This window comes from Phyllobates terribilis, unplaced genomic scaffold (assembly GCF_046119375.1).
Source record: "Phyllobates terribilis strain yellow unplaced genomic scaffold, ASM4611937v1 Scaffold_1__5_contigs__length_1240528914, whole genome shotgun sequence".
In the NCBI taxonomy this organism is placed as follows: Eukaryota; Metazoa; Chordata; class Amphibia; order Anura; family Dendrobatidae; genus Phyllobates; species Phyllobates terribilis.
This window is the reverse complement of record NW_027362761.1, coordinates 252,030,944-252,175,122: the sequence shown is the minus strand read 5'-3', so window position 1 is coordinate 252,175,122 and position 144,179 is coordinate 252,030,944. Positions and strand designations below refer to the sequence as shown.

Sequence of the window (144,179 nt, the reverse complement as noted above, 5' to 3'; positions counted from 1 at the left end):
TGCCATAATGTTTCCACTTGAAAGCGGACTGTCCTTCAAAGTCAGTACGGTCCCGGTGGAATTTGCCCCGCTTTTTATGAATGATGTCCTGTTCGTACTTGTCTAGAGCTTCTTTGAGCTTTTGTTTGAAAGCTATTGCGAAATGCGCATTGGGTTGCTGGTGAGTGAGCAGTGACTATATTACTCTATATTCATGGATTGTTTATATGCTTAAAGTTGAGGGATAGAACCCAATTATGTATGTAGGTTTAATCCACAAATATATTGATTTATGATTATGTTGATTATATACTCACTTTGAGTGTACACATATATATTGTCTTTTCTTTATACACTGCTCAAAAAAATAAAGGGAACACTTAAACAACAGAATATAACTCCAAGTAAATCGAACTTCTGTGAAATCAAACTGTCCACTTAGCAAGCAACACTGATTGACAATCAATTTCACATGCTCTTGTGCAAATGGAATAGACAATAGATGGAAATTATGGGCAATTATCAAGGCAGACTCAATAAAGTAGTAGTTCTACAGGTGGGGACCACAGACCACATCTCAATACCAATGCTTTCTGGCTGATGTTTTGGTCACTTTTGAATGTTGGTTGTGCTTTCACACTCGTGGTAGCATGAGACGGACTCTACAACCCACAGAAGTTGCTCAGTTAGTGCAGCTCATCCAGGATGGCACATCAATGCGAGCTGTGGCAAGAAGGTTTGCTGTGTCTGTCAGCGCAGTGTCCGAGGCTGGAGGCGCTACCAGGAGACAGGCCAGTACACCAGGAGACGTGGAGGGGGACGTAGGAGGGCAACAACCCAGCAGCAGGACCGCTACCTCCGCTTTTGTACAAGGAGGAACAGGAGGAGCACTGCCAGAGCCCTGAGTGTGCAAAGCAGTCATCAAAGCAAAAGGTGGCTACTTTGAAGAACCTAGAATATAAGACATATTTTCAGTTGTTTCACACTTTTTTGTTAAGTATATAATTCCACATGTGTTAATTCATAGTTTTGATGCCTTCAGTGTGAATGTACAATTTTCAAAGTCATGAAAATACAGAAAAATCTTTAAATGAGAAGGTGTGTCTAAACTTTTGGTCTGTACTGTATATATATATATATATATATATATATATATATATATATACTGTATGTATATTTGATGTATTATTTATATGATCAGAGATTTATTGAGCACTATGTCACTTTATACCTACAGAATTAGTTAGAGTATATAAAGTATTGGGCTATCTCTGTTGCTCACTCACCTTTCTGTGCATCATTACTAGAGATGAGCGTTGTTCTACTCGAACTGTTCGCCAATCTCAAATTCGAGCTGTTTTGGGCGGTGTTCGAGCCGTTCGGCGAACACGAACAATTTGAGAAAAATTCGGCTGTTCGAGGTTATGTTCGATAACTGTTCGTGCACCAAAATCATAACTGGATTTTTTCTCAGTAATGATGAAAATTAATGTTAATACGCAGTTTGAGTGTACAGCGGGGTGGGGGGAGGGGCATGGGATGGATCTCTGCAGGAACAATGAAGATCTCCATTTTTTTTTTCTCTTTCCCGCATTTACAGTGGGGAGGTGCAATCTGTCAGCCTATCAGCAGCGCACACACGGAGCGAAGTGCTTTTTTTCACACAAGCAAGGGCATGTGTCATTGGCAGTGTATGTCACATGTCCCTGCCCTATAAGACCAAGCCATTTTCCCCGTCGCCACCATTTTCTCACTGCTGCAGCTGCGTGTTAGACGGCACCGCTGTTGCTGTGTGCGCTATACCTTGTTAATTTCAAGCCAATTTTCGCACAAATCTACAGATAGCTTGGGAGTAGGGAATAGTTGTGATTGCAGTCCTTTTAAGGACTAGGTTACAGCATTTCCTACGACTTTTATCAGGCAGGTCTGTGCTCTTAAATAGATAGATTGTGGGAGTAAAGACTAATTGTAATTGGAGTCCTTTTCAGGACTAGGTTACATCAGTTCCTATCAGTTTTTGCCAGGCAGGTCTGTGCCAGTGCTGTGCAAGTTTTTTTCACAGCATTTGGCTGAATCTAGCAAAGCTAATCCTTTTTGGCCTATTGCAGAGTGTGTTAGTCAGTGGAGTAGCCTATCTGTGTTGCAAGATATACCACCTGTGTATAGGATACCAATTTTTTTACTGCACCTAGTGAAGTAAAATCTTTTGGGCATAGCATCATTCTATTAGGCCATCTATACTGACCTCCATCAGGTTGCAAATTGAATATAATTTTTTTCTGCATCTAGCTCTGAAAAAATATTGGGCTTCTAGCTGTGTGTGGGACTTGTTGTATTAGTCCATCTATACTGACCTCCATCAGGTTGCAAACTGAATATATTTTTTTCTGCATCTACCTCTGAAAAAATATTGGGCTTCTAGCGGTGTGTGGGACTTGTTCTATTAATCCATCTATACAGACCTCCATCAGGTTGCAAACTGAATATATTTTTTTCTGCATCTACCTCTGAAAAAATATTGGGCTTCTAGCTGTGTGTGGGACTTGTTGTATTAGTCCATCTATACTGACCTCCATCAGGTTGCAAACTGAATATATTTTTTTCTGCATCTACCTCTGAAAAAATATTGGGCTTCTAGCTGTGTGTGGGACTTGTTCTATTAATCCATCTATACAGACCTCCATCAGGTTGCAAACTGAATATATTTTTTTCTGCATCTACCTCTGAAAAAATATTGGGCTTCTAGATGTGTGTGGGACTTGTTGTATTAGTCCATCTATACTGACCTCCATCAGGTTGCAAACTGAATATATTTTTTTCTGCATCTACCTCTGAAAAAATATTGGGCTTCTAGCTGTGTGTGGGACTTGTTCTATTAATCCATCTATACAGACCTCCATCAGGTTGCAAACTGAATATATTTTTTTCTGCATCTACCTCTGAAAAAATATGTGGCCTTCTAGCAGTGTGTGGGACTTTCTCTATTAGTCCATCTATACTGACCTCCATCAGGTTGCAAACTGAATATAATTTTTTTCTGCATCTAGCTCTGAAAAAATATTTGGCCTTCTAGCAGTGTGTGGGACTTTCTCTATTAGTCCATCTATACTGACCTCCATCAGGTTGCAAATTAAAAATAATTTTTATCTGCATCTACAGTACCTCTGAAAAAATATTTGGGCTTCTAGCTGTGTGTGGGACTTGTTCTATTAGTCCATCTATACTGACCTCCATCAGGTTACAAATTGAATATAATTTTTATCTGCATCTAGCTCTGAAAAAATATTTGGCCTTCTAGCAGTGTGTGGGACTTTCTCTATTAGTCCATCTATACTGACCTCCATCAGGTTGCAAATTGAATATAATTTTTATCTGCATCTAGCTCTGAAAAAATATTTGGCCTTCTAGCAGTGTGTGGGACTTTCTCTATTAGTCCATCTATACTGACCTCCATCAGGTTGCAAACTGAATATATTTTTTTTCTGCATCTACCTCTGAAAAAATATTGGGCTTGTAGCTGTGTGTGGGACTTGTTCTATAAATCCATCTATACAGACCTCCATCAGGTTGCAAACTGAATAAAAATTTTTTCTGCATCTACCTCTGAAAAAATATTTGGGCTTCTAGCTGTGTGTGGGACTTGTTCTATTAGTCCATCTATACTGACCTCCATCAGGTTGCAAATTGAATATAATTTTTTTCTGCATCTAACCCAGACAATAGTTTTGGCCTAATACCACAGTTTGGCCACTCAGCTCTGCTCGGTTCCCATCCATTGTTTTTTTGTGCAAACAACTCCAGAGTTGTGAATTAGTTAACCACCAAAATGAGTGGAAAAAGGCCTGCTGCTGGTGGAAAGGGGAATAGGCGTGTTGGGAAGGGGAAAAAAGGTTGTGTCCGTGGGGTAGGTGTTAAAGCAACAGTAACATCTGCAGAAGAAAGACCATCTTCCAGCCAAACTAAAATGTCTACTTCTTTTAGCGGACAATGTGATAAGATCCCTTTCTTACGGCCACGCCAATCGCTACAAATTCCAGATGAGGCACAAAAACAGCAGGTGCTTCAACGGATATCAAGTGCTCCTTTACGTGGGCTGTACTCCACATCAACTTCAACATCACAAATACTCCAGTCCTCAAAGGTGTCACCCCAATCGCACTTGCTTCCTCACAGCTCCCAAATCTCCAGCTGCCCGTCTGAGTATGAGGTAGAACAGATGGTTGAGTCTGCAGAGCTGTTTACTCATACTATAGCCTGGGAATCAGAGGTCGACTCCAGCGCTTCTGTGAATCCAGACGAGGAAATGATCTGCACTGATGCCCAGAATCTTTATGAGTCGGATCTAGGACCAGACGCAGAAGGTTCTGACCATAATGTAGACCCTCATTCCCAAACTGTAACTCCTGTTGGTGGAGACAATGAGGAAGACGATGATAAGACTCAAATACCTGATTGGAGCGACAACTTTAGTTTTTTGTCAGGGCAGGAACAGGTTGGCTCTGAGGACGACGGGTGTGATAACGCACAGGGTGATGATGATGAGGTTGGAGATCCCACTAACTGTCAATCCACAGTTAGCCAAGAGATGAGGTCAGCAGAGGAGGTGGAGGAAGATGCTAGTGACGACGAGGTCAGGTTGCGCCTTCCTGGACAGAGACGTAGTACTGGAAGCACGTCAACAACTGCATCCTCAAACACAACTCTGCCTCTCACCACAAGTCGTGGTGGCTCTTCAGGTCGCATGGGTGCTAAGCCTTGCATAGCCTGGGCATTTTTTCAGATCAATAAAGATGACCCAACTCGTGTTATCTGTAACATTTGTCAGCAAAAGCTAAGTAGAGGCCAAAAAATACATAGTTTGAGTACTTCATGCATGAACCGGCACATGGACATGAAGCATAAGTTGCAGTGGGAAGCTCAGTGTGCTACAATGCGGCCTAGCCGGCCAGGCCAACCACCGTCTGCCATATCTTGTGCATCCGCGGCCTCTTCATCCTCTGTGACTGGGGGGACAGCAGTCACACCTGTTTTGGGGCGCAGACCTGCCACCTCTTTACCCGCAACAGCCAGCGTGATTGGCAGGTCATCATTTTCTTTGGAGGTGGTAACACCAGCTGGTGTTGAGCGCTGTCCGACATCGATAGCACCACCTTTGGATCAAGGCAACCTAACATGTCCGCCTGCATCTTCCTCACAGACCGGCAGTTTGCCGGGGACACCCTTATCAACCCCGTCTAAGCACAATAGCCAGCCCTCGGTCCCTCAGATGTGGACAAGTAAAAGACCATTTCCTCCTAGCCATGAGAAAGCTAAGAGGTTGAATTTCACCATCTGCAAGCTCTTGGCTACAGAAATGCTGCCTTTCCGCCTGGTGGACACAGAGGATTTTCGAGACCTTATGTCCGTCGCAGTGCCCCAGTACCAGATGCCCAGTCGGCACTACTTCTCAAAGAAAGGTGTGCCTGCGCTCCACGAGCATGTCGCACACAACAGCACCGCTTCTTTGAGAAACTCTGTGTGTGACAGGGTGCATTTCACCACAGACACTTGGACGAGTAGGCATGGACAGGGGCGTTACATGTCGCTGACTGGGCACTGGGTAACTATGGTGACAGCAGGACAAGGGGCTGCTGTCCAAGTCTTGCCGTCCCCACAAGTTGTGCGTCAATCCTCTTTATGTCAAAGTTCCTCCACTGCTTCTGCCTCCTCAACCTCCTCTCGGTCTTCCACCTGCACCCAAAGCCTGTCTGGTCATGCCACAAGCTTTCTAACTGCGCAGAAGGGATCCTGCACACCTCCTTACTATGCTGGCAGTAGGGCTCAACGTCATCAGGCGGTTTTTACATTGAAATGTCTGGGAAATGTGAGTCACACAGCTGAGGAGTTGTGGTCAGCTCTGGAGAACCAATTTCATGAATGGTTGTCTCCACTGGACCTGAAACCAGGGAAGGCCGTGTGCGACAATGCTGCAAACCTGGGTGCGGCCCTTCGCCGGGGCAATGTCACACACGTGCCTTGTATGGCTCACGTGTTGAACCTGGTTGTCCAGCAATTTTTAGCCCACTATCCCAGACTAGATGACCTTCTGCAGAGGGCACGGTCGCTGTGTGCTCACTTCCGCCGTTCGCATCCCGCAGCTCAGCGACTTACATCTCTACAGAAGTCGTTGGGCCTGCCACTTCACCGGCTAAAATGCGATGTGCCTACCCGGTGGAATTCAACTCTGCACATGTTGCAGCGACTGTGGCAGCACCGACAAGCCCTGGTGCAATACGTTCTGACGTATAGCCTGGGCCAACGAGATCCAGAGGTGGGGCAAATCACGCTGGAGGAGTGGTCTCAGATCAGGGACCTATGCACCCTTCTGCACAGTTTTGAAATGGCGACGAAGATGTTTAGTGCTGACGATGCCATTATCAGCATGACTATTCCGGTGATTTACATGCTGGAGCACATGTTAAACAGAATTCGGAGTCAGGTGGTGGCACAAGAGGAGGTGGAGGAAGTAGAGGAGGAGGAGTTGTATGCGGAAGGGATAACATCTGCAAGGTCCAGACGGTCGGCAGCACCAAGGCGGCAGGCATGTGAGGGTGGGGGAGATGGTTTTACCAGGGCGCATGGTAGCAGCCAAACTAGTGAGGAAGGTGCAGGAGCCCAGGAAGTAGTGGAGGACGAACTGATGGAAGACTCATCAGATGAGGGAGACCTTGATCACATTTCTGTTGCGCGAGGTTGGGGGGAGAGGACAGAGGAAGGAAGCATGATTGTTACCTCGCCACCAACACAACAGGGACTTGGTGCTCCTGGATGCGCAACACACATGAGTGCCTTCTTGCTGCACTACCTGCAACATGACCCTCGAATTGTGAGAATTAGAAATAATCCTGACTACTGGGTTGCCACACTGTTAGATCCCCGGTACAAAAGTAAATTTGCAGAAATTATTCCTGCCATAGAAAGGGATGCACGCATGCAGGAGTATCAGCAGAGACTGTTGCAGAATCTTACATGTGCTTTTCCACAAAATACCAGTGGTGCACGTAGTGAATCTCACAGTTCCAACTTGCCAACCGTGGGACCGTCAAGTGTTCAGCACTCAAACCGTAACAGAACCACAGTATCTGCTGGTAACATCAATTTTGCGGAATCATTTCACCACTTTTTTAGCCCATCCTTTGCAAGGCCACAGGAGACAAGAAGTCTGACACATAGTCAACGCCTAGAGACGATGGTACAGGAGTATCTCCAAGTAAACATTGAAGCCATGACTGTGTCACTGGACCCTTGCTCTTTTTGGGCTTCCAATCTGGATAAATGGCCGGAGCTAGCCACTTACGCCTTGGAGATCTTGTCATGCCCCGCAGCCAGCGTTCTGTCTAAACGTGTGTTCAGCGCTGCTGGTGGTGTGCTGACAGATAAGCGCACGCGGCTCTCCACTGATAATGTAGACAGACTCACGTTCATAAAGATGAACAAATCATGGATCCGAAACGACTTTTCTACCCCTGTGTCATCCTGGGGAGAGTAAAAGCTTGATGACTGGTTAAAATCACCCTACCAACCGTTTTAAGCTTTCAAATTACTAATCATGTTTATCTGTATCTTGGCTGGAAAACAATTTGGGCTTTGTAGCAGTGTGCAGCACTGATTCTATTAGGCCATCTATAATAAGCTCCACCAGATTTAAAATTACTAATCATGTTTATCTGTATCTTGACTGGAAAATAATTTGGGCTTTGTAGCAGTGTGCAGCACTGATTCTATTAGGCCATCTATAATAAGCTCCACCAGATTTAAAATTACTAATCATGTTTATCTGTATCTTGACTGGAAAATAATTTGGGCTTTGTAGCAGTGTGCAGCACTGATCCTATTAGGCCATCTATACTAAAGCTTCACCAGATTTAAAATTAATAATAATTTTTAGCTGCATCTAGCCCGGAAAATAATTTTGGGGCTCCGAGATGCGCAAGACACATAAGTGCCTTCTTGCTGCACTACCTGCAGCATGACCCTCATATTGTCAGAATTCGAAGTAATCATGACTACTGGGTTGCCACACTCTTAGATCCCCCAAACTTTTCGATCAACCTTTTCATTTTAATAAAGACCAAAAAAATGGTCATTTTTGAAATTATAAGCATTAGCAGGTTGTTAGAAACTGAAATCAAACAGTTTTAAACTCAAAACTTTATTCTAGGTGATGTTACATTTTCACATAGGACCCCTTGTTCGAAAGGAGCTTCTGAACTCTCTCGTCCATTGAATTTGTCAGGTTTTGGATGGTTTCTGCTTCAATTGTTTTGCATGAGGACAGAATACCCTCCCAGAGCTGTTGCTTAGATGTGAACTGCCTCCCGCCATCATAGACACTCCTTTTAATGATGCTCCAAAGGTTCTGAATGGGGTAGAGGTCAGGGGAGCATGGGGGTCACACCATAAGTTTGTCCCCTTTTATGCCCATATCAGCCAGAGATGCAGATGTTTTATGTGCAGCATGAGATGGTGCATTATCATGCAAAAAAATGATCTTGCTGTGAAATACACGGTTCTTCTTCTTGAACCATGGCAGGAAGTGCTGTTTGAGAAAATCCACATACATTATGGAGTTCATCTTTAGCGCCTTCAGGGATCATAAAGGGGCCGACAATCTCTCTCCCCATGATTCCAGCCCAAAACATTACTCCACCTGCTCCTTGTTGGCGCTGTAGCCGTGTTTGCATGGGGTGTCCATCAACCAGCCATCCTCCACTCCATCCATCTGGACCATCGAGCACTGCACGGCACTCATCCGTGAACAAAACAGTTTTGAAATCAGTCTTCATGTAATGTTTGGCCCACTGGAGCCGTTTCTGCTTGTGTGAAGTGGATAGAGGAGGTCGACAGGATGGCGTATGCACAGCTGCAAACCTCTGAAGGACCCTGCATCTTGTTGTTCGGGAGACGTTGGAGGCACCAGCAGCTTCAAAAACTTGTCTGCTGCTATGACAAGGCTTTTTTGCCGCTGCTCTTTCAACCTGACGTAATTGCCTGTAGGAAAGAGTCCTCAATTTGCCCTTATCAGCACGCACACGTGTGTACTATGAATCAGCTACATACTTCTTGATTGCCAAGACACTTCATCCTGATCATCGCACAATGTTGATTGTAGTCATGCCTTGACCTAAACACTCCACAATTTGTTGCTTCTCAGCAGCCGACACATCCTTTTTCTTTCCCATTTTGGCAGAAAATGTAGGCTGCTAATAATGTGAGACAGCCTTCTTAAGTAGTCTTGCCTTTCATTGGACACACCTGCCAAACTAATTAGCACAGGTGTCTGCAATTGCTTACAGTGATATAAAGAGCCCTGACACACATCACCATCAATGAGTTTAACTGACAAACAAACAAATTCTTCCCTTATCACTCCTAAACACTTTTTGCATAATAATTTGGAACACAGTGTACATGTGCTTTTCCACAAAACACCAGTGGTTCACGTAGTGAATCTTACAGTTCTAACTTGCCAACCGTGGTCTGTATGGAGTTGTTCAATAAAGGGCCCAAAATTAAGATAACATAGATGGGAGAGGTCTCTATGAATAGGAATTCCTAAGTATTTGATACCCTGTGAGGGCCAGGCAAAGGGAAAGTTGGACTGGATGGAATCCTATATGGATTTGGGGAGGGAGACATCGAGGGCCTCAGACTTCGCTGCATTGATTTTAAAATTTGACCATGTAACAAAGTGATCTATTTCAGCCATAACAGCATGGATGGATATATGTGATTGAGTGATATATACTAGGACATCATCAGCAAATAGAGAGCACTTGTACTCGGTGCCTCCCACCTCAATCCACCTAATATTGGGGTTATGGCGAATTGATGAGAGCAGGTGCTCCGTCACTAGGATGTATAAGAGAGGGGACAGAGAACATCCCTGCCTTGTCCCATTGGTGATTGTGAAAGGTGATGAAAATGTTCTGACGCGCCTCCTGGGCCTTGGGACACCCGGAGCCGGACCCTTTTTGGTGGATGCTGGTGGTTGTAGTCTCCGTGGCGGCGACCCGGTTCCATGGCTCAGGGCGGTCAAACCAGTGGCGGAACTATTTATGTGGTTTTGATGTTTAAATGTCCGACTACGCCACCCGTGGATTGCGGTCAGAGTGAACCGCCGCTCCAGGGCAGACAGCTGAGGCTGGTGTTGTGGGTGCAGCAGAGCGTAGCATAACTCCCCACGGGAGGAGTATAGCCTCAGGGCAGTGTATGCGGAGGATGGGGGTGATGGTGCAGGGCAGCAGCAGTAACGACACGGAGTCAGTGATGCAGTCCAGGGCCTTTACTCACAGTTCTTATTATCCAGACCACGTCTGCAGGTAACGGCTGCCCACGTCGTACTGTGCTCACCAGGTGAGGGGCTCAGACAACTCCCAGATAACTTTGGAGCGCTTCACAGGACCCCCTTTGTGTGTCCTTTGTCTGGCCTTTCTTACCAACCCTTCTGTCCGGCTGCCTCGGGCCTCCTCTTGGTAAACTTGGCGCCACTTTCCCTGACCCTATGTGGTGCCTTCCTAGCGGGTGTAGCGAGGGGCTGCGCCACATAAAATGTCACAGCCTCCTGTTTCTAGCTGAGGGTCGTTTCCTGCCTCCACTAGTTTCGGGGACCGGTCTCCCCCTTTGGCCTGACCCCTCCACGCAGGTGGATTCGGGCGTGCGGTGGCGACTCGCCCGTCCGCACCCCTGGGATCCCTTCGTTCCTCGTTCCTGGAGCCTTCTCCGCTCCTCTTCCTTCCTTCTCCCTCTTCCAGGCCTGGGCCTCTGTTACTAGGCCCGCCTCCGGAGCAGAGCTCATGCAGAGCCCCTGCTCCCTGCCAATTCTGCTCAGACTTCTCTGCACTGAACTAAGATGGTGTCCACATTTTATACTCCTTTCTCAATGCACCCAGGAACTGCTTCCTCCCTGCTCCTGCACTACAGGGTTCCCCTTCCTCAGTGTTCCCTCCCCCCACTCCAGCCAGGGACAGGGACTGTCGTGCCCATCTCAGGGGCATATTGGTCGCCCTGCCCCACGGCAATGTGGTGTAATGCATGCAGGTGTCGGGTCCTGATCCACACTCCATCCTTACCTGAGAGTGAGATATCACACCTCTGGGTGAGGTGCAATACCTCTGTAGCAACCGAGCCCTCAGGGTGCTACAGTTCCATTTATCTTCAGCCTAGGTGACGTATTGTGATACAGGGCCGTGATTTTGGCTATAAAAGGGTCCCCTAGACCCCTACCCCAAGCTTTTTAAGAGAATCATATATGGCGTGCCAGGAGACTCTATGGAATGCTTTCTCAGCATCCAACGAGAGTATCTAATTACAAATTTTTAATTGCATCTAGCCCAGGAAATACTTTGTGCCTAGTAGCAGTGTCTGCTAGTCAGCGGATTATCCCGGCTGTTAAGCAAGCTACACCACCTGTAGTTTGGACACTTAATTTTTTCAAAGGAAATGCTTCGGGACCACGGGATACTCAGTGAAGAGCATCAGGAGGCACCCCAAGGCATAGGGGCTGGGACTGGCAGTAGGATGCCTTGCGGTGGACAGCCGAGCTCGATCCTTATAAAAGCTTTTTAACTGCAGCAGCTTTAGTGGACGCTACTGGAGCTGGAATTACGCGGCTGCTGGCATGAGACTTGCCCTCCAATAGATCCTTGTAAATGGATTTAAAGTGTATTCATTCAAATTAGAGAGACAATTTAAATTAAAAAGCTTAGAGCTGCCTCCACCACAGGGGGGCTCGCTCGACCCACCAGCGGACAGGCACCAGTATTGGGAGAGGGGGGCTGGCCGTCAGGGTTCACCGCGGCTCTGGCACAAACCCGGCGACGCGGAGGTGGCACGGGCAGGAGCGGACTGAACGTGTCGGCTTCTCACTTTTTGGATTTTAGAAGGGCATGACATGCCTATATCTGTGTCTCCCCCTCCTTTTACTCCTCCACCGCTTTTCTTTTCGCATGACTATATGTACTTGTCACTTTTCCATGTGTTAGTTGTGTCTTCTGAGCAGTTTGTCAGCTTTTGGACACCTTTGAAGGTGTTTTCTATGTGTTTCTATGTGTTTTTGTTTGCCTGCCATTGGTTTTAACGGTGTTCGAAGGTGTTCGACGAACAGTTCGACGAACAGTTCGGCGAACACACAGGTGTTCGACGAACCGAACCGAACTCGAACACTACGGGGGTGGCTCAACACTAATCATTACACCTGTTGTTGGATTCTTATAATAATATTTGTTTTTGTCTTTTATTCAATAAAATTTTCATCTTTTTAAACAATGTGGATTTATTTTGGTTCTGGCATTTTTTTTCGTTGGATGTATTTATAGGTAATAATGCCCTCTAGGACACCTTATATATATCAGGGATTCGTTGCAGTTTTTTGTAAATATGGATTTATATTGTGTGACCAACTTGTCAAGCACTTTTCCAAGTAATGCTCAAAATCGCTTGGAAAAGTGCTTGAAAAAACACATGCGAAAATGCATGCAAAAACGCTTAAAAAACGCTTCTCCCTGGCAGAAAAAACGCATGTAAAATCCACATGCGTTTTTTCTGCCAGGGAGAGGCAGAAACGCTCAGGAAAAATTCCCATCAATTCAGCATCATGGGCACATAGCCTTAGGGAAACACACACGACAAAGGAGGAGGTAAAAGGGAACAATTGTATAGCTAATAGTGGTGGAGTGCACCAGAATACTATATCTAAAAGATATGTACAGTTGAGGGACGGATCCAACATCCAGCATTGAGAAAACAACATGTGGTAGAGAAAAATTATTTTTTCTTTTTTTGGGAGAACCTCACCTTAGATTTATATTTTGGAGACAGAATAAACAAATAAACAGCAGTTCAAGAATTACTTTTATTTTTTTATGTCATGCACCATGCGGTATAAGTGATAAGACGGTTTTATTTTTTGGGTCAGTATGATCACAGCAATACCAGATTTAAGAAAGTTTTTATGTTTATATGTACTTTATTTTTTTAAAATTATTTTTGTCACCATATTAGAGCTATAAGTTTTTTATTCTATGGCCAACAGAGCTCTATAAAGGCTTATTTTTTTAGTCAACTTGAAGGCTTTATTAGACCCACAATGGGATATATAACATTTTTTAATCATTTCCTATTCGATTTTTTTATTACTTTTTATTCAGATTTTTTGGAAGCAGAATGAACAAAATTCATGTACACATTGTGCATTCATATACGCGCACATATAAAGAATGCACACATACACATGTAAATACACATTGTGCACATATTATGCATTTGTACATAAAATGCACAAAATAATATACACATTTAACACACATATATAGAATACACATACATGCATATGCATGTACACATTACTCACACATTTGCACATTAAACATGCATATATAAAATATGCAAGGACACATGAATCAAAACATTACGCACACACATATACACATGCATATATTTATTATGCACACAAGTGTACAGTGTATACACATTACATTTATTCAAGCATAAATAAAATGTGCACATACACATTATACATGCACACAGTGGCGTACATATAGTTCACAGGGGCTCCATAGCAAAAGTCCTAATTGGACCCACCCTCTACATGTAATGACATCATCGTGCCTGCTGTGCTGAGTTACTCAAGACGCCCAAGCAGAGTGGTGCAGCAGGGAGTTGACGGCTATCTCCTGCACCATTCTATTCAACATTGAGATTGAGACACTGGTGGATAGCAAATTCAACTTTAGTGAACAGTGCAAGGCACCTTCTGTGAAGGCAAATAAAAATTATGGGATGCAAAAGGTGTTGGCCACTACTTCACAAGTCCCATTAATTTGAACTACAGGTGCTTATCACAAAGTTAGAATATCATCAAAAAGTTAATTTATTTCAGTTCTTCAATAGAAAGAGTGAACGCATATATTATATAGAGTCATTACAAACAGAGTGATCTATTTCAAGTGTTTATTTCTGTTAATGTTGATGATTATGGCTTACAGTCAATGAAAACACAAAAGTCATTAGCTCAGTAAATTAGAATAATTAACAAAAAACACCTGCAAAGGCTTCTGATGCATTTAAAAAAGGTCCTTTAGTCTGTTATAATAGGCTCCACAATCATGGGGAAGACTGCTGACTTGACAGATGTCCAGAAGGCAGTCATTGACACACTCCACAAGGAGGGTAAGCCACTAAAGGTCATTGCTAAAGAAGCTGGCTGCTCACAGAGTGCTGTATCCAAGCATATTAATGGAAAGTTGAGCGGAAGGAAAAAGTGTGGTAGAAAAAGGTGGACAAGCAACCGAGATAACCACAGCCTTGAAAGAATTGTTAAGAAAAGGTCATTCAAAAATTTGGGGAAGATTCACAAGGAATGGACTGCTGGAGTCATTGCTTCAAAACACATGACTTTTGTGTTTTCATTGGCTGTAAGCCATAATCATCAACATTAACAGAAATAAACACTTGAAATAGATCACTCTGTTTGTAATGACTCTATAGAATATATGAGTTTCACTTTTTGTATTGAAGAACTGAAATAAATTAACTTTTTTCTAATTTAGTGAGAAGCACCTGTAACTACCACAGATAAGCACTTTACTAAATGTCTTGCTTTTCCAAATCCTTCTGTAACCTGAGCTGCTCTCCTGGTCACATGATCTCTGGCTGAGAATCCTCTGATTTACTGTGATGTCAGGTCAGATTCTCACTGACTTCCTGGCTCTGGAAACTGACTAATGGGTGCGGCTTGCTGTGTGGTTGGGTGTGGCTTGCCATGGGGGTGTATGGGGCTCCATTCAGCAGAGCTCACACTGCTCCTGTGCATGCTATGCAGACAAGCTCTCTCTGCAGACACAGCTCTCCCTCCAAAGCTTATTTTCTATCTGTATGTAAACAGCAGGATGTATATATTGTAAGGCAGCGCTCGTCATCATACTGGGGGTAACTCGCTTCGCTGCGTCAATCAAATGCACACGTGCAATGTCTTTACGTTTTTCACACAGTGTTGCAGTTTATTATGGCACTTCATAAACCGCTGTTCACACACAGTTCATCTTAGTCCGCCACCGGCAGGTTTACACACATAAACAATTCATGAGCCAAGTGGCACACCGGCCCACTTGCTCCAGGTTACAGCTTACGGCAAGGTAATAAAGTAGCAATGTTCATATCACAATGTCCATATAGCACCGGGTATTACCTTTGCCGGGTATAGCTGTCTCAGTCCGTTACTCTGCCACCACTGTGGCTCTGCGGCTTCCCAGGTAGGGGTCTCCAGCCGTCGTTCCCTCAAAGGCCACTGACATCCACACAGGATCCAGGCTCTGCCTTCCAGGACTCTTACTCAAGCCGGCTCTCCCTCAAAGGCCACTGACATCCGCACAGGATCCAGGCTCGACCTTTCAGGTACCAGGCTTCACTTCAAAGCCGCTGCCTTCCAAGGCCACTAGCATCCGCACAGGATCTAGTCTTTGCCTTCAGACTGCCAGGCTTCACGGTATCACGGTATCCCACACACATGGGGAACAGGCCTCACGCCTCTCACACCGAACACACCTGTCTCAAATTAAGCAGGTTTATATATGCTGTGCACAGACAGCGTCATACTGACAGGACCTTGCTGATGTCACAGTCATGTGATCAGTCAGCTGTGTGTATAGGTCCTGTGTGCTGTCCCAGTCATGTATACAGAGCTTTACTGTGCATGCAGGACCTGGGTGATGTCACAGTCATGTGACCAGTCAGATAAAGGGGAAGGTACATGGTCCAGTAAGCACATCCTGGACCATTTACAGTAATGCTAGCAACCTCTGCATTACATATCCCCCCTCTCTGTTCAAACTTGTGGGGTTGAACACATAATATACACAATAACATTATAACCCCCAGCTCACATATAGACCATGAACTTTACAATTGTGCTACTCAGCCCCTGGAACCTTAGTCAATGACATTAGCCCATTCCTTAGGGACCTACCATTTGTCACTGTCACTGACTTCGTCAGGTCACCTTTCCGGGTCGTAACTTTGTCAGGTCTCCCCCGCTCCCAGCGGTCAATCAAAACCCTGTCAGGTCTTCCCCGCTCCCAGCGGTCAATACAGCAGCACGACTCACATGCCCCGGTATCTAAGGTCCGGTTCGACTCCGTACTGTCCCGTCCTCTATTGGGTCGTTTGTATGGGCTGCTCAAACCGGAGTTACTGGAGGTCTCACTACCTCTAAACCCACACCCACTACTCTCAGGACATCCTAAAAGGTCCCTAACTTCAGCTGTAGCTGTTCTGTTATTTAGGGGGCCCTTTCTCTGTCGGGTCTCACTATTTCTAGACGGCTTCCATCTTCTGCTGCTCAGATGATGCTGTGTATCTACTCGCAGTCTAGCGAGATTCAATTGTTCTACCTCCTGCAGGCAGGTCACTCGGTACTCAATCAGCATGCGTATATATTCTAGGCTTTCTTCTGTTCCTACAGCGGAAAAGGACACCATGCCGTCTTTGTCTGGTATCCAGTCCTGTTGATCACGTGGACTGCTTACTTTCACCACACCAGACTTCTTGACCATCATCTGCATGGCTCGACCGCTTCTCCCAATGAGCTTTCTCACCAGAACATGAGGCACCCGGATGACCTCTTCACGCATACTGTGAGCTTTTCTCCTAAGCTCCAGTTGTCTAACGGCTTGTTCCGTCTTCAACCGGAGAAACCGCTTCGTGCGAACACATCGCCAGTGCATATCACTTAGGATCGCCACCCTCTTCACTGTGACTTCGGTCGTGGACAGGACCACCAGCTGTTTAGCTTCTGAGGTCAAGTACACCTTACAGGCTCCCACAGCCTTCTTAAACTCTTCATGCACGGACTCACGGGTGCATTCTTCCCTCAAGTCCTCGGGTACATCTACGAGGCACTTGTACCGAGACGTTTCGGTCTCACCAGTGGTTTCCAGACGATCAACCAGCTCAGGTTTCAGGGACAACTGACTTCCAGCTTCTTCACCCTGGACGCTTCCCCTGAGCTGACTCACAGCTACCACTTCACAACTTTTCGTCTTGACCACCTCCACTTCACCTTTATCTTCCAACACCATACTTTTAGCTCTCCTCAGGTCCACCTTCTCAGGGTCTAAGGGAGTAAGTGCAACTTGTTTGCCTTTTCCCTTCTCCAAGGAGACCTCGTTCACCACGTGACACTTTGCTAGGCGACCTTTGAGCTCTAAAACTTCTCCATCCAGCTCAGTTACTCGCCTCTCAGCGGCCCGTCTCTGAAGCTCTTCCTGCTTCAACTGCTCTTCCAGCAGCAGAGCTCTCTCAGACCTCTCCGTCTCCAATGTGCCCACTCGGCGCTCAATAGCCAGTCTCTCACGCTTCTCTTGCGTCCACTGGGTTTGTAGCAACTCCTTGAGCTCCCTGATCTCGGCTCTTACTTCCACCGAATCATCCAAGCTCGCATCACTCGAGGAGGTATCTGTTTCACACCTCCCCTCACCAGCGGCCAACTCCTGGCCCTGGTCTGTGGCTTCTCTGACGGACTCCTCCATCTTTTTCCGCTCAGCTTCCATCTTGCTGACTGTTTCTTTAAGGCACGTCTCCGCCCTCTGGAGAGTATCACAGGACATCTGTAGCTCCTTCACCTGAGCTTCCAGATCTAGGGTCTTTCCACGGAGACCATCATTCTCCTCACGGGTGTCTTGCAGAGTGGTCTCAACCACTTGGCGCACTTGCTCTGCACCCGCCTTATCCTCCTCTAGTTTTTCCTTCACCTTGAGGAGATCCTCATAATCTCTCTTACTCTGTTGCAGTTCCCTACTGCGTTCACTACACACCTTCTTGGAGTCACACAGCTCCTGGTTGAGCTGTTTGCGCAGTCGTTCTAGGATTTGTTCACGTCCAGAAACACCATCCTGCCGCGCCTCCTTCTCAAGCTTCAACTGCAAAACCTCTTCCTTGATTTTGCGGCGGTCCTCCTTAATTGCGTAGAACATTTCCTTCCAATGGTTAATTTCCACGTTGCTTCCCTCCACGTCTCGCTGCCAGTTCCTCATAACCTGGTATATTTTCTGCTGTTCAGACTCCAGGTTCAGCTGGTCTGCGGACACGTCACTCTGACACTGTTGCCTGATAGGCTCCAGTTCCTGGTCATGACTGGCCACCTTCTCTTTCGGGGCTGTCAGATCCTGATCCGTCAGTCTCAGTACCGTACCGGAGGTTGCTACTGGAAACGTCACCTCCTCTTCTACCTCTAAAGGAGGATCCACACTTGAAGCATAGGCACACAGTACTACATTCTTTTTATTTTCATTTTCAGCCAAGTCTACAGGAGCAACCTTTTTGTGGCCCTTGCGCCGTCTACGAGATGGGGACTCTCTCACCTCGTCTAGCCCCTCCTGACTGAACTCACTTTTTACTTTCATAGTGTCACAGTCAGCTACGGGGTCTGTGTCACTACCCATGGTGTTGTGGACTAACAGGTCACCTCCCACTTTGACGTCACCCCCTTCTACTGGAGTTACCCCGTTATCAACGGTCACATTGTCATTTTTAGGAGGCACCAACCCAGCAACAGTAACAATTTTCAGTTTTCTACACTCCACACTCTTGTGAAAATCCGCCCCTTTTTTAGACTCCGCCCCCTTTTTAACAACCACACCGGCAGGGTAATTTTTACACAAAAAATCTGCAGTAGTCTTAGGACTCAGTTCACAACATCTCTTACCACCTCCCCGGGCACTCTGGGACAACACTGGCGCCCCCGGAGAGTCCATAGAATGGTCCACTGCCGCCATTCCATATGGTGCCCACAGCTCCTGCGGTTCCTGCACCATGTCCAGTAAAAGTTTCCCAAATACCTGCTCCGGTCCCAACCGGCCCTTCAACCGCTCAATAGCTCCAGACAGATCTGCTGCTTTGCTCACAGCCATCGCGGTACACTGTTCACACTAGCACTTCATCGCTCTCCCGGAAAAATTTTCGTGGCCCCACCAAGCCACCGCAAACCCGGATTTGAGTGCGATGAGAATCTTCGCAACCCCGCCGAGTTGCCGCAAGATGCTTTATACTTCGTGAGCCCCGCCGAGCCACAGCAAACCAGGTTTGAGTGCGACGCCAATCTTCGCAACCCCGCCGAGTTGCCGCAAGATGCTTTATCCACACTCGTCGTCCTGTGCCGTTGCCCCTAGCAACCGGGGTTGTCGTTGCCACTAGCAACCGGGCTGCCGTTGCCCGCATTCTCCACCATATGTAAGGCAGCGCTCGTCATCATACTGGGGGTAACTCGCTTCGCTGCGTCAATCAAATGCACACGTGCAATGTCTTTACGTTTTTCACACAGTGTTGCAGTTTATTATGGCACTTCATAAACCGCTGTTCACACACAGTTCATCTTAGTCCGCCACCGGCAGGTTTACACACATAAACAATTCATGAGCCAAGTGGCACACCGGCCCACTTGCTCCAGGTTACAGCTTACGGCAAGGTAATAAAGTAGCAATGTTCATATCACAATGTCCATATAGCACTGGGTATTACCTTTGCCGGGTATAGCTGTCTCAGTCCGTTACTCTGCCACCACTGTGGCTCTGCGGCTTCCCAGGTAGGGGTCTCCAGCCGTCGTTCCCTCAAAGGCCACTGACATCCACACAGGATCCAGGCTCTGCCTTCCAGGACTCTTACTCAAGCCGGCTCTCCCTCAAAGGCCACTGACATCCGCACAGGATCCAGGCTCGACCTTTCAGGTACCAGGCTTCACTTCAAAGCCGCTGCCTTCCAAGGCCACTAGCATCCGCACAGGATCTAGTCTTTGCCTTCAGACTGCCAGGCTTCACGGTATCACGGTATCCCACACACATGGGGAACAGGCCTCACGCCTCTCACACCGAACACACCTGTCTCAAATTAAGCAGGTTTATATATGCTGTGCACAGACAGCCTCATACTGACAGGACCTTGCTGATGTCACAGTCATGTGATCAGTCAGCTGTGTGTATAGGTCCTGTGTGCTGTCCCAGTCATGTATACAGAGCTTTACTGTGCATGCAGGACCTGGGTGATGTCACAGTCATGTGACCAGTCAGATAAAGGGGAAGGTACATGGTCCAGTAAGCACATCCTGGACCATTTACAGTAATGCTAGCAACCTGCTGCATTACAATATATATATATATATATATATATATACACACTGCTCTATACCCTGTGTAATATACAGTACAGACCAAAAGTTTGGACACACCTTCTCATTTAAAGATTTTTCTGTATTTTCATGACTTTGAAAATTGTACATTCACACTGAAGGCATCAAAACTATGAATTAACACATGTGGAATTATATACTTAACAAAAAAGTGTGAAACAACTGAAAATATGTCTTATATTCTAGGTTCTTCAAAGTAGCCACCTTTTGCTTTGATGACTGCTTTGCACACTCTTGGCATTCTCTTGATGAGCTTCAAGAGGTAGTCACCAGAAATGGTCTTCACTTCACAGGTGTGCCCTGTCAGGTTTAATAAGTGGGATTTCTTGCCTTATAAATGGGGTTGGGACCATCAGTTGTGTTGTGCAGAAGTCAGGTGGATACACAGCTGATAGTCCTACTGAATAGACTGTTAGAATTTGTATTATGGCAAGAAAAAAGCAGCTAAGTAAAGAAAAACGAGTGGCCATCATTACTTTAAGAAATGAAGGTCAGTCAGTGCGAAAAATTGGGCAAACTTTGAAGGTGTCCCCAAGAGCAGTTGCAAAAACCATCAAGCGCTACAAAGAAACTGGCACACATGAGGACCGCCCCAGGAAAGGAAGACCAAGAGTCACCTCTGCTTCTGAGGATAAGTTTATCCGACTCACCAGCCTCAGAAATCGCAGGTTAACAGCAGCTCATATTAGAGACCAGGTCAATGCCACACAGAGTTCTAGCAGCAGACACATCTCTACAACAACTGTTAACAGGAGACTTTGTGCAGCAGGACTTCATGGTAAAATAGCTGCTAGGAAACCACTGCTAAGGACAGGCAACAAGCAGAAGAGACTTGTTTGGGCTAAAGAACACAAGGAATGGACATTAGACCAGTGGAAATCTGTGCTTTGGTCTGATGAGTCCAAATTTGAGATCTTTGGTTCCAACCACCGTGTCTTTGTGCAACGCAGAAAAGGTGAACGGATGGACTCTACATGCCTGGTTCCCACCATGAAGCATGGAGGAGGAGGTGTGATGGTGTGGGGGTGCTCTGCTGGTGACACTGTTGGGGATTTATTCAAAATTGAAGGCATACTGAACCAGCATGGCTACCACAGCATCTTGCAGCGGCATGCTATTCCATGCGGTTTGCGTTTACTTGGACCATCATTCATTTTTCAACAGGACAATGACCCCAAACACACCTCCAGGCTGTGTAAGGGCTATTTGACCAAGAAGGAGAGTGATGGGGTGCTACGCCAGATGACCTGGCCTCCACAGTCACCAGACCTGAACCCAATCGAGATGGTTTGGGGTGAGCTGGACCGCAGAGTGAAGGCAAATGGGCGAACAAGTACTAAGCATCTCTGGGAACTCCTTCAAGATTGTTGGAAGGCCATTTCCGGTGACTACCTCTTGAAGCTCATCAAGAGAATGCCAAGAGTGTGCAAAGCAGTCATCAAAGCAAAAGGTGGCTACTTTGAAGAACCTAAAATATAAGACATATTTTCAGTTGTTTCACACTTTTTTGTTAAGTATATAATTCAATATGTGTTAATTCATAGTTTTGATGCCTTCAGTGTGAATGTACAATTTTCATAGTCATGAAAATACAGAAAAATCTTTAAATGAGAAGGTGTGTCCAAACTTTTGGTCTGTACTGTATATGCACCCTGCTATTAGTGTTGAGCTAACATGCTCGACACTGCTCGGTACTCGCCCGAGCATCACGCAACTCGGGATGTTCGGCGAGCATCGAGCATTTCCGGGTTACTCGGGCGGGAGCTCGGGTCTCCGCCCTGCATGTTTGGCGCTCTTTACAGAGCCAATGAAAATGCAGGGATTGCCAGGCAGTCACTGTAATGCAGCAGCCATGTTGGTTTTGGGCATTACATTGATTGGCTGGCCACACAGCGTCACCTCGAGTATTTAAAACCGGGCGCCGCCATCTTGGACACAGACGGCTGGGATCAGACAGTGTAGGGACAGCGCTGCTGATTTAGGGAGCGATATATACTGCGAAATAGTTAGTGTAGGGTCTGTAATGGCTGCCAGATCAAACAAACAGTCCTTCTCAGGACTAATATCCATCCCAGATATCAGACAGGCAGGCTGTATAGGAGACGCAGTGGTTATACCAGCAAACGCTGCATTACAGTCCTGTGTGCTCCTGTTGCTGAAATTGCTGGACTTAGCTCCAGGTCTCGGGGGCCAGGAAAAATTCTTTTTTTTTCATTTAAATCCTCTTTTTTTTTTCCTCCTTTACACTGTACAAATACCCATCTTATTGACCTTTTGGTGCCCCCCCCCAAAAAAAATAAAAAATAAAAGTGTGTCTGTGACAGTTCAGACACAAATATATATTTTTAAAAGAGTCTGGTGTAGGCCAGAGAAATAGAAGTGAATGTTTTGCAGTTCCACGGTTCAAACCTCTGTATTATCCACTTTTGGGCCATTTTTACCTAACAAAAAAACAGTTTGAATATGTCGCTCACTGTTCAGCGGCAAATATATCTATTTAAAAACGTCTGGTATACCCCTGTAAACAATAACTGTGGTTTTGCTATTCCACGGTAAAAAATCTCTATTATTCAGCTTTTGGTATTTTTTCCGTAAAGAAAAACAGTAATAGTTTCTCCCTGATTGTTCAGATTGTTTAAAAGAGTCGGGTGTAGGCCAGAGAAATAGAACTGTGGTTTTCCTCTTCCACGGTTCTAATCTACTTTTTATTACCCTTTTTCCATTGATAGTGCGAGTGTAAGCTATTTTACTTCCTTTACAATGGGCAAGGCGCGTGGCAAGGGTCGTGGAACTGGACGTTCTGGTGATGGTGCGTGCAGAGGACGGGGCCGTGGCCAAGGTGAAAATGTGCCACAACCAACAGCCACATCTTCTCGCTCCCACTTCTTGACCGAATTACTAGGGAAGCACAGAACAACACCAGTATTGTGAATTGATCAGTGTGAGCAGGTTATTAATTGGATAGCAGATAATACTTCCAGTTACATGGGCACCACCACCTCCGGTCTGTCTTCCACATGGTCAAATCTTAGTAGCCGTGAGTCTCGACCGCATACTCCTCCTCACCCTGATGCTCCTTCCTCCGACCATGCCGAGTGTCGTCAGACAGCAACTGATCCCACACTTGGACACTCTGAAGAGCTGTTCACTGGTCCATTTCCAGATTTGTGCCCCTCGCCTGCTCCGCTTGAAGTGGTGGAAGAGGAGATCCCATGTAGCGATGCCCAAATATATGAACAGCCACGGCCAGAGGAAGTCGACACTGGCAATTTGTCACAAGAGGTGGACGATGACGAGACACAATTGCCAGGAAGTGAGGATGAGGATCGTGGTGCGCAAGTGGAAGAGGAGGAGGTGGTGGATGATCTAGTAACTGACCCAACGTGGCAGGAGGACATGCAGAGCGAGGCCAGCAGCACACAGGGTGAGGGAGGCAGAGTACCCCAACAGGCAGGAAAAAGCAGTGTGGTGGCCGCACACAGAAGGCAGGCAACAGTTCCCCGTAACACCAACATGAGGGACGTTGCCAGTATAACCTGTAGGTCTTCCAGAGTCTGGAATTTTTTTAAAGACTCTGCTGATAACCCCAAAAAGGCCATTTGTACCACCTGCCATGCCAGCATCAGCAGGGGTGACAAAACTACCAGCCTGACCACCACCAGCATGATCAGGCACATGGCAGCAAAGCACCCGACTTTGTGCGGTGAATCCCAGGGTCCACGACAAGTGTCAGAGGGTGTCACCACTGCTTCTTCCGCTGTTGTTCGTACAATAGAACCCCCTGTTGTGTGTGCAAGGCAATCCCCTGTCCATACTGCATGCAAAGATGCCCCCTCCTCTCAGTCTTCACTTGTTATGGCAGTTTCTCAAGAAACAGCATCAACGTCCACGTCCCACCACAGCGTTCAATTGTCCATATCCCAGACCTTTGAACGAAAGCGGAAATTCGCAGCCAACGCCCCACAGGCCACAGTCCTAAATTCGCACATTTCACGACTGTTTGCGTTGGAAATGCTGCCTTTTAGGCTGGTGGAGACGGAATCCTTCCGCAACCTTATGGCGGTGGCCGTCCCTCGGTACTCGGTCCCCAGCCAACACTATTTTGCCCGGTGTGCCATCCCCGCACTACACAAGCATGTGTCCCAAAACATCTGCCATGCCCTCAACAACGCAGTTACCGGGAGAGTCCACCTGACAACGGACACGTGGACAAGTGCTTGTGGCCAGGGATGGTACATCTCCCTGACGGCACACTGGGTAAACATAGTGGAAGCCGGGACCCAGTCGGACCTTGGGACGGAACACATCCTTCCCACACTGAGGATTGCGGGCCCGATGTCAGTCAGAGTTGCCCCCACAGTGTACAGCTCCTGCGCATCATCCTCCTCCTCCTCCTCATGTTCAGCCTCCATCTCAGATATCACCACATCAGTTACAAGCTGGAAGCACTGCAGTACTGCCTCCGCCAAGCGGCAACAGGCTGTGCTGAAACTCATAAGCTTAGGTGAGAAACCTCACACTGCTTGTGAGTTGTGGACAGCTGTGAAAGAGCAGGCAGATCTGTGGCTGAGACCGCTGAACCTACATCCAGGCATGGTCGTGTGTGACAATGGCCGTAACCTGGTGGCGGCTCTGAGGCGAGGCGAGATCACACACGTACCATGCCTGGCTCATGTGCTTAACCTCGTGGTTCAGCGGTTTCTTAAATCGTCCCCCGAGTTGCCAGATCTGCTCGTCACAGTACGCCGCCTGACAGCTCATTTTTGCAAGTCGGCTGCAGCTTCCGCCGCCCTTGCTGTGTTGCAGCAGTGTTTGCAGCTTCCATTACACAGACTGGTGTGTGATGTCCCCACACATTGGAACTCTACCCTCCACATGTTGCAAAGGATTTGTGAGCAGAAGAGAGCAGTTGTGGAGTACCAGCTGCAACAAGGCCGTCGATATTCAGGTCAGACTCCACACATAAGACCTCAGGAGTGAACCTGGATGTCTGACATATGTACCATCTTGACAAACTTTGAGGAGTCCACCAAGATGGTGAGTGGCGATGACGCCATCATTAGCGTCAGCATTCCACTTGTCTGTCTTTTGCAACGCTCTCTGCAGAGAATTAAAGAGGAGGCATTGCAGCCAGAGTATGATGAGATGGATCAAGAAGCCGTAGCTGTCGATTACACACAGCCCAGCCTCATCTCTTCCCAACATGCATTAGGGGACAATGAGGGAGAGGAGGAGGAGGAGGAAGAACAGGAGCTTGTATCACGCGCTGTAGACAGTAGTACCTGTACAACTGTCATACCGTCGGTTCAGCGTGGGTGGCCTGAGGACAAGGGGGAGGAGGAGGATTAGGAGGACAGCATGGTCAGTCGTCATCTTGGTGGGGACACAGAAGTCTTGCCCTTTACCAGTCTGGCACGCATGGCTAACTTTATGTTACGCTGCCTTAACCTTGACCTTCGCGTTGTCAAAATGTTGGGTGACAGTCATTACTGGTTGGTGACACTTTTAGACCCCCACTACAAGGAGAACTTTCACTCTCTTATTCCTGAGGTGGAGAGGTCTACAAAAATGGGGCAGTACCAGAAGGCCCTTGCTGCAGAACTGTTAAAAAAATTCCCATCTGAACACGCTAGCGGCAGAGGTCACAGTTTGTTGCCCAACCAAGGCGTACATGCGAGAGAGACGCAACTCCAATCCAGCAGAGGCAGGGGAACACTGTCAACGTTCTGGGACAGTTTTCTCAGACCCTCCCTTCGGACAGACCCTGAGGCGCGGGGTACTCTCACAAGGAGTGGAAAGTTTCAAAAGATGGTGAGGGAGTACCTTGCCGACCGTACCAGCGTCCTCCGTGATTCCTCTGTGCCTTTTAATTATTGGGTATCCAAGCTGGACACTTGGAATGAACTCGCTCTGTAAGCCTTGGAGGTCCTGGCCTGCCCTGCCGCTAGCGTGTTATCGGATCGTGTTTTTAGTGCCGCTGGGGGAATTATAACTGATAAGCGCACTCGCCTGTCAACTGACAATGCTGACAAGCTGACCCTTATCAAAATGAAAAAGGGCTGGATTGGGCCAGACTTCTCATCACCACCAAATAACAGCAGAGTAACAGAAAGTCAAATCCACTGTGTTATTTCGGGAGGTGTATTCACATGCACTGCTTCACACCCACACATGGGTATACGCTTCCTCATTTCGGCTGTTTTATGTTCTTCTCCTTATCCTTAGCCTCCACCACCACTATACCACCAGGGTGACTGTGGTCCTTGTTGCCATTATTGAAAGTTCCTCCGTCCTTATTTTTGTCAGCTTTTGGTTGGAAGGCATAAGCAAAGACTGTGGGAGACCCACTCCCCAATAATGGGAATAATATTTTTAAGATGCTGTACTGTATGGCTCTTGTAAGCGGCATTAAAACTGTCTTGTTAAGCTACTGCGACCTCCACGTCTCTTCCGAGGGGCATTAAAAGCTTCTTGTTAAGCTACTGGGACCTCCACATCTCTTCCAAGGGGCATTAAAACCGTCTTGTTAAGCTACTGTGACCTCCACCACTTTTCCAAGGGGCATTAAAACCATCTTGTTAAGCTACTGCGACCTCCACGTCTCTTCTGAGGGGCATTAAAACCGTCTTGTTAAGCTACTGGGACCTCCACGTCTCTTCCAAGGGGCATTAAAAGCATCTTGTTAAACCACTCTGAACTCCACAGCTCTTCCAAGGGGCATTGAAATGTTGTTTTTAATTAACTCTAACCTCCACGACTCTTCGAACGGGCATTGCATTTCCTCCTAATTTTTGGCAGCTTTTGCTTGGAAGGCATAAGCAAAAACTATGGGAGACCCACTCCCCAATAATGGGAATAATGTTTGTAATATGCTGTACTGCATGGCTCTTGTAAGGAGCATTGCTAGTTCCTCTGTCCTAATTTTTGGCAGCTTTGACTTGGAAGGCATAAGCAAAGAATATGGGAGAACCACTCCCCAATAATGGGAATAATGTTTGTAATATGCTGTACTGCATGGCTCTTGTAAGGGGCATTGCAAGTTCCTCCGTCCTAATTTTTGGCAGCTTTTGCTTGGAAGGCATAAGTAAAGACTATGGGAGACCCACTCCCCAATAATGGGAATAATGTTTGTAATATGCTGTACTGCATGGCTCTTGTAAGGGGCATTGCAAGTTCCTCCATCATAATTTTTGGCAGCTTTTGCATGGAAGGCATAAGCAAAGACTATGGGAGACCCACTCCCCAATAATGGGAATAATATTTGTAATATGCTGTACTGCATGGCTCTTGTAAGGGGCATTGCAAGTTTCTCCGTCCTAATTTTTGGCAGCTTTTGCTTGGAAGGCATAAGCAAAGACTATGGGAGACCCACTTTCCAATAATGGGAATAATGTTTTTATGATGCTGTACTGTATGGATCTTGTAAGGGGCATTAAAACCGACTTGTTAAGCTACTGCGACCTCCACCACTTTTCCAAGGGGCATTCAAACCATCTTGTTATGCTACTGTGACCTCCACCACTTTTCCAAGGGGCATTAAAACCATCTTGTTAAGCTACAGCGACCTCCACGTCTCTTCAGAGGGGCATTAAAACCATCTTGTTAAGCTACTGTGACCTCCACCACTTTTCCAAGAGGCATTCAAACCGTCTTGTTAAGCTACTGCGACCTCCACGACTCTTCCAACGGGCATTGCATTTCCTCCTAATTTTAGTCAGCTTTTGCTTTTCAATGCATAGGCGAACCCTAAGGGAGACCCACTCCCCAATAATGGGTATAATGTTTTTAGTACGCTGTAATCCACGTCTGTTTCAAGGGGCATTGCAGTTCCTCATAATTTTTGGAAAGCCTTCCATTCACTGCTTAGGCCAACAGTGCACAGGAGACCCAGTTGCTATAAATGGAAAAAATGGTTTAGTTAAGGCCCTCTGACCTCCATGTCACTTCCAAGGGGCATTGGAGTGCCTCTAAATTTTTGGTAGGCATTTCACTCACTGTATGCCCTATAACTGTGTAGCCGAACCGCTCCTTTTGGTACAGAAACATATCCTACAAGACATGTGTGGTTGACTGGCCTGATATTGATGTGAATGGTCCCTGTTCCTCCTGCTCTTTCTCCTTTGCCACCACCTCATCCATCATTTATCACCTGAAGCTTTGTTTTAATGGGAGTCATAGAACTGGGATAGTAGCAGGAAAACATCCAGCAATCCTCGGAAGAGGTAGGATATGCGCCAAAACGCTGACCACCTCAGGCCTAGCCGCTACTACATACATGCACTTGCATTCCAAGAAAACAAAGCAGATGCTAACTTCTATCATCATCATCATGCTCCTCACCTTGGCACTCTCAACTCCCCTGATGGAGAAGCCAGGGCCCACCGGAGGAGTCTGGTTCTCTGGTGGGCTCGTCCAATGCTTCCCTAAAGCAGGCCAGGCTAAGTAAAGTGTGTGGGAAGGTGACAGGAGAAATAGGGGTGGCTGCGGACCGTATAAGGACACCCGGCAACCCCCAAGTGGCTGGGGACCGTGTGTGGACACCCGGCCGCGGTGCGGCTGGGGACCGAGTATGGACACCCGGCCGCCGGGCGGCTGGGGCATGAGTATTGATACCAGGCCGCCGAAGCAGCCATGAGGTAGTGGCCAGCTTCGGCCTACTCCAAACTAAAAGGCCCCATTTCAAGTGCAAGCTAGCAGTATGGCATTGCAGCCTGGGGGTGGGTGGGTGGTAGGCTGTACACTTACGCTTGCATTAAAAGAAAACAAAGCAGATGCTAACTTCTATCATTATCATCATGCTCCTCACCTTGGCACTCTCAACTCCCCTGATGGAGAAGCCAGGGCCCACCAGAGGAGTCTGGTTCTCTGGTGGGCTCGTCCAATGCTGCCCTAAAGCAGGCCAGGCTAAGAAAAGTGTGTGGGAAGGTGACAGGAGAAATAGGGGCAGCTGGGGACCATTTATGGACACCTGGCCGCCCCCAGTTGGCTGGGGACCGTGTGTGGACACCCGGCCGCGGTGCGGCTGGGGACCGAGTATGGACACCCGGCCGCACCCTGGCGGCTGGGGACCGAGTGTGGACACCCGGCCGCCGGGCGGCTGGGGACTGAGTATGGATACCAGGCTTCTGAAGCAGCCATGAGGTAGTGGCCAGCTTCGGCCTCTTCCAAACTAAAAGGCCCCATTTCAAGTGCAAGCTAGCAGTATGGCATTGCAGCCTGGGGGTGGGTGGGTGGCAGTCTGCACACTTACGCTTGCATTAAAAGAAAACAAAGCAGATGCTAACTTCTATCATCATCATCATGCTCCTCACCTTGGCACTCTCAACTCCCCTGATGGAGAAGCCAGGGCCCACCGGAGGAGTCTGGTTCTCTGGTGGGCTCTTCCAATGCTGCCCTAAAGCAGACCAGGCTAAGAAAAGTGTGGAGGAAGGTGACAGGAGAAATAGGGGCGGCTGGGGACTGTTTATGGACTCCCGGCCGCCCCCAGGCAGCTGGGGACCGTGTGTGGACACCCAGCCGTGCGGCGGCTGGGGACCGAGTATGGACACCCGGCCGCCCCCTGGCGGCTGGGGACCGAGTGTGGACACCCAGCCGCCGGGCGGCTGGGGACTGAGTATGGATACCTCGCTGCCGAAGCAGCCATGAGGTAGTGGCCAGCTTCGGCCTCCTCCAAACTAAAAGGCCCCATTTCAAGTGAAAGCTAGCAGTATGGTATTGCAGCCTGCGGGTGGGTGGGTGGTTGGCTGCATATTTGCGCTTGCATTGCAAGGAATGGGGGAGGTTCAATTGAACACTGCCCTGGGACAAGGACTTGCACGGGGATAGTTGCAAGTCTGCATCTTCTGATGCGGCAAGGATCACTTCTGATGGGCACACTTTTAGGCAGTGACCTGGGAGTCAGAGATGCTTCCAGGGGTCTTCCCCATGCTGTTCCCATGTCTTTTCAGCACTGTATGCATGTGTTACACAGCACATGGCCAGATAAGGTTGTAAAATGTTAACATGACATTTCCCGGTGAATGCATTTGTCACGGTTGAAAGCAATACAAAAGTGCAAAAACGCATGAAAAATCCTACTTGTGAACATAGCCCAAGGTGTGGAGGAGTATTTTTGTTTTTGGTTATTTATTTTACCTTATACACAAGTCTTTCCCCTTGAAAGGAAATTCCTTAACATATTTCACAGGAAAGCACGTTCAGTTTCGTATTTGAACGTTTTATTGTGAGCCCTTAAAAGTGGCTTAATATCTCTGACCACGTTGTTGACAGCAGTGACCTGGGGGTCAGAAATGCTTACAGGGGCGATCCCCATGCTGCCCCCATGTCTTTTGACCACTGTCACTATTGTTTTGGGCTCTTTTTAGGCTTTCTACAGACTGCCGGGGGTGTCGCCGCAAAATTGCTCGGGTCTCCCATAGACTAATATTGGGCTCGTTGCTCGGGTCGAGCACCCGAGTATCACGGCGAGCTCGGCCCGAGCTTCGAGCACCCGAGCATTTTAATGCTCGCTCAACACTACCTGCTATATATCTATAATATAAATAAATTCATATCTCTCTCTCCCCATTCATCTACCCCCCTATCCATCTTATTACAGTAGAACATGATCAGTCAGCTAAGGGTAGTAGGGGATAATCATTATTTCCAGTGCTTGTATTCTGGTACTTTTTCTATTTCTATGCACTGAAACAGTGACTTGCCTGCAACAGTGTCCTTGACAGGATGTTATGCTGAGACGGTGTGTGAAGCTGGGGGAGAAGTGTTAGGAGTTAAAAGGGTACTCTGGGGAGATAAAAAAAATTGTGCTGTCCCTGCCCTCATAAACTATAAAGATGACATGCCCAGTGCACTTTTATTATCTTTAGAACACTTGTAATTCAGCTTGACAGGAGCTGCTCCTCGCTGCTCCCCCCTTCCACCTGGGACAGTACGTAACACAGCAGCTCCACGCTGTAATAGCCAGTCCGAGAAGAGGGGGCGTAGCAACACCCCCTATTCTCTGCAGAGAAACAGCTATTATCAGGAGACTGGCTGATAGTAACAGCATGGAGATGCACACTGATGTAACGTCCCAGACGGGAGCAGCTCCTGTCACGCCAGTCCCCTGATAATGTCTCCTTGTCTGCAGTCCGAGGTGAGGGGGCATGGCAGGAACGTGGCCTGCTCACTGCTAGTAGCCCTGCAGTCAAGGAGGCATTATAAGGGGGCTGGCTACTTCTAGAAGCCAAGGGGAAGGCCACGCTCCTGCCAACCCCTTCATTTCATGCTGCCCTGAAAGAGACATCAGGGAGCTGGCTGCTGCTACTAAAAGCCAGGAGCAGGCCCCTCCCTGTCACATACCCTCTTCTTGGACTGGCTGTTACACACAGCAGGGAGCTTCACATTGCTGTGTTACGTATTGTCCCAGACAGGAAGGGGGAGCAGTGAGGAGCAGCTGCTGTCACACTGAATTACTAGTGTTTTAAAGATAATAGAACTGTACTGGGTATCTCATCTTTGTAGTTTTACATGGAATGATGGGAAATATAGGTAGAAGGGAGCAGAGGATGCTGAGAGCAGAGCTGGTGCCTGGAGACAGGAAGTGAAACGAAAAGGCATAAAACTACATGACAGTGGCAGAAAAGGTATATGGGATTCTTAAGCAGCATCATCCTTAAAGAAGTTGTCCACTACTTGAAAAACTCCTTGTGATACCCCACTCTTGGCCTTGATAAAATAAAAAAGCTTATACTCACTTCCCATGCTTGCGCCATTCCAGCGGTGTCGGCACACACGGTCTCTGGGCTCCTGTGCTGTTATTGTGATACGTTACCCTGGCACTCAATCAGCGCTGGCATCACTGTCCCTGCCTCCTGTCGAATGGAACATGAAGAGGAAGTGAGAGAGCAGATGCAGCCCGGACTTCCTCTCATGTTCGATTTGTCCGATGGCGAGGAAAGTGACGCCAGTGCTAATTGGGTGCGGGGTCACGTGTTACAACACCGCACGGAAGCCCCAGGACCGCGAGTGCCGACACCAATGGAACGGCACCAGAACAGGAGGTGAGTATATGCTTTTTTATTTTATCGGGTTCAAACATTTCGATCAAGAAGGGTTTGTCCAAGTAGTGGACAACCCCTTTAACCCCTTAAGCCCCGCGGGTGGTTTGCACGTTAATGACCGGGCCAATTTTTACAATTCTGACCACTGTCACTTTATGAGGTAATTACTCTCGAACGCTTCAACGGATCCCCCTGATTCTGAGATTGTTTTTTCGTGACATATTGTACTTCATGATTGTGGAAAAATTTCTTCGATATCACTTGCGTTTATTTGTGAAAAAAACGGAAATTTGGCGAAAATTTTGAAAATTTTGCAATTTTCAAAATTTGAATTTTTAAGCCCTGAAATCAGAGCGATATGTCACACAAAAGAGTTAATAAATAACATTTCCCACATGTCTACTTTACATCAACACAATTTTGGAACCAAAATTTTTTTTTGTTAGGGAGCTATAAGGGTTAAAAGTTGACCAGCGATTTCTCATTTTTCCAACAAAATTTACAAAACCATTTTTTTAGGGACCACATCACATTTGAAGTCACTTTGAGAGGTCTTTATGACAGAAAATACCCAAAAGTGACACCATTCTAAAAACTGCACCCCTCAAGGTGCTCAAAACCACATTCAAGAACTTTATTAACCCTTCAGGTGCTTCACAGGAATTTTTTGAATGTGGAAGAAAAAAATGAACATTTAACTTTTTTCACAAAAATGTTAATTTTGACCCAATTTTTTTTATTTTCACAGGGGTAACAAGAAAAAATGGACCCCAAAATTTGTTGTGCAATTTCCCCTGGGCACGCAGATACCCAATATTTGGGGAAAAAATACTGTTTGGGCGCACGGCAGGGCTCGGAAGGGAAGGAGCGCTATTTGACTTTTTGATTGTAAAATTTGCTTGAATAATTAGCGGACGCCATGTTGTGTTTGGAGAGCCCATGTGTGCCCAAACTTTGGAGCTCCCCCACAAGTGACCCCATTTTGGAAACTAGACCCCCCAAGGCACCTTTCTAGATGCATAGTGAGCACTTGGAACCCCCAGGTGCTTCACAAATTGATTCGTAACAATGAAAAAGTGAAAAAAAAAAACACTTTTTCATTTTTATGAATCAATTTGTGAAGCACCTGAGTGTTCCAAGTGCTCACAATGCATCTAGATAGGTGCCTTGGGGGGTCTAGTTTCCAAAATGGGGTCACTTGTGGGGGAGCTCCAATGTTTGGGCACACAGCGGATCTCCAAACGCAACATGGTGTCGCTAACAATTTGAGCCGATTTTCCGTTAAATTTGTTAGAGGACACCATGTTGCATTTAGAGAGTCCCTGTGTGCCCAAACATTGGAGCTCCCCCACAAGTGACCCCATTTTGGAAACTAGACCCCCCAAGGCACCTATCTAGATGCATAGTGAGCACTTGGAACCCCCAGGTGCTTCACAAATTGATTCGTAACAATGAAAAAGTGAAAAAAAAAACACTTTTTCATTTGTATGAATCAATTTGTGAAGCACCTGAGGGTTCCAAGTGCTCACTATGCATCTAGATAGGTGCCTTGGGTGGTCTAGTTTCCAAAATGGGGTCACTTGTGGGGGAGCTCCAATATTTGGGCACACAGCGGCTCTCTAAATGCAACATGGTGTCCGCTAACAAATTTAACGCAAAATTGGCTCAAATTGTTAGCGACACCATGTTGCGTTTGGAGAGCTGCTGTGTGCCCAAACATTGGAGCTCCCCCACAAGTGACCCCATTTTGGAAACTAGACCCCCCAAGGCACCTATCTAGATGCATAGTGAGCACTTGGAACCCCCAGGTGCTTCACAAATTGATTCGTAACAATGAAAAAGTGAAAAAAAAAACACTTTTTCATTTTTATGAATCAATTTGTGAAGCACCTGGGGGTTCCAACTGCTCACTATGCATCTAGATAGGTGCCTTGGGGGGTCTAGTTTCCAAAATGGGGTCACTTGTGGGAGAGCTCCAATGTTTGGGCACACAGGGACTCTCTAAATGCAACATGGTATCCGCTAACAAATTGAATGGAAAATCGGCTCAAATTGTTAGCGGACACCACATTGCGTTTGGAGAGCTTCTCTGTGCCCAAACTTTGGAGCTCCCCCACAAGTGACCCCATTTTGGAAACTAGACCCCCCAAGGCACCTTTCTAGATGCATAGTGAGCACTTGGAACCCCCAGGTGCTTCACAAATTGATTCGTAATAATGAAAAAGTGAAAAAAAAAACACTTTTTCATTTTTACGAATCAATTTGTGAAGCACCTAGGGGTTCCAAGTGCTCACTATGCATCTAGATAGGTGCCTTGGGGGGTCTAGTTTCCAAAATGGGGTCACTTGTGGGGGAGCTCCAATGTTTGGGCACACAGGGACTCTCTAAATGCAACATGGTATCCGCTAACAAATTGAATGGAAAATCGGCTCAAATTGTTAGCGGACGCCACATTGCGTTTGGAGAGCCCCTCTGTGCCCAAACTTTGGAGCTCCCCCACAAGTGACCCCATTTTGGAAACTAGACCCCCCAAGGCACCTTTCTAGATGCATAGTGAGCACTTGGAACCCCCAGGTGCTTCACAAATTGATTCGTAATAATGAAAAAGTGAAAAAAAAAACACTTTTTCATTTTTACGAATTAATTTGTGAAGCACCTAGGGGTTCCAAGTGCTCACTATGCATCTAGATAGGTGCCTTGGGGGGTCTAGTTTCCAAAATGGGGTCACTTGTGGAGGAGCTCCAATGTTTGGGCACACAGGGACTCTCCAAATGCAACATGATATCCGCTAACAATTTGAGCCGACAATTTGTTAGCGGATATCATGTTGCATTTGGAGAGTCCCTGTGTGCCCAAACATTGGAGCTCCCCCACAAGTGACCCCATTTTGGAAACTAGACCCCCCAAGGCACCTATCTAGATTCATAGTGAGCACTTGGAACCCCAGGTGCTTCACAAATTGATTCATAAAAATGAAAAAGTGTTTTTTTTTTCACTTTTTCATTTTTACGAATCAATTTGTGAAGCACCTGGGGGTTCCAAGTGCTCACTATGCATCTAGAAAGGTGCCTTGGGGGGTCTAGTTTCCAAAATGGGGTCACTTGTGGGGGAGCTCCAAAGTTTGGGCACAGAGGGGCTCTCCAAACGCAATGTGGTGTCCGCTAACAATTTGAGCCGATTTTCCATTCAATTTGTTAGCGGACACCATGTCGCGTTTGGAGAGCCCGTGATGTGCCTAAACAGTGGAGCTCCCCCACAAGTGTCCCCATTTTGGAAACTATACCCCTCAAAGATTTTATTAAGGTGTATAGTGAACATTTTGAACCCAGAGGTACGGCACATTATTTGTTTACATTAGGTCATCATATTGAATAAGTTTTCATTATTCTTGAGCGCAAGTGCTCGCTACTTGAGTTTGCATCGGGTACTCAGGTATGCACCATGTACAGCGTGTGCTCGAGTGACATGCTCGAGTCCCTGCTCCGCATGTTTCACGGTTATTAGACACCCAAAAAAAAACATGCGGGGATCGCTCGTGCATGGCAGGCAATCCCCGTAAAGTTTTTTGGCCGCGAAGCATATGGGGCAGAGACTCGAGCATGTCACTCAAATACCCACGATACTAAATGCATACCAGAGCACCCGATGCAAACTCAAGTAGCGAGCACTTGCTCTCAACACTAGTCGCCATATCGTCATCTTTTTTTCTTACTTTTGAAAAAAATCCCAACCCCAGCCCTAACCCTAGTACAACCCTAGCCCCAGCACAACCCTAGCCCCAGCACAACCCTAGCCCCAGCACAACCCTAGCCCCAAACCCAGCCCTAACCCTAGCCCAATCCTAACTCAAGAGTTTATTTTTGACGCCGTTCCTTGTGCGGTATAAGTGATTAGACGACTTTATTCTTCGGGTCGGTGTGATTACAGCAATGCCAGAATCATATGGGGTTTTTATGACTGACAGCTGTCACACACTAAAAGACGCATTTTTTGTAAAATCTAGTTTTTGCATCGCCATATTTTGAGAGCTATAATTTTTCCAAATTTTGGCAGACAGTCATGTGACGGCTCGTTTTTTGCGGGATGACTTGACGTTGTTATTGGTGCCATTTTCAGGCACGTGACATTTTTTGATCGCTTTCTATTCCGATTTTTGGGAGGCAGAATAAACAAAAACCAACAATTCAGGAATTGTTTTTTTTTTTTTTTTTTTATTCTGTTCCGCGTGTGGTAAAATTGATGAGGCAGCTTTACTCTTCGGGTCAGTACGTTTACAGCGGTACCACATTTGTATAATTTTTCTATGTTTTGGCGCTTATACACAATAAAAGCTATTTTATAGAAAAAAATATTTTTTAGTATCGCTTTATTCTGAGAGCTATAACTTTTTTATTTTTCGGCTGATGGAGCTATATGGCGGCTTGTTTTTTGCGGGACGAGATGACGTTTTCAGCGGTATCATTTTTATTTATATGCGTCTTTTTGATCGCGTGTTATTCCACTTTTTGTTTGGCGGTATGGTGATAAAGCATTGTTTTTTGCTTGGTTTTTTTTTTTTTTTTTTTACCGTGTTCACTGAAGGGGTTAACTAGTGGGACAGTTTTATAGGTCAGGTTGTTCCGGACGCGGCGATACCAAATATGTGTACTTTTATTGTTTTTTTTTTATTTTTTTTATAATAATATTTATTGATGGGTACATTATATTTTTATTTTTGGTGTATTATTTTTTTAATTTTTTTATAATATTTTTGCACTTTTTTTTTTTTTTTTTTTTTCCACTTTCACACAGTTTATACACTTTATTACTTTGTCCCACTCTGGGACTTTCACTTTTTTTTTTCTGATCGCCTGCATGGCACAGGAATGGAGCACCATCCCTATGCCATGAAGGCTGTCAGAAGTGCACAGTGTGAAGATTGCTTGGAGATGCACTGCGCATGTCCAAGCAATCTTCCTGCTCTCTGGTGACCCGGATGTTGTCATGACGACATCGGGTCGTCATGGCAACACCCGGGAAGCCTTTGCAGACTGCGCTGGAAGCCGGAAGAGGAGGTGAGTATCGGCGATCACCTCCCCTTGCCCCCGCAATGCCGCGATCGACTTCGATCGACTTCGATCGCAGCATCGCGGGGGTTAATGTGCTGGGAGCGGTGCGTGACCGCTCCCTGCACATAGTACCTGGTGTCAGCTATGACAATCAGCTGACACCCGGCGGCGATCGCGCCCGCACAGCCTGTGTGCGCGCGCGATCGCCATGACGTACTAATACGGGTCTGGCTCTTAAGTCCCAGGGCACAGACGCGTATTAGTACGTCAGATGTTCTTAAGGGGTTAAGAAGTAACCGTCATTTTAATTTTTATTTTATTAATCAATAATACACATGAAAATAAGCAATTTTGTAATATATCTTATCAGAAAAATTTGCTTCTTTTTCTGACAGAATTGATCAGCCATTATCAAAATTCTCAATTCTGAGATAAAATCTGTATTCAGTGAAGACAGACTTTCACATTACTGAGATAGGAGATAGCATCTGCCACTGATGAGATTCTATACAGACATGAAGAGGGAGGCGCTACAGACAGAGCTCCTCCCTCCTCCTCCTCTCCCTTCTATCTACATAGAATCTCATCAGTAGCAAATGCCATCTCCTATCTCAGTAATGGGAAAGTCTGTCTTCACTGAATACAGATTTTATCTCAGAATTGAGAATTTTGACAATGGCTGATCAATTCTGGCAGAGAAAGGAGCAAATTTTTCTGATAAGATATATTATTTGAATGTGTACTATTGACTTATGAAATAAAAATTAAAATGACGGTTACGCTTTACGTATTCATGACAAAAACAGTAACTCAGTTAGTGTAGTGGATAACCTCTTTAAAAAAGACATATATACTCATGAATATAGTTTTATTAGTATACAAGTCTCCAAATTTGGGTTAAAATATATAAGAAGCACATAACTGAACTAGAGCAGGCCAAGGTTATTAAGGGAATGGGTGGACCGAAATACTAAGACTGGTTATAAAATGTGGGGTAATTCAGTTTGGAAAAGCGATGACTTAGGGGCTTTCTTTTTACAACATTCAAAAAAAAAACAATATAAAAACAATATAAAGTTTCATATAATATACATTTTTTAGATTATCTTTTTACACCTAGGCCTGCATTGATGACACATGGTATCTCCTACGTATAGAGGAAAGAATGCTTCATCATCATCATAGACTGTGATTCTTTACTGTACAAGCAGTGAGATTATGGAACTCTCTGCCACATGATGTTGTTTTCAATTCACTGAACAAATTCGAGACTGGATGCACTTTCTAGAAGAATATAATTTTGCAAGTTATGATAACTAGATTATGCTATATGATGTTGATCCAGGGAACTAGTCTGATTGCAATATTTGGCGCTGGGAAGAAATTATTCCCCTGATATAGAGTGATAGCATCTGCTTCATAGGGTTTTTGCTTTCCACTGAATTAACATGTTAGGTTATAGGTTGAACTCAATGGACTTGTGTCTTCTTTCAGCCTAGTTATCCTTACCTCCTTGTCTGCTGCCTCTACTGTCAGTGCACTTGCCACGCAGCATGATTCCACTCGATTGAGGTTGCACTTCCCTCTTGTTGGGTGGTGTATCCACTACACCAGCTGAGTTACTGTTTTTGTCATGAATGCGTAAAGCGTAACCGTCATTTTAATTTTTATTTCATAAGTCAATAGTACACATTCAAATAATATATCTTATCAGAAAAATGTACAGTACAGACCAAAAGTTTGGAAACACCTTCTCATTTAAAGATTTTTCTGTATTTTCATGACTATGAAAATTGTACATTCACATTGAAGGCATCAAAACTATGAATTAACACATGTGGAATTATATAGTTAACAAAAAAGTGTGACACAACTGAAAATATGTCTTATATTCTAGGTTCTTCAAAGTAGTCACCTTTTGCTTTGATGACTGCTTTGCATTCTCTTGATGAGCTTCAAGAGGTAGTCACCGGAAATGGTCTTCCAACAATCTTGAAGGAGTTCCCAGAGATGCTTAGCACTTGTTGGCCCTTTTGCCTTCACTCTGCGGTCCAGCTCACTCCAAACCATCTCGATTGGGTTCAGGTCTGGTGACTGTGGAGGCCAGGTCATCTGGCGGAGCACCCCATCACTCTCCTTCTTGGTCAAATAGCCCTTACACAGCCTGGAGGTGTGTTTGGGGTCATTGTCCTGTTGAAAAATAAATGATGGTCCAACTAAACGCAAACCAGATGGAATAGCATGCCGCTGCAAGATGCTGTGGTAGCCATGCTGGTTCAGTATGCCTTCAATTTTGAATAAATCCCCAACAGTGTCACCAGCAAAGCACCCCCACACCTCCTCCTCCATGCTTCACGGTGGGAACCAGGCATGTAGAGTCCATCCGTTCACCTTTTCTGCGTCACACAAAGACACGGTGGTTGGAACCAAAGATCTCAAATTTGGACTCATCAGACCAGAGCACAGATTTCCACTGGTCTAATGTCCATTCCTTGTGTTCTTTAGCCCAAAAAAGTCTCTCCTGCTTGTTGCCTGTCCTTAGCAGTGGTTTCCTAGCAGCTATTTTACCATGAAGGCCTGCTGCACAAAGTCTCCTGTTAACAGTTGTTGAAGAGATGTGTCTGCTGCTAGAACTCTGTGTGGCATTGACCTGGTCTCTAAGTTGAACTGCGTGTAACCTGCGATTTCTGAGGCTGGTGACTCGGATAAACTTCTCCTCAGAAGCAGAGGTGACTCTTGGTCTTCCTTTCCTGGGGCGGTCCTCATGTGAGCCAGTTTCTTTGTAGCGCTTGATGGTTTTTGCAACTGCACTTGGGGACACTTTCAAAGTTTGCCCAATTTTTCGCACTGACTGACCTTCATTTCTTAAAGTAATGATGGCCACTCGTTTTTCTTTACTTAGAATTTGTATTATGGCAAGAAAAAAGCAGCTAACAGTCTATTCAGTAGGACTATCAGCTGTGTATCCACCTGACTTCTGCACAACACAACTGATGGTCTCAACCCCATTTATAAGGCAAGAAATCCCACTTATTAAACCTGACAGGGCACACCTGTGAAGTGAAAACCATTTCCGTTGACTACCTCTTGAAACTCATCAAGAGAACACCAAGAGTGTGCAAAGCAGTCATCAAAGCAAAAGGTGGCTACTTTGAAGAACCTAGAATAGAAAACATATTTTCAGTTGTTTCACATTTTTTTGTTAACTATATAATTCCACATGTGTTAATTCATAGTTTTGATGCCTTCAGTGTGAATGTACAATTTTCATAGTCAAGAAAATACAGAAAAATCTTTAAATGAGAAGGTGTGTCCAAACTTTTGGTCTGTACTGTATGTCGAGTGATAGGAGAGGTTCAATGATCAATAGGGGCGCATGACACCCTGTTTAAATCCCTATAATTGTTTAACCAACATTGTGCCACCAAAAGCAGAGAAAAAGGTAAATGAATCATAATCATCATAATTAAAGGTCATTAAAAAATGTTTAATCCAATTGAAGTAAAATGTTAAAATATAACTTTTAATTTATATATGTTAAAATATGCAACCACATTACAAGACAAAAAAAGGGAAAATAAACTCTAATAGGGCCAAGGAGGCACTGACTGCAACAACTAACTGTTTAGATGACAAGCTCTATTGGGCAGTTAGATGGCAACAGATCAACATATGATGTAATTGTATCTGAATCAACCGCTCAATATAATTCCCAAGTCAATCTCCTTGCCTAATTAGAAACAGTTGCCATTATATCAATCCGATTATTCATCAATGTCTATTAGCATAACAATGACCACTATATGTGGACACTGTATTGAGAAACACAGCCAGCCACTCATCTTGGTAACTGTGTTTCAGACTGCTAAAAGTGACGACTGATCTAGTGGGCACTCAACCAGTGTCTAATAACTTTGCAAAAACAGGCCACAATTGATAGTAAGCCCTTATATATAAGCAAAGCCGCTCATCTCAGCGGCTCTGCTAAGACACTAATGTCAATGATCATAACTGCCCTAGAGTTAAGCCCTACGCGTTTCTTCAATATTTAATTTACTGCTTTGAGTCATCAGGGGCTAGCAGTTCTTAGAGTAATCAAAATATTCCATCTTATGATACATATCAATAACGTGTCAGCATGGTTGTTGTTCAGTCCTCTGTAGTTTGATACCCCTAAATAAAATCCTGACTGACCAACTGCCTCCAGAAGTCACATAATTAGTAAATTGAATCTACCTGTGTGTAATTTATTCTCAGTATAACTACAGCTGTTGTGGGAAGGCCTCAGAGGTTTGTTTGAGAGCATTTGGGATCAAGTAGCATCATTAAAACCAAGGAACACACCAAACAGTTCAGAGATGAAGTTATGGAGAAGAGTAAAGTAGGGTTAGGTTATAAAAAAATAGCCCAAGCTCTGAACATCTCACGGAGCACTGGATGGAGTATGGTACAACTGCAAACCTACCAAGACATGGCTGTCCACTTAAACTGACATCCTAAGAAAGGAGAGCACTAATTAGAGAAGCAGCCAAGAAGTCCATGGTCAATAATTGCAGCAAAAAATAGTCCTACAAAATATTGACTCTGTAGCTGAATACATATGCACATCGCAATTTTCAGATTTATATTTTTAAAATAATTAGAAAACCATGTATCATTTCCTTTACTCTTCACAAATACTTGCTACTTTGTGTTGGTATATCATATAATATCCCAATAAAATGTATTTAAGTTTGTAGGTGTAACCTGATGAAATGTGGAAAAGTTCACGAGGTATGAATACTTTTTTAAGGCACTGTATATCTTGCAACCAACCAGCTAAGGAAAACTTAAATAAAAGAAAATCAATGAATCATTGAGTCGTAGATACCCAAAAATTGTGCTACTGAAAAAATAACTTCCCACAAAAAAAACAAGCCCTCATACATCTATTGTACATTGGTGGAAAATATAAGTAAATTATGGCTCTCAGAAGGTAAGAATAAAAAAAAAAATTAAAAAACTGCTCTGTCAAAATATGTTATATCCTTTTTTGCTTGTGTAATATGATAGATAGGGGCGGTATACAGTTGCATTGAAGCCAACAAATTGCACACCCCTGCCTTACATACACTAGCCAATTATTTAATACATATTTTTAATAACTGAAAAGTTTCTGCATCTGCACTAAACATTCAGGAGGTTTAGTGTGACAAACACGATGAATAGATTTAAAACAAATGAATTCCTCAGCCATTATTTATTTTGACAGCTTCTCCATGGTAAATCTTGAGTTTGGGATTCAATTCAGCATCATCGTTTGCAGATACTAAGATGTCTTTTTATTTGTATGAAAATATATGTGGAAAGTCATGTTATTACCTTTATGTTTTCACTTGGTGATCTGTTTTTATTGAATACAGAAGAGTTGAAAAACTTTACCAACGCACTCTTAAGTTTTGGACTTCCTAGAATCAGAATGATTGACTGCACTGGGGAATAAGCATATATAACAAGCAAGCAGACAGAAAACCAGATACTATCAACATCGAATATAGCCATAATCAATAATATCTGTGAAACATAAAAGCTAATGTATAATAAAAGAAGGGAGGTGACAGTACAAGCTGCAGATACACTCGCCTCCACACTTTGCACACTCATGCCACCTGTGTTTTTCCTAAGGTGCTTTGCATGTAGACATAGAGATTTTATAATAAGAATATTTGAAATGGCCACCAATATAAGCGGTATACAGCAACCAATTATACTGGTGACCAGTAGGTATTGAAGACTCATATGGGGCGTACCCTGTTGGGTGGTGGAGTTGTCAGTGACATTTTCATTGTACTGGGCAGTATATTCATCTTTCTTTATATTCCATGTAACAGGAACACTAATAAAAAGTGACAAGAACACAGAGGACAACAGCATCCAGGGGACAACATCAGAGATGTTTTGCTTTAGACGCATAAACAAGGTTTTCTCAAATGTACCAAGCATTACGTAGTAGAAACCACAAAGGCAGAATGTAAACCAGAAACTGGAGAAGATTGTAAAGAGCAAAAGAACAGAGAAGATGGTATAGACATTGTCAGAGAAATACAGATCACTCCAGAGGTAGAGAACAGTGTCATTGGCCACCATACTGAATTGGTAGGCAATATTAAAAAGACCCAGTGTGAACAAGATCAATTCTCTTGGATTAATATTTCTTCCTTTGGCTCTATCCATCCCATGAGCCACAATGATAAAAGAATTGGTAAAAAATCCAATCACTGTGCTAATAGCTAAAGCTGTCAATGAGAGAAGGACAAATGCAGGTAGCATTGTATGTGATCTTGTTTCTGTCTTTTCACTTTTCCAGTTCAGCCAAAATACCTCTTTTGAAGACGAAGGAATCTGTAGGACAGTAAAAGACAGGGTACTTCAGGTCATGGCTGAAATAAACATATTAATCCTATTAATTTTAAAACTACTTGCAAATGTGTGAAAATGTCCAAGTTTGAAAAATGATCTTTAAAAGAGTACATAGTAATATTTACTACTGCATCTCTTGTGAAAAATACTTCTTCTCTTCAAGGGACTAAGAGTTGTCTCTTGAATTCGCTGGCCTAGTATATTTGGCTGCCAACAATAGACTTCTCAAGCTTAAAGAAGCACTCACATCAAAATGTTTATCTTAATATATTGCAGTCATCATATTATATAGCACTGTGTACTTACAATTGCTCATTTTGCCTTTCTACCCAGTTAATGCTTCTCTTTTCCATTAGGTCTATGACATCACATGATTAAAAACTGACTAGCTGAATACTTCTAAGCTCTATTTATAAACAGGAGGTCAATTTTCCCTATATGAGTCATAAGTAACTGCAAAAATGCCTTGCAGGGGGGAGGAGTTAGCAGCTGGGTCAGGAGTTGAATAGGGGAATGATTTCTGCAGGGACAGAGACTTCCTGTTTCTACTTAGAGCAGAGAAAATAGAGGAATTAGCTGGGTATAAAGGAAAAAAGCCTTTTGTCTGCCACACTAAGATGTGGGCTCCCTTATCTACTTCTACATTTACTATATAAGCTTTTGAATTGCATATGCAATTATCAAAGTTCGTCTTGATCATTTTTGTTCATTCCACTATATACACTGTCAGGGCCGACATCAGCACCCGGCGCACCCGGGCAAGTGCCGGGGCCCTGGACCATCAGGGGGGGCCCACTCACCATCGGGCCCCGGGACGCTCCCCCAGCAGCCACTGGTGCAGGGCCGCTGGCGCTGTTTGATGGGCGTCACTTTACCAGACATGGCCACGCGCTGTACGGCTGTGTCTGCTGGTAATGACGCGCCCGGGTCGGCACTGCAGCTTTAATTTTGCTTGTGTGTCGCCCCGGCCGTGTCATTACTAGCAGACACAGCCGCACTTTGCACAGCGATGTGTGGTAAAGTGATGCCCATCAAACAGCGCCAGCAGCCCTGCACAGCTGCTGGAGGAGCGGCCTGGGCCCCGGTGGTCCAGGGCCACATCTGTAACAGTGACAGCCATCAAACATGCGCCGGTGGCCCTGCAAAGTCACATGCCAGAGGAGCTGGATGGGAGACAGGCCGGAGGCAGATGAGCGAGGCAGGTTGCCAGCTTCCCCAAATCCCCATATTAAAAATATTTCTAATGTGTCTGTGTGTGTGCATGTATGATATGAATATCTGTATATGTCAGTGTGTATGACTGTGTATATATATTTATGTCTGTTTTATATGTGTATTTATGAATTTGTCTTCAAGTATGTATGTATGCCTGTATGTGTACGTATCTGTGTATATGTTTGTGCATGTCTGTGTATTGTACATGTGCATATCTGCATACCGTGTGCATGTGTGTGTATGTGTGCATGCCTGAGTGTGTGCGCATGCCTGTGTACCATGTGTGCATGTCTGCTTACTGTGTGTGCATGTCTGCTTACTGTGTGCGTGTGCGCATCTCTGCATACTGCGTGCATGTGCATGTCTGCGTACCGTGTGTACTGAGGCTCTTTCTCACGAAAACCTGGAGCCGGACCTGTATAATATAATAACCTACAATACTCTACATATATATTTTAGGACAATCTTTCAACTAGTTCACTTACCAGCCAATATCTGTAGAGAAAAATAACAAGTACAACCAAGCAATGGGGACTTGTAAGCAGATATTCTGTATCAAATCGGGCAATGTAATGTAGAGTTCCCAGTTTAGGCAGCTTTTGCCTCAGTGCTGTTTCTTGAAATATGAGTCCTAGAAAATTTTCTGAAACCTTCTGCGTTTCTTCAGAGCTAGTGGTCACTTTCACAGTAATGATAAATATTACTTGATTTCCACCCAAAAATAAACAAGATGAGCATGTATAAGAATTCAATGACCTGTAATTATATGAATGTGCTTAACAAGTCATGTCCCACATGTTCCTGAGGCTTAACATAGTTATTAGCCTAATATACTAATAATGCAACTTTTTTTTATACAATAAAAATAAAAGAAACGTTTTCTTAAAATAATGTTTGTAATGTGAGGAGGTACTGTATTGATAAATAATCGTCCTTGAATATTTATAGCAGACAAAATTAAATACCTTTGCTCTGGAAACAAGCATTTACAAGGCAAGCTTTACAAGCTTTTACAAGGCACGTGCTAAATTTTAGCACAAAAGGTTATGTGATTTTGAAACTCTTTATCTAAGAAAAGTTATCGATGACAGGTGAAGATTAGAATTTCAGCTAAACTTTAAAAAGGCGTCTTGTTTTTACATGATAATGCGCACATCCTCAAGTCTCATATTGGCCTGGAAAACTGAATTATTATTTCTTTTTGATAGGCAAAAAAAAAGAATTGAAACGTCAAAAAACAAAATGGTAATTGATGCTGTGAAGTCGAGGTTTGCAGAACAGGGTAACATGTTTTTCTAAAGGGTTACAATTACTTTTTAATTGATACATGAAGTGTATAGGGTTGATAGGTGATTACCATATTTTTCAGACCATAAGACGCAACCCAAATTTTCAGGAGAAAAATAGGGAAAAAAAATTAATGTGTCAAATGAAGGCCCGTCTTACAGTCCGAATTCAGCTTACCAGCTAGGGTGGGGTGACGGCGGTGGTTGAATGGGGTCACAGGAGGTGCGACGCTGTAGGGTGATGCTGCAAGTCCCATTCCAGGCTGATAGAAGGTTAGAAGGGAGTGTTCGGCGGTGCTCGCACTTACATGGTTTCATGTAGCGATCTCCATGAAAATGGCCGCTGCATGCGGCGCATGCGCAGATTGAGATCTCGAGAGACGAGATCTCAGTGCCGAAAACTCAATCTGCACATGTGCTGCAGATTGCCATTTTCCCGGAGACCGCCGCATTGAAACCATGTAAGTGCAGGGGCTTCAGGCTCTCACAAAATGTCGGTGGAGCCCCCGCACCACCGAGTACTGCTGAACACACCCTTCTGCCAGCCTGGGATGGGACTCGCAGCATCAGCCCGCAGCATCGAGCAGTGCCGAGCACCAGCCTGGGACTCGCAGAATAGCTCCGCAGCATCGCACCTCCAAACACGCCCTCCTCCCAGCCCAGGGACTTCTGTATCGCCCTACTCCTGCCGCCGCCGCCGCCTCCCGGTGAGCTACATTCAGTCAATAAGACGCACCCCTATTCCCCCCCCCCAAATTTGGGGGGAAATAAGTACGTCTTATAGTCCGAAAAATACGGTATGTTTTGTAAAATAGTATTATTGTTAAATAATTATTAACTATTTAAATTATTATTAAATAGTATTTATTATTAAAATGTAGTGTTTTTATAGGCTAGGCCAACTATATATCAATATCCTCTGGTATATCACAAACATTTACATATTTTATTTTTGTATCACGGTATTGTGTTATTCAAAATAGATTTGATTGGATATACCCACCATAGTAGCAAAGTTTGACACAGACTCTGCTCTATAATAAGCCCCTGAAGTCTAACAGAAGACAACCTCATTTTAGGATTTAAGTAAAAATTGACAGGCACATAATTTATACAGCTACAGGGTGGACTCTCAGAATAATTTCCTGTAGTGGGCTCGGCAAACTGTAGCACCACTCTGAAAAAGGCTCCAATCTGAAACTATTTTCTTACATTGGTTGACAACTGCAGTCCATTGAATTGCACTATGTTGCACCTTACTTAAGAAGTAATTAAACTTTCAGAAGGTTTTTTATATGCTGCAGGCATTTTACATGTTAAAAGTCCCCATAGAAGTCACAGCTCCTATCTGAGAATGCATACAAAGCAGAGAACGGATTCAATAGAAATGCAATGTGTGCGTGCTCAGTCAGGAGCTGAGCGCTTCTGTTGCTTGAACTGTGCACTTCTTGGGGATTTTTTGAGCAATCTCTGGTGGTCTCAAAACCTGGACCCCCACTGATCTGCAAGCAATTAAAGTTTTCGCAACATATGGAAATATCTGCTGAAGGTTTAGTTACTGTTTAAAAGTAACCTGCCACCATTAAAATGCAGTCCAATCTGCAGTCAGCATGTTATAGAGCAGGATTGTGCTCAGTAAACCACATACACTGTCAGGTGGGTGACATTACACTGATTAAAATGACACCTTGGTTGATGAAATCCGTCCTGTGGTTCTTGTGTAATCTTTACTTTCAGTTTGGAGATAATGATATGCTCGTGCTTTGGGGCGGCCTGTGGGGGGGCACTCTATCTGGTGCTCTGCTTACATATTCATCTGTATGCTCTTATGACAACTCACTGTGCCTTCACTGATCTGCGTCCTATTTTACATATTGCATCTATAGTGCGGGGTTAGGTAAAATAGGAGACAGGTCAGTGAAGGCACAGTGAGCTGTCATAAGAGAATTAGTCAAAATTGCTCATACAGTAAGAAACCTGATGCCCCCAGAAAGGGCCCAACTTTCTAGTAACTTTAAGGTTGTGGGATCCCGGCATGCAGAGCAGGATCACGCAACCCTTTGTGGCTCCTCTTGCAGTGAAAAAGCAAGATCTTGCTCTTTGCACTGGCACAATGCTGCCACATAATTTAATTAGCTGTAACCGAATGGTACCATCATTAGAGAGGTTGCCATTCGGCAAAAATTTAGTAAATTACGTGGCAGCGCTAGGTTAATGCAAAACAGTGAGATCACGCTTTTTGACTGCGAGAAAACCCACGGAGGGTTGTGGGATACTGCTCTGTATGTCAGGGTACCAAAACCCAAAAGTTCGGGGGACATTAGAAGCACTTATGAGCACTCTTGACAATAGTTTATATTTAATAAAATCACCAGTCTGGGGCTGCCCAATCTTTTATTAAATAAATAGGGCAGCCCCAGACTGGTGACAGGTTCTGGTGATTATGAACTTACGTTAAGAAAAAAGCAAACTTGGATTGATAAATGCTTTTATAGCTTAGTCCTGTCAACCCTTTTAATGTCTCATGTATTTTGTGGAAGCTTTTATTGGTAAATAAAACACCTTGAAAGGGGCCTTTCTCAACAGCAATGGTAAGGATCACAAAAACTGATAGCACAAGTAGAATCCATAGTCTCCAGAATGTGTGAGGATGGTCATTATGGCAAACTGATGTCATGTCTTTTTTCACACATGCGCTTACTGATGAATCCTAATGGGAGATTAAGAAGAATAAAAGTATACAGTAAGAAAATACATATATTCAACATTACATTGGATAAACATTATTTTCTAACTGGTATTTGTACTGAACACGGTCATGCCTTTACAGAAATGCATATAACCAGTTTTACTTAAGCCTTTGTAACATTGAGTCTAACATTCAGTCTAACTTTTGCTCCTCAAGGCTTCCGTAGTTTCCCATCAACCTTTGCACTAGCCTTGCCCCTTCTTCTTCAGCTGCCATTTTAGCCTCCTGGCAGCTGACATGCTGATTGTCTCTGGATTTTCAGCCCTTCTGGTTGTTTACCACAATATAGCACAGTCGGCGAGTTATTTGTTAGCGCTCACCGCATTGTATGATGCAGTTGCTCTGTTCTTTATGTTTTTTTATTGAGTAGTCTCTTCTGCCATTATAGCTATTCACATTGTGTAATTACGTTGTGTGTGTCCTGTACCTTACTTAATGCTATGAACCTCAGGTTTGCTGTATGCTTTGTACTGAGTACTTTCATTTGTTTCTTGTAGTTTTACACTGATCCTATCAATAAAAATTGTAAAGGATCCCCTGCGTCTATCTCAATGCATCTATAGGAAAGAGTTTAGCTGTCTGTCGACTCATTCTTCCTAAGTACAGAGTGAGGGTGTCAGAACAAACACTAAGGAAGCAATATTTACTTTGTTTTCATGCACAATAATTTTTTCTATGAAAATATGAATAGGAGACGAACATTGGAGGCTCAGCCAGCTCAGCTGAGAGAGGTTGTCTCATTTCAGACACAGAAAAGGCTGAAGGAAAAAGCTTCACGAGAGTCACAGCCTCCAGACTGGCAGGAAGTGTTCTTGAGAAGGAAATGCACAGTGGTTAAATGTGCTACTTCCTGAGTTGCTGGAAAGCAAAACTTGCATACATCCCTAGCTGCGTCAGTAAGCGGTATGGTATGTTAGTTAACGCCTAGCCAGGCAAGTCTTTGTTGTTTTGGTTTCTTTATTGTTTGTTACCTTTTTGGCTGAAAATAAAGCCCACGCTTTCTTTATATGGACTGTGTCTGCCTATGTCACGGCCATGATGCCCTACATCGCCCTAGCGCAGGGGGTCGGGAACCTATGGCTCGCGAGCCAGATGTGGCTCTTTTGATGGCTTCATCTGGCTCGCAGACAAATCTTTAATAAAAAAATAATGACGCTTAAAATATAAAACATTCTGTCCCTCACGAAAGGGAGCAGAATCTTTAAGCGCAGACCGGAGGCGAGCTCACCAGCAGGTATAAGGAGTTCCCGCGTCAGCCATCGTTCTCCTCACTCCAGCATAGCAGCAACTGAGCTCCGCTCGCTCAAGCGCCGCTCTAGCTGTCAGGAGAGCGGGCTCCTTATATCCAGGGTGACGGCTTCCTGTGGCGCGGATATCAGAAGCGGCGGCGCTTCCACTGGCGGGAATCAACATCAGTCAGAGAGCGCCTGAATACAGGTAACTCTTACTTCATACCACCTACGTTTCTGGTAACCAGTCAATTAGGGTGACGCCAGTTACCCCTTATATACACAGAGAATTTGGAGAATTTCGTGAGCGCACTTGTCTTTTTAAGTTCATCACCCATCCACATGAGTGTGCAGTGGACAGCGCCGACCTGAGTTACATCCCCTGTTAGAACTCTCCTGTTGTTTTTTTTCTAGTTTGCTGGTCACATGACCTTTTTTGCCTATTTAATCCGGCTCCGCCCTCCTGGCCTTGCTGGACTTCATTGTATTACTACTCTTGAGCTAGCTTGGTGCTCTGTTACCTTTCTCTGTTAGTTTTGCTAGGTCTTCTGACCTCTATGTTCTATGTTGTGTGTTTGTCTTTTACTGCTACAATTTCTGCTAGGAGGTGTCCAACTTTATCCCAGTCCCTAGATCTTGTAGGGATCCCTCCCTTGCATCTATAGGTCTTCGTACAGACTAGCTGAGGACTTTAGCGGGTCTGATCGCAGGATCAGGTTCCCCGTTACATCGTAGGGATCCAGTTTAGTTCTATTGTAGGGACAGATCTCCTGTCTTTCCTTAGTGCTTGTAGCAGATCATAACATCCCCAGTGTCTCTGTCAGAGATTTTGAGCTACAAGATACTAACCTGAAGGCCTCAGACATGTGGGTGAATAAGTTCAAGTCACTGAATGAAGATTTGGAAAGACTTGCACGACAGCAAGCAGAGTTGGCGAGCAAACACAAGTGGGGAGAAATGAAAAAACTTCAACCCGCGGACCAGCTGATTGTCAAAACATGGAACGCACTTTCCGTCACATACCACACACTGCAGTGTGTGAGTATTGCTGTACTGACAATGTTTGGCTCTACGTATGCATGTGAGCAGTCTTTCTCACATTTAAATAAATTTAAAACCAAGAGCCATACAATATGTTTAAAACTAAATACAAGTAAATGTGTGCATTTTATGTAAGACCAACACTTTTAAAGTACAATAAGTCACAGAATTCCATTTTAAAATATGTGATGTTCATGGCTCTCTCAGCCAAAAGGTTCCCGACCCCTGCCCTAGCGTGTTACAATATGGTGGAGAATGCGAGCACTTTGGTTGCTAAGGACCACAGCGTGACACATAAAGGCTTCGCAGGACAGTGAGGATTGCAGTGTGCTGTTGCTGTGAATTGGCGGGTTCACGAAGGCTCCTGAAGGCGAGAGAAGCATTCACGGGGAGTCGGCAGGCTCCCAAAGATTTGCCTACCCTGCGGTTTAGGGGAGTACTCGGAGGATGTCTTGGGTGCAGTCACTGAATGTTATGCAGTCACAAGCCCACATTATGGAGAAAGTGGTCAAAACTCTGGTCCAGGCCCAGGAACAAGCCTTGGAGTAGCAGCACCAGACCCAGGATCGAGCCTTGGAGCAGAAGCTCTTATACTGGAGCAGATGGCATTGTTGAAAGAGGTGGTCGTGGTGCACTCTGAGACAGGGCAAGCTAGGTGCCCTGTGTCGTGGGGTGCTAGGGAGGTGGTGCAACGCTTATGCAAAAAATGACTCCAGATGACGATATGGAGACTTTCCTCAGTATCTTTGAACAGGCCCAAAGGGAGCAGCTGCCCACGGAAGTGTGGGTGGACGTATTTGCGCCCTACTTGATAGGAGAGTCTCAAAAAGCTTATCCTGACCTTAGTGAACAAGATGTGCAAGAATATGCAAAACTGAAAGCTGAGATTCTTGCTTTCCTAGGAGTTACAGTTGCAGTGCAGGCTAGACGGGTCCTGGCCTGGGAACACCAATAAGACAGATCTTCCCAGTCCCTAATGTTTGATTTATTTAAACTGGTAAAGAAATGGCTGGAACCTGATGTCTGTACACCTGCACAGATTGTGGAGCGGGTGGTCGTCAAACTTTTTTCTTGGGGTCTTCCCAGTAAATTTTTAGCCCTGGGTCGGCCATGGTGACCCCCAGAGTGCGGATCATCTAGTGGAGTTGGTAGAGAGATTTGTTGCTACGGAGGGTAACTGCCAAGAACGCTTCCCCCAACCTGTCCCCCACAGGGTGACGCCAACCCACTCTCAGTTAAAAATGTCCCACCATCCAAGGGGGGGTGGAAGGAACTTCCTGGAAAAGTGGTAGATCTGGCGGGGATTCTATGTTTAAAAAACACGGGCTGGTCCAGTGTTGACGGTGTCGTGAGTTCAGTCGTCATGGCTTCAGTCATGTCCAGTAGGCCCAGTTTTCCACGCTCTCCTGTGTGGCCGCACCAGGACTAGAGACTGAGCCGCAAGTATGCAATATCAGGCTGAATGATTCTCCTGTCACTGCCCTACTAGACTCCGGTACTCTCGTGACACTAGTACATGACAGCCTCATAAGGTTCATAAGTGTAGTGTGTATCCATGGTAACAAAAAATGTATCCTGTGGCCCTCGCAAAAATAGAGACATCATATGGGATAATAAACTATGAAGTAGGGGTAGTAAAACCACTTATGCATAAAGTAATCTTGGGCCGCAATTTTCCCTTGTTTTGGAAGCTATGGGGAAAGGGACAGGCACTGAGGGTAGTCCCAGTACCGGCCAAGGGGAAGAGGGTGAAAATTCTCCATTGCAGGTCTTTGCTGAAAAAGATGAAATTCTCCCTGATTCCCGAGTAATACTTGAGGTAAAAGAAACACGGAATAAGTTTGGTACGGCTCAATTGAAGGATAACATCCTTAGATATGCAAGGGAGAATGTAATGGAGTTTCTCAATATCCAGAAGCTGACCAATGGTTTCCCCACCTTGCTATGAATAATGAGCTCTTGATAGAGTGATCAAGAAAGATCTGGCAATCGTTGAGCAATTTCTGGTCCTTAAGGCCTATTGGCGCAGGGTGATAGATATGGCTCATAATCATGTTCTAAGGGGACCCTTGGGGACTGAGGAGTCCCAGGAGAGGGTTCTCCATAGGTTCTTCTGGATGGGGATGTACAAGGAGATTAAGGATTATTGTAAATCCTACCCCATATGCCAAATAACTGTCCCATTTTCACAGCCCACTAGTACCTCTTCCCTTCATTGAAGTACCCTTTGAGAGGATTGGGATGGATTTGGTAGGGCAAATTGTAAAACTAGCTTGGGGTCTCCAGTATATCCTTGTTGTAGTAGATTATGCCACTCGCTACCCTGAAGTGGTTCCCCTAAGAAATATCGCATCCAAAAGTATCGCCCATGAGTTATTTTTTATATTTTCTCGGACTGGGATTTTGAACAAAATCCTTACTGACCAAGGCACACCCTTCATGTCAAAGGTAATGAAAGAGCAGTGCCGAATGCTGAAGATGGCACACATACGTACTTTGGTATATCATTCTCAAACGGATGGACTAGTCGAGAGGTTCAATAAGACACTGAAGCACATGTTAAAAAAGGTAGTGGAAAAAAATGGAAGCGATTGGGATTATCTTTTACCATATTTAATTTTCTCTAAGAGATAAATACCGCAGGCCTCTACTGGTTTCTCGCCCTTTGAGTTGGTGTATGGGAGTCACCCAAGAGGTCTGCTTGACATAGCGAAAGAAACATGGGAAGCTGAGGCTACCCCATATAGAAGTGTTATTGAACACGTAGTGCAGATGCAAGACCGAATCGAAAAAGTGTTACCTATTGTAAGAGCACATGCAGAAGGCCCAAGAGGCCCAAAGCCGAGTCTATAATAGGGCAGCCAAAATCAGAAACTTCAACCCAGGAGATAGGGTCTTGGTCTTAGTGCCGACAGTTGAAAGCAAGTTTTTGGCAAAGTGGCAGGGTCCTTATGAGGTGGTAGAGAAGGTTGGAGAAGTAGATTATAAGGTACATAAACTGGGAAGATGTAAACCGTACCAGCTGTGAACCTACTTAAACCTTGGAAGGACAGGGAATCATTGAGCGCTGCCTGTCTGAAATGTAGTATGTCACCACAAATGGTTCCAGGGGTGAAATTAGGGGATATCCTTTCAATGGCCCAATGACAGGAAGTGTTAAACCAAACGGGACCTGGAGGTTTTGAAATGATTTTCGAAAGGTAAACGAAATCTCTAAATTTGATGCTTATCCTATACCCAGCGTAGATGGATTAATTGACAAACTGGGTAATGCCAGATACATAACGACTTTGGATCGTACCAAGGGTTATTGGCAAATTCCGATAACCAAGAGGGCCAAAGAAAAAGCGGCTTTTTCCACCCAGAGGGTTTGTACCAGTACAAAAACATGCCGTTTGGTCTACACGGAGCGCCCGCAACCTTTCAGAGATTGATAGATTTAATTTTGAGACCACAATAGTTACGCAGTAACTTACCTAGATGATGTGGTTATCTTCAGTTCAGACTGGGGAAGCCATCTATTTAAAGTGCAAGCCATGCTAGATGTGATCAGTGGGAAAGGTCTCACAATAAATCCGGAAAAATGTGCTTTAGGTCTAGAGGAGGCCAAGTACCTGGGCCTAGGTCGGTAAGTAAGAAACAAGTACAAGCTTTTTTAGAGATCACCAGCTGCTATTGGAAGTTCGTACCAAATTTTGCCACCATTGACAGCACCATTGACAGACATGACAAGAGGAAGGAAATCCGTAATGGGGTCTTTGTCTCTCGAAGCGGAACAAGCCTTTCAGTACCTTAAGTAAGCGTTGTGTGAACAACCTGTGTTAATTACACCAGATTTAAAAAAAGAGTTTTTGGTTCAGAGAGATGCCTCGGACACGGGTTGGGAGCCGTCTTAAGGAGAAGAACACCCAGTACTATATTTGAGCAGGAAGTTGACTCCAGCGGAAAAAAAAATATGCCATCGCAGAGTGCGAATGCTTAGCTGTAAAGTGGGCACTAGAATCTTTGAAGTATTACCTCTTGGGCAGGAGATTTAAGCTTGTGTCAGATCATGCCCCACTGATGTGGATGAAACCTAATAAGGAAAAAGATGCAAGAGTGACAAGGTGGTTTCTCTAGCTGCAGAATTTTAATTTCTCCATAAAACATAGACCAGAGAAATCACAGGGGAATGCAGACACATTATCAAGAATTCATTGTATGGTGGCCAAAAATACCCAGACCTCTGGTCTGGAAAAGAAGGAGGGGATATGTCTCATTACAGACACAGAAAAGGCTGAAAGAAAAAGCTTCAAGAGAGTCACAGCCTCCAGACTGACAGGAGGTATTCCTGAGGAGGAAATGCACAGCGATTAAATGTGCTAAATCCTTAGTTGCTGGAAAGCTAAGCTCAAATACATCCCTGGTAGCATGTGTAAGCCAAATGGTATGCTAGTTAGCGCCTAACCGGGCAATTCTTTATTGTTTTTGTTTCTTTACTGTTTGTTCCCTTTTTGGCTAAAAATAAAGCCCACGCTTTCTTTATATGGACTGTGTCTGCCTATGTCACTGCCATGATGCCCTATAATGTCATAGCGCGTTACTATATATATATATATATATATATATATATATATATATATATATATATATATAGATTATTATGTTCTATAATGAGATATGAACACTTGTATGCACTAAGTCCTAGCCTTTATTGTCACAGTACAGCAGATGGCATATAAAACAGATATATGATATTCCATACATAAAATGATTTTTTGAAGAATCGTGTGCTATAAATTACTATATGGAACCATTTACATATTGTGTGTTTGAAATAAAAGATGGAATAAAAAAACTTTATATATAATGATGTGCATAATTCTTTAAATGGAAAACTGATCTACTGAAAATTTAATTGGATTTTCTTCGTGGAGACTATGGGTACGCTTACCTTCAATTTAGTGCAATGGAACTCCTGGAAATTGACCTACTGTAAGGTGTAATCTTGGTTTTAGGAGAATATATTTCAACATTACTTGTATTATTATTAAGGCAGTTAACTTCTGTGATCGACTGTATTGAATAAGCACACATTATATCTGTATATATTGCTCCAAATATGAATTTCAACTAATATCAGTTTGTCACATTTGCAATGTCACATCAAGACAAACATTGAACATTCTAGGCTAAGATAAATGCAAAAAATGCGCAATGCTTTCTCCATAATAACTAAGAGATACTTACAGAATAATAATGTACCTTAACCTAAATATATAAATTCTAGGATGTCTTGATTCCAACGAATGATCATCTGCAGAATGAGATGAAAGTTCTTATGTCCTAACTTAGGGGTTATATAGGGCCATTTTAAGTACACAGGTCATGTGATCAATGTAATTAAGTGAAAGCTTCAGGTGTTTGATATAGATTATCTAATTATCACTTTGACATTCCCCATGTGTCAGACAATAAATGTATCTTAAATAACAGTTATTAATGTCAGCAGCTTATTCTAAGGGGACCAGAAAGGTCACAAAAAACCTGTCAAGTTTGTAGATAAATTTAGAACTCACGTGTATGCATTTGCATAGGTAGCAAAAATTGATCAAATACCCATAGGATATGTCCTTCTTAGCAGAGTATGAATGGCCTTCTATATCCTTAACCAGTTCATGACCGGACCATTTTTCCCCATTCCTGACCAGACACAATTTCAGTGTTTTTGTACATGCAATTTGAAACGCTTTAACATTTTTTCCTGGTTTGGATATTCAAAATAATTTTCGCCTCTTTCTTCTTCTTGGGTCCAAATTTTTTTGTCATTTTTATATTCCTTTTTCTTCCAATATTGGTAGAAAAAAATAAATACATATAATCTACATATACTGTATATATATATGAATATATCTATAATATAACCGGAGATGCATGTCTCTGTCTGAAGCCTTTATAGACTGTGCAAGCGCGACACGCCTGCACAGTCTGGCTCCAGACAGAAACACACATGGAGCCGTTACAGGTAAGAGGAGATCACGGTATGCGTAGACACTGAATGCACACCGCGATATCCAGCGCCATACTTACATACTTAATCGGCGCATACGCATAGCGCTATCCAGCTCCATTTTACTGAAGACACATTTGCAGTGTGTCTTCAGTAAAATGGCGCCAGACAGAGCGGTATGGGCACCCGCGTACTCCGGCGCTGCACTATACCTGGATAGGAATGCGGGGTACCATGCATACCAGGATTAGGGATGGGGTGCCATGCATACCAGGATAGGGATGAGGGAGCCATACATAACAGGATTTGGGAGGAGGGGTGCCATGTATACCAGGATGAGGGGTACCATACATACCAGAATAGGGATGTGGGGTACCATGCATACCAGGATGAGGGATGAGGTGCCATGCACACCAGGATGAGGGGTACCATACATACCAGAATAGGGATGAGGGGTACCATGCATACCAGGATAGGAATACTAAGTACCATACATATGAGGGATGGGGTGCCATGCATACCAGGATTGGGGGATGAGGAGGCCATACATACCAGGATTGCAGGATGAGGGGTGCCATACATACCAGGATTGGGGGTGAGGGGTGCCATGCATACCAGGATTGGATGTGAGGGGTGCCATGCATACCAGTATTGGGGGTGAGGGGTGCCATGCATACCAGGATTGGGGATGAGGGGTGCCATGCATACCAGGATGGGGATGAGGGGTGCCATGCATTCCAGGATAGGGATGAGGAGTGCCATGCATACCAGGATAGGGATGAGAGGTGCCATACATACCAGGATAGGATGGTGGGGACAGGATGGAGGCAGCACAAATACCTAGAGGGGGGCAGCACATGCCAGCATGGGAGACCATATACCAATAAAAATGCTCGCCACCCGGGCGTAGAACGGGTTCAATAGCTAGTATATATATATATATATATATATATATATATATATATATATAGTGGCATGTAAAAGTTTGGACACCCCTGGTCAAAATTACTGTTATTGTGAACAGTTAAGCAAGCTGAAGATGGAATGATCTCTAAAAGGCCTGAAGTTAAAGATGACACATTTCCTGTGTATTGTAGGCAAAAAATATATGTATATTTTTATCTTTTACATTTTATAAATTACAAAAAGGAAAATGGGCCGAAGCAAAAGTTTGGGCATCCTGCATGGTTAGTACCTAGTAGCCCCCCTTTTGCAAGTGTCACAGCTTATAAACGCTTTTTGTAGCCAGCCAAGAGTCTTTCAATTTTTGTTTGAGGGATTTTCATTCATTCTTCCTTGGAAAATTCTTCCAGTTCTGTGAGATTACTGGGTCACCTTGCATGCACTGCTATTTTGAGGTCGAGCCACAGATTTTCAGTGCTGTTTAGATCAGAGGACTGTGAGGGCCATTGTAAAACCTTCAGCTTGCGCCTTTTGAGGTAGTCTATTGTGGATTTTGATGTGTGTTTAGGATCATTATCCATTTGTAGAAGCCATCCTCTTTTAAACTTCAGCTTTTTACAGATGGTGTTATGTTTGCATCAAGAATTTGTGGAAATTTAATTGAATCCATTCTTCCCTCTACCCGTGAAATGTTCCCCGTGCCATTGGTTGCAACACAACCCAAAAGAATTATTGACCCACCCCCATGCTTAATGGTTGGATAGATGTTCTTTCCTGAAATTCTGTGCCCTTTTTCTCCACATATACCTTTGATCATTGTGGCCAAAGAGTTCTATTTTAATCTCATTGGTCCACAAGACTTGTTTCCAAAATGCATCAGGCTTGTTTCGATGTTCTTTTGCATACTTCTGATGCTCAATTTTATGGTGAGGAAGCAGGAGAGGTTTTCTTCTGATAACTCTTCCATCAAGGCCTTATTTGTGCAGGTGTCTCTGAACAGTAAAACAATGTACCACAACTCCAGAGTCTGCTAAATCTTTCTGAAGGTCTTTTGCAGTCAAGCGGAGGTTATGATTTGCCTCTCTAGTAATCCTACGAGCAGCTCTCACTGACATTTTGCCTGGTCTTCAAGACCTTATCTTGACCTCCACTGTTCCTGTTAACTGCCATTTCTAAATTACATTTAGAACTGAGGAAAGGGCAACTTGAAAACGCTTTGCTATCTTCTTATAGCCTTCTCCTGCTTTGAGGGCCTCCACCATTTTCATTTTCAGAGTGCAAGCCAGCAGCTTAGAAGAACCTATGGCTTCTGTGGCTTCTGTTCTTTGGCACAAGGTTAGAGGAGGCTGGGTTTTTTGCATCACCTGGCCTTTCCTAACGATGATATTGATAGTGATGAAGTCATAACCCTAAAAGGCTAATTAAGGTCTGGAACCTTGGTCAAAGTTATCTGAGCACATAAATCTGCTAGGGTGCCCAAACTTTTGCATTGGCCGATTTACCATTTTGTAATTTATAAAATATAAAAAATGACAATATAAATATATTTTTGCCTAAAATACAAAGGAAATGTATCATATTTAATTTTAGGCCTTTTAGAGATCACTTAATCTAAAACTTGCTTAACTGTTCACAATAACAGTAATTTTGACTAGGGGTGCCCAAACTTTTACATGCCACTGTACAGTGGTGGCCAAAAGTATTGGCACCCCTGCAATTCTGTCAGATAATACTCAGTTTCTTCCTGAAAATGATTGCAATCACAAATTCTTTGGTATTATTATCTTCATTTAATTTGCTTGCAAGGAAAAAACACAAAAGAGAATGAAGCAAAAATCAAATCATTGATCATTTCACACAAAACTCCAAAAATGGGCCAGACAAAAGTATTGGCACCCTCAGCCTAATACTTGGTTGCACAACCTTTAGCCAAAATAACTGCGAACAACCGCTTCCGGTAACCATCAATGAGTTTCTTACAATGCTCTGCTGGAATTGTAGACCATTCTTCTTTGGCAAACTGCTCCAGGTCCCTGATATTTGAAGAGTACCTTCTCCAAACTGCCATTTTGAGATCTCTCCACAGGTGTTCTATGGGATTCAGGTCTGGATTCATTGCTGGCCACATTAGAAGTCTCCAGTGCTTCCTCTCAAACCATTTTATAGTGCTTTTGGAAGTGTGTTTTGGGTCATTGCCCTACTGGAAGACCCATGACCTCTGAGGGAGACCCAGCTTTCTCACACTGGGCCCTACATTATGCTGCAAAATTTGTTGGTAGTCTTAAGACTTCATAATGCAATGCACACAGTCAAGCAGTCCAGTGCCAGAGGCAGCAAAGCAACCCCAAAACATCAGGGAACCTCCGCCATGTTTGATTGTAGAGACCGTGTTCTTTTCTTTGAATGCCTCTTTTTTTTCCTGTACACTTTATGTTGATGCTTTTTGCCAAAAAGCTCTACTTTTGTCTCATCTGACCAGAGAACATTCTTCCAAAACGTTTTAGGCTTTCTCAGGTAAGTTTTGGCAAACTCCAGCCTGGCTTTTTTATGTCTCGGGGTAAGAAGTGGGGTCTTCCTGGGTATCCTACCATACAGTCCCTTTTCATTCAGACGCCGACAGATAGTACGGGTTGACACTGTTGTACCCTCGGACTGCAGGGCAGCTTGAACTTGTTTGGATGTTAGTCGAGGTTCTTTATCCACCATCCGCACAATCTTGCGTTGAAATCTCTCGTCAATTTTTCTTTTCCGTCCACATCTAGGGAGGTTAGCCACAGTGCCATGGGCTTTAAACTTCTTGTTGACACTGCGCACGGAAGACACAGGAACATTCAAGTCTTTGGAGATGGACTTGTAGCCTTGAGATTGCTCATGCTTCCTCACAATTTGGTTTCTCAAGTCCTCAGACAGTTCTTTGGTCTTCTTTCTTTTCTCCATGCTCAATGTGGTACACACAAGGACACAGGACAGAGGTTGAGTCAACTTTAATCCATGTTAACTGGCTGCAAGTGTGATTTAGTTATTGCCAACACCTGTTAGGTGCCACAGGTAAGTTACAGGTGCTGTTAATTACACGAATTAGAGAAGCATCACATGATTTTTCAAACAGTGCCAATACTTTTGTCCACCCCCTTTTTTAGGTTTGGTGTGGAATTGTATCCAATTTGGCTTTAGGACAATTCTTTTTTGTTTTTTCATTGAAGACAAATTAAATGAAGATAATAATACCAAAGAATTTGTGATTGCAATCATTTTCAGGAAGAAACTGAGTATTATCTGACAGAATTGCAGGGGTGCCAATACTTTTGGCCACCACTGTATATATATACAGTTGAAACCAGAAGTTTACATACACTGTATAAAAAGACACGTATGCATGTTTTTCTTAATATCTGCCATGAAATCAGAATAAACATTTCCCGTTTTAGGTCAATTAGAATTACCATAATTTTTAATATTTGCCAAATGCCAGAATAATGAGAGAATGTTTTAATGCATTTTTATTACTTACTGCTAATTCAAAAGTTTCCATACACTAAGATTCATATGCCTTTAAACAATTCTGGACTGAAATTTATGATTTCAGATGAAGGGGATAACCTCTCGATTTTTCCTGGACAGATTAAATCCAAAATGTATTTAAACTGTCACTCTCAAAATGTTGTCTATGTCATAATCCATGGATGTCCTAAGATATATGTATAGTCCAGACAACCCAGGAGTTCTGATGAAGGATACAGCAGCATCTCTCGAATATTGCCAAGGTCAGGGGCGATAGGGAAAAGGGTAAGGCCATTTCATCAATTGCTGCACACTTTTTGGATCATCATATTGGGCTCTGTAGTGCTATAGCACGTAAACATGAAATGTATGAAATCTGAATTGCATTACTGCTTTAGATAATAGGAAAAAATGGAGGTACTTGGCACATAATTTGGTCAATTCATGTATGCCCAGCAGCCAACGACAAGGCCGTCTCCTGTTTCTGGAAACCTAACCTAATGTGAATCCTCACCTAGGCTAAAGCCTACATTTATATGGGTAGGGAGGATCCTGCTGCAATTAAAACTGCCACGAGCTAATGGGTGGAGTGGCCAAATTGGCCAAATTATGTGCATAGTATCGCTATGTTTTCCTATTATCTAGAGCAGTAATGCAATTCAAATGTCATATGTTTCATGTTTACATGCTATCGCACTACAAAATGCAAAGAGGTTGTTGCCCTGGCTGTGTGTTTTGGGTCATTGTCATGCTCTTACTGAGCATCTTCAATGCTCTTACTGATGGAAGAAGGTTGTTGGCCAGTTGGCCAAAAGCTTGTGATACATGACCCCATCCATCCTCCCTTCAATACGGTGCAGTCATCCTGTCCCCTTTGCAGAAAACCACCCCAAAGTATGATGTTTCTCCTACCATGCTTCACGGCTCGGACGGTGTTCTTGGAGTTGTATTCATCTTTCTTCTTCCTCTAAGTACGGCGAGTGAAGTTGATACCAAAAAGTTCTATTTTGGTCTCATCTGACCACATGACCTTTTCCCATGGCTCCTATGGATCATCCAGATGGTCACTGGCGAACTTCAAACGGGCCTGGAAATGTGCTGTGGTGTGAGCAGGGGGACCTTGCGTGCCCTGAAGGATTTTAATCCATGATGGCGTATTGTCTTACTAAAAGTAATGTTTGAGGCTGTGGTCCCAGCTTTCTTCAGGTCATTGAGCAGGTCTTCCCGTGTAGTTCTGGGCTGATTCCTGACCTTTCTCAGAATCATCCTTACTCCACGAGACCGAGGAAGATTGAGAATCATCTAGTGTTTCTTACATTTTCTAATAATTGTGCCAACAGTTGTTGCCTTCTCACCAAGCTGCTTACCTATTGTCCTGTAGCCCATCCCAACCTTATATAGGTCTACAATTTTGGCCCTGGTGTCCTTGGACAGCTCTTTGGTCTTGGCAATGGTGGAGAGGTTGCAGTGTGATTAATTGAATGTGTGGACAGGTGTCATTTATACAGGTAACAAGTTCAAACAGGTGCAATTAATACAGGTAGTGAGTGCAGAGAATGAGGGTTTCTTAAAGAAAAACTAACAGGTCTTTGAGAGCCAGAATTCTTGCTGGTTGGTAGGTGATCAAATACTTATTTCATGCAAAAAATGCAATTTAATTATTTAAAAATAATACAATGTGATTTTCTGTTATTTATTTTTATATTCTATCTCTCACAGTTGAAGTGTACCTACAATAAAAATTACAGACCTCTCCATTCTTTGTAGGTGGGAAAACTTACAAAATCGGCAGTGTATCAAATACTTATTTTTCCCATTGTACTTACCCAAAAATCATCAACCACTCATGTTTTTCTGTCATCACATGTTTGTTAACCTACTTATGATGGTGCTCCAACATATATCTTTCTCATATCTTGCCATCTGTTAACACTTTTATTGTGCTTATCATTATACTATGTATTTGTATAGAGTTGACTTGCTTTTTTAATGTTTTTCTTATACATTTCCTTGATATGTTAGTTTTTCACCTCCGCTTATGCGCCGTTGACAGACAACCATTATCCAGGTTGAAGTATACATTTAAATGCGTCATATGTGCACAAATACAGTCTTGATGTCAGCACAGAGTGTAGTACAATAATTCCTGACTACATGCTTGTAAGAAGCTATCTCAACTGCTATAGGTCACCCGTACATGAATTTCAGGTAAGAGAGGTAATATAGTACAATAAAAAATAGAATTTAACCGACACCGAAGAGGTCTTTTTTGGTACCAAACTGTGAAGGAACACAAGCAACTCTGCCTGCTTTCATCAATTTCTACTTACAGATCACCGTTAAAAATTATGAATCGGTCAATGAGTGCATGAAAAAAATCAATCAAGTTATGGATTGTTCTAGAGATGTATGTGACCAGAATGAACACTCCTTTCCAGCTGATGGTACCATCTAGCACCTGTCCCTATTCTAAAAGCAACTAACAGCGTTAGCAATAGAGAATAGAATTTTTTTTTCAGCACGGCGTATAATACAATAATCCCTGACTACATGCCTGTAAGATGCTAGCCCAACTGCTATAGGTCACCCGTACATGAATCTCATATAAGAGAGGTAATATAGTACAATAAAAAATAGAATTTAACCAGCTCCGAAGAGTTTTTTTTGGTATGTTGCACCACCAAACCGTGAAGGAACGCAAGCAACCCGGCCTGCTTTCATCAATTTCTACTTACAGATCACTGTTAAAAATTATGAATCGGTCAACGAGTGCATGGAAAGAATCAATCAAGTTATGGATTGTTCAAAGGAAGGTATGCGACCAGAATGAACACTCCTTTCCAGCTAAGGGTACCATATAGCACCTGTCCCTATTCTAAAAGCAGCTAACAGCATTATCAATAGGGAATAGTATTATTTTATTTTCAGCACGGAGTATAATACAATAATCCCTGACTACATGCTTGTAAGATGCTATCCCAACTGCTATAGGTCACCCGTACACGAATATCAGATAAGCGAGGTAATATAGTACAATAAAAAATAGAATTTAACTGGCTCCGAAGATTTTTTTTTGGTACGTTGCAGTATGTTCAACGACCAAACTGTGAAGGAAAGAAAGCAACCCTGCCTGCTTTCCTTAATTTCTACTTACCGATCACCGTTAAAAATTATGAATCGGTCAACGAGTTCATGGAAAAAATAAATCTAGTTATGGATTGTTCTAGGGATGTATGCGACCAGAATGAACACTCCTTTCCAGCTGAGGGTACAATATAGCACCTGTCTCTATTCTGAAAGCAGCTAACAGCGTTATCAATAGAGAATAGAATTTTTTTTTCAACATGGAGTATAATACAATAATCCCTGACTACATGCCTGTAAGATGCTATCCCATCTGCAATAGGTCACCCGTACATGAATCTCAGATAAGAGAGGTAATATAGTACAATAAAAATAGAATTTAACCGGCTCCGAAGAGGTTTTTTTGGTACACTGCAGTATGTTCAACCACCAAACTGTGAAAGAAATCAAGCAACCCTGCTTGCTTTCATTAATTTCTACTTACAGATCACCGTTAAAAATTAGGAATCCATCAACGAGTGAATGGAAAAAATCAATCAAGTTATGGATTGTTCTAGGGATGTATGCGACCAGAATAAGCACTCCTTTCCAGCTGATGGTAGTACCATCTAGCACCTGTCCCTATTCTAAAAGCAGCTAACAGCATTATCAATAGAGAATAGAATTTTTTTTTTTCAGCATGGGAGTATAATACAATAATCCCTGACTACATGCCTGTAAGACGCTATCCCAACTGCTATAGGCCACCCGTACATGAATCTCAGATAAGAGAGGTAATATTGTACAATAAAAAATAGAATTTAACCGGCTCCGAAGAGGTTTTTTTGGTACATTGCAGTATGTTCAACCACCAAACTGTGAAGGAACGCAAGCAACCCTGCCTGCTTTCATTAATTTCTACTTACAGATCACCATTAAAAATTATGCATCCGTCAACGAGTGCATGGAAAAAATCAATCAAGTTATGGATTGTTCTAGGGATGTATGTAACCAGAAAGAACACTCCTTTCCAGCTGATGGTACTGATGTGGAAACCTATATGCAAAGTTTTAGGAGAAGCTCAAGAGGCTTCACACATTTGCCAGTTTTGATGAAATCAGAGAGTCGATTGATCGGTGACAAGAGAGAACACAACCAGATCGGTCTGTGTCCCAGGTTCATCTGAGTCTCAGATGCCTTGTCACATATCTTTATTACAAGCAAAGAGATAAGGAAAAATTGGGGAATGTCTTTAAAGGCTTTACCTAAAAAGGAATATTTAAGTTTGGGAAAAACATTGTCATAAATTATGTCTAAATTCCTTAGAAACTGGCTATATCTAGTTTTACTATACGTTCAGATCAAAGGAAGGCTTTAATACAAAGACAGCTCTATTAGAATAACACTTATAAAGCTAATATTAAAATACAAAATGATCAAAGATATGTGAAATGTCTAAATAATAAAGCAATGTATAAATATTTACCATAACAATTCCTCCCTTTTTATTATTTACAGACAATTTATCCATCAGCTACTTCCCCATGCTATGGGAGCCTGGAGGGGACAAATCCCGTTCACTGACGGACATCTTGTTTGTAAATCTCATCATATATTTACTGCAGGAGCACTGTGATATTTTGCAGATGCGATAACTAATGGTCTATGATGTCTGATCTTACGCATCTCTTCACATAATGTCATCATAACAAATATACCAGTTATAGCAGTTACATATACTAGTAGTACCAACATTTATGTAATAAAATATACATATACTCTTATTCCCTATCCCCATTTCCACTATATGAGGTATACTATTCGGTAGGATTGTCTGCAGCTCGTTTCTATAGGTAATCTTTGGGGACGGCATTTGTATCTAGATCACCATGCGGAAGCCTGAAGGTTGCAGGCGTAAGGCGTGCTAAGGTGCAGGTTCCTCTCTGCACCCGGGAGAAGCCATTTTTAGGCCTGGTGACCACATACTAGATATAAATCCTTAGGCAGTACACAGGGCATGATGTCATTGAGTCTCCAAAGACAAAGTATATAAGTCAAAAGTCCTTACATCAGAGGTTTTCTCCATCATAACGGTCAGTATCAAAAGTCTCTTTGTGGAAACAGCTATAGTTGAAAGCCTCATATGGGGTTAGGGGCACTGCGAGATATGACACAGTATCAGAGGATATTGGGCTGTGAGTTCATATCCAGAGTTCTTAGGACAGTCTTTAGAAATGATGTCTCACAGCAGGACTTGGTGATACTTATCAGTTTGTTGTAACAGTCCTCCTTTAGTACATCATTGAGAGTTAGGGCAAGGGATGCAATTGCCATCAGAATTGTCCAAAAGGGGCAGGGTCATCATCTTTGCTGCTGCCGGGGATCAGGATCTTTTTACAGTGGCTGGCGTAATGGGCAAGTTTCTTTGCCTTGGAGGTTGACAGAAATAGCAATGGTCAGTACTTAAAATGGCTCACTGTATCTGGGCTCAGTGGTCTCCTCCTATGTCTCTTGACCATGATCCAGTCTCCTGGTACCAATGTGTGTGCCGCTTATACAGTTGGGGTCTGGAGGGAAGAACACGGTTATGAGTAACAGTCAAATGTTTGTGCAACTCCTAGACATATTCAGTGAAAACACCGTAGGAGGCTGCAGCTGTTGTGGGAAATACAACCCTGTCTTAGGGACACTACCAAACAGTATTTCATCGAGGACAGCTTCTCTCTACACCTAGTGGCGGTCCGCACTGAATACAATGTAATGGGCAAGCAGTCTACCCAGGACAAGTGTGTTTCCTCCATGCACTTCTGGATTTTTAATTTCAGAGTACCATTAAGGCGTTCCACCTTCCTACTACTTTGTGAGTGATAGGGAACATGGAAAACCTGCTCTATCCCCAGAGTGGCCATGATCTGCTTCATCAGTTCTCCAGTGAAGTGTATGCCTCTGTCACTCTCTATGGTTTCAGGTAGCCCATATCTACAAACCACCTCACTTATCAATTTCTTGGCGGTGGTTTTTGTGTTTACTTTGATCACGGCCCAAGCTTCAGGCCACCCAGAGAAAAGGTCAATGCATACCAGGATGTATTCATAAGTACCCACCTTAGGTAGCTGTATGTAGTCCACCTGCCATCTCTGAAACGGGTAATCTGGTTTTGGCATGCATTTTGTGGGATTCGAATAGGTCTACCAGGGTTATGTTTCGTACAAAATAGACATACTTTGTAGCCACGTTCGGGAACCCTGGGAAGCACCAGTTTTGTAACACCACTGCACACATAACACCCTTTGAGTTGTGCACGGGGAAATGTGCTAGCGCAGCGATCATGGGGAACAGGCAGCGTGGGAGGCCAATCCTGGTATTTACCTGCCATACCCCTGACTCTGACCATACAGCACACACTTTGGCCCATGCATTCTGTTTGTGTGGGGGAGCCTTGGTCTGGAAGATTTGAGATAGTTCACGATCATCGGCCACTGGGGCCGGTGCGGTGACAGCCTCCTATGTGGAAAAGTAGCTTACCGCACTGTCGGTCACTGAGTCCACTAGCGGGGCTGTGTCTGCTATGGCCAGTATTCCAGTTAGAGGTAGTCGTGCTGCTTCCTTAGCCGCCTGATCGGCCAAAGCATTCCCTTCTGCAAGGGGAGTTTGTTCCCGTATGCACCGATAGCTGCCCTTCGGGGAAGGGTGAGTGCTGTGAGTAGCTGCTCTACCGCCTCATAGGTTTGCCAGCAGAGGTCAGAAAATTACGGCTCCGCCAAATGGCGCCAAAGTCATGTACGACCCTTTAAAACATATCTCGAGTCTGAAAATACATAAATCTCTTTACCTCTTCCCAGATTGCATGCGCAGCGAGCGCCTTCAGCTCAGCCTCTGGCATAGAGCAGCTGGAGGAGAGTGGTTCATGTATTTCTGCCTTACCATTGTAGACTACTGCATACCCGGTGATGAACCGTCCTCGATCACTGTCCTGAGCTCTGGAACCATCTACAAAATACTCAGCAGAGGGGTTAGTGAGGGGACATCAGTGATATCCAAAAAGCCCTATGTGTCTGCCTCCATCAATGCCTGACAGTCATGTTCATGTGTCAATGTCACACTTAACTTCCTCATCTGCTAGTTTGAAAAACAAGGGCAGATCTTGATTCATGGTCCCCCCCCTCTTCCTCATCCTGATATTCTCTTCCCCTTTCTAAATCCACTGGTAATAACGTAGCTGGATTTAGAACATTACAGCGTTTGGTAGTTATATGGGGGAAAATTAAATGGGGAGGTTATAGGGACCATAGGATCTCCTCTCTGGAGCTCTCGGACGTTATCATTTGTCCCCTCATTCTGGACAGCACTTATAGGGTACTACTTTATACAGGGATGATGGACACCTGGTTTAAGGTTTACTGTCACCAGGGAATGGGTAGTTCTCCCAAATCAAGTGTCTAACATGCCCACAGCTGGCTTCTTATGTTCTCAAACCAAGTATGTAGGGAATGGGGTTCAGAGCGTGTACTGTACAGGGCTGTAGGAAGTGTCAGGGACAAGAGAGCACACAGGGTGCCTTTGTCTATGGGGTGGTCATCTTAGGGCCATTTGCAGGCTCCAACTTTCTACAACACATCTGTCCCTAACAAATCAAAATATACATCAGGGGAAACTGAAACCTTGGTCACAATTAAAATTGAATCATGCAAATTCAGTCGGAGGGGCTGAGTCATTTGTATTTTAGTAGTTCGTCCCTCTACCCCTTCGCAAGTGACATATTCGGGGGACAGTATGCCTTCTGATCTGTGTTCCTGCATTAATACTGTACTGGCTGCTCCAGTATCTATCATGAATGTAACAGTCTGTCCCTCCCAGTGAAACATCTTCCCCTCTCTCTTCATTTTCTTGTTGCATAGGTCCTAATTAGTAATTAACTCTTTCTTTGACATGCTTTCTACTTCAGCACCCTGGGCTATTTCATTCAGATCCATCCATTGCATTTTGAGCCACTCCGGGCAATTAGTGCTTTTTGTGGTAAGGTCTATAGAGCTAAGGCTGTTAATGAAACACTGCAGAAATAAAAAGGGGTCACTGTAAAATGACTGAGACTAGATAAGTGACCCGATATGCCCCCTCAACACCATGGAGAAGCATTATAAATGTTAGGGGGTCCAGGAGCTAGGTACGAAGAGCGATGAGCTCCCTTTGGGAACAGGGCCAATGTATTATGCTTTTGGCTATACTTATGGTGGATCATGTACCAGCAGGTTATTCTCTATCCTAGGAGGTAGAAAGTGTACATGACTCGTGGTCCTCATGGGGGCAGAGGCACCTTGGACATCCCTGGACATGGGGATCCACAGGACACAGTAATTCTGTACACAATATCTGCAATTCTTGCATAAGGCAGGGGTGTCACAATTACATAGTTACATAGTTACATAGTTACATAGTTTATAAGGCTGAAAAAAGACAAGCGTCCATCCAGTTCAGCCTATTTCTTGTGCACTGCAGCTATTCCGCAGCGTTGATCCAGGGGAAGGCAACAAAAACCCATGCGGTATAGGCCAATTTACATCATTGAGGAAAAATTCACTTCCCAACACCAATCTGGCAGTCAGATTAAATCCCTGGATTAATTAACTAAGCATAAGATGTAATTTTATTGTTCTCAAGAAAGGAGTCCAGGCCTCTCTTGAACTCATTAAGTGAGTTGGACATCACCACTTCCTCTCCCAGAGAGTTCCAGAGTCTCACGGCTCTGACCGTAAAGAATCCCCTTCTATGCTGGTGCAGGAACCTCCTTTCCTCCAGACGCATAGTGTGCCCCCTCGTCTTTGTCACCATCCTTGGTATAAACAGGTCATGGGAGAGATCTCTGTACTGCCCCCTGATGTATTTATATATGTTTATGAGATCTCCCCTAAGCCTTCTCTTTTCCAACGTAAATAGGGCTAATTTTGACAACCTCTCTGGGTATTCTAGTCCCTCCATTCCCTTTATTACCTTAGTCGCCCTCCTTTGTACCCTCTCTAGCTCCAATATGTCTTTCCTGAGCACCGGAGCCCTGAACTGTGCACAATATTCTAAGTGCGGCCTTACCAGCGCTTTATACAGAGGAAGAACAATGTTCTCATCATATGTCCCTATTCCTCTTCTGATGCATGCCATGACTCTATTTGCTTTCGCAGCTGCTGCCTGACACTGGGCACTCCAAATTAATTTGCTATTAACCAAGACGCCCAGGTCCTTCTCCATGTCAGATTTCCCCAACGGTTTCCCATTTAATATGTATGGGTGACTGCTGTTTTTCTTTCCCATGTGCATGACCTTACATTTATCGGCATTGAACCCCATTTGCCATTTTTTGGCCCAACTCCACAATTTATCTAAATCCTCCTGTAGCTGTGCCCTATCCTCATCTGTATTAACTACTTTACAAAGTTTAGTATCATCTGCAAATATTGCTATTTTACTATGCAACCCTTCCACTAGATCATTAATAAATATGTTAAATAATATAGGGCCCAAGACAGACGCTTGAGGCACCCCGCTAGTAACCCTGACACCCCCTGAGCTTACTCCATTGATAACCACCCTCTGCTTTCTATCACTCAGCCAGCTATTTACCCACTTGCACACATTATCCCCCAGACCAAGCATTCTCATTTTATATACCAACCTTTTGTGTGGCACGGTATCAAACGCTTTGGAGAAGTCAAGGTATACAACATCCACTGACTCTCCCCGGTCCAATAGATGCAAGTTTTACATCAAGTACAGAGACTACAGGGATCTCTTTATTTTCATACTATCATAGATTACATACACAGTTCTATGTCTATTTTCTTTCCTCTGATTTATGTTCACTCATTGAGAGATGCTATCCAGCTCAAGTCTGCTCTTATCTCTTATCTATCTTCCAGTAATCCTTCCCAATTGCAATTACACTTCTCCCATTCCTTCTTAGTCTTTTCACTATATCACATGCATGGACAAAGGTGGTACCTCTCAGATTGCTTATTTCCTTTCAGTTGCCAGTCCTCATGACTGCAGTTTTAATGCCTGCAGTTAACCGAAGAACTGAATGGGCCCGTAGAGTCTTAACCGTAGAAGACTCTACTTTTCACTTCTCTTCTCTCAAGAGAATTAATTCAACTCCCAGAACCTCTGTCTTTGCAAAAGTAGAATTTTAGGAAATATCAGGTAACCAGCCCTATGTACTCATGCCACTTTGATACATAACCAAAGAAATAACAATCCAAAAAATATTCTACCAATAGTTATTGTAATTACTTCCACTAGTCAACATAACATGTCATGGGAGAATAAATTATTTTTCTACAAAACCTTTGTCCACCTCCTCTGATTCAGACAGATTACATCTAGGGCAAAAGAGGAAGGGTTACCTAGATCAGAGCATAATGGCAGTTTTTAAGTACTCTTAATAAGGAGTTCCCTTCAGCATCCTGCAGGGGGCAAAGCTTGACAAAGAAATCTGTGTTATGTCTCCCCTCTTTGGATATACTGGCTGGATGGACTACAACTCCTAATATACAATTTTCTCTCTTGAGTTCACACAGCATGGACACCAAGGATGATGATTTATCAGAACTAGTTCACATAAAACAGAGCACAGGCACTGAGGACAACAATTCTGACTCACCAACACAGTTTTACAATATGTCAGTCACTCAATCCACACTCCACAATCGCTAGTTTAAAATCCTCCTGCTGTATTTGGGCTAAGGCTGCATTCAGCGCCTCTTTCAAGAGTGCCTTTATCAATTTACAGGGGACAATTAATACCCTCAGAATACTACCTTACCGTGTAGGATTCCTCTGTTATGAACAGTCACACTACCCTGATCCTGTTAGGGACCAATTTTTCTCTTCACCACATGTGAAGGAACACATCTAATGGGATCCCTTATCAATCAGAGACCGTAGTCCCTTATTGGTAACTCAAAAATCATTCAGTCCCACATTCAAGGATCTTCATAGTTTACAACAATATCACACCAGACTTTACAATCACATAGACAATCAGGACAACTTATAACAATCCTCCGACTCCTGAAATATACAGGAAGAACTGCGAAGGCTCCTGACCAGAATCGTTGGGCAAGGATGGCTTGTCACTTCATTCAATGTTCATTCAATCGTCATTCAATCACAGTTATACATCTAAAGACACATTGAAATATATGACAGACCACAAAATATACAAACAAAATTCAAATACCGGCAAAGATTAAACATAGATTGTCTTGTTTGGACCCATCTTGGAGCCCTCTGGGTAACACTGAATTTAGTAACACAATGAGCTACTCATCGCGGATCATCATCCAGTGTTCCGAGAGAGATATCCTTACAGTCGGGTCCAAAGGAGGTCCAGTTCTGACAATCCCGGGTTTTCGGCATCATGTAATGATGTGGAAACCTATAAGCAAAGTTTTAGGAGAAGCTCAAGAGGCTTCACAAGTTTGCCAGTTTTGATCAAATCAGAGAGTTGATCGATCGGAGACAAGAGAGAACACAACCAGATCGGCCTGTGTCCCAGGCTCATCTGAGTCTCAGATGCCTGGTTACATATCTTTATTACAAGCAAAGAGATAAGGACAAAAGGGGAATGTCTTTACAGGCTTTACCTAAAAAGGAATATTTAAGTTTGGGAAAAACATGGTTGTAAATTATGTCTAAATTCCTTAGAAACTGGCTATATCTAGTTTTACTATACGTTCAGAACAAAGGAAGGCTTTAATACAAAGACAGCTCTAGTAGATACGCTTTATGTTATATGCTTTTGCGAATAACTCATATAAAGCTAATATTAAAATACAAAATTATCAAAGATATGGGAATTGTGTAAATAAAAAAGCAAAGCATAAATATTACTAAAAGCAACTAACACTGTTATCAATAGGGAATAGAATTTTTTTTTTTTTTTTCAGCACGGAGTGTAAGGCTGAGTTCACACGATGCGTATTTAATGCGTTTCCGCGGCATTTTTGCAGTTGCGTAAACGCAGCGGAAACGCATTAAAAACGCATGGTAGAAGGGCAGCAATGTTCCCCAATTGAAATCCGCATGTGCTGTGCCCATGATGCGGATTTTTCCACAGCGTAAACGCTGCCCTCAAAAATCCGCAGCATGTCAATTAATTTTGCGGAAACGCGGCATTTTCGCCGCCATTGACTTGCATTAGAATGCGCCAATTCCGCAAGACTGCATCTGTACTTGCGTAATTGGCACGTTCTAATGTGCGGATGGTACCCGGGTGTGGAGGAGAGGAGAGTCTCATCCACACCCAGGTACCATTAATAAAGCTGTAAAAAAAGAATAAAATAAAAAATAAATGTATTCTTACCTTCTGTCGGCCCGCGCACCGCTCCTTCTTGGTTCCCGGCACTAGCAGTGAGTTGTAGGACCTGCGCTGATGTCAGAGTCATGTGACGGGTCACGTGACGCTGACGTCGGCAGGTCTTTCAATTCAAAGTTGCCGGCGAGGGAGAATGGATTGAGCAGGACTGCGCGGGCCATCGGAGGTAAGTATATACACTCTCTCGGGTCACACTATATAAATCCATGTCGGCTGCATGGATTTATATAGTGTGACCTAGTTGTCAAGCACTTTCCAGGTGATGCTAAAATCGCCTGGAATGCGCTTGTCAATCCACATGCGGAAACGCATGTGGAAACGCATGTGAATCCGCATGTATTCCGCAGGAAAAACGCATGCACAATCTGCATGCGTTTTTTCTGCCAGGGAGATGCAGAAATGATGCAGAAATTTTCAGCTTCATTTCTGCATCGTGTGCACATACCCTAATACAATAATCCCTGACTACATACTTGTAAGACGCTATCCCAACTTATATAGGTCACCCGTACATGAATCTCAGATAATAGAAGTAATATAGAGCAATACAAAATAGAATTTAACTGACTCTTAAGAGGTACGCCTCTAAAAATAGTTCCTACGGGCATCATAAACACCCTTAAAAAAATTATATGGGTGTTGCATGATGGTCACTCTGGTGATATGGTGATGGAGGATGAGGAGGAGGATAAGGAGGAGGATGACATGAAATAGACGAAATCCTTAAGCGTATACCAATGTCTGGGTGTAAAGGGATGCATGGGAATAGACCCTCAAAAAAAACGCACTGGATTTGACTTTATGTTCCACTGCTATCATCCGGTGGTGTCGAAAAGTGTGGCCCAATCCAGCCCTTGTTCATTTTGATAAGAGTTAGCCTGTCAGCATTTTCAGTTGACAGGTGGATGCGCCTATCAGTTATAATACCCCCGGCGGCTCTAAAAACCCACTCTGACAAAACACTAGTGGCAGAGCAGGCCAGGACCTCCAAGGCGTAGTTCATGCCACGTGTCCAGCTTGGATGCCCAATAGTTGTAAGGCTCAGAGGAATCACGGAGGATGCTGGTAAAGTCAGCATGGTACTCCTTCAGCATCTCTCAAAACTTTTCCCTTCTTGGCAGAGTACCCCGCGCATCACGGCCTGGGCACTGGAAGGGTCTGAGAAAACTGTCCCAGACCTTTGACAGTGTTCCCCTGCCACTGCTGCATCTGGTTTGTGTCTCCCTCACCTGTACTCCTTGGATGTCTAAGGAACTGTGACCTCTGACGCCAGTGTTGTCAGCTGGGAATTTTTTTTAATAATTATTCAACAAGGGCCTTCTGGTACTGCAACATTTTATTAGACCTGTCCAACATGGGAAGGAGGGATGGAAAGTTCTCCTTGTAGCGCGGGTCTACTGTGACCAATCAGTAATTACTGTTGCCAAAATACGTACAACGCGAGGGTCACGGGAAAGGCAGCGGAACATAAACTCAGTCATGTGTGCCAGACTGCCAACAGCTAAGACTTCCCTGTCCCCACCAAGAGGATTACTGTCCATGTTCTCCTCCTCATCCTCCTCCTGGTCCTCCTCCTTGTCTTCCTCCTCTTCAGGCCATCCACACTGAACAGACGGTATGAATGTGGTGTGGATAATACTGTCTGTAGCGCAGGAAATCAGCTCCTGTTCCTCCTCCTCATTATCACCCATTCCGCATTGAGATGAGATGAGGCTGGGCTGTGTAGCATCACCCTGTATAGTTCCTTGCTCCATCTCATCGTGCTCCACCTGCAATGCCTCCTCTTTAATTGTGAACAGTGAGCGTTTCAGTAGACAGAGAAGCGGGATGGCGACGCTAATTATGGCGTTATCACCGCTCATCATCTTGGTCGAGTCCTTAAAGTTTTGGTGAACAGCACAGATGTCAGACATTCATGCCCACTCATCAGCTCTTATGTGCGGAGACTGACCTGAATACCGACGGGCGTGTTGAAGCTGGTACTCAAAAACTGCCCTCTGCTGCTCAAAAATCCTTCCCAACATATGCAATGTTGAGTTCCAACGCGTGCTGACATCGCACACCAGTCGGTGAGCTGGAAGCTGCAAATGCTGCTGAAGCACTGTCAGGGTGGCGGAAGCTGTAGCTGACTTTCTGAAATGGACACATACGCAGTGTACTTTCACAAGCAGCTCAGGCAGATCTGGGTAGGTTTTGAGAAATTGCTGAACCACTAAGTTGAGCACATGGGCCAGGCATGGTACGTGTGTGAGGTTGCCAAGTTTCAGAGCCGCCACCAGGTTCCGGCCATTGTCATAAACGACCCTGCCTGGCTGTAGGTTCAGCGGTGAGAGCCACAGATCTTCCTGCTCTGTTACAGCTTTCAACAACTCTGCAGCAGTGTGCAGTTTGTCGCCTAAGCAGATAAACTTCAGCAGAGCCTGTTGCCGCTTGGCCAAGATAGTGCTGGGGTGCTTCCAGCTTGCGACTGATGTGGTAATTTCAGAGATGAAGGCTGAAGAGGAAGAGGAGGAAGAGGTGCAGTAGCGGTAGCTAATGGGGACAACCCTGATTGACCCAGGGCCCGCAATCCGCGGCGTCGGGAGGATGCGCTCCATCCCAGGATCTGACTGTGTCCCGGCTTCCACAATATTAACCCAGTGTGCCGTCAAATAATTGTACCGTCCCCGGCCACAAGCACTTGTCCACGTGTCTGTGGTTAGGTGGACCTTCCCAGTAACTGCGTTGTTGAGGGCACGGGTAATGTTAAGGGACACGTGCTTGTGTAAGGCAGGCACGGCACACCGGGAGAAATAGTGGTGGCTGGGGACTGAGTACCGAGGGACAGCCGCCGCCATGAGGTTTCGGAAAGCTTTAGTCTCCACAAGCCTTAAAGGCAACATTTCTAGTGCAAGCAGTCTAGAAATGTGGCAGTTTAGTATTGTGGCCTGTGGGTGGGTGGCTGCGTATTTGCACTTGCATTCCAAGGACTGGGGTGGGACAACTGAATGCTGTGCTGGGACAAGGACGTGGTTGCTGATGGTGATGGTTGCAAGTGTGCAACAACAGGTGCAGGGTGGAAGGCATCTTTGCCTGCATCATAGACAGAGGCTTGAAATGCATGTACAACAGTGGAAGAGGCAGTGGTGTCTGTTTCTGGACCCTGGCATTCGGCCCAACTATTCCGGTGCTTTGGTGTCGTACCTGAGCATACTGGTGGTGGGCAGGCTGGTACTTTTGCTGCCCCTGCTGATGCTGGCATGGCACATGTTGCAAATGGCCTTTTTTGGGTTAACTGGACAGTCTTTAAAAAGAGCCAGACTCGGTAAGACCTACCAGTTTGACTGGGAACTTCCCTTGTATTGGTGCTTTGGGAAACAGTTGCCCGCCTTGTGTCTGTGGCCACCCCACTGCTTCTTCCTGCCTGTTGTGGTGCTACGCCTCCCTCCCCCTCTGCGCTGTTGTCCTCACTATGCTTGTCACTGTGCCAGGTTGGGTCAGTGACTTCATCGTCCACCACCTCGTCTTCCATGTAAGCACCCTGGGTCTCCTCCTGACTTGCTGGTAATTGTATCTCATCATCATCATACACCTCTTGCGACAGTAATTGCACTTTCCCACTGTCGCTTTCGTGTGCTGTGCTCAAATATTTGGGCATCGCTGCATGCAATCTCCTCTTGCCCCACTTGAAGCGGACCGAACGAGAAGCCAGAATCTACAGTGCCTACAAGTAGTATTCAACCCCCTGCAGATTTAGCTGGTTGACACATGCGGAATTAACTTGGCATTGTGACATTTGTACTGTAGATCAGCCTGGAAGTGGGAAATGCACTGCAGCAAATTTTGTTCTTTTTTTTTTTTTTTTTTAAACGTAAAATGTTAATTCAGAGTGTCATTTATTATTCAACCCCTCAAGCCTCAAGAATTCTGTTTGGTCCCCCTAAAGTATTAAGAAGTAGTTCAGGCACCAAGAATAATGAGCTTCACATGTGTGGATTAAAGATCTCTTTTGCCAGCCTTTTCTGAGTATTTATGACCCTCCCCTAACTTGTGAACAGCACTCAGACATGGTCAACATGGGAAAGACAAAGGAGCATTCCAAGGCCATCAGAGACAAGATCGTGGAGGGTCACAAGGCTGGCAAGGGGTACAAAACCCTTTCCAAGGAGTTGGGCCTACCTGTCTCCACTGTTGGGAGCATCATCCGTAAGTGGAAGGCTTATGGAACTACTGTTAGCCTTCCACGGCCAGGACAGCCTTTGAAAGTGTCCTCCCGTGCCGAGGCCAGGCTTGTCCGAAGAGTCAAGGCTAACCCAAGGACAACAAGGAAGGAGCTCCGGGAAGATCTCATGGCAGTGGGGACATTGGTTTCAGTCAATACCATAAGTAACGTACTCCACCGCAATGGTCTCCGTTCCAGACGAGCCCGTAAGGTACCTTTACTTTCAAAGCGTCATGTCAAGGCTCGTCTACAGTTTGCTCATGATCACTTGGAGGACTCTGAGACAGACTGGTTCAAGGTTCTATGGTCTGATGAGACCAAGATCAAGATCTTTGGTGCCAACCACACACGTGACGTTTGGAGACTGGATGGCACTGCATACGACCCCAAGAATACCATCCCTACAGTCAAGCATGGTGGTGGCAGCATCATGCTGTGGGGCTGTTTCTCTGCCAAGGGGCCCGGCCATCTGGTCCGCATCCATGGGAAGATGGATAGCACGGCCTACCTGGAGATTTTGGCCAAGAACCTCCGCTCCTCCATCAAGGATCTTAAGATGGGTCGTAATTTCATCTTCCAACAAGACAATGACCCAAAGCACACAGCCAAGAAAACCAAGGCCTGGTTCAATAGGGAAAAAGTCAAGGTGTTGGAGTGGCCTAGTCAGTCTCCTGACCTTAACCCAATTGAAAACTCGTGGAAGGAGCTCAAGAATAAAGTCCACATGAGACACCCAAAGAACCTAGATAACTTGGAGAAGATCTGCATGGAGGAGTGGGCCAAGATAACTCCACAGACATGTGCCGGCCTGATCAGGTCTTATAAAAGACGATTATTAGCTGTAATTGCAAACAAGGGTTATTCCACAAAATATTAAACATAGGGGTTGTATAATAATTGACCCACACTTTTATGTTTAAAATTTAATAAAATTCAACTGAGCAACATAACTTTTTGATTTGTAAGATTTATGCTTCTGTTCATAAAACCTACTCTCGTTTGCAGTTTGAAGGCTCTAACTTATTTGCATCTTATCAAACCAGCTAAATCTGCAGGGGGTTGAATACTACTTGTAGGCACTGTATAAATGGAAATGTGAACAGCTCTTCAGAATGTCCAAGTGTGGGATCATTGTCTCTGGGCACTCGGCATGGTGGGAGGAAGGAGGATCAGGGTGAAGAATATGTGGTCCAGACTCACGGCTACTGAGACTGGACCGTGTGGAAGACGGTGGTGGTGGTGGTGGCAAACTGACTGGAAGCGTTATCTGCTATGCAACTAACAACCATTTTACACTGCTCTGGCTTCATGAGTGGTGTTCCATGGCCCACTACAAATTGGAACAGGAAGGTAGTTCGACATGATGTGGGTGTTTGTTGTGCTCCCTCAGCAGGCACAGTTTCATCTTTCCCATGGCTTCGGCCTCTGCATGCACCATCACCATCACGTCCACTTCCCCCTCCCTTGCCATGCGCCTTGCCCATTTTAAATGGAGTATAATATTTGGCACGCTCCATAAAACATCTGTATTATTACCGCAGTAATATGGGATCATGTGTGATGACCACAGTTTTAGGCAGTGGCCTTGTAGTGTGGTATTGGTCAGTGACCAAGTGTGAATAGGTTCAACAACACACAGCTGGCAGACTTGAAATGGAGTGTAATGTTTGGCACGCTCCACAAAACGTCTGTATTATTACCGCAGTAATATAGGATCACGTCTGATGACCACAGTTTTAGGCAGTGGCGTATTAGTATGATATTGGTCAGTGACCAAGTGTGAATAGGTTTGAACAACACACAACTGGCAGACTTTAACTGGAGTGTAATATTTGGCACGCTCCAAAAATTTCACGATTATTACTGAAGTTATATGGGATCACGTCTGATGACTACGGTTTTAAGCAGAGGCGTTAGAGCTATGGTATTGGTCAGCGACCAAGTTTGAATAGTTTGAACAACACACAACTGGCAAACTTTAACTGGAGTGTAATATTTGGGACGCTCCAAAAAATGTGACATTTATTACCGCAGTAATATGGGATCACATCTGATGACCATGGTTTTAGGCAGTGGCCTTATAGATGTGGTATTTATTGGTCAATGACCAAGTGTGAATAGGTTGAACAACACACAACGGGCAGCCTTTAACTAGAGTGTAATATTTAGCACGCTCCAAAAAATGTCACGACTATTACCGCAGTAATATGGGATCACGTCTGATGACCACGGTTTTAGGCAGTGACCTTATAGATGTGGTATTGGTCATCGACCAAGTGTGAATAGGTTGAACAACACACAACTGGCAGACTTTAACTGGAGTGTAATATTTGGCATGCTCTAAAAAATGCCACGATTATTACCGCAGTAATATCGGATCATGTCTGATGACCACGGTTTTGGGCAGTGGCCTATTAGTATGATATTGGTCAGCGACCAAGTGTGAATAGATTTGAATAACACACAACTGGCAGACTTTAACTGGACTGTAATATTTGACATGCTCCAAAAAATGTCACGATTATTACCGCAGTAATATGGGATCATGTCTGATGACCACGGTTTTAGGCAGTGGCCTTATAGATGTGGTATTAGTCAGTGACCAAGTGTGAATAGGTTGAAAAACACACAACTGACAGATTTTAACTGGAGTGTAATATTTGGCATGCTCCAAAAACTGTCACGATTATTACCACAGTAATATCGGATCACGTCTGATGATGGACAAGTTTCTCTGCTTCCACAATACAGCAATGCGAATAAAATCAAAAAAATCTGGCTGTATTCTGCTAACAAGCAAATGGAGCAGTGAAAAGGTGTTAGTTTAGATGTATATTATTGTGGAATACCTAATACCTAATACGTACACTATGACGAGCATAGTGTCACCGGGTCTGATATAGACCTGATGACGCTATGCGGCCAGCCAATCACTGTGATGCTACAACCAACATGGCTGTGGCATTACAGTGAGTGGCAGGCACTCCGCGCATGTTTATTCGCTGTTAAAACAGCACCAGACATGCGGACGGGGACTCGAGCTCCCGCCCGAACATCCCGGAAGTACTCGCCGAGCATCTCGAGCAGTGAGATGCTCGGGCGAGTACCGAGCAGTTGTGAGCACGCTCGCTCATCACTACTTCTCACATTTCCAGCCTCGTCACCATCTATTCCCAAACTGCACAAACTCGTCATCCTGCTGATACCACAATACTGAGCCACTGCTCTGGGGTACAAAAACAGAGCTTCTCTTACTACCCTAGATAATAATAATAATCATGGAATACACTATTCCGTGATCTTCTGCGCAGGCGCTGACAAGTCACTGCGACTTCCTCCCATAGAAGACAGGAAGAGTTATGTATCGTGGAAGGATTCCAGTGCGCAGGTGCGCAATAACAGCACTGCAACTGCACGTCACAGGGCACTGTGACATGCAGGGGAGGGGGGTGCTATTATAATGAAGAGAGGAGACGGGGATTTAATCCAGACCCCCTACGCCCCTGGGCCTGGAAGAAATCATTAGCATAACGAAATAAAAGACGATTTCACAACAAGACCACTAATATGAGGCATATAGGTAGGACTGATTTAACATTTCTATCACATGTATGCCCATATTAGTAGGTCATATACGTCCCAGAGGGTGGCAGATTCCCTTTACGTGCCCATTTAATATTTACTAATGTCCTCTGGGTCCCCAATATACAGCAACTCTATATACAGTATAGTGGACCCACAGCTCCCTTATACAGAGTATGATGTCCCCCCAGCTCCCCTATATACAGTATGATGGGCCCTTAGCTTCCCTATACAAAATATAATGCTCCACAGCTTCCCTATACACAGTATGGTGGGCCCACAGCTCCACTATACACAGAACCTCCGTCAGTACATAAATGCAGCATCAGAACCACTGTTGGTAAATGAATGCATTGCTAGATCCACCATCAGTAGATGAATACAGCACTAGAACCACACTTCTCCTACTCTGCATACTGCCCACACAATACTGTGCCTTCACATTAACAGTCCTCATATACAATAAAAGTCCCTAGAACCTTTGGCTTTACAAGGTGCTTACCTTTTCAACTTCGGCAGCCGGGTGATAGCCACAATAGGGAGCCAGTGGCAGAAAGGTGACCGCCTTTGTAGGGTGACGGCCTCTGATCAGTTATGGATTGGCACTTTTGGAAATGATCAGGACCACGGTCAGTACATGAATCCATTACCAGATCCTCTGTCAGTACATGAATCCAACTTCTCCATACTGTCCCCCCACTTCTTCATATTGAACACCCACTTCTCCATATGGTCCCCCCAAGCTCTCATTTCTCCATATGGACCCTCACCTCTCTATAATGTTTTCCACTTTTCTAAATGGTCCCCCACTCCTCTATATTGCCCCCATGCTCCCTTCTTTCCATACTGTCCCAACACTTCTCCATAGGGTCCACCAACCCCCAAGCTGCTCCCTCTCACAATTTTACCCACTGACCCATAATATGCAAGCACGAAACAATGGCTCAGTGATCACAGCAGCAGAATGATGAGTTCAGCAGTGTACAACCTTATCACTCCACTGCATGTCGGGGCGAGTGCTCTCCTACCTCCCAGCACTGCAGTGTTGCTCAGCTGTATTCACATCTAAGAGAATTGAATAGTATACATCTGAACACAGAGAAAAGGGAACTGCAGGCTGTGCAGCACTGGTTTAACTGTATCGGCATGCTGTGTACTCCGATATAGTTAAGGGTAGCATAGTTCCGGCGCCCGCACCCTCTACTCTCACGGAAGCTATGCTACTGCCTCCTACCATTCCATCCCATTAAATATTTATCTTATGACCAATACAGATGATCACATTAAGTATTATGTATAACATGTACATGAGTGTGAATTCATATTGTTGGCATCACTAACAAATATCACATCTAGTAAATATATAATTAATCACTTTTGCAGTTCATGGCGCATGCTGATTGTAAGACGCAATATACAGTGTTTCCTCTATAATTATTACTATATGGTGTAGAAAACACTAAGCTTTTTCGTTTCTCCTTATTCTTTTCGGGGCGTCAGTATTAAAGAGTAAATCTCAATGTGTACTCCTCTTTACAGCCTTCTCTGCACCATGTAATGTAATATTAGAATCCTTTTTCTCAATCTGTTTTTCGTGTCCTCCACCTGATGTGCATAATCTTCATCTAGACTACATGCTTCCTAATCTTATTGAGCCCCTCTTTTGATATTGCTTTGATGGTGTGTCTGGAATGAGGGCTACTTACTTCAGGAACAGTGTTTCCAGTTTCTGGTTTCCTGTATAGACTAGTGTTCAGGGGCGGACTGGCCCACCGGAGGATCGGGAAAACCCCCGGTGAGCCCTGGGTCCTGATGGCCACGCCCCCAAGCCTCGCCCTCGTAGCCCCCCTGGGCCTTGTACAGAGAACAGAGGGCTCCCCGGTTCGCTAATCATATCGGCAGCACTGCCAGGAGGAGGCACACGCATAATAGTTCATAGAAATGGGGCATAACTAATAGTCTCGTTCAAACCCTTTGGGGACAAAGTATCCAGTGTGACTATCCACTTTGTTTCAGTCTGGGCCAATAGACGCTTCACATTACCCCCTCTTGCCCCAAGGTGGACAACGTCTATGCCCCGGATAAGTAGTGATGATGAGTCACAATTGTGGAAGAGGCGGAAATGACGGGGAAGAGTTTTTAACTCAGAGGGGTCCGTCACAGACTTGGCCGCAGCAATGTCCCTAACGTGTTCCCGAACTCTGACTCTGAGTTCCCTAGATGTAAGACCAACATAAATGAGTGGACATTCACACGTAGCATAGTAAATAACATTAGGGGAACTGCAGGAGATACGGTGTCGGATGACATATTGTTTACCCCTGCCGCAGAGTAAAAAGTCCGGGTATAGTGGATTGTTGTCAGTCATTTGTTTTTTCGGATATTAAGAATGGGAACATTCTATATTTGCAATACATATTAAATACTTGGATGTTTAACCTCTCCCTGTGTTGTGACTACTACACAGCACCAGAGATGCACATCAGCTCAAGACGCAAAAAATAAGCAGTCGCACAGCCCCAGATCCCAAAAAAATGAGAACACTACGGTGCGCAGAACATGGCGCGAAAAGTGTGATTTTTTTTTTTCAATCTTGTGAATTTGTTTTCACCACTTAGATACCAGTAAAGGTATACATGGTATCTACGAACTCGTACTGACCCAAGGCATCACACTGTCACGTCGGTTTTACCATATAGTGAACATGGTGACTAGAGATGAGCGTTGTTCTACTCGAACTGTTCGCCAATCTCAAATTCGAGCTGTTTTGGGCGGTGTTCGAGCCGTTCGGCGAACACGAACGATTTGAGAAAAATTCGGCTGTTCGAGGTTATGTTCGATAACTGTTCGTGCACCAAAATCATAACTGGATTTTTTCTCAGTAATGATGAAAATTAATGTTAATACGCAGTTTGAGTGTACAGCGGGGTGGGGGGAGGGGCAGGGGATGGATCTCTGCAGGAATAATGAAGATCTCCATTTTTTTTTCTCTTTCCCGCATTTGCAGTGGGGAGGTGCAATCTGTCAGCCTATCAGCAGCGCACACACGGAGCGAAGTGCTTTTTTCACACAAGCAAGGGCATGTGTCATTGGCAGTGTATGTCACATGTCCTTGCCCTATAAGACCAAGCCATTTTCCCCGTCGCCACCATTTTCTCACTGCTGCAGCTGCGTGTTAGACGGCACCGCTGGTGCTGTGTGCGCTATACCTTGTTAATTTCAAGCCAATTTTTGCACAAATCTACAGATAGCTTGGGAGTAGGGAATAGTTGTGATTGCAGTCCTTTTAAGGACTAGGTTACAGCATTTCCTACGACTTTTATCAGGCAGGTCTGTGCTCTTAAATAGATAGATTGTGGGAGTAAAGACTAATTGTAATTGCAGTCCTTTTCAGGACTAGGTTACATCAGTTCCTATCAGTTTTTGCCAGGCAGGTCTGTGCCAGTGCTGTGCAAGTTTTTTTCACAGCATTTGGCTGAATCTAGCAAAGCTAATCCTTTTTGGCCTATTGCAGAGTGTGTTAGTCAGTGGAGTAGCCTATCTGTGTTGCAAGATATACCACCTGTGTATAGAATACCAATTTTTTTACTGCACCTAGTGAAGTAAAATCTTTTGGGCATAGCATCATTCTATTAGTCCATCTATACTGACCTCCATCAGGTTGCAAATTGAATATAATTTTTTTCTGCATCTAGCTCTGAAAAAATATTTGGGCTTCTAGCAGTGTGTGGGACTTGTTCTATTAGTCCATCTATACTGACCTCCATCAGGTTGCAAACTGAATATAATTTTTTTCTGCATCTAGCTCTGAAAAAATATTTGGCCTTCTAGCAGTGTGTGGGACTTTCTCTATTAGTCCATCTATACTGACCTCCATCAGGTTGCAAACTGAATATATTTTTTTTCTGCATCTACCTCTGAAAAAATATTTGGGCTTCTAGCTGTGTGTGGGACTTGTTCTATTAATCCATCTATACAGACCTCCATCAGGTTGCAAACTGAATATAATTTTTTTCTGCATCTACCTCTGAAAAAATATTTGGGCTTCTAGCAGTGTGTGGGACTTGTTTTATTAGTCCATCTATACTGACCTCCATCAGGTTGCAAACTGAATATTTTTTTTTTCTGCATCTACCTCTGAAAAAATATTGGGCTTCTAGCTGTGTGTGGGACTTGTTCTATTAATCCATCTATACAGACCTCCATCAGGTTGCAAACTGAATATAATTTTTTTCTGCATCTACCTCTGAAAAAATATTTGGGCTTCTAGCTGTGTGTGGGACTTGTTCTATTAGTCCATCTATACTGACCTCCATCAGGTTGCAAACTGAAAATAATTTTTTGTCTGCATCTAGCTCTGAAAAAATATTTGGCCTTCTAGCAGTGTGTGGGACTTTCTCTATTAGTCCATCTATACTGACCTCCATCAGGTTGCAAATTCAAAATAATTTTTATCTGCATCTACCTCTGAAAAAATATTTGGGCTTCTAGCTGTGTGTGGGACTTGTTCTATTAGTCCATCTATACTGACCTCCATCAGGTTGCAAACTGAATATAATTTTTTTCTGCATCTAGCTCTGAAAAAATATTTGGCCTTCTAGCAGTGTGTGGGAATTTCTCTATTAGTCCATCTATACTGACCTCCATCAGATTGCAAATTAAAAATAATTTTTATCTGCATCCAGCTCTGAAAAAATATTTGGCCTTCTAGCAGTGTGTGGGACCTTCTCTATTAGTCCATCTATACTGACCTCCATCAGGTTGCAAATTAAAAATAATTTTTATCTGCATCCAGCTCTGAAAAAATATTTGGCCTTCTAGCAGTGTGTGGGACTTTCTCTATTAGTCCATCTATACTGACCTCCATCAGGTTGCAAACTGAATATATTTTTTTTCTGCATCTACCTCTGAAAAAATATTGGGCTTCTAGCTGTGTGTGGGACTTGTTCTATTAATCCATCTATACAGACCTCCATCAGGTTGCAAACTGAATATAATTTTTTTCTGCATCTACCTCTGAAAAAATATTTGGGCTTCTAGCTGTGTGTGGGACTTGTTCTATTAGTCCATCTATACTGACCTCCATCAGGTTGCAAACTGAAAATAATTTTTTGTCTGCATCTAGCTCTGAAAAAATATTTGGCCTTCTAGCAGTGTGTGGGACTTTCTCTATTAGTCCATCTATACTGACCTCCATCAGGTTGCAAATTAAAGATAATTTTTATCTGCATCCAGCTCTGAAAAAATATTTGGCCTTCTAGCAGTGTGTGGAACTTTCTCTATTAGTCCATCTATACTGACCTCCATCAGGTTGCAAATTAAAAATAATTTTTATCTGCATCCAGCTCTGAAAAAATATTTGGCCTTCTAGCAGTGTGTGGGACTTTCTCTATTAGTCCATCTATACTGACCTCCATCAGGTTGCAAATTAAAAATAATTTTTTGTCTGCATCTAGCTCTGAAAAAATATTTGGCCTTCTAGCAGTGTGTGGGGCTTTCTCTATTAGTCCATCTATACTGACCTCCATCAGGTTGCAAACTGAATATATTTTTTTTCTGCATCTACCTCTGAAAAAATATTGGGCTTCTAGCTGTGTGTAGGACTTGTTCTATTAATCCATCTATACAGACCTCCATCAGGTTGCAAACTGAATATAATTTTTTTCTGCATCTACCTCTGAAAAAATATTTGGGCTTCTAGCTGTGTGTGGGACTTGTTCTATTAGTCCATCTATACTGACCTCCATCAGGTTGCAAACTGAAAATAATTTTTTGTCTGCATCTAGCTCTGAAAAAATATTTGGCCTTCTAGCAGTGTGTGGGACTTTCTCTATTAGTCCATCTATACTGACCTCCATCAGGTTGCAAATTAAAAATAATTTTTATCTGCATCTACCTCTGAAAAAATATTTGTGCTTCTAGCTGTGTGTGGGACTTGTTCTATTAGTCCATCTATACTGACCTCCATCAGGTTGCAAACTGAATATAATTTTTTTCTGCATCTAGCTCTGAAAAAATATTTGGTCTTCTAGCAGTGTGTGGGACTTACTCTATTAGTCCATCTATACTGACCTCCATCAGGTTGCAAACTGAATATATTTTTTTTCTGCATCTACCTCTGAAAAAATATTGGGCTTCTAGCTGTGTGTGGGACTTGTTCTATTAATCCATCTATACAGACCTCCATCAGGTTGCAAACTGAATATAATTTTTTTCTGCATCTACCTCTGAAAAAATATTTGGCCTTCTAGCTGTGTGTGGGACTTGTTCTATTAGTCCATCTATACTGACCTCCATCAGGTTGCAAACTGAAAATAATTTTTTGTCTGCATCTAGCTCTGAAAAAATATTTGGCCTTCTAGCAGTGTGTGGGACTTTCTCTATTAGTCCATCTATACTGACCTCCATCAGGTTGCAAATTAAAAATAATTTTTATCTGCATCTACCTCTGAAAAAATATTTGGGCTTCTAGCTGTGTGTGGGACTTGTTCTATTAGTCCATCAATACTGACCTCCATCAGGTTGCAAACTGAATATAATTTTTTTCTGCATCTAGCTCTGAAAAAATATTTGGCCTTCTAGCAGTGTGTGGGACTTTCTCTATTAGTCCATCTATACTGACCTCCATCAGGTTGCAAACTGAATATATTTTTTCTCTGCATCTACCTCTGAAAAAATATTGGGCTTCTAGCTGTGTGTGGGACTTGTTCTATTAATCCATCTATACAGACCTCCATCAGGTTGCAAACTGAATATAATTTTTTTCTGCATCTACCTCTGAAAAAATATTTGGGCTTCTAGCTGTGTGTGGGACTTGTTCTATTAGTCCATCTATACTGACCTCCATCAGGTTGCAAATTAAAAATAATTTTTATCTGCATCTACCTCTGAAAAAATATTTGGGCTTCTAGCTGTGTGTGGGACTTGTTATATTAGTCCATCTATACTGACCTCCATCAGGTTGCAAACTGAATATAATTTTTTTCTGCATCTAGCTCTGAAAAAATCTTTGGCCTTCTAGCAGTGTGTGGGACTTTCTCTATTAGTCCATCTATACTGACCTCCATCAGGTTGCAAATTAAAAATAATTTTTTGTCTGCATCTAGCTCTGAAAAAAATATTTGGCCTTCTAGCAGTGTGTGGGACTTTCTCTATTAGTCCATCTATACTGACCTCCATCAGGTTGCAAACTGAATATAATTTTTTTCTGCATCTACCTCTGAAAAAATATTTGGGCTTCTAGCTGTGTGTGGGACTTGTTCTATTAGTCCATCTATACTGACCTCCATCAGGTTGCAAACTGAAAATATTTTTTTGTCTGCATCTGGCTCTGAAAAAATATTTGGCCTTCTAGCAGTGTGTGGGACTTTCTCTATTAGTCCATCTATACTGACCTCCATCAGTTTGCAAATTAAAAATAATTTTTATCTGCATCTACCTCTGAAAAAATATTTGGGCTTCTAGCAGTGTGTGGGACTTGTTCTATTAGTCCATCTATACTGACCTCCATCAGGTTGCAAACTGAATATAATTCTTTTCTGCATCTAGCTCTGAAAAAATATTTGGCCTTCTAGCAGTGTGTGGGACTTTCTCTATTAGTCCATCTATACTGACCTCCATCAGGTTGCAAATTAAAAATAATTTTTATCTGCATCCAGCTCTGAAAAAATATTTGGCCTTCTAGCAGTGTGTGGGACTTTCTCTATTAGTCCATCTATACTGACCTCCATCAGGTTGCAAATTAAAAATAATTTTTTGTCTGCATCTAGCTCTGAAAAAATATTTGGCCTTCTAGCAGTGTGTGGGACTTTCTCTATTAGTCCATCTATACTGACCTCCATCAGGTTGCAAACTGAATATATTTTTTTTCTGCATCTACCTCTGAAAAAATATTGGGCTTCTAGCTGTGTGTGGGACTTGTTCTATTAGTCCATCTATACTGACCTCCATCAGGTTGCAAACTGAAAATAATTTTTTGTCTGCATCTAGCTCTGAAAAAATATTTGGCCTTCTAGCAGTGTGTGGGACTTTCTCTATTAGTCCATCTATACTGACCTCCATAAGGTTGCAAATTAAAAATAATTTTTATCTGCATCTACCTCTGAAAAAATATTTGGGCTTCTAGCTGTGTGTGGGACTTGTTCTATTAGTCCATCTATACTGACCTCCATCAGGTTGCAAACTGAATATAATTTTTTTCTGCATCTACCTCTGAAAAAATATTTGGCCTTCTAGCAGTGTGTGGGACTTTCTCTATTAGTCCATCTATACTGACCTCCATCAGGTTGCAAACTGAATATATATTTTTTCTGCATCTACCTCTGAAAAAATATTTGGGCTTCTAGCTGTGTGTGGGACTTTCTCTATTAGTCCATCTATACTGACCTCCATCAGGTTGCAAATTGAATATAATTTTTTTCTGCATCTAACCCAGCCAATAGTTTTGGCCTAATACCACAGTTTGGCCACTCAGCTCTGCTCGGTTCCCATCCATTGTTTTTTTGTGCAAACAACTCCAGAGTTGTGAATTAGTTAACCACCAAAATGAGTGGAAAAAGGCCTGCTGCTGGTGGAAAGGGGAATAGGCGTGTTGGGAAGGGGAAAAAAGGTTGTGTCCGTGGGGTAGGTGTTAAAGCAACAGTAACATCTGCAGAAGAAAGACCATCTTCCAGCCAAACTAAAATGTCTACTTCTTTTAGCGGACAATGTGATAAGATCCCTTTCTTACGGCCACGCCAATCGCTACAAATTCCAGATGAGGCACAAAAACAGCAGGTGCTTCAACGGATATCAAGTGCTCCTTTAAGTGGGCTCTCCTCCACATCAACTTCAACATCACAAATACTCCAGTCCTCAAAGGTGTCACCCCAATCGCACTTGCTTCCTCACAGCTCCCAAATCTCCAGCTGCCCGTCTGAGTATGAGGTAGAACAGATGGTTGAGTCTGCAGAGCTGTTTACTCATACTATAGCCTGGGAATCAGAGGTCGACTCCAGCGCTTCTGTGAATCCAGACGGGGAAATGATCTGCACTGATGCCCAGAATCTTTATGAATCGGATCCAGGACCAGACGCAGAAGGTTCTGACCATAATGTAGACCCTCATTCCCAAACTGTAACTCCTGTTGGTGGAGACAATGAGGAATACGATGATAAGACTCAAATACCTGATTGGAGCGACAACTTTAGTTTTTTGTCAGGGCAGGAACAGGTTGGCTCTGAGGACGACGGGTGTGATAACGCACAGGGTGATGATGATGAGGTTGGAGATCCCACTTACTGTCAACCCACAGTCAGCCAAGAGATGAGGTCAGCAGAGGAGGTGGAGGAAGATGCTAGTGACGACGAGGTCAGGTTGCGCCTTCCTGGACAGAGACGTAGTACTGGAAGCACGTCAACAACTGCATCCTCAAACACAACTCTGCCTCTCACCACAAGTCGTGGTGGCTCTTCAGGTCGCATGGGTGCTAAGCCTTGCATAGCCTGGGCATTTTTTCAGATCGATAAAGATGACCCAACTCGTGTTATCTGTAACATTTGTCAGCAAAAGCTAAGTAGAGGCCAAAACATACATAGTTTGAGTACTTCATGCATGAACCGGCACATGGACATGAAGCATAAGTTGCAGTGGGAAGCTCAGTGTGCTACAATGTGGCCTAGCCGGCCGGGCCAACCACCGTCTGCCATATCTTGTGCATCCGCGGCCTCTTCATCCTCTGTGACTGGGGGGACAGCAGTCACACCTGTTTTGGGGTGCAGACCTGCCACCTCTTTACCCGCAACAGCCAGCGTGATTGGCAGGTCATCATTTTCTTTGGAGGTGGTAACACCAGCTGGTGTTGAGCGCTGTCCGACATCGATAGCACCACCTTTGGATCAAGGCAACCTAACATGTCCGCCTGCATCTTCCTCACAGACCGGCAGTTTGCCGGGGACACCCTTATCAACCCTGTCTAAGCACAATAGCCAGCCCTCGGTCCCTCAGATGTGGACAAGTAAAAGACCATTTGCTCCTAGCCATGAGAAAGCTAAGAGGTTGAATTTCACCATCTGCAAGCTCTTGGCTACAGAAATGCTGCCTTTCCGCCTGGTGGACACAGAGGATTTTCGAGACCTTATGTCCGTCGCAGTGCCCCAGTACCAGATGCCCAGTCGGCACTACTTCTCAAAGAAAGGTGTGCCTGCGCTCCACCAGCATGTTGCACACAACATCACCGCTTCTTTGAGAAACTCTGTGTGTGACAGGGTGCATTTCACCACAGACACTTGGACGAGTAGGCATGGACAGGGGCGTTACATGTCGCTGACTGGGCACTGGGTAACTATGGTGACAGCAGGACAAGGGGCTGCTGTCCAAGTCTTGCCGTCCCCACGAGTTGTGCGTCAATCCTCTTTATGTCAAAGTTCCTCCACTGCTTCTGCCTCCTCAACCTCCTCTCGGTCTTCCACCTGCACCCAAAGCCTGTCTGGTCATGCCACAAGCTTTCTAACTGCGCAGAAGGGATCCTACACACCTCCTTACTATGCTGGCAGTAGGGCTCAACGTCATCAGGCGGTTTTTACTTTGAAATGTATGGGAAATGTGAGTCACACAGCTGAGGAGTTGTGGTCAGCTCTGGAGAACCAATTTCATGAATGGTTGTCTCCACTGGACCTGAAACCAGGGAAGGCCGTGTGCGACAATGCTGCAAACCTGGGTGCGGCCCTTCGCCAGGGCAATGTCACACACGTGCCTTGTATGGCTCACGTGTTGAACCTGGTTGTCCAGCAATTTTTAGCCCACTATCCCAGACTAGATGGCCTTCTGCAGAGGGCACGGTCGCTGTGTGCTCACTTCCGCCGTTCGCATCCCGCAGCTCAGCGACTTACATCTCTACAGAAGTCGTTGGGCCTGCCACTTCACCGGCTAAAATGCGATGTGCCTACCCAGTGGAATTCAACTCTGCACATGTTGCAGCGACTGTGGCAGCACCGACAAGCCCTGGTGCAATACGTTCTGACGTATAGCCTGGGCCAACGAGATCCGGAGGTGGGGCAAATCACGCTGGAGGAGTGGTCTCAGATCAGGGACCTATGCACCCTTCTGCACAGTTTTGAAATGGCGACGAAGATGTTTAGTGCTGACGATGCCATTATCAGCATGACTATTCCGGTGATTTACATGCTGGAGCACATGTTAAACAGAATTCGGAGTCAGGTGGTGGCACAAGAGGAGGTGGAGGAAGTAGAGGAGAAGGAGTTGTATGCGGAAGGGCTAACATCTGCAAGGTCCAGACGGTCGGCAGCACCAAGGCGGCAGGCATGTGAGGGTGGGGGAGATGGTTTTACCAGGGCGCATGGTAGCAGCCAAACTAGTGAGGAAGGTGCAGGAGCCCAGGAAGAAGTGGAGGACGAACTGATGGAAGACTCATCAGATGAGGGAGACCTTGATCACATTTCTGTTGTGCGAGGTTGGGGGGAGAGGACAGAGGAAGGAAGCATGATTGTTACCTCGCCACCAACACAACAGGGACTTGGTGCTCCTGGATGCGCAACACACATGAGTGCCTTCTTGCTGCACTACCTGCAACATAACCCTCGAATTGTGAGAATTAGAAATAATCCTGACTACTGGGTTGCCACACTGTTAGATCCCCGGTACAAAAGTAAATTTGCAGAAATTATTCCTGCCATAGAAAGGGAAGCACGCATGCAGGAGTATCAGCAGAGACTGTTGCAGAATCTTACATGTGCTTTTCCACAAAACACCAGTGGTGCACGTAGTGAATCTCACAGTTCCAACTTGCCAACCGTGGGACCGTCAAGTGTTCAGCACTCAAACCGTAACAGAACCACAGTATCTGCTGGTAACATCAATTTTGCAGAATCATTTCACCACTTTTTTAGCCCATCCTTTGCAAGGCCACAGGAGACAAGAAGTCTGACACATAGTCAACGCCTAGAGACGATGGTACACGAGTATCTCCAAGTAAACATTGAAGCCATGACTGTGTCACTGGACCCTTGCTCTTTTTGGGCTTCCAATCTGGGTAAATGGCCGGAGCTAGCCACTTACGCCTTGGAGATCTTGTCATGCCCCGCAGCCAGCGTTCTGTCTGAACGTGTGTTCAGCGCTGCTGGTGGTGTGCTGATAGATAAGCGCACGCGGCTCTCCACTGATAATGTAGACAGACTCACGTTCATAAAGATGAACAAATCATGGATCCGAAACGACTTTTCTACCCCTGTGTCATCCTGGGGAGAGTAAAAGCTTGATGATTGGTTAAAATCACCCTACCAACCGTTTTAAGCTTTCAAATTACTAATCATGTTTATCTGTATCTTGACTGGAAAATAATTTGGGCTTTGTAGCAGTGTGCAGCACTGATCCTATTAGCCCATCTATACTAAGCTCCACCAGATTTAAAATTAATAATAATTTGTAGCTGCATCTTGCCCGGAAAATAATTTTGGGGCTCCGAGATGCGCAAGACACATAAGTGCCTTCTTGCTGCACTACCTGCAACATGACCCTCATATTGTCAGAATTCGAAGTAATCATGACTACTGGGTTGCCACACTCTTAGATCCCCCAAACTTTTCGATCAACCTTTTCATTTTAATAAAGACCAAAAAAATGGTCATTTTTGAAATTATAAGCATTAGCAGGTTATTAGAAACTGAAATCAAACAGTTTTCAACTCAAAACTTTATTCTAGGTGATGTTACATTTTCACATAGGACCCCTTGTTCGAAAGGAGCTTCTGAACTCTCTCGTCCATTGAATTTGTCAGGTTTTGGATGGTTTCTGCTTCAATTGTTTTGCATGAGGACAGAATACCCTCCCAGAGCTGTTGCTTAGATGTGAACTGCCTCCCGCCATCATAGACACTCCTTTTGATGATGCTCCAGAGGTTCTGAATGGGGTAGAGGTCAGGGGAGCATGGGGGTCACACCATAAGTTTGTCCCCTTTTATGCCCATATCAGTCAGAGATGCAGATGTTTTATGTGCAGCATGAGATGGTGCATTATCATGCAAAAAAATGATCTTGCTGTGAAATACATGGTTCTTCTTCTTGAACCATGGCAGGAAGTGCTGTTTGAGAAAATCCACATACATTATGGAGTTCATCTTTAGCGCCTTCAGGGATCCTAAAGGGGCCGACAATCTCTCTCCCCATGATTCCAGCCCAAAACATTACTCCACCTCCTCCTTGTTGGCGCTGTAGCCGTGTTTGCGTGGGGTGTCCATCAACCAGCCATCCTCCACTCCATCCATCTGGACCATCGAGCGCTGCACGGCACTCATCCGTGAACAAAACAGTTTTGAAATCAGTCTTCATGTAATGTTTGGCCCACTGGAGCCGTTTCTGCTTGTGTGAAGTGGATAGAGGAGGTCGACAGGATGGCATATGCACAGCTGCAAACCTCTGAAGGACCCTGCATCTTGTTGTTCGGGGGACGTTGGAGGCACCAGCAGCTTCAAAAACTTGTCTGCTGCTATGACAAGGCTTTTTTGCCGCTGCTCTTTTAACCTGACGTAATTGCCTGTAGGAAAGAGTCCTCAATTTGCCCTTATCAGCACGCACACGTGTGTACTGTGAATCAGCTATATACTTCTTGATTGCCAAGACACTTCATCCTGATCATCGCACAATGTTGATTGTAGTCATGCCTTGACCTAAACACTCCACAATTTGTTGCTTCTCAGCAGCCGACACATCCTTTTTCTTTCCCATTTTGGCAGAAAATGTAGGCTGCTAATAATGTGAGACAGCCTTCTTAAGTAGTCTTGCCTTTCATTGGACACACCTGCCAAACTAATTAGCACAGGTGTCTGCAATTGCTTACAGTGATATAAAGAGCCCTGACACACATCACCATCAATGAGTTTAACTGACAAACAAACAAATTCTTCCCTTATCACTCCTAAACACTTTTTGCATAATAATTTGGAACACAGTGTACATGTGCTTTTCCACAAAACACCAGTGGTTCACGTAGTGAATCTTACAGTTCTAACTTGCCAACCGTGGTCTGTATGGAGTTGTTCAATAAAGGGCCCAAAATTAAGATAACATAGATGGGAGAGGTCTCTATGAATAGGAATTCCTAAGTATTTGATACCCTGTGAGGGCCAGGCAAAGGGAAAGTTGGACTGGATGGAATCCTATATGGATTTGGGGAGGGAGACATCGAGGGCCTCAGACTTCGCTGCATTGATTTTAAAATTTTACCATGTAACAAAGTGATCTATTTCAGCCATAACAGCATGGATGGATATATGTGATTGAGTGATATATACTAGTACATCATCAGCAAATAGAGAGCACTTGTACTCGGTGCCTCCCACCTCAATCCACCTAATATTGGGGTTATGGCGAATTGATGAGAGCAGGTGTTCCGTCACTAGGATGTATAAGAGAGGGGACAGAGAACATCCCTGCCTTGTCCCATTGGTGATTGTGAAAGGTGATGAAAATGTTCTGATGCACCCCCTGGGCCTTGGGACACCCGGAGCCGGACCCTTTTTGGTGGATGCTGGTGGTTGTAGTCTTCGTGGCGGCGACCTGGTTCCGTGGCTCAGGGTGGTCAAACCAGTGGCGGAACTATTTATGTGGTTTTGATGTTTAAATGTCCGACTACGCCACCCGTGGATTGCGGTCAGAGTGAACCGCCGCTGCAGGGCAGACCGCTGAGGCTGGTGTTGTGGGTGCAGCAGAGCGTAGCATAACTCCCCACGGGAGGAGTATAGCCTCAGGGCAGTGTATGCGGAGGATGGGGGTGATGGTGCAGGGCAGCAGCAGTAACTACACGGAGTCAGTGATGCAGTCCAGGGCCTTTACTCACAGTTCTTATTATCCAGACCACGTCTGCAGGTAACGGCTGCCCACGTCGTACTGTGCTCACCAGGTGAGGGGCTCAGACAACTCCCAGATAACTTTGGAGCGCTTCACAGGACCCCCTTTGTGTGTCCCTTGTCTGGCCTTTCTTACCAACCCTTCTGTCCGGCTGCCTCGGGCCTCCTCTTGGTAAACTTGGCGCCAGTTTCCCTGACCCTATGTGCTGCCCTCCTAGCGGGTGTAGCGAGGGGCTGCGCCACATAAAATGTCACAGCCTCCGGTTTCTAGCTGAGGGTCGTTTCCTGCCTCCACTAGTTTCGGGGACCGGTCTCCCCCTTTGGCCTGACCCCTCCATGCAGGTGGATTCGGGCGTGCGGTGGCGACTCGCCCGTCCGCACCCCTGGGATCCCTTCGTTCCTCGTTCCTGGAGCCTTTTCCGCTCCTCTTCCTTCCTTCTCCCTCTTCCAGGCCTGGGCCTCTGTTACTAGGCCCGCCTCCGGAGCAGAGCTCATGCAGAGCCCCTGCTCCCTGCCACTTCTGCTCAGACTTCTCTGCACTGAACTAAGATGGTGCCCACCTTTTATACTCCCTTCTCAATGCACCCAGGAACTGCTTCCTCCCTGCTCCTGCACTACAGGGTTCCCCTTCCTCAGTGTTCCCTCCCCCCACTCCAGCCAGGGACAGGGACTGTCGTGCCCATCTCAGGGGCATATTGGTCGCCCTGCCCCACGGCAATGTGGTGTAATGCATGCAGGTGTCGGGTCCTGATCCACACTCCATCCTTACCTGAGAGTGAGATATCACACCTCTGGGTGAGGTGCGATACCTCTGTAGCAACCGAGCCCTCAGGGTGCTACAGTTCCATTTATCTTCAGCCTAGGTGACGTATTGCGATACAGGGCCGTGATTTTGGCTATAAAAGGGTCCCCTAGACCCCTACCCCAAGCTTTTTAAGAGAATCATATATGGCGTGCCAGGAGACTCTATGGAATGCTTTCTCAGCATCCAACGAGAGTATCTAATTACAAATTTTTAACTGCATCTAGCCCAGGAAATACTTTGTGCCTAGTAGCAGTGTCTGCTAGTCAGCGGATTATCCCGGCTGTTAAGCAAGCTACACCACCTGTAGTTTGGACACTTAATTTTTTCAAAGGAAATGCTTCGGGACCACAGGATACTCAGTGAAGAGCATCAGGAGGCACCCCAAGGCATAGAGGCTGGGACTGGCAGTAGGATGCCTTGCGGTGGACAGCCGAGCTCGATCCTTATGAAAGCTTTTTAACTGCAGCAGCTTTAGTGGACGCTACTGGAGCTGGAATTACGCGGCTGCTGGCATGAGACTTGCCCTCCAATAGATCCTTGTAAATGGATTTAAAGTGTATTCATTCAAATTAGAGAGACAATTTAAATTAAAAAGCTTAGAGCTGCCTCCACCACAGGGGGGCTCGCTCGACCCACCAGCGGACAGGCACCAGTATTGGGAGAGGGGGGCTGGCCGTCAGGGTTCACCGCGGCTCTAGCACAAACCCGGCGACACGGAGGTGGCACGGGCAGGAGCGGACTGAACGTGTCGGCTTCTCACTTTTTGGATTTTAGAAGGGCATGACATGCCTATATCTGTGTCTCCCCCTCCTTTTACTCCTCCACCTCTTTTCTTTTCTCATGACTATATGTACTTGTCACTTTTCCATGTGTTAGTTGTGTCTTCTGAGCAGTTTGTCAGCTTTTGGACACCTTTGAAGGTGTTTTCTATGTGTTTCTATGTGTTTTTGTTTGCCTGCCATTGGTTTTAACGGTGTTCGAAGGTGTTCGACGAACAGTTCGACGAACACACGGGTGTTCGATGAACCGAACCGAACTCGAACACTACGGGGGTGGCTCAACACTAATGGTGACTAAAAAACCCAATAAACAAACGTGTAATTGCACTTTTTTTTTGCAATTTTACTGCACTTGGAATTTTTGTTGCCATTTCCCTGTACACTATATGGTAAAATAAATGATTGCATCTGAAAGTACAACTCGTCCCGCAAAAAAAACTGTCTTTCCTGCTGCTACAGACTTTTATATGACTACAATTTACATTCTGCTGCTTACACAAACATTTTTCACTTTACAAGACACTTCTTACACTTGCTTGCACCCAGGTTTCATGTGAAAGAGTGTTCTCAAAGCTGAAAATTGTAAAAAATCATCTGAGGTCTTCGACTGGACAGGAGATTTTAGTATGACATTTCAAGGAACTTAGACTATGATGACATTATTCATAAGTATGCAATGTCATCTTCTGTTCTGAAAAAAAAAACTTTTGTAATTTTGCTGCTGAATGACTGTTAGGCTGAGTTCACACGATGCGTTTTTTATGCGTTTCCGCGGCGGTTTTGCAGCTGCGTAAACGCAGCGGAATCGCATTAAAAACGCATGGTAGAAGGGCAGCAATGTTCCCCAATTGAAATCCGCATGTGCTGTGCACATGATGCGGATTTTTCTGCAGTGTAAACGCTGCGCTCAAATATCCGCAGCATGTCAATTAATTTTGCGTAAACGCGGCGTTTTCGCCGCCATTGACTTACATTGAGTCACTTCAAATCCGCAATTATGTCAAACTACTTGCGGAAATGAAGCGCATTTGCTGCGATTTTGAATCACAAGACCGCAGCAAAAGGGAAGTGACCTCATGTGGGGGCGTTCCTGCCATCCCATGAGCATCCCATGAGCATCCCATAATCCAGGAAGACGAGAATCCCAGACCATTCCCATCTTCCTGGATCATGGCTGAGCCCCTGGGATGCTACAAGAGGATGGACCTGAATGTCCCGCTCATGATTAGTGTGGTAGGTGTCTGCCGTGTGTGTGCCGTGTGTGTGCCGTGTGTGTGCCGGGTGGTGTGCCGGGTGTGTGCCGGGTGTGTGCGTGCAGGCAGACATAGGCCGATGTGACACTACTACTCCCATCGGCCTATGTCTGTCCCCGGTCCACTCGTGCCAGCAGGATCAGCTCGATGGGAGCAGTAGTTCCCATCAGCCTGATCCTGCTGTTTAAATTGCCCTACTGTGTCAGCCCCCATATAATAATATTTTTACATATACATACATACATACATACATATACTTTTTTTGTATGCCCCCATATATAAATTTTTTTGACAACCTTTTTTTTTTAAATTAATTTTTCAGTCCCCATTATTTCCCCAATAAATTTTAAAAATATTGGTGGCCAGTGGTTAGCTAAAAAAAAAATTAGTTCATACATTACCTGTCCCCGCCGATCGCCACCTAAAATAAAGTAAAAAATAAAAAATACACCTATACTCACCTAGACACCTAATTCCCCGAAGCCATCGATCTCCTGTAATAAAATATAAAATAATAAACCACAACTTTATCCTTACCCCTCCGTAGTAGTCCACGAGTGTCCCACGATGATCTCCAGTTTAGAGCAGCCACATAGAATGTGACTGCTCTGAACCGCTGCCGCCGCTAGAATGACGGGGCCGTAAGGGTTCACCGGAGTTCAGGCAGCGCTGCTCCGGTTAGCTGCTTTATGGCCCTGTTGTACCGTGAGAAATTCCCACGGTACAGCAGTGCTGTAAAGGAGGTCACCGGAGCAGCGCTGCCTGAATGCACTCCGGTGACCTCAGTCAGGGGCTCACGCTGCTGGGAGCGGACGTGTTCCCGGCAGCGTGAGCTTACAGCAGCCATGACAGCTGTCACCATCTCCAGATGTGACAGCTGTGCATGGGAGATCAGCGCAGGAACGTGGACAGGTAACTATTTTTTTTAAGTTAACTAAGAATTAAATAAAATTGTGTTTTATTTCAAATATTTTTTTTTTTCTGGGTGTAGTGTGTTTTTTTTTTTTTAACACTTTGTAGGTTAGTAATGGGGGTGTCTTACAAACGCCCATCATTACTAACCTGGGCTTCATGGCAGCTGGCGCTGACATGAACCCCAACCCTATTACCCTCTGCCACCGCACCAGGGCAGCGTGGAAGAGCGAGGCTAAGCGCCAGATTTGGCGCACAAATAGGATGTGCCAAATCTGGGGCGGCTGAGGGCTGATATTATAGCCTGGGAGGGGGCCTATAAACATGGCCCCTTTCTAGGCTATTAATATCAGGTCGCAGCTGTCCGCCTAGCCTTTGCTGGCTCCAATTTATAGGGGGACCCTATTTTTTTTTTTTGGGGGGTCCCACCTGTAGAATGGGCTGTAAAGGCTAAGCTAACTGCTGCGGACTCATATGTATGTATGTGTGTATGTATGTGTATGTATATGTATATATATATATACACACACACACACATACATATATATATATATATATATATATATATATATATATATATATACACATACACATATATATATATATACACATATACAGTCATATGAAAAAGTTTGGGCACCCCTATTAATCTTAAGCTTAATGTTTTATAAAAATTGGTGTTTTTGCAACAGCTATTTCAGTTTGATATATGTAATAACTGTTGGACACAGTAATGTTTCTGCCTTGAAATGAGGTTTATTGTACTAACAGAAAATGTGAAATCTGCATTCAAACAAAATTTGACAGGTGCATAAGTATGGGCACCTCACCAGAAAAGTGACATTAATATTTAGTAGATCCTCCTTTTGCAAAAATAACAGCCTCTAGTCGCTTCCTGTAGCTTTTAATGAGTTCCTGGATCCTGGATGAAGGTATTTTTGACCATTCCTCTTTACAAAACAATTCCAGTTCAGTTAAGTTTGATGGTCGCCGAGCATGGACAGCCCTCTTCAAATGAGCCCACAGATGTTCAATGATATTCAGGTCTGGGGACTGGGATGGCCATTCCAGAACATTGTAATTGTTCCTCTGCATGAATGCCTGAGTAGATTTGGAGCGGTGTTTTGGATCATTGTCTTGCTGAAAGATCCATCCACTGCGTAACTTCAACTTTATCACTGATTCTTGAACACTATTGCCAAGAATCTGCTGATACTGAGTGGAATCCATGCGTCCCTCAACTTTAACAAGATTCCCAGTGCCGGCATTGACCACACAGCCCCAAAGCATGATGGAACCTCCACCAAATTTTACTGTGGGTAGCAAGTGTTTTTCTTGGAATGCTGTGTTTTTTTGCCACCATGCATAACGCCTTTTTGTATGACCAAACAACTCAATCTTGGTTTCATCAGTCCACAGGACCTTCTTCCAAAAAGAAATAGGCTTCTTCAAATGTGCTTTTGCATACCTCAGCCGACTCTGTTTGTGCGTACTTGCAGAAACGGCTTCTTTCGCATCACTCTCCCATACAGCTTCTCCTTGTGCAAAGTGCGTTGTATAGTTGACCGATGCACAGTGACACCATCTGCAGCAAGTTGATGCTGCAGCTCTCTGGAGGTGGTCTGAGGATTGTCCTTGACTGATCTCACCATTCTTCTTCTCTGCCTTTCTGATGTTTTTCTTGTCCTGACACTTCTGGCCTTAACAAGAACTGTCCCTATGTTCTTCCATTTCCTTACTATGTTCCTCACAGTGGAAACTGACAGGTTAAATCTCTGAGACAGCTTTTTGTATCCTTCCCCTGAACAACTATGTTGAATAATCTTTGTTTTCAGATCATTTGACAGTTGTTTTGAGGAGCCCATGATGCAACTCTTCAGAGGAGATTCAAACAGGAGAACAACTTGCAAGTGGCCACTTTAAGTAGCTTTTCTCATGATTGCATACACCTGGCTATAAAGTTCAAAGCTCAATGAGGTTACAAAACAAAAAAAAGTGCTTTAGTAAGTCAGTAAAAAGTAGGCAGGAGTATTTAAAACAAGAAAATGATAAGGGTGCCCATACTTATGCACCGGTCAAATTTTGTTTGAATGCAGATTGCACATTTTCTGTTAGCACAATAAACCTCATTTCAAGGCAGAAACATTACTGTGTCCAACAGTTATTACATATATCAAACTGAAATAGCTGTTGCAAAAACACCAATTTTTATAAAACATTAAGCTTAAGATTAATAGGGATGCCCAAACTTTTTCATATGACTGTATATATACACACACATATATATGTGTGTGTGTGTATATATATATGTGTGTATGTGTATATATATATATATATATGTATGTATATATATATGTGTGTGTGTGTGTGTGTGTGTATATATATAGGTGTATATATATATGTGTGTATGTGTATAAATATATATATGTGTATATATATGTGTGTGTATGTGTATATATATATGTGTGTGTGTGTATATATATGTGTATATATGTATATTTGAGTATATATATATGTATATATGTGTGTATATATATATATATATATATATATGTGTGTATGTGTATATATATATGCGTGTATGTGTGTGTGTATATATATATATATATATATATATATTAGTACAGACCAAAAGTTTGGACACACCTTCTCATTTAAAGACTATGAAAATTGTACATTCACACTGAAGGTATCAAAACTATGAATTAACACATGTGGAATTATACACTTAACAAAAAAGTGTGAAACAACTGAAAATATGTCTTATATTCTAGGTTCTTCAAAGTAGCCACCTTTTGCTTTGATGACTGCTTTGCACACTCTTGGCATTCTCTTGATGAGCTTCAAGAGGTAGTCACCGGAGATGGTTTTCACTTCACAGGTGTTTCCTGTCAGGTTTAATAAGTGGGGTTTCTTGCCTTATAAATGGGGTAGGGACCATCAGTTGTGTTGTGCAGAAGTCTGGTGGATACACAGCTGATAGTCCTACTGAATAGACTGTTAGCTGCTTTTTTCTTGCCATAAAACAAATTCTAAGTAAAGAAAAATGAGTGGCCATCATTACTTTATTAAATGAAGGTCAGTCAGTCTGAAAAATTGGGACAACTTTGAAAGTGTCCCCAAGTGCAGTTGCAAAAACTATCAAGCGCTACAAAGAAACTGGGTCACATAAGGACCGCCCCAGGAAAGGAAGACCAAGAGTCACCTCTGCTTCTGAGGATAAGTTTATCCGAGTCACCAGCCTCAGAAATCGCAGGTTAACAGCAGCTCAGATTAGAGACCAGGTCAATGCCACACAGAGTTCTAGCAGCAGACACATCTCTTCAACAACTGTTAAGAGGAGACGTTGTGCAGCAGACTTTCATGGTAAAATAGCTGCTAGGAAACCACTGCTAAGGACAGGCAACAAGCAGAAGAGACTTGTTTGGGCTAAAGAACACAAGTAATGGACATTAGACCAGTGGAAATCTGTGCTTTGGTCTGATGAGTCCAAATTTGAGATCTTTGGTTCCAACCACCGTGTCTTTGTGCGACGCAGAAAAGGTGAACGGATGGACTCTACATGCCTGGTTCCCACCGTGAAGCATGGAAGAGGAGGTGTGATGGTGTGGGGGTGCGTTGCTGGTGACACCGTTGGGGATTTATTCAAAATTGAAGGCATACTGAACCAGCATGGCTACCACAGCATCTTGCAGCGGCATGCTATTCCATCCGGTTTGCATTTAGTTGGACCATCATGTATTTTTCAACAAGACAATGACCCCAAACACACCTCCAGGCTGTGTAAGGGCTATTTGACCAAGAAGGAGAGTGATGGGGTGCTACGCCAGATGACCTGGCCTCCACAGTCACCAGACCTGAACCCAATCGAGATGGTTTGGGGTGAGCTGGACTGCAGAGTGAAGGCAAAAGGGCCAACAAGTGCTAAGCATCTCTGGGAACTCCTTCAAGATTGTTGGAAGACCATTTCCGGTGACTACCTCTTGAAGCTCATCAAGAGAATGCCAAGAGTGTGCAAAGCAGTCATCAAAGCAAAAGGTGGCTACTTTGAAGAACCTAGAATATAAGACATATTTTCAGTTGTTTCACACTTTTTTGTTAAGTATATAATTCCACATGTGTTAATTCATAGTTTTGATGCCTTCAGTGTGAATGTACAATTTTCAGAGTCATGAAAATACAGAAAAATCTTTAAATGAGAAGGTGTGTCCAAACTTTTGGTCTGTACTGTATATACACACACACACACACCCACACCCACACCCACACACACACACACACACACACACACACACACACACACATATATATATATATATATATATATATATATATATATACATTACATACACACACACATATATATATATTATTACATATTACTAGAGATGAGCGGTGTTCGACTAGAACTGTTCGCCAATCTCAAATTCGAGCTGTTTTGGGCGGTGTTCGAGTTGTTCGACGAACCCGAACGATTTGCAAAAAATTCGGCTGTTCGAGGTTATGTTCGATAACTGTTCGTGCACCAAAAGCGTGTCCTGCATGTCTGGCGCTATTTAGAGCACCAATCATGCAGGGATTGTCTGCCACTCACTGTAATGCCACAGCCATGGTGGTTGTGGCATTACAGTGATTGCCCAAATCGATGGGAACAGTGCCAACAGTGAAACATGAAAAGCCGGCAATTCAGCAGCGGCATACACCTGTACCCGACAATTTAGAACCGAAAGAATAGAGCTTCACACATAGATTAGATAGATATAAACATGTCAGCCACATATATACGAAGTACAGTGAAAGTGCTGCTTTCTGTACTTGTCATTTAGCGTAAAGGATTTATCAAAAAAAATAATAGTGTTTTCATGCACCGTCTCTTTAAAAAAGCCGGCCGGCAATTCAGCAGCGGTACCCGACAATTTATAACAGACAGAATAGAGCTTCACACATAGATTAGATAGATAGAAACATGTCAGCCACATATATACGAAGTACAGTGACAGTGTTGCTTACTGTACTTGTCATTTAGCGTAAAGGATTTATCAAAAAAAATAATAGTGTTTTCATGCACCGTCTCTTTAAAAAAGCCGGCCGGCAATTCAGCAGCGGTACCCGACAATTTATAACAGACAGAATAGAGCTTCACACATAGATTAGATAGATAGAAACATGTCAGTCACATATATATGAAGTACAGTGATAGTGTTGGTTACTGTACTTGTCATTTAGTATTAAAATAAAGGATTTATTATTAAAAAAATTGGCGTGGGGTTCCCCTTAATTTTAGGCTCTAGCGGAGGTTAAGCAGACGGCTGGGGCAGATGTTTGAAGCCTGGGAAGGGGGTAATACCCACGGAGCTTCCCAGGCTACTAATATCAGCCCCCAGCTGAATACATAGCCTTTACTAGCTATTAAAATGGGGGACCCCCCAAAAAAAATGACGTGGGGTCCCCCCTAATTTAATAGCTAGCAAAGGCTAGGCAGACAGCTGGGGGCTGATATTAATAGCCCAGGAAGGGAGCCATGAATATTGGCCCCCTCCCAGGCTAGAAACACCAGCCGTCAGCCGCCCCAGAAATGGCGCATTCATAGGATGCGCCAATTCTGGCACTTAGCCTCGCTCTTCCACGCTGCCCTGGTGCGGTGGCAGGGGGTAATAGGGTTGGGGTTGATGTCAGCTTATAATGCCAGCTGACATCAAGCCCAGGTTAGTAATGGAGAGGCGTCTATAAGACACCCCCATTACTAACCCCATAGTCAAAGTTAAAAAAAACACAAACACCCAGAATAAAGTCCTTTAATTGAAATAAAGACACAATCCTTTATTGTTCTAAATTAAACCATACTTACCGTCACGCCCATTCCAGCTGAAGCCAACGATCTCCTGCAATAAAAGAAAAATAATAAAGCAACCTCATCCTTACCTTTCCATGGTTCCCACGACAGCTTCAGCTCTGCTACATCGAGATGACAGGCTGGACCGCAGCAGAACGCTGCCATCCAGCCTCTCATCCCGCAGACACTGAGAAGCGCAGGCTTGCTTGCGCTGCTCAGCGTCTCTCTGTGACGACATCCAGATGAGCCGAGTTCATGTCCAATGAACTCGGCTCACCTCATGCACGTCACTGACAGCGTGGGAAAATTCTCACGCTGAAGCGGTGAGTGCAGGAGAATTCTCCCACGCTGTCAGTGACGTGCATAAGGTGAGCTCATGTCCAATGAACTCAGCTCACCTCCTGCACGTCACTGACAGCGTGGGAGAATTCTCCTGCACTCAGCGCTTCAGCGTGAGAATTCTCCCACGCTGAAGCGCTGAGTGCAGGAGAATTTTCCCACGCTGTCAGTGACGTGCATAAGGTGAGCTAATGTCCAATGAACTCAGCTCACCTCCTGCACGTCACTGACAGCGTGGGAGAATTCTCCTGCACTCAGCGCTTCAGTGTGAGAATTCTCCCACGCTGAAGCGCTGAGTGCAGGAGAATTTTCCCACGCTGTCAGTGACGTGCATGAGGTGAGCCGAGTTCATTGGACATTAACTCGGCTCATCTGGATGCCCTCACAGAGAGACACTGTGGAGCGCAAGCAAGCCTGCGCTTCTCAGTGTCTGCGGGATGACAGGCTGGATGGCAGCGTTCTGCTGCGGTCCAGCCTGTCATCTCGATGTAGCAGAGCTGAAGCTGTCATGGGAACCATGGAAAGGTAAGGATGATGTTGCTTTATTATTTTTCTTTTATTTCAGGAGATCGTTGGCTTCAGCTGGAATGGGCGTGATGGTAAGTATGGTTTAATTTAGAACAATAAAGAATTGTGTGTTTATTTCAATTAAAGGACTTTTTTCTGGGTGTTGTGTTTTTTTTAAATACTTTACTAGAAATTCATGGTGGTCATTAGTGTTGAGCCACCCCCGTAGTGTTCGAGTTCGGTTCGGTTCGTCGAACACCCGTGTGTTCGCCGAACTGTTCGTCGAACTGTTCGTCGAACACCTTCGAACACCGTTAAAACCAATGGCAGGCAAACAAAAACACATAGAAACACATAGAAAACACCTTCAAAGGTGTCCAAAAGCTGACAAACTGCTCAGAAGACACAACTAACACATGGAAAAGTGACAAGTACATATAGTCATGCGAAAAGAAAAGAGGTGGAGGAGTAAAAGGAGGGGGAGACACAGATATAGGCATGTCATGCCCTTCTAAAATCCAAAAAGTGAGAAGCCGAGACGGCCAGTCCGCTCCTGCCCGTGCCACCTCCGTGTCGCCGGGTTTGTGCCACAGCCGCGGTGAACCCTGACGGCCAGCCCCCCTCTCCCAATACTGGTGCCTGTCCGCTGGTGGGTCGAGAGAGCCCCCCTGTGGTGGAGGCAGCTCTAAGCTTTTTAATTTAAATTGTCCCTCTAATTTGAATGAATACACTTTAAATCCATTTACAAGGATCTATTGGAGGGCAAGTCTCATGCCAGCAGCCGCGTAATTCCAGCTCCAGTAGCGTCCACTAAAGCTGCTGCAGTTAAAAAGCTTTTATAAGGATCGAGCTCGGCTGTCCACCGCAAGGCATCCTAGTGCCAGTCCCAGCCCCTATGCCTTGGGGTGCCTCCTGATGCTCTTCACTAAGTATCCCGTGGTCCCGAAGCATTTCCTTTGAAAAAATTAAGTGTCCAAACTACAGGTGGTGTAGCTTGCTTAACAGCCGGGATAATCCGCTGACTAGCAGACACTGCTACTAGGCACAAAGTATTTCCTGGGCTAGATGCAGTTAAAAATTTGTAAGTAGATACTCTCGTTGGATGCTGAGAAAGCATTCCATAGAGTCTCCTGGCACGCCATATATGATTCTCTTAAAAAGTTTGGGGTAGGGGTCTAGGGGACCCTTTTATAGCCAAAATCACGGCCCTGTATCACAATACGTCACCTAGGTTGAAGATATATGGAACTGTAGCACCGAGGGCTCGGTTGCTACAGACGTATTGCACCTCACCCAGAGGTGTGATATCTCACTCTCAGATAAGGATGGAGTGTGGATCAGGACCCGACACCTGCATGCATTACACCACATTGCCGTGGGGCAGGGCGACCAATATGCCCCTGAGATGGGCACGACAGTCCCTGTCCCTGGCTGGAGTGGGGGGAGGGAACACTGAGGAAGGGGAACCCTGCAGTGCAGGAGCAGGGAGGAAGCAGTTCCTGGGTGCATTGAGAAGGGAGTATAAAAGGTGGGCACCATCTTAGTTCAGTGCAGAGAAGTCTGAGCAGAAGTGGCAGGGAGCAGGGGCTCTGCATGAGCTCTGCTCCGGAGGCGGGCCTAGTAACAGAGGCCCAGGCCTGCAAGAGGGAGAAGGAAGGAAGAGGAGCGGAGAAGGCTCCAGGAACGAGGAATGAAGGGATCCCAGGGGTGCGGACGGGCGAGTCGCCACCGCACGCCCGAATCCACCTGCGTGGAGGGGTCAGGCCAAAGGGGGAGACCGGTCCCCGAACTAGTGGAGGCAGGAAACGACCCTCAGCTAGAAACCGGAGGCTCTGACATTTTATGTGGCGCAGCCCCTTGCTCCACCCGCTTGGAAGGCACCACATAGGGTCAGGGAAACTGGCGCCAAGTTTACCAAGAGGAGGCCCGAGGCAGCCGGACAGAAGTGTTGGTAAGAAAGGCCAGACAAAGGACACACAAAGGGGGTCCTGTGAAGCGCTCCAAAGTTATCTGGGAGTTGTCTGAGCCCCTCACCTGGTGAGCACAGTACGACGTGGGCAGCCGTTACCTGCAGACGTGGTCTGGATAATAAGAACTGTCAGTAAAGGCCCTGAACTGCATCACTGACTCCGTGTCGTTACTGCTGCTGCCCTGCACCATCACCCCCATCCTCCGCATACACTGCCCTGAGGCTATACTCCTCCCGTGGGGAGTTATGCTACGCTCTGCTGCACCCACAACACCAGCCTTAGCGGTCTGCCCTGTAGCGGCGGTTCACTCTGACCGCAATCCACGGGTGGCGTAGTCGGACATTTAAACATCAAAACCACATAAATAGTTCCGCCACTGGTTTGACCGCCCTGAGCCACGGAACCGGATCGCCGCCACGAAGACTACAACCACCAGCATCCACCAAAAAGTGTCCGGCTCCGGGTGTCCCAAGGCCCAGGGGGTGCGTCAGAACATTTTCATCACCTTTCACAATCACCAATGGGACAAGGCAGGGATGTCCTCTGTCCCCTCTCTTATACATCCTAGTGACGGAGCACCTGCTCTCATCAATTCGCCATAACCCCAATATTAGGTGGATTGAGGTGGGAGGCACCGAGTACAAGTGCTCTCTATTTGCTGATGATGTCCTAGTATATATCACTCAATCACATATATCCATCCCTGCTGTTATGGCTGAAATAGATCACTTTGTTACATGGTAAAATTTTAAAATCAATGCAGCGAAATCTGAGGCCCTCGATGTCTCCCTCCCTAAATCCATATAGGATTCCATCCAGTCCAACTTTCCCTTTGCCTGGCCCTCACAGGGTATCAAATACTTAGGAATTCCTATTCATAGAGACCTCTCCCATCTATGTTATCTTAATTTTGGGCCCTTTATTGAACAATTCCATACAGACCACGGTTGGCAAGTTAGAACTGTAAGATTCACTACGTGAACCACTGGTGTTTTGTGGAAAAGCACATGTACACCGCGTTCCAAATTATTATGCAAAAAGTGTTTAGGAGTGATAAGGGAAGAATTTGTTTGTTTGTCAGTTAAACTCATTGATGGTGATGTGTGTCAGGGCTCTTTATATAACTGTAAGCAATTGCAGACACCTGTGCTAATTAGTTTGGCAGGTGTGTCCAATGAAAGGCAAGACTACTTAAGAAGGCTCTCTCACATTATTAAGCAGCCTACATTTTCTGCCAAAATGGGAAAGAAAAAGGATGTGTCGGCTGCTGAGAAGCAACAAATTGTGGAGTGTTTAGGTCAAGGCATGACTACAATCAACATTGTGCGATGATCAGGATGAAGTGTCTTGGCAATCAAGAAGTATGTAGCTGATTCACAGTACACACGTGTGCGTGCTGATAAGGGCAAATTGAGGACTCTTTCCTACAGGCAATTACGTCAGGTTGAAACAGCAGCGGCAAAAAAGCCTTGTCATAGCAGCAGACAAGTTTTTGAAGCTGCTTGTGCCTCCAACGTCCCCCGAACAACAAGATGCAGGGTCCTTCAGAGGTTTGCAGCTGTGCATATGCCATCCTGTCGACCTCCTCTATCCACTTCACACAAGCAGAAACGGCTCCAGTGGGCCAAACATTACATGAAGACTGATTTCAAAACTGTTTTGTTCACGGATGAGTGCCGTGCAGCGCTCGATGGTCCAGATGAATGGAGTGGAGGATGGCTGGTTGATGGACACCCCACGCAAACACGGCTACAGCGCCAACAAGGAGGAGGTGGAGTAATGTTTTGGGCTGGAATCATGGGGAGAGAGATTGTCGGCCCCTTTAGGATCCCTGAAGGCGCTAAAGATGAACTCCATAATGTATGTGGATTTTCTCAAACAGCACTTCCTGCCATGGTTCAAGAAGAAGAACCGTGTATTTCACAGCAAGATCATTTTTCTGCATGATAATGCACCATCTCATGCTGCACATAAAACATCTGCATCTCTGGCTGATATGGGCATAAAAGGGGACAAACTTATGGTGTGACCCCCATGCTCCCCTGACCTCTACCCCATTCAGAACCTTTGGAGCATCATTAAAAGGAGTGTCTATGATGGCGGGAGGCAGTTCACATCTAAGCAACAGCTCTGGGAGGGTATTCTGTCCTCATGCAAAACAATTGAAGCAGAAACCATCCAAAACCTGACAAATTCAATGGACGAGAGAGTTCAGAAGCTCCTTTCGAACAAGGGGTCCTATGTGAAAATGTAACATCACCTAGAATAAAGTTTTGAGTTGAAAACTGTTTGATTTCAGTTTCTAACAACCTGCTAATGCTTATAATTTCAAAAATGACCATTTTTTTGGTCTTTATTAAAATGAAAAGGTTGATCGAAAAGTTTGGGGGATCTAAGAGTGTGGCAACCCAGTAGTCATGATTACTTCGAATTCTGACAATATGAGGGTCATGCTGCAGGTAGTGCAGCAAGAAGGCACTTATGTGTCTTGCGCATCTCGGAGCCCCAAAATTATTTTCCGGGCTAGATGCAGCTAAAAATTATTTTTAATTTTAAATCTGGTGAAGCTTATTATAGATGGCCTAATAGGATCAGTGCTGCACACTGCTACAAAGCCCAAATTATTTTCCAGTCAAGATACAGATAAACATGATTAGTAATTTGAAAGCTTAAAACGGTTGGTAGGGTGATTTTAACCAATCATCAAGCTTTTACTCTCCCCAGGATGACACAGGGGTAGAAAAGTCATTTCGGATCCATGATTTGTTCATCTTTATGAACGTGAGTCTGTCTACATTATCAGTGGAGAGCCGCGTGCGCTTATCTGTCAGCACACCACCAGCAGCGCTGAACACACGTTCAGACAGAACGCTGGCTGCGGGGCATGACAAGATCTCCAAGGCGTAAGTGGCTAGCTCCGGCCATTTATCCAGATTGGAAGCCCAAAAAGAGCAAGGGTCCAGTGACACAGTCGTGGCTTCAATGTTTACTTGGAGATACTCCTGTACCATCGTCTCTAGGCGTTGACTATGTGTCAGACTTCTTGTCTCCTGTGGCCTTGCAAAGGATGGGCTAAAAAAGTGGTGAAATGATTCCGCAAAATTGATGTTACCAGCAGATACTGTGGTTCTGTTACGGTTTGAGTGCTGAACACTTGACGGTCCCACGGTTGGCAAGTTGGAACTGTGAGATTCACTACGTGCACCACTGGTATTTTGTGGAAAAGCACATGTAAGATTCTGCAACAGTCTCTGCTGATACTCCTGCATGCGTGCATCCCTTTCTATGGCAGGAATAATTTCTGCAAATTTACTTTTGTACCGGGGATCTAACAGTGTGGCAACCCAGTAGTCAGGATTATTTCTAATTCTCACAATTCGAGGGTCATGTTGCAGGTAGTGCAGCAAGAAGGCACTCATGTGTGTTGCGCATCCAGGAGCACCAAGTCCCTGTTGTGTTGGTGGCGAGATAACAATCATGCTTCCTTCCTCTGTCCTCTCCCCCCAACCTCGCACAACAGAAATGTGATCAAGGTCTCCCTCATCTGATGAGTCTTCCATCAGTTCGTCCTCCACTTCTTCCTGGGCTCCTGCACCTTCCTCACTAGTTTGGCTGCTACCATGCGCCCTGGTAAAACCATCTCCCCCACCCTCACATGCCTGCCGCCTTGGTGCTGCCGACCGTCTGGACCTTGCAGATGTTAGCCCTTCCGCATACAACTCCTCCTCCTCTACTTCCTCCACCTCCTCTTGTGCCACCACCTGACTCCGAATTCTGTTTAACATGTGCTCCAGCATGTAAATCACCGGAATAGTCATGCTGATAATGGTATCGTCAGCACTAAACATCTTCGTCGCCATTTCAAAACTGTGCAGAAGGGTGCATAGGTTCCTGATCTGAGACCACTCCTCCAGCGTGATTTGCCCCACCTCTGAATCTCGTTGGCCCAGGCTATACGTCAGAACGTATTGCACCAGGGCTTGTCGGTGCTGCCACAGTCGCTGCAACATGTGCAGAGTTGAATTCCACCGGGTAGGCACATCGCATTTTAGCCGGTGAAGTGGCAGGCCCAACGACTTCTGTAGAGATGTAAGTCGCTGAGCTGCGGGATGCGAACGGCGGAAGTGAGCACACAGCGACCGTGCCCTCTGCAGAAGGCCATCTAGTCTGGGATAGTGGGCTAAAAATTGCTGGACAACCAGGTTCAACACGTGAGCCATACAAGGCACGTGTGTGACATTGCCCCGGCGAAGGGCCGCACCCAGGTTTGCAGCATTGTCGCACACGGCCTTCCCTGGTTTCAGGTCCAGTGGAGACAACCATTCATGAAATTGGTTCTCCAGAGCTGACCACAACTCCTCAGCTGTGTGACTCACATTTCCCAGACATTTCAATGTAAAAACCGCCTGATGACGTTGAGCCCTACTGCCAGCATAGTAAGGAGGTGTGCAGGATCCCTTCTGCGCAGTTAGAAAGCTTGTGGCATGACCAGACAGGCTTTGGGTGCAGGTGGAAGACTGAGAGGAGGTTGAGGAGGCAGAAGCAGTGGAGGAACTTTGACATAAAGAGGATTGACGCACAACTCGTGGGGACGGCAAGACTTGGACAGCAGCCCCTTGTCCTGCTGTCACCATAGTTACCCAGTGCCCAGTCAGCGACATGTAACGCCCCTGTCCATGCCTACTCGTCCAAGTGTCTGTGGTGAAATGCACCCTGTCACACACAGAGTTTCTCAAAGAAGCGGTGATGTTGTGTGCGACATGCTGGTGGAGCGCAGGCACACCTTTCTTTGAGAAGTAGTGCCGACTGGGCATCTGGTACTGGGGCACTGCGACGGACATAAGGTCTCGAAAATCCTCTGTGTCCACCAGGCGGAAAGGCAGCATTTCTGTAGCCAAGAGCTTGCAGATGGTGAAATTCAACCTCTTAGCTTTCTCATGGCTAGGAGGAAATGGTCTTTTACTTGTCCACATCTGAGGGACCGAGGGCTGGCTATTGTGCTTAGACGGGGTTGATAAGGGTGTCCCCGGCAAACTGCCGGTCTGTGAGGAAGATGCAGGCGGACATGTTAGGTTGCCTTGATCCAAAGGTGGTGCTATCGATGTCGGACAGCGCTCAACACCAGCTGGTGTTACCACCTCCAAAGAAAATGATGACCTGCCAATCACGCTGGCTGTTGCGGGTAAAGAGGTGGCAGGTCTGCGCCCCAAAACAGGTGTGACTGCTGTCCCCCCAGTCACAGAGGATGAAGAGGCCACGGATGCACAAGATATGGCAGACGGTGATTGGCCCGGCCGGCTAGGCCGCATTGTAGCACACTGAGCTTCCCACTGCAACTTATGCTTCATGTCCATGTGCCGGTTCATGCATGAAGTACTCAAACTATGTATTTTTTGGCCTCTACTTAGCTTTTGCTGACAAATGTTACAGATAACACGAGTTGGGTCATCTTTATCGATCTGAAAAAATGCCCAGGCTATGCAAGGCTTAGCACCCATGCGACCTGAAGAGCCACCACGACTTGTGGTGAGAGGCAGAGTTGTGTTTGAGGATGCAGTTGTTGACGTGCTTCCAGTACTACGTCTCTGTCCAGGAAGGCGCAACCTGACCTCGTCGTCACTAGCATCTTCCTCCACCTCCTCTGCTGACCTCATCTCTTGGCTGACTGTGGGTTGACAGTAAGTGGGATCTCCGACCTCATCATCATCACCCTGTGCGTTATCACACCCGTCGTCCTCAGAGCCAACCTGTTCCTGCCCTGACAAAAAACTAAAGTTGTCGCTCCAATCAGGTATTTGAGTCTTATCATCGTCTTCCTCATTGTCTCCACCAACAGGAGTTACAGTTTGGGAATGAGGGTCTACATTATGGTCAGAACCTTCTGCGTCTGGTCCTGGATCCGACTCATAAAGATTCTGGGCATCAGTGCAGATCATTTCCTCGTCTGGATTCACAGAAGCGCTGGAGTCGACCTCTGATTCCCAGGCTATAGTATGAGTAAACAGCTCTGCAGACTCAACCATCTGTTCTACCTCATACTCAGACGGGCAGCTGGAGATTTGGGAGCTGTGAGGAAGCAAGTGCGATTTGGGTGACACCTTTGAGGACTGGAGTATTTGTGATGTTGAAGTTGATGTGGAGGAGAGCCCACTTAAAGGAGCACTTGATATCCGTTGAAGCACCTGCTGTTTTTGTGCCTCATCTGGAATTTGTAGCGATTGGCGTGGCCGTAAGAAAGGGATCTTATCACATTGTCCGCTAAAAGAAGTAGACATTTTAGTTTGGCTGGAAGATGGTCTTTCTTCTGCACCTACCCCACGGACACAACCTTTTTTCCCCTTCCCAACACGCCTATTCCCCTTTCCACCAGCAGCAGGCCTTTTTCCACTCATTTTGGTGGTTAACTAATTCACAACTCTGGAGTTGTTTGCACAAAAAAACAATGGATGGTAACCGAGCAGAGCTGAGTGGCCAAACTGTGGTATTAGGCCAAAACTATTGGCTGGGCTAGATGCAGAAAAAAATTATTTTTAATTTGCAACCTGATGGAGGTCAGTATAGATGGACTAATAGAACAAGTCCCACACGCTGCTAGAAGCCCAAATATTTTTTCAGAGATAAATGAAGAAAAAAATTATTTTTAATTTGCAACCTGATGGAGGTCAGTATAGATGGACTAATAGACCAAGTCCCACACACTGCTAGAAGCCCAAATATTTTTTCAGAGCTAGATGCAGAAAAAAATTATTTTTAATTTGCAACCTGATGGAGGTCAGTATAGATGGACTAATAGACCAAGTCCCACACACTGCTAGAAGCCCAAATATTTTTTCAGAGCTAGATGCAGAAAAAAATTATTTTTAATTTGCAACCTGATGGAGGTCAGTATAGATGGACTAATAGACCAAGTCCCACACACCGCTAGAAGCCCAAATATTTTTTCAGAGCTAGATGCAGAAAAATTTTTTATTCAATTTGCAACCTGATGGAGGTCAGTATAGATGGACTAATAGACCAAGTCCCACACACTGCTAGAAGCCCAAATATTTTTTCAGAGCTAGATGCAGAAATTTTTTTTATTCAATTTGCAACCTGATGGAGGTCAGTATAGATGGACTAATAGACCAAGTCCCACACACTGCTAGAAGCCCAAATATTTTTTCAGAGCTAGATGCAGAAAAAAATTATTTTTAATTTGCAACCTGATGGAGGTCAGTATAGATGGACTAATAGACCAAGTCCCACACACTGCTAGAAGCCCAAATATTTTTTCAGAGCTAGATGCAGAAAAAAATTATTTTTAATTTGCAACCTGATGGAGGTCAGTATAGATGGACTAATAGACCAAGTCCCACACACCGCTAGAAGCCCAAATATTTTTTCAGAGCTAGATGCAGAAATTTTTTTTATTCAATTTGCAACCTGATGGAGGTCAGTATAGATGGACTAATAGACCAAGTCCCACACACTGCTAGAAGCCCAAATATTTTTTCAGAGCTAGATGCAGAAAATTTTTTTATTCAATTTGCAACCTGATGGAGGTCAGTATAGATGGACTAATAGACCAAGTCCCACACACTGCTAGAAGCCCAAATATTTTTTCAGAGCTAGATGCAGAAAAAAATTATTTTTAATTTGCAACCTGATGGAGGTCAGTATAGATGGACTAATAGACCAAGTCCCACACACTGCTAGAAGCCCAAATATTTTTTCAGAGCTAGATGCAGAAAAAAATTATTTTTAATTTGCAACCTGATGGAGGTCAGTATAGATGGACTAATAGACCAAGTCCCACACACCGCTAGAAGCCCAAATATTTTTTCAGAGCTAGATGCAGAAAAAAATTATTTTTAATTTGCAACCTGATGGAGGTCAGTATAGATGGACTAATAGACCAAGTCCCACACACTGCTAGAAGCCCAAATATTTTTTCAGAGCTAGATGCAGAAAAAAATTATTTTTAATTTGCAACCTGATGGAGGTCAGTATAGATGGACTAATAGACCAAGTCCCACACACTGCTAGAAGCCCAAATATTTTTTCAGAGCTAGATGCAGAAAAAAATTATTTTTAATTTGCAACCTGATGGAGGTCAGTATAGATGGACTAATAGACCAAGTCCCACACACTGCTAGAAGCCCAAATATTTTTTCAGAGCTAGATGCAGAAAAAAATTATTTTTAATTTGCAACCTGATGGAGGTCAGTATAGATGGACTAATAGAACAAGTCCCACACGCTGCTAGAAGCCCAAATATTTTTTCAGAGATAAATGAAGAAAAAAATTATTTTTAATTTGCAACCTGATGGAGGTCAGTATAGATGGACTAATAGACCAAGTCCCACACACTGCTAGAAGCCCAAATATTTTTTCAGAGCTAGATGCAGAAAAAAATTATTTTTAATTTGCAACCTGATGGAGGTCAGTATAGATGGACTAATAGACCAAGTCCCACACACTGCTAGAAGCCCAAATATTTTTTCAGAGCTAGATGCAGAAAAAAATTATTTTTAATTTGCAACCTGATGGAGGTCAGTATAGATGGACTAATAGACCAAGTCCCACACACCGCTAGAAGCCCAAATATTTTTTCAGAGCTAGATGCAGAAATTTTTTTTATTCAATTTGCAACCTGATGGAGGTCAGTATAGATGGACTAATAGACCAAGTCCCACACACTGCTAGAAGCCCAAATATTTTTTCAGAGCTAGATGCAGAAAATTTTTTTATTCAATTTGCAACCTGATGGAGGTCAGTATAGATGGACTAATAGACCAAGTCCCACACACTGCTAGAAGCCCAAATATTTTTTCAGAGCTAGATGCAGAAAAAAATTATTTTTAATTTGCAACCTGATGGAGGTCAGTATAGATGGACTAATAGACCAAGTCCCACACACTGCTAGAAGCCCAAATATTTTTTCAGAGCTAGATGCAGAAAAAAATTATTTTTAATTTGCAACCTGATGGAGGTCAGTATAGATGGACTAATAGACCAAGTCCCACACACCGCTAGAAGCCCAAATATTTTTTCAGAGCTAGATGCAGAAAAAAATTATTTTTAATTTGCAACCTGATGGAGGTCAGTATAGATGGACTAATAGACCAAGTCCCACACACTGCTAGAAGCCCAAATATTTTTTCAGAGCTAGATGCAGAAAAAAATTATTTTTAATTTGCAACCTGATGGAGGTCAGTATAGATGGACTAATAGACCAAGTCCCACACACTGCTAGAAGCCCAAATATTTTTTCAGAGCTAGATGCAGAAAAAAATTATTTTTAATTTGCAACCTGATGGAGGTCAGTATAGATGGACTAATAGACCAAGTCCCACACACTGCTAGAAGCCCAAATATTTTTTCAGAGCTAGATGCAGAAAAAAATTATTTTTAATTTGCAACCTGATGGAGGTCAGTATAGATGGACTAATAGAACAAGTCCCACACGCTGCTAGAAGCCCAAATATTTTTTCAGAGATAAATGAAGAAAAAAATTATTTTTAATTTGCAACCTGATGGAGGTCAGTATAGATGGACTAATAGACCAAGTCCCACACACTGCTAGAAGCCCAAATATTTTTTCAGAGCTAGATGCAGAAAAAAATTATTTTTAATTTGCAACCTGATGGAGGTCAGTATAGATGGACTAATAGACCAAGTCCCACACACCGCTAGAAGCCCAAATATTTTTTCAGAGCTAGATGCAGAAAAAAATTATATTCAGTTTGCAACCTGATGGAGGTCAGTATAGATGGACTAATAGAATGATGCTATGCCCAAAAGATTTTACTTCACTAGGTGCAGTAAAAAAATTGGTATTCTATACACAGGTGGTATATCTTGCAACACAGATAGGCTACTCCACTGACTAACACACTCTGCAATAGGCCAAAAAGGATTAGCTTTGCTAGATTCAGCCAAATGCTGTGAAAAAAACTTGCACAGCACTGGCACAGACCTGCCTGGCAAAAACTGATAGGAACTGATGTAACCTAGTCCTGAAAAGGACTCCAATTACAATTAGTCTTTACTCCCACAATCTATCTATTTAAGAGCACAGACCTGCCTGATAAAAGTCGTAGGAAATGCTGTAACCTAGTCCTTAAAAGGACTGCAATCACAACTATTCCCTACTCCCAAGCTATCTGTATATTTGTGCGAAAATTGGCTTGAAATTAACAAGGTATAGCGCACACAGCAACAGCGGTGCCGTCTAACACGCAGCTGCAGCAGTGAGAAAATGGTGGCGACGGGGAAAATGGCTTGGTCTTATAGGGCAAGGACATGTGACATACACTGCCAATCACACATGCCCTTGCATGTGTGAAAAAAAGCACCTCGCTCCGTGTGTGCGCTGCTGATAGGCTGACAGATTGCACCTCCCCACTGCAAATGCGGGAAAGAGAAAAAAAAATGGAGATCTTCATTGTTCCTGCAGAGATCCATCCCCTGCCCCTCCCCCCGCCCCGCTGTACACTCAAACTGCGTATTAACATTAATTTTCATCATTACTGAGAAAAAATCCAGTTATGATTTTGGTGCACGAACAGTTATCGAACATAACCTCGAACAGCCGAATTTTTCTCAAATTGTTCGTGTTCGCCGACCGGCTCGAACACCGCCCAAAACAGCTCGAATTTGAGATTGGCGAACAGTTCGAGTAGAACAACGCTCATCTCTAGTGGTCATGTCTAATATTGGCGTGACCCCATGAATTTCGGGCTTAGGGCCAGCTGATAATGCCAAGCTGGCCCTAACCCCTTTATTACCCAGTGAGCCACCGCATCAGGGCCCTGGATGAGTTGGGTACAGCGCCAGAAGATGGCGCTTCTATGAACGCGCCATTTTCCGGGGTGGCTGCGGACTGCAATTTGCAGCGGGGGTGGCCCAGAAAGCTTGGGCCTCCCTGCGCTGCGGATTCCAGCCCCCAGCTGCCTAGTTGTACCTGGCTGGACACAAAAACAGGGCGAAGCCCCACGTCAATTTTCTTTAAATTATTTCATGAAATAATTAAGAAAAAAAGGGCTTCCCTATATTGTTGTGTCCGGCCAGGTACAAATAGGCAGCTGGTGGTTGGGGGCAGCCCGTTCCTGCCTGCTGTACCTGGCTGGACACAAATATAGTGCGAAGCCCCACGTCAATTTTTTTTAAATTATTTCATGAATTTCCTGAAATAATTTAAAAAAATTGAAGTGGGGCTTCGCACTATATTTGTGTCCAGCCAGGTACAGCAGGCAGGAACGGGCTGCCCCCATCCACCAGCTGCCTATTTGTACCTGGCCGGACACAACAATATAGGGAAGCCCTTTTTTTCTTAATTATTTCATGAATTTCATGAAATAATTAAAAAAAATTGAAGTGGGGCTTCGCACTATATTTGTGTCCAGCCAGGTACAGCAGGCAGGAACGGGCTGCCCCCAACCACCAGCTGCCTATTTGTACCTGGCTGGACACAACAATATAGGGAAGGCCTTTTTTTCTTAATTATTTCATGAATTTCATGAAATAATTAAAAAAAAAGTACGTGGGGCTTCGCCCTATTTTTGTGTCCAGCCAGGTACAACTAGGCAGCTGGGGGCTGGAATCTGCAGCGCAGGGAGGCCCAAGCTTTCTGGGCCCCCCCCGCTACAAATTGCAGTCCGCAGCCACCCCGGAAAATGGCGCGTTCATAGAAGCGCCATCTTCTGGCGCTGTACCCAACTCATCCAGGCCCCTGGTGCGGTGGCTCACTGGGTAATAAAGGGGTTAGGGCCAGCTTGGTATTATCAGCTGGCCCCAAGCCCAAAATTCATGGGGTCACGCCAGTATTAGACATGACCGCCATGAATTTCTAGTAAAGTATTTAAAAAAAACACAACACCCAGAATAAAGTCCTTTAATTGAAATAAAGACACAATTCTTTATTGTTCTAAATTAAACCATACTTACCATCACACCCATTCCAGCTGAAGCCAACGATCTCCTGCAATAAAAGAAAAATAATAAACCAACCTCATCCTTACCTTTCCATGGTTCCCACGACAGCTTCAGCTCTGCTACATCGAGATGACTGGCTGGACCGCAGCAGAACGCTGCCATCCAGTCTGTCATCCCGCAGACACTGAGAAGCGCAGGCATGCTTGCGCTCCTCACTGTCTCGCTGTGACGGCATCCAGATGAGCCGAGGTCATGTCCAATGAACTCGGCTCACCTCATGCACGTCACTGACAGCGTGGGAAAATTCTCACGCTGAAGTGCTGAGTGCAGGAGAATTCTCCCACGCTGTCAGTGATGTGCATGAGGTGAGCTCATGTCCAATGAACTCAGCTCACCTCCTGCACGTCACTGACAGCGTGGGAAAATTCTCCTGCAATCAGCGCTTCAGCGTGAGAATTTTCCCACGCTGTCAGTGACGTGCATGAGGTGAGCCGAGTTCATTGGACATGAACTCGGCTCATCTGGATGTCGTCACAGAGAGACGCTGAGCAGCGCAAGCAAGCCTGCGCTTCTCAGTGTCTGCGGGATGACAGGCTGGGTGGCAGCGTTCTGCTGCGGTCCAGCCTGTCATCTCGATGTAGCAGAGCTGAAGCTGTCGTGGGAACCATGGAAAGGTAAGGATGAGGTTGCTTTATTATTTTTCTTTTATTGCAGGAGATCGTTGGCTTCAGCTGGAATGGGCGTGATGGTAAGTATGGTTTAATTTAGAACAATAAAGGATTGTGTCTTTATTTCAATTAAAGGACTTTATTCTGGGTGTTTGTGTTTTTTTTAACTTTGACTATGGGGTTAGTAATGGGGGTGTCTTATAGACGCCTCTCCATTACTAACCTGGGCTTGATGTCAGCTGGCATTATAAGCTGACATCAACCCCAACCCTATTACCCCCTGCCACCGCACCAGGGCAGCGTGGAAGAGCGAGGCTAAGTGCCAGAATTGGCGCATCCTATGAATGCGCCATTTCTGGGGCGGCTGACGGCTGGTGTTTCTAGCCTGGGAGGGGGCCAATATTCATGGCTCCCTTCCTGGGCTATTAATATCAGCCCCCAGCTGTCTGCCTAGCCTTTGCTAGCTATTAAATTAGGGGGGACCCCACGTCATTTTTTTTGGGGGGTCCCCCATTTTAATAGCTAGTAAAGGCTATGTATTCAGCTGGGGGCTGATATTAGTAGCCTGGGAAGCTCCGAGGGTATTACCCCCTTCCCAGGCTTCAAACATCTGCCCCAGCCGTCTGCTTAACCTCCGCTAGAGCCTAAAATTAAGGGGAACCCCACGCCAATTTTTTTAATAATAAATCCTTTATTTTAATACTAAATGACAAGTACAGTAACCAACACTATCACTGTACTTCATATATATGTGACTGACATGTTTCTATCTATCTAATCTATGTGTGATGCTCTATCTTTCTGTTCTAAATTGTCGGGTACCGCTGCTGAATTGCCGGCCGGCTTTTTTAAAGAGACAGTGCATGAAAACACTATTATTTTTTTAAATAAATCCTTTACACTAAATGACAAGTACAGTAAGCAACACTATCACTGTACTTAATATATATGTGACTGACATGTTTCTATCTATCTAATCTATGTGTGAAGCTCTATTCTTTCTGTTCTAAATTGTCGGGTACCGCTGCTGAATTGCCGGCCGGCTTTTTTAAAGAGACGGTGCATGAAAACACTAATATTTTTTTTAATAAATCCTTTACACTAAATGACAAGTGCAGTAACCAACACTGTCACTGTGCTTCTTATATGTGTGACTGACATGTTTCTATCTATCTAATCTATGTGTGATGCTCTATTCCTTCTTGTCTACATTGTCGGGTACCGGTGTATGCCGCTGCTGAATTTGCCGGCCGGCTTTTTTAAAGAGAGTGTCTTCTGAGCAGTTTGTCAGCCTTTGGACACCTTTGCAGGTGTTTTCTATGTGTTTCTATGTGTTTTTGTTTGCCTGCCATTGGTTTTAACGGTGTTCGACGGTGTTCTAAGGTGTTCGACGAACAGTTCGACGAACAGTTCCTCGAACATCCCGGTGTTCGACGAACCGAACCGAACCCGAACACTACGGGGGTGGCTCAACACTACATATTACCCCCTTTTCAGTTTATTAATTTACTGTTGTGATGTTAATACATTGTAGGTGGAGAGGTACCCTGAAATATGGGACCGTTCAGCGGATTTATATAAAGACAAACAAAAACGACGAGACGCATGGCACTCTGTCGTGCGTGAAATTTATCCCATGTGGGAGGATGCTGATCAAGTGGTCCAAAAAAAAATTGGTAATTTTTTTTTTTTTTTGGAAACATTTTTTAATAAAAAAAAATTAAACATATATATTTTTGAAATGCAATACATATTTGAGTATTTTTTTTAAATTGCAGTAGAAGATCTTCAAAAAAGGTGGCGGTCGGTCACCGACCGCTTCATGAAAGCGGAGGCCGGGCGAAGCGGGTCATCACCCCTCCATCGAAGAGTTCCTTATGCAGACCAGCTGGCCTTCATTTTGACCAGCAGGAATTTGCGGCGGTAAGTTCACAATAATAATTTGTAAACAAAATTTCTTTCAAACTGTTGTATTAACATGCCTTTTTTTACTTTATTGTACAGCTCTGAAGGCAATGTTCCAACACCAACAGTACACCACGAGACCAGCACGGAGCAGGGAGGGGAAGAAGATTCAGAGGACTTTCTCCTGTGTTCTCCGGATCCTCACGGTGCTGGTCCTTCGTGTTCGCCTGCCTCTGCTTCCTCATTTGCTGCTGGCGTTGAGCCGGGGTCTGGTGCTGATGCTGCTCCTGCTTCTGAAGGTAGCTCTGCTGTTGGTGCGTCTAGGCCCACTGGGATGGGGGCTGGTTATGCCCGTCCCGTGGCATTGAGAAAGGCTGGAACTAAAAAGCCAAAAATCCAAGAGGTTGCGAGTAGTGCCCTTGAAGCCCTCACTACTCGCACCCTCAGTCTTATGGACAGGGTCCAGAATGAGGATCACCTTCATCATTTTTGTTTATCCCTAGCAGGCCACCTTAGATCCATGCCACGGGACAGGCAGAACGTGTTTATGGCAGCAGTCAACACTCTTGCCATGGCAATTGATGTGCCCTCGCCTATTCCTTTGTCACCAGCAATAATAAATGGTATTTTGAATATTTTTAATCCCAGTGGGCCTCCACCACCACCAGCAGCTGCAACCCATCGTTATGGGCAGGTTGCAGCATATCGGCATGAACCTTCAGGGGCCCATGGAACTTACGGCTGCCCACCAGTACCTGGAGCGGCTTACCACCGTCCTGGCCCATCTCCGAACAGCAGTTTCTCCCAGGATATGTTCCAAGGGTATGGGTACGACCCGGAGTTCCAACAGTTGCCATAGAAGAAATTACACCCTGTCTACATTTTTGGTCCATAAAAAAAATGCAGACAGCACCTGTATGTCATTAGATACATTTTTAAAAAAAAAAATTAAGAAACACCTTTTCTTTATAGCCATCTACACCAGGCTTCTGGTGTAGGTGACTGTAAGAAAAGGTGTTTAGTTTTATATACTGGAACGAACTACAGGTGCTGCCCGTTCTTTATGGACCAAAACTGTTGACAGCTTGGCCTGGCCTCTGAAGTGTTTTGTTATTACATTGTAAAGTTATGGACAATGTTTGTCCAGATGTTTGTTTCCCATTTTTTGGGCAATTTTTTTTGTTTCAAGTTGTTTCACATTTTTCGATATGTTTTATTAAAATAAATTAATATTTATAACAAAATGTCCATTTTACTTCAGGTAAAATTTAGAGTATATATAGTATATCTGTTTGGGTAGTGTCAGTGAAAAATTTCATCTAACAAAAAAAAAAAATGGGCCCCTGACCTGCACAAATTTCAGGGGAACAATAATTTGTTAAAGTTATTATGACACTTCATGTTTGGCTGTCTGTATTTAGCCGATTTGATTTGTAATTAAAAAAAAATAAAAAATTATATGACTTGACGACAAAGGGATGAATTGTCACAGCATCGTTCTTTGCTTGTTCTGCTCAGAGCACAAGCAAATGACAATGGTCTGTGCTGATTTTAGCAGCCAGTATTTGGGAAGAGCGCTCTACTAGTACCGCCGATTCCCAGGGACAGGTTTGAATATCTCAGGTTTTTTTTTTTTTTTTGGGGGGGGGGGGTTCAAGTATCTGAAATATCTTCATGGGTGCTGCACTGGAAAGCCATCTTATGCGTAGATGTATGTTCATAAAGCCACACATATCACTGAATATGGACACAAGATTGTGAGTTAAAACAAATTTATTCGTTAAGAAGGTTTTATCAATTTTGACAATAATAACTTTTCTCGAAATTCTTCTTTTATTGGGCATCAGATCTTCTCTTGCTGGTCAGGCTGCTCAACACCAGCACAGGAGTATTGCCAGTGCACGGCACCTTCAGGACTCATGAAGTAGTCAGCGAAGGTTTCTCGCACCCTGGCACCAGAGTTGGATGGCCTTCCCGGAGCCAAGTTGACCACTGGAATTAATTCAGACAGCTGTGACTCCTCATCTTGCTCAGTGCTGTACTCACGAGCATAGTTGTGGAGTACACAGCATGCCTTAATTACAGTGTCAACCGTCTCCGTATCCAACTGGATGGCAGTGTGAAAGATCCTCCACTGACTACACATGATTCCGAAGGTGCATTCCACATATCTGCGTGCACGACTCAGCCGATAATTAAAAATCCTCCGCTGGGCATTCAGTGCCCTTCGTGGGTATGGGCACAGCAGGTTGTTCATTAAGGGAAATGCCTCATCCGTTACCATCACAAAGGGAACTGGATCTGTGGAACCTGGCAAAGGTCTTGGGGCTGGGAGCGTTCCGCCATCTTGAAGAATTTGCAGCCCAATCTGTGATGATCGCAACACCCGAGAGTCCCCAGTACTACCATAAGCGCCAACGTCGATGGCAACAAATTTGTAATTTGCATCAGCCACCACCATCAGTACCACAGAAAAATACTTCTTATAATTAAAGAAGCATGATCCGGATCGTGGTGGCTGCTGAACTCTTACATGTTTGCCATCGACAGCACCTATGCAGTTGGGGAAATTGGCCACAGTTTGAAAGCCTGCTGCGACCTGCAGCCAAGTCTCCTCGGTTGGGGAAGGCATCACAATGGGCTGCAACTTCTGCCAGATGACGGTACATGTGCACCTCACAATTTGGGAAATGGTGGATTTACCCACCCTAAATTGGAGGTGCAGTGATGTATAGCTCTCTCCTGTGGCCAAAAACCTGAAAAGGAAAAATATAAAATTAGGAAAGACACAAAAAGAAATACAAGACAACATTATAATCCCACAATAGTAATTAGTATAGAAAAAAAATTAGACTAAAATAGTTTACAGCACTGAGTGCATGTCTTGTAGTTTTGGTTGGACATTTGAAAGGTGTTTTTTTTTGTTTTTACATTTTTTTGCTAGGTAGTTCTCACATATGTAGTCACTTGTCATTGGCTGTGTTTGCCTCCATTGTTTGCTCATCAACAGGTCACACATCAATTCTATTCAGTGACCTTATCACTATCCCCTTGCTATGACCCAGCTAATCTTATGTACAGGAAAACATTATAGACACATAGGAGCCATCACCAGAGGATGACTCACCAAGGTAAACCTGAAGGGAGGGGTGGTCTGTTGGGCCCATTCATGAGTGGTGGAACTAATCATGCCAGTTTGAAAACATAAGGAGTGGATAATTGTCCACTACAGATTTTTTATTTTCAATTTGACAATGTTGTAAGGAATACAACAAATTACATTTTTCATTTTCCTATGTGATTATTAATAACAAAACGGACAAGTTTAGGGCTCTTTCACATGTCTGTTTCTCCAGTAAGAGTGGTGGCAGAGACAACAGACGTAATGATTGTTATTTCATTCTTAATTTTACATGTGGGGCCACACTACTAACCCCCTCATCATGATCCCTTATGTTGCTGATCAAAGCGCCGGCATAGAACCATGATTAAGGCAGCGGTCAGCAAGGACTTGGTGAATAGTGATAATTGTACCGCTGACTCACAGAAGTCTGTCCATGTGATCCAGGTGCGGTGCATGTAACGCACACTGTGCTATGATATTTCCAGTACTTATGGTGCTGGAGATATCTGTACGTGTGAAACCAGCCATATAGTCAGTATTCCATCAGTATTTTTAGTTAAGAGTGTGAGTCAAAACCAGGAGTGGATGATAAATGCAGAATTGGTGACGGGTTTCTATTTAATTTCTCGCATTGTTCCTCACCTTGTTTTGTATCCAACTCCACAGCAAATATACTGGGCGAATACTGAGAAAATATTTGGGGAGGTGACGGCATATGTTGATTAAGCTTTATAAAATATTAATATATAAGATATATACATACATGTAGACATAGATTTAAAATGTTCAACTTACCGCAAGGTGATGAGCAACCTTTCCTCAGCAGAGATGGCCCTCCTCATTATGGTGTCGGTATAGTCGAGGTCGGGAGCAAGAAGACCCAGCAGCCGATCAAAGGCAGCAATTGTGAGCCGACAAAATTTTTGAAATTTTTCTGGATATCTGTAAAATTCAAAAAAAATATTAGGTTCACACGGATTAAAATATATTATTTGACAAAAAAAAATAATTTAAAATATAAATTAGGTACACACGGATGACGAGATCCTTTTTTCCCCCATATATCTTACCTCCTTAAATCCTGGTACAGCACATTGAAGTGCCCCTTCTCCGCCCGCTCCTGCACAATAGGGTGCACCCACAGCTTTTTGGGTCTTCTCCTCGTCCTCCTAGACCGCTCCTATGGGAGAATAATAGGTTACTGCACACTACATGCAATAAACGAAACCTTCTACTTAAATTTATCTTACCTGATCGCTGTAGTGATGCATGAGATTTATTGCAGTCGCCAGCAGAACGAACAAATATGGTTCACTGAGACGCAGGGGCTGCAGTTCTTGTGGCATCCTGAATACTTCCAAAATGGTGAAAAGGGGTTGTACTAGGAAATGACATCAAATTGTCCTTTTTTTTTGTTTTTTTTCCCACTAACTTTATTTGTCTTCAAAAACGCTTCCAAAACGCTTCAAAAAACGCATCAAAAACCGCGTGAAAAACGCATGGAAAACCGCGCCAAAAACGCACAAAAGCCGCGCCAATAATCCGCATGCGTTTTTCTGCCAGGGAGATGCAGAAATGGTCAGGAAATTTTCTGCTTCATTTCTGCATCGTGTGCACATACCCTAAGTGTGTGTTTATTTGTTGTTTTGGGCCTTTCACTAACAATTGAATGGTATTGTACTATAGAGGAGAGGAAAATGTGCAATACAAACTTCCAAAATTCTTACAGAATTCTTTAAGTTTTCCCAGTGGGCCAAGTTTGGTGCTGCTACAATGATGCTGGCTGCTGGGATGCTAGATAGATGCAGGTTCAATTTGTGGCACTTATACTTTAAGGCTGAGTTCACACGATGCGTATTTCATGCGTTTCCGCGGCGTTTTTGCAGTTGCGTAAACGCCGCGGAAACGCATGAAAAACGCATGGTAGAAGGGAAGCAATGTTCCCCAATGGAAATCCGCATGTGCTGTGCCCATGATGCGGATTTTTCCGCAGCGTTAACGCTGCGGTCAAAAATCCGCAGCATGTCAATTAATTTTGCGGAAACGCGGCGATTTCGCCGCCATTGACTTGCATTAGAACGCGCCAATTCCGCAAGACAGCATTTGTACTTGCGTTATTGGCGCGTTCTAATATGCGGATGGTACCCGGGTGTGGAGGAGAGGATTGTCTCATCCACACCCAGGTACCATTAAAAAAGCTGTAAAAAAAGAATAAAATAAAAAATAAATGTATTCTTACCTTCTGTCGGCCCGCGCAGCGCTCCCGCTTGGTTCCCGGCACTTGCAGTGAGTTGTAGGACCTGCGGTGACGTCAGAGTCATGTGACGGGTCACGTGACGCTGACGTCGGCAGGTCTTTCAATTCAAAGTTGCCGGCAGCCGGGAACTTTGTAAAGCAGGACAGCGCGGGCCATCAGAGGTAAGCATATACACTCTCTCGGGTCACACTATATAAATCCATGCTGTTTGCATGGATTTATATAGTGTGACCTAGTTGTCAAGCACTTTCCAGGTGATGCTAAAATCGCCTGGAAAGCGCTTGTCAATCTGCATGCGGAAACGCATGTCAATCTGCATGTGGATCCGCATGTATTCTGCAGGAAAAACGCATGCACAATCTGCATGCGTTTTTTCTGCCAGGGAGATGCAGAAATGATGCAGAAATTTTCTGCTTCATTTCTGCATCGTGTGCACATACCCTTAGAGAATGTACCTTGAAAGTATTTATTGTTATTGTTCTGTTATGGCACTTTATCACACACTGATGTGAATAAGATAACAGTGTTCCTCTTTTGCCAGGAGTGTTTCTTTAGATTGTTATTTATTCATTATATTGGTTATTTATTGGTTAATAAAGTTGATTCATTTTGAAAGAGTTTGTGGACTTATGATATTCCTATTTACGGTAATTTCATGGTGCTGGTGGGCCCCAAGATTGATTTTTTCCTGGTGGGCCCCAGGTACTCCAGTCCGGCGCTGACTGTATGCATAGGCGGATTATAATGAGGGCAATCCGGGCTACCGCCCGGGGCCTCGGGTCTCCAGGGGGCCCGGGGCTCCGAGGGGGCTATGGCCCGATTGCCCTCATTATATGTGCGGCCCCACGGCACATACCGGCAGACAGTGGCGGGGGGGCCCCCCGGACCACTCCCCCAGCAGCCGTACACGGCCGCTGCTTCTTCTTCGGCCGGGCCAGCACTGCAGCAGTTAACTTCCTTGTGTGCTGGCCCGGCCGCGTCACTGCTAGGAGACACGGCCCTGTGCGCGGCTAGCTGTGACGTCACGCAGTGCGCGCCCGGCCTGCACTGCTACTTACCACCGGAGAGGAACAGGAGCCAGGAGGACTGGAGCCGAGCTGGGGGATGGTGAGTGTGTGTGTGAGAGAGAGTGTGTATGTGTGAGAGTGAGTGTGTGTGTGTATGTGTATGTATGTATGTGTGTGCAGGCAGATATCATTGTGTGATGTCTGTTTATATGTATTTTTGTGTTTCAAATGTGTTTATGCGTGTATGTATATGTTTGCGTGTGTGACTGCGTGCGGCCTCCTGCTGAGTATAGATGGCGCCGTGCGGCCTCCTGCTGTCTCTGGAGGGGGGGCCGTGCGGCCTCTCGCTGTGTGCAGATGGCTCCGTGTGGCCTCCCGCTGTGTCTAGATGGCTCCGTGCGGGCTCCCTGCTGTGTATAGATGGCTCCGTGCGGCCTCCCGCTGTGTCTACATGGCTCCGTGCGGCCTCCCGCTGTGTATAGATGGCTCCGTGCGGCCTCCCGCTGTGTACAGATGGCTACATGCGGCCTCCCGCTGTGTATAGATGGCTACGTGCGGCCTCCCGCTGTGTATAGATGGCTACGTGTGGCCTCCCGCTGTGTACAGATGGCTACGTGCGGTCTCCCGCTGTGTATAGATGGCTACATGCGGCCTCCCGCTGTGTATAGATGGCTACGTGCGGCCTCCCGCTGTGTACAGATGGCTGCGTGCGGCCTCCCGCTGTGTATAGATGGCTCCGTGCGGCCTCCCGCTGTGCATAGATGGCTACGTGCGGCCTCCCGCTGTATATAGATGGCTACGTGTGGCCTCCCGCTGTGTATAGATGGCTACGTGCGGCCTCCCGCTGTGTATAGATGGCTCCGTGCGGCCTCCCGCTGTGTATAGATGGCTCCGTGTGGCCTCCTGCCGTGTATAGATGGCTACGTACGGCCTCCCACTGTGTATAGATGGCTCCGTGCGGCCTCCCGCTTTGTATAGATGGCTCCGTGCGGCCTCCTGCCATGTATAGATGGCTCCGTGCGGCCTCCTGCTGTGTATAGATGGCTCCGTGTGCTCAATATTGAGTCATACAATTAATGTAAGGCTATGTGCCCACGATGCAGAAATGCTCCGGATTTTTTTTGAGCGTTTCTGCATCTCCCTGGCAGAAGAAACGCATGCGGATTGTACATGCGGATTGTAGATGCGTTTTTCCTGCCAGGGACATGCGGATGTGAAGCGTTCTTCACATGCATTTCCGCATGCGGGTTGTCAAGCGCTTTCCAAGCGATTTTAGTATCACTTGGAAAGTGCTTGACAACTTGGTCACACTATATAAATCCATGCAACCGGCATGGATTTATATAGTGTGACCGTAAAAGAATGGTAAAAAATAAATATATACTTACCTTCTGATGGCCTGCCGACGTCAGCGGTCGCGTGACCTGTCACATGACTAAATTATGTCACAGCAGGTCCTTTTCAGACCATCGCGAGCTGCCGGCAAGCCAGGATGCATCGGATAAAGACACCGGGGGCCATCAGAAGGTAAGTATAATATTTATTTTTTATTTTATTCTTTTTTTTACAGGTTCTATGGTACCCGGGTCCGGAGGAGAGTCTCCTCTTCTCCAAACCCGGGTACCATCCGCACATTGAAACGCATGGATTCTGCATGTACAGATGCAGTGATGCGGATTACATGCGGTCCAATGCAATTCAATGGCGGCGAAAGCGCCGCGCTTCCGCAAAATAATTGTTAGTGCTGCGGATTTTTCTGCAATGATAATCCGCAGCGGAAATTTCCGCAGCATGTGCACAGCACATGCGGATTATCATTGGGGAACATGGCAGACATTCTACCAAGCGTTTTTTAAGCGTTTCCGCAGCGGAATTGCCGCTGCGGAAACGCTTAAAAAACGCGTAGTGGGCACACAGCCTAAAAAAAATTATTATAATTAATATTGTGCCAAATTAATTTCACATGAACTATCACATGATCTATCACAGGGGATCATGTGACATGTCACGTGATACATCAGGTGTGTGTGTGTGGGGTGGGGGGCCCGCGCCTTCTAAACTGCCCGGGGCCCTTGCTACTCTTAATCCACCCCTGACTGTATGGGTATGTTCATATGTTGCACAGTGGTGGCAGTAAAAACACAGTGTTTTCACGTACATTTCACATGCATTTTTCACTGCAAAAATACAGAAAGAATTGACATGCTGCATCTTGGAAGAAAAGCAGCAGGGCTCAAAATACACGTGAAAAAAATGTGCATAAGATTTCAGAAATCTCATTGACTATGCTGATACTGTAAAACAGTGTGCATTTTACCCACCAAATGCGCTATGTAATATGCTGCGAAAACGCCCTTTGTAAACATACCATGAATCTGAAAAAAAGGCATTTGTTCATCTTTCCTATAGACCCCATACTTGTGATTATAATTATTATTGATATATGAATAGTGAAAATATGAATATAGTGAAAAGTGAGGAACAGGCACTACATTATGACCCTATATTAAAAGCAGTCATCAATGTAGTTCCCAAAATTTGTTGTGCAATTTCCCCTGAGCACGCAGATATCCCATATGTGGGGAAAAAACACTGTTTGGGTGCACGGCAGGGTTCGGAAGGGAAGGAGCGCCATTTGACTATTTGAATGTAAAATTTGCTTGAATAATTAGCGCATGTGCTCCTAATGTGCCTAAACAGTGGAAACCCCCCACAAGTGACACTATTTTGGAAACTAGACCCCTCAAGGATTTTATCAAGATGTATAGTGAACATTTTGAACCCAGAGGTACGACACAGAATTTGATAACATTAGGTCATCATATTGAATAAGTTGTCATTAGTCTTGAGCGCAAGTGCTCGCTACTTGAGTTTGCATCAGGTACTCAGGTATGCACCATGTATCGGGGGTGCTTGAGTGACATGCTCGAGTCCCCGCTCGCATGTTTTACGGTTATTAGACACCCAAAAAAAAACATGCGGGGATCGCTCGTGCATGGCAGGTAATCCCCCAAGGTTTTTTTGGCCGTGAAGTATGTGGGGCGGAGACTCGAGCATGTCACTTGAGCACCCGCGATACTCAGTGCATGCCCGAGCACCCGATGCAAACTCAAGTAGCGAGCACTTGCGCTCAACACTAGTCGCCATATCGTCAACCCTAACCCTAGCCCAACCCTAACCCTAGCCCAACCTTAGCCCAACCCTAACCCTAGCCCAACCCTAACCCCAACCCTAGCCCAACCCTAACCCCAACCCTAACTCTAGCCCAACCCTAACCCTAGCCCAACCCTAACCCCAACCCTAACCCTAACCCTAACCCTAGTCCAACCCTAACCCAAGCCCAACCCTAACCCTAACACTAACCCTAGCCCAACCCCAACCCCAACCCTAGCCCAGCCCTAACCCCAACCCTAACCCCAACCCTAACCCTAGCCCTAGCCCAACCCTTACCACAACCCCAACCCTAACCCTAGCACAAACATAACCCGAGAGCTTAGTTTTTACGCCGTTCCTTGTGCGGTATAAGTGATTAGACGACTTTATTCTTCGGGTCGGTGCGATTACAGCGATGCCAGAATCATATCGGGTTTTTATGATTGACAGCTGTCACACACTAAAAGACGCATTTTTTTGTAAAATTTAGTTTTTGCATCGCCATATTTTGAGAGCTATAATTTTTCCATATTTTGGCCGACAGAGTCATGTGACAGCTTGTTTTTTGCGGGATGAGTTGACGTTTTTATTGGTGCCATTTTCAGGCATGTGACATTTTTTGATCGCTTTCTATTCCGATTTTTGGGAGGCAGACTAAACAAAAACCAACAATTCAGGAATTGTTTTTTTTTTAAATTTTTTATGCTGTTCCGCGTGTGGTAAAATTTATAAGGTAGCTTTATTCTTCAGGTCAGTACGTTTACAGCGGTACCACATTTATATTGTTTTTCTATGTTTTGGCGCTTTTACACAATAAAAGCTATTTTATAGAAAAAAATATTTTTTTGCATCGCTTTATTCTGAGAGCTATAACTTTTTTATTTTCTGGCTGATGGTGGCTTGTTTTTTGCGGGACAAGATGACATTTTTAGCGGTACTGTTTTTATTTATTTTCGTCTTTTTGATCGTGTGTTATTCTATTTTTTGTTTGGCAGAATAATGATAAAGCATTGTGTTTTGCTTCGTTTTTTTTTTTTACCGTGTTCACGAAAGGGGTTAACTAATGGGACAGTTTATAGGTCAGGTCGTTCCGGACTTGGCAATTTTTTTTCCATAATAATATTTATTGATGGGTACATTATATTTTTATTTTTGGTGGATTATTTTTTTTATTTATTTTTTAATATTTTTTAAAACTATTTTTTCACTTTCTGACACTTTTTTTACTTTTATTATTTGTCCCACTATGGGACTTTCACTTTTTTTATTCTGATCGCCTGTATAGCACAGGAATGCAGCACCATCCCTGTGCTATACAGGCTGTCAGTGCTGCAGATGCAGAAGATATTTTGGTCATGCACTGCGCATGACCAAAATATCTTCTTGCTGTCTGGTGACCCGGATGTTGTCATGACGACATCGGGTCGTCATGGCAACATCCAGGAAGCCGCGGCAGACAGCGCTGGAGGCCGGCACGAGAGGTGACTATCCCGATCACCTCCCCTTGCCACAGCAATGCTGCGATCGACTTTGATTGCAGCATTGCGGGGGTTAATGTGTCGGCAGCGGTGCGGGACCACTCCCAGCACATAGCACCGGGTTTCAGCTGTGAGAATCAGCTGACCCCTGGCGGCGATCGTGCCCGCACAGCCTGTGTGCGGGCGCGATCGCAAAGACGTATTAATACGTGTCAGGCTCTTAAAGGGGTTTATAGCCAGGGAACATGTTGACCTAATGTCCCATTCCCTAGTTAGTAATAGCCAGTGGTTGGCTCTCCCTCTGCTGGTTATGGATCTCAGCAGGAGCAGGGGACAATGGTGAGAGCTGCCTTCAGCAGCCGGTATGTGTCACACTGACACATGGATGGCACACGGATGTGTCACACGGATACACGAATGTCACATATGTACATACGGACGGCATATGGACACGGACCACTGATTTTAACAGTACTGTTTTTTCCTGTACAGGAATCACCAGGACGTGTGAAGGAGGCCCTAGGCTGAGTAACAACATAACAGAACTTTGGAGGCACAAAGCATGCTGCAACTGACTGCGGAACAATTAATTGCTGATGCTGACATTTTTTTTATGATTGATTGATTGATTTTTGACATGTTTTTATGAATTATTTTATTCTTTTCTCTGAGAACCCCATTTACAAATATGGACATGATAAAACCATTTTGACACGGATCGGTCTCTGAATGTTCTTTTGCACATGTTGGGATGCCGGGCACCGAGAAATCCCTTCAGTTCCGCAATTCTATTTTTTAGATAACGAGGAGCAATTTAACATTTAGTAATTCAGATCTGTTTAGCATACATGGATTATAACCGTGATGGATTTCTAAAATACTTCCATTCAAATCATTCTGGCAACCTTCTGTTTGAACTATTTTACTGTCTCACAGCTCACGGCTTCACAGCTATTCAAAAAATTAAACCTCAATAATTCACATTAAGTTTATTATGACCATGTGACTTTGATTCTTCTACGTCCTTGTGTCAGAGATCTCCTCATTTCACTATTCCTGAAACTGTAGATAATGGGGTTCAACAAAGGGGTGGCCACATTGTAGATGACAGACACCAGCTTGTCGCGTTCTGATGAGTAACTGTTTTTTGGCCGTACATAAGTAAAGCTTCCGGTACCGTAGAATATGTTGACTATTATTAGATGTGCTGCACAAGTAGAGAACATCTTCTTTCTTCCTGCTGCAGATGTGACTTTTAATATAGTAAGAACAATGTAAAGATATGAGACGAGAATAAGTACAAGTGGCCCCAGTCCAACAAATACTCCACTTACTGCAAAAAGTACAATCTCATTCAAATAGGTATCTATACATGATAGTTTCAGTAGAGGGGGAATGTCACAAAATAAGTGGTTGATGACATTATCACAGAAGGGCAGGCGACTAATCAAAAAAGTGTGTAGAGCTGAGTGTAATGTACTCCAAAACATTGCTGCAAAAAGCATTTTATAGCACTTTTTCCTGCACATAATGATACTGTAATGCAAGGGATGGCAGATGGCTGCATATCGGTCATAGGCCATAATGGCTAGAAGAATACACTCAGCCCCTTCCACAAGAATCACAGTGAATAGCTGTAAAATACAAGCCACAAATGAAATACTGCGGTGGCTTGAGAGCAGAATGACTAACATCTGTGGCACAGTAGCAGATATGTAACAGATGTCAATCATAGACAAATACCCTAAGAAAAAGTACATTGGAATCTGAAGGTTGGGGTCTAGCTTTGTTAAAGTTATTATTAGTAGATTCCCGGATAAAGTAATCACATAAATAGCCATGAAAAATGCAAATAGTAATATTCGAGTCTCAGCAATTTCTGGGAATCCCAGAATTTTGAATTCTGTTATTGTAGTTGCGTTTAACATTGCCGTTGCCTTGATTCTGCTTCCTGGAAAAGAAAGTAATGAGCACAAAATGAATGATTCTATGGAACTAGAATATTATAGGGGTTGTCCACTACTGGGACAACCCCTTCTCATTTCCAACGCTTGGCCCTGATAAAATAAAAAGCCTATACTCACCTCCTGTGCCGGCGCCGTTCCTGCAATGTTGGCACTCATGGCCCTGGGGTGCCCGGTGCCCAATCAGCCCTGGTGTCACTGTCCCCGCTTTTGGACAAATTGAACATGAAGAGGAAGCTGCAGCTGATTTCCTCTTCATGTTCAATTTGTATGGAGGCGGGGTCAGTGACACCAGTGCTGATTGGACGCTGGGCACCACGTGTCATACAAGCGCATGAGAAGAGATTGTCCTAGTAGTGGACAACCCCTTTAACATAGTCTTGTTTACAGTCATGAAACCTGAGCAGCACTGCTGAAATTCTGATTACGCCTTGCTCTCTTCTGATTTTTGTTAGGTTCAGTGCTGTCATGAAAATTTTGCATTGATGACATATACTGAATGCTTCAATGACCCCACATGTACAGTTGTATAGGGTGATTTGGATGCACATAAGTCTCCTTGAGAACTTAATGGGAACCTGTCACTATTAACCTGCAGATATGCGGTTAATCTGCAGGTTAACAGCGTTATTATGCTGCCCGGCGCCTGCACGCAGCCAAATGCAGCAGGGGAAAATTAACTTTATTCTCCACTCCAGAATTCAGTTTCAGTCATGGAGGCGGCTGACTGACACTCCCTCTGCATTGGGGCTCAGCTGTCAGTCAGGGCCGGGGGCACGTTTACAGCGGCTGTTCTGTTTTCTCAGAGTGATGACTGAACCAGTGGCACTCCCGCCTCCATGACTGAAACCAAATGTTGGCGGGGAGAATAAAGTTAATTTTTTCCCTGCTGCATTCGGCTACGTGCAGGCATAATAACGCTATTTACCTGCAGATTAACTGTATATCTGCAGGTCAATAGCATTATTTCTGATGACAGGTTCCCTTTAACTCTGACCCCACTTGGTACCTCACCAAAACCACAAAATAAACACTTTTGGGGTGTTTTGCTCTCGTACATGTGACTGCCCCAGCAAAATCATGGTTGTTACAGGAGTTGTCAGGTCTTAAACTATAAGTCTGCAGTCACTCTAAGTGATATGCATACTCCTACCCACATTCCGACTAGACGGACATGCCCTTACTCAATGCAAGTGTATTGAGCGAGGCCAGAAACAGTCTAGTCAGATTGTGGCCGGGAGTACGCATATCATAAGCTTGTGTGGCACCCCTGAGGGTTCGACCACCACAGGGATGCTGCACTTCTCTAATGGAGTGTAGTGTCCCTCCTCTGAGGTAAGAACAGTGTGATAGTCGGGACCCAACCTTTGCATCCAACACCACATTTCTCCACCAGAGGGGGCTAGTATGCACTAGGTGCTGCCCTCCTGGTTACAGGGAGACTGGGGAACCAAGAGTTAGGGGAACCAGTTAGTGGGTGTGGGTGGAGGACTTACAAGTTAGTTACACTTTAAATTTCATATTTAATAAAAAGCCATCTTGGCTTTTGGTTCTTTGACTGCCATCAATCGCTCTTTGACTGTCTCTATGCTGTCAATTGCTGAGTGGACTGTGATCTCCCACCCTAACGCGGATCCTGTGTGGGCCCGCACCGGATGGAGACACAGCCCTCGTGCCCCGGCCTTGGAACAAGGGCTAGGCTGTAGACAAGGAATGTCTCGACCCGGTCAAGGACCAGGACCAAGAAGGCCCGGAGCTTAAGAGTGTGGCTCCATAGCAAATGGATCCCAGGCAGGATGCAGACGGAGCGGTGTACGCCACCTGTCCTCGCCATGCTGATATATTCAGAGGGAGTCCGGCTGCAAGAGGGGTACCGGCCCCCGACACCCGACCTTGCTACTCCATGTCCTGGCCGGGAAAGCCCGGTAGGCCCTGAGGATCCCACCGGGTATCGGACGGAGCGGAGCTGCCAACCGTGCCCTTGTTCTGAGAGGAGCTCAGAGGGAGACCCGGCCTATACGCACACACACGGACAGGAAAGGATTCGGTCTGTAGTTCAGGAACACTCTGGTGTAGGGTCCCGACTCAATGCTGGACTTACTCGGAGGTTGTCGGACCCCCGTCCCTGGTGACCGCAGGACTCCGCGGGGAGCAGGGAGTCACCTTCCTTATGCCATCTATGTGAGTAAAGCCTTGGAAGTTCACCCCTATGGCCTCCGGACTGTTTATTCTGCGCCACACCGCGCGACGCGGCATCCGTTCTCCTCTACTACTACCCCCTCCATCCTGTCCCTCTGCCCTGAGGCCCTGCTCCACCTGTGGGGAGTAGTAACAACTTTGGCCGTAATAACACCATGCCTCAGCGGACCGCAGCGGCGCTGGTGGCCTTCACCAGGTGCCACAGGTGGCGTAGTCGTAAATCAGCCACTCAAACCGGATAAGCCCACACCATCTCTTTTAATGTGACGGCCCTGAGCACGGGTCGGGTCCGGGCCACGGCTGCACCCCATCTCTCCATCACAGGACCCGACTGCGAGTCCCCCATCTCCCAGGGTAAAGAAGAGGGCTTTTCGAGAAGAGGCGTCACACTTGCAGCACCAGAGAATCCTCACAGCGTGCAGTGCACGTGATATGAGGATTCACAAGTCTGCAATTACATAGTCACTGCAAACTTGTTTTTTAAAACTGGACAACCCCTTTAACAACTATGCAACAGATAAGAAAAGGAAATGCAACGAGAATGTGCCAGCTTCTTTTTCTACATTATTACCCTCTACAGAATTGACAAAACAATAGCACACTTACATTCTCTGACTGAAGAATTGCTGACCTTTTTAATTTACGTGAAAAAGATTAATTATACCTAATAACTTTTTTAACAAAATTTGGTAGATTTACTAATCCTAATTTTTAAACTGTGTAAACAATTTGTCTACCATAGTTCACACTACCTATTAGACATCTTCCATTGCGTTTTTTACATGATTTTTATGCTCACTTTAGATCACAACCCTTTTACTAGACCACAGCCCTTTTGCTACACCATGGTCCCTTGTCGATCGAGTTGGAAATAGTTGTCCAAAATAGAATGCACAATAAATGTGGTTCACTGCGTATTCATAGATTGTAAGCATGCGAGCAGGGCCCTCATACCTTTTGGTATCTGAGTTATGTCTTTTTCTGTTATGTCTTTATTGTCTGTACAAGTCCCCTCTAAAATTGTAAAGTGCTGTGGAATATGTTGGTGCTATAAAAATTAAAAATATTATTATTATTATGCACAACAGTTAGTTTTTTATTTACAAATTAAGCCAGAATTCTTAGTAAAACTCCCACAGTGTTTTATACCAAACTGGATTTTTAATCATACCGCCAAAAAAATGAAATAAAATGCGATTAAAAAGTTGAATGTAAATAAAAATCATATACATATTTTCTATTGGAAAGCGTGGAAAGACTGGTGGAAAGCATGTCAAGACACATAAAAGCTGTAATTAAAAATCAAGGTTAGTCCACCAAATATTGATTACTGAACTGTTCCTGAGTTAAAACTTGAGTAATTTGAGGTCTGAAAGCACTGTTTCTTTTTTAGTATTTTGACACTTTATCATTTGCTGCAAATAAATACAAAATTTTTAGCTTTGAATTTTGGATACATGCTGTCAGTAGTTTATAGACTAAAACAACAATGTACATTTTACTCAAAAATATACCTATAAAGAGAAAAATCAGAGAAACTGAAAATTTTGCAATGGTCTCTTAAATTTTGCCAGAGCTGTAGCTGAAAACGTCATCTTGTCTTGCAAAAAACAAGCCGCCGTACAGCTCTGTCAGCGGTGAAATAAAAAAATTATAGATTATATTCTTTTTTCTATAAAATAGTTTTTATTGTGCAAAAGCGCCAAAACATAAAAAAATTATATAAATGCGGTATCGCTATAATTGTACTGACCCGAAGAATAAAGCTGTCTTATCACTTTTACCATATGGTGAATGGCCTTAATTTTCCCCTAACCCACCGCCTACCCCCCCAAAAAAAATAAATCAATTCCTGAATTGCTGTTTTTTGTTCATTCTGACTCACAAAAATCGGATAGAAAGTGATCAAGAAATGTTATGTGCCTGAAAATGGTACAAATAAAAACGTCAACTCGTCCCAAGCCCTCTCATGACTCTGTCAGCAAAGATATAGAAAAATTATAGCTCTCAAAATATGGAGATGCAAAAACTTTAGATTTAGATATAAATCTGGTATCGATGTAATCACACTGACCCAAAGAATAAAATGGTCTACTTACTGTGTATCTCACGAGGAACGACGTAAAAAACAAAATAAAAATAATTCTTGACCTGCAGTTGATTTATTCATTCTGCCTCCCAAAGATCGCAGTAAGGCTTGGCTCACATTTATCCTGCGCCCTGTGCTGAGCGCTTGTGTCTGGAATTCCGTGTAAATCTCTGAAATACGTGATTCAGACAGAACCTCCGACTGTAGATTCCCTATAATGAGGCAGAAGGAGACACTGTAGACCGGGTCTGACCTATGATCCAGTGGTGTCCGTCTTTTTAAATGTGCATAAAGCGTGGTTGGTCACAGTTTTGTGCACCTCTAAACAGAGGCCAGATGGAGTACAGAGTTACTCTGCTGCCCCATTATACTGTAGTGAATGAATCCCTTGGGGTTTCATCTGTATCACTTAATTCGGAGATTAAGACGGAAACACCAATGTAAGTGCTCTCCGTAGAGCACAGCATAAATGTGATAAAAAATGTTATGTAAAATGTTCCCAGAAAAGCTTCAATTCAATCCACCAAAAAAGCAAGCTCCCACTCAGGTCTGTCATCTGTCAATGGAAGTATAGCTGGCTTCCACGTTACTGGTAGTACTGGAAAAGCACTATGGCTCCTCACCCCCCCAAAAGAAATCCAGCAAATTCTGCACTCCCAAATTCAAATGTCCCTCTCCCTTCTGAGCCCCACAGTGTGCCTAAACCACATTTTAGCATCTACATGTTTGGCATTTTTATAGTGAACAGAAACCTGCTAAATTTAAGGGTGCATGTCTCCAGAAGCACGAGCTGGGCATAATGTATGGGCACTACAATGCACTGGGCACTACAATGCACTGGGCACTACACAGACAAATTTGCAATTTTCACTCGGCAACATCCACTGCTGCTTGTTTCTGGAAAACACCCATGGAGTCAAAATCGTCGCTACACCTGTAGTTAAATTCCTAGAGGGATGTAATCTCCAACTTGGGGTCACTAGAGAGGAGATTTTCCTCTTCTGGCACTTAAAGGCTCTGTATATGGAGTCCGCAAACTATTCTATGATAATTTGTTATCCAAGAGTCAAATAGAGCTTCTTCCTTCCCGAGTCTCGCTGTGAGGGAAAAATGTAATTCTTTTTTCTTCACTGCCCAATGGTATAAAATTCTGTGACACACTTATGGTGTCAGAATGATCACTGCTCCCTTAAATTAATTTATTGAGAGGTGTAGTTTGTAAAATGGTGTCACTTATGAGGGGTCCGGCTGTTCTGGCACCTAAATGGCTCTTGTGTAGGGATGTGGACTGTCTTGCCCTGTTCCTGTCCCTGAAGACAAGAGATACACTATGTGAATACCGTCGTGTAGTATTATCTGTGAATTAACGTGTGTCGAATGTAATGTGATGTCATGTATTATATTGATGTACACTATATAAAGTGTTAGAACATAATGGGAATATAGGATAAGGATAAGCTTAGGACAGCATAGGATATAAAACAGGTTAGCATGTACATAGGAAAGGGTTAAGGTTAGGATTAGCCCAGTGGGAGGGCACTAGTGCTGATAAGAAGGGTGACACTTACTGGTTAGAGGGAGTTCAGTGTCAGCTAGTGAATTGTATAGTGGATTTCAAGTTCAGGTGCGATGGGTTTCTAGGGGCAGCATGGGCCAACAGGTCGAGGCAGTGGGAGGCCAAATGGAGTTCCCTGATGGACATTCCAACAGTGTCTGGAGTCTAGGGCTCTGGCCAGGTACCAAGGAGCGGGCATGGTTTTCTGACATCATGAGGTCAGTGGATGTGGAATTACGTGGGGGGCAGTTGGCCAGTCCCAGGTGCACTGCCGGAGTGGATAGCAATTACCTGAGGCTGATGTAGCCAGTGGGTTTGGGGGTATTCCAGAATAAAAAGGTGGCAGGACAGAAGGAGTTGTACTGAGGAGAAAGGAAATGCTAATTGCTGTGCTCTATCCCACCTGTATCAACCTAATAAGCTTGGACTGTCTAGTAAAAGTTTGACTGTTGCAAAGAACTTGGTGTCCCATGCCTTGTGGCTCCCGAGGACAGCAACCTGAAAACTTGGGGCTAAAACACAATTTTACCCATTTCCCGCTGTGAAAATGTAAAATCTGATGCTAAAAAATGTTTTTTGTGGTAAAAATTTTTTTTTTTCATTACTGTCCAATGATATAAAATTCTGTGACACACCCATGGTGTCAATAAGATCGCTGCACCCTTAGATGAGTTAATTGAAAAGTTCTGCTGTTCTTGCACCTCAGGGGCACTTCCAGTGGGTCATGGCACCCACAAACCATAACAGTAAAATCTGCACTCTAATCTGACGCTCCTGCAAACCATAACAAAATAAGCACTATAATGTGGCGCTCCTTCAATTCTGAGCTTTCCACTGTGCTTGAAAAGTAGCTCCCAAATACATGTAGGTATTGGCGCACTCAAGAGAAGTTTCACAACAAACTGAGAGGTCCTTTTTTCCTATTAGCCCTTATAAAAATTAAAAATTTGGTGCTAAATCAACATTTTAGTGGTAAAAATGTAATTATTATTTCTTCACCACCTAATGGTATAAAATTCTGTGAGGCACATGTGCTGTCAACATGCTCACTGCACCCCTAGATTCATTGGGGGTGTCGTTTGTAAAATGAGGTCACTTATTGTGGGTTTCTGCTGTTCTGGCACTTCAGGGGCTCAGCCAATATAACATGGCACCCTCAAACTATTCCGGAAAAATCTGAACTCCAATATTGCGCTTCTTCCCTTCTGAGCTTTGCACTGTGCCTCAAAAAGTAGTTTTCGACTACATATATGTGTACTCAGGAGAAATTGCACAACAAATTGCGTGATGCAATTTATTCTGTTACCCTTGTTAAAATAAAAAAATTGGGGCTAAAACAACATTTTTGCGAGAAAAATTCGATTTTTTTATTTTTACAGCTCAACGTTATAAAATTCAAAGTGCTCACCACATATTTAGATAAATTCCCTGAGGGGTCTAGTTTTCAAAATGTTTTCACTTGTTTGGAATTTCCACTATTTAGGCACATCAGAGGCTCTCTAAATGGCGTCCGCTTACGATTCCAGACAATTTTGCCTTCAAAATGTCAAATGGAGCTCCTTTCCTTCCTAGCCCAGCTGTGCGCCTAAACACTAGTTTTCCAACACTTATTGGGTATTGGCCTACTCAGGGGAAATTGTATAACAAATTGTATGGTGCAATTTCTCCTGTTACCTCTGTGAAAATAAAAAATTTGGGGCTAAAACAACATTTTTGTGGGAATAATATGATTTTTCATTTTCTTGGCTCAACGTTATAAAATTCTGTGGAGCACCTAAGGGTTCAAAGTGCTCACCACACATCTAAGTAAATTCCTTGAGGG

At 44.4% G+C, this 144,179-nt stretch overlaps 3 protein-coding genes across 3 annotated transcripts in view; 1 reads left to right on the top strand and 2 right to left on the bottom strand.

The window, feature by feature from the left end:
- Positions 1–43,592, bottom strand: part of LOC141255760 (taste receptor type 2 member 40-like) — a 44,337-nt gene extending 745 nt beyond the window's left edge. The window contains exons 1-2 of the mRNA XM_073671123.1: positions 42,645–43,592; positions 1–157 (exon numbers count right to left, since the gene is read on the bottom strand). The exon at positions 1–157 is cut by the window's left edge and continues 140 nt beyond it. Coding sequence (XP_073527224.1) covers positions 1–157; positions 42,645–43,592 — 1,105 coding nt within the window. The remainder of the gene's footprint in view (positions 158–42,644) is intronic.
- Positions 43,593–53,443: 9,851 nt separating this feature from the next.
- LOC141255603 (uncharacterized) lies at positions 53,444–124,390 on the top strand. The gene is made up of 5 exons (XM_073671112.1): positions 53,444–53,770; positions 53,846–54,007; positions 123,161–123,302; positions 123,405–123,549; positions 123,631–124,390. The coding sequence occupies exons 1-5, from the start codon at positions 53,444–53,446 to the stop codon at positions 124,388–124,390; spliced, it is 1,536 nt and encodes a 511-aa protein (XP_073527213.1).
- An 11,152-nt stretch (positions 124,391–135,542) lies between these two features.
- Positions 135,543–136,478, bottom strand: LOC141255294 (olfactory receptor 5V1-like). The gene has a single exon (XM_073671085.1). The coding sequence runs from the start codon at positions 136,476–136,478 to the stop codon at positions 135,543–135,545; it is 936 nt and encodes a 311-aa protein (XP_073527186.1).
- Positions 136,479–144,179: the final 7,701 nt, after the last annotated feature.

Bases quoted from the DNA above. Each gene is read 5' to 3' on its own strand.
- LOC141255294 (XM_073671085.1), bottom strand. From the start codon at position 136,478: ATGTTAAACGCAACTACAATAACAGAATTCAAAATTCTGGGATTCCCA.
- LOC141255603 (XM_073671112.1), top strand. From the start codon at position 53,444: ATGGATTTGGTAGGGCAAATTGTAAAACTAGCTTGGGGTCTCCAGTAT. The intron at 53,771-53,845 runs GTAGTGGAAAAA...TAAATACCGCAG, and splicing joins TGAAGCACATGTTAAAAAAG to GCCTCTACTGGTTTCTCGCC. The intron at 123,303-123,404 runs GTAATTTTTTTT...TTTAAATTGCAG, and splicing joins AGTGGTCCAAAAAAAAATTG to TAGAAGATCTTCAAAAAAGG.